Genomic DNA, 129,865 nt, shown 5'->3' with positions numbered 1-129,865 from the left:
TGCTTTACATAATGCATTCAAAAATATATAAAACCAACAGTTAAACACTAAAATAGCAATTAAAAGCTCTATTGACATAAAATAGTAATATTATTCCAATGCTTGGAATTATAATCTGTGTCTGAAATGGTTTTTACATTTAAAAAAAAAAAAAAATTCAGTTACTTTAACATTTCTTAAAATGTCATCTTCTCCTTCTCCCTCACGTAAAATCCAGAATATATGAATACTGTTCATTTAAACAGAATAACTGCTCAACACAAGATATCGCCTACTTCATTATACATTTATATTCCTCCCTCAGCTCTGTACTTGCAGACATGAGACTGATAAGCATTTTTTAAAATCTCAGTCTCAAAAAGAAAAAGATAGTATATCCAAAAATGTTGCATAGCCATGCATCGCCATGGCTTTGGCAACCCTGTATGTAATATATGGGTCAATGACGTATAAGGATTTTCAACAACTCAATTTTAAATAATAAAAACAAGCATATCTAATGCAGTAGTTCAAACATTCAGAATGTTGTGTACCTGAAAATTCATATTACAATTTGAAAGTGATTTTAGTGGGTTTTTCAAGATTAATTGGCACTGGCTTGAAAAAAAAGTCATTTGGTGCGACCATGATTCATCTTGAAATATCTTATATAAATAAAAGATCATCATTTACAAAAAATGTTTAAAAAATGCAAATACTTTGTTTCCAAACACTTTATATTACTGAAAACTTGTAAAAAAAGATGTGAAGCGTGTTAAGTAAATTAATTTATTTCAAGATGAATCATGGTCGCACCACATGACTCTTTTTAAGGCCAGTGCCAATTAATCTTGAAAAAACTCACTAAAATCACTTAATTTCAAATGTATAATATGGATCTTCAGGTACACAACATTCTGAATGTTTGAACTACTGCATTAGATATGCTTGTTTTTTATTATTCTACAATTGAGTTGTTCTAAATCCTTATACGTCATTGACCCATATAACAGTTGCTTTAAAGCAGTAGTTTTCCAGGAGCAGGGTTGGAGACCACTGCTTTAAAGTCTGAAAGTTATTTAAAAGTCTATATGAGGGAAATAAAAGTCAAATGTAACTCTCAGAAAAGAACATTTCAGCTTTATGCGGTACCGTTTCCCTTTAGTGACCCGAGGTGGCCCTGAAAACATTCCTACTCTGTGTACACAGGAGTAGTAAAATGATATTTCCTGGACCCTTTTAAGGTCCAAAGCACATGGGACACAGGGATCAATGTTAGATTCTGGAGGGGTCACCCACTGCCAAACACGCCTCCCTCCTCAGTCCTTACCACTGTGATCTCACTTGGATTTTTTTGTTGTTTTTTCTACTTTGTTTTTTCTGTATAAATGTATATTTGATGGTATACTTGTGAATGATGTATCGATTTGAATTATTTGTAATACTGTTATTTGTTTATTTTGTAAAAAAAAGAGAAAAAAAGAAAAAGAAAAGTAAAGAAAGAAAAAGAAAACAACAAACTTGAGTTTTGTAGCAATTGTCTTCAATAAAAAAAAAAACACACTGGTGACGCAGCATTGAACTCTTTTACATGAACTGACTTCATTGAGTTCAGCTCGGATTATGAAAAGATTATAATGGGACAAATTATTAAATTATATATATACATATTAAATTATATATGAATGCTAAAGTTATGTTGTAAATAAGAAAGCAGGTGCTGGATCAAATCTGTAACAGCAAAAAAATAGTACATAGTACATAGTATAAATTTAGTCACACACTGTATGTATATGCCTCAATGAGGGGGGGGGGGGGGGGGGGGGGGGGGGGGGGGGCGTCTCCAGAGTAAATTTAGCACCCAAGTGCATTGATATAGGTGTTGTCTCTCACTTAAAGGGACCATATTCTGCTTTTTGTGATTTTCTCTTATTTAAACACTATCTATATATTATTTATATACTGTTGTCAGATGTCAAACATGGTCAGAGTTCTACAACTTGACATGAACATATGTAAGTCGAAAGCTGAGGCAAATTGATCCTACAACTTTTTTCCTGCTTGATTCAAAAGGGAAACTTACATGCTTCTCATTTATCTATGACTAATCTACAAGAAAAGCCAGAGTCTGATATTACATCATTTAGCCCAATTTAGGGATTCTTGGTTACAGAGTTCCCAATGTGCTGTGATGAAAGGATGCATTTTGTTCATTTATCAAACAACAAAAGCATGTCCTACAGTACTAGTCACCTACCACAACCTGAACATGAGCACTGCCTGTTGTGTGATAAACTGATCAACTGCATCTCTCATGCAGACCTGCTTGTAAACATGGATGTGATGAGGTTACTGTCAAAGATAAAATCACCTGGATGCTATAAATAGGTGTTCTGTCAATGTTCTGTCCGTTATTAACAGCACCTCGTCCTGGTGCTGGTTAAAAGTAATGAAGTTATTATATATCTGGGTATAGATAAATCTGTTTTGTTGCTTGAGTTTCAGAGTTTTACCATCTTCAGCTGCACTGGGAGGCCTGTTTATCCTCCACCATGCAGATTAAGCATACATTTGCTCATTAGACATGGTAGATTCATAGGTAAATAACACAACTGTTAATTCATTTAAGTTAATTTATACAGTTTTTAAAGAACTTTTCCCAAATTCTCCCACCTGTTCACTCTCCACTTGTCCATACCAGTGTGAGACTCACATGCATCAAGTGGAAGTGGAAGAGTCCAAGCTGATTTCTGGAGGGGTGGCAGAGAGTGTGGTAGATGTATGAGGGGGGTTGTTTTGTTAGAAAGTGGATTGACTTTTAAAGTACCTAAATGATGAAAATGATTATTGATTATTGTTTAACTGTACGTGAATAACACATGGCATGTGTCTGGTGAAATGTCCTGTATTTTTTTCATATTGCAGTATATATACTGTAGGAAAAAAATGTTTTGCAGTATGTCGGATCAGATTTTAGCTGTATCTGAGAAATTGACATTTCAAGTAAAAAACAGGAATAAGCAGTGAAATCCTGCAACTATAGTTTGTTTATGTAGCTTCCAGGGCCAATGACGCTTCCTGAAGCTGGCCAATCAGAACCCATCAAGGAAGGAGGCCTTGAGGAAACAGACACTAAAATGGCCTGTTGACTACATAAAGGACCAGTATAAGAGATATAACTGTAAAACTACAAATATATAAATATAAACTGATGTATAAATATGTCCCCTGTAAATTACTCTGTGATGCATGCTTTGGACACTAGATGGAGGTAGAGACTCTGCCATGTTTTTTGGAACACTGAAGCTGAAATAACTCAGAAGGAAATGTATGAATAGTATTATCTAATGTAATTGCAAAATTCATTTTGGCTCAAATGCTGCAGTATTATTCATGGTTTATTTTAGTCCTCTGTGGATATTCAGAGTAAAGACTGCCATTCTCAATTCTGTCAACTCTTTTAATTATCAGTCATTGTGTAAGAAGTTTCATTTAGCACATCTTAATAATATATTGCAGTCCAGACATGCAAACGTCTCACTAACGCATACATTATGCATTGTTATGCAATATTATGCTTTCTTATAAAAGGATTAGTAAGATAATATATTGGGTTTTTTTTTCATGTGGATCTGTATTAGGGTCCATTTATGATATGACAAACATTATAACATTACATAAAATAAACAACACACTGAGTCTCATAAAAGAATCACTGATAATAACACCAGCCATTACATTAAAATCACCTGCCAAATATTGTGTACGACCCCCTCGTGCCACCAAAAAACCTCTGAAGGTGTCCTCTGGTATCTGGCACCAACACATTAGCAGCAGATCCTTTAAGTTCTGTAACATGCAAGTTGGGGTTTCCATGGATCGACTTGTTTTTCAAGCACACCCCACTAACACAAAGGTTTCAATGGCAGTAAACTTGAGTAGAGTTAACTCAAAATCATTCAATTAGGTTAACTATAAAATGTCAACTCAGTTATGTAAGTATCTGAGTTATAAAGTCTAAGCATTCACATCACCAGGAAACCAACTGCTGTAACATTGTCAAGTAAGCTGAAAGTCTTCCTACCGAGCCAGCAGGTCCATGTGGGCCCCACATGGGTTTAATGTGGGCTACATGGGTACTGAGCGGGCATGGGCTTGAACAGGGCAAATTTTACGGGTCCCATATGTGAAGCCCATGTGGGCTGACTGCATGAACCCCATAAGGGATGAAAGTGGGCTAAGCAGGCATGGGCATAAACAGGGCAAATTGTATGGGCCCCACATGTGAAGCTAATGCTGGCTAACTAAATGGGCCCAATTTAACGTCCATTCTGATCCCACTGGGGCTTACATGGTTCTCACCCAGTTGGGCCCCACCTGAAAACCAGTCTGAACCCACTTGAAGCCCATGTGGACAAACACAGGTGTGGTCACCATGGAAACTGCAGACAAAACCACTTGGGACCCATATTTGCAGTCCAAATGTAACCCTTATGGGGCCCACATGGACATGCTGGCTGGGTAATAACTAACCAACATACATACCAACAACACATCTAACTATTATAACTAATCCACACTATAACCTGTAACCTCTCATCTGTAGCAAACTGAAAACCCATAGAATATAATCCATAAATATAATAATAAACGGTTTAAAGAGCGCACAACACATGCTCAGACAACTGTTGGTTACTTTGCTCATACTGGCTCACATATGACCTTTCCATTGGAGTCAGGGCAGTCTAATGGTAGCACAGATACAACCTTAAGGATATAAATAGATGCAAAATGGTATAAATTGGAATGTTAAAATATTAAAATACTGCAATTGCACAATTTTTTTTACATAACACAATATGCAGATAATACTAATGTACAATATGGCTCTTACACATTCAGTCCAGTCTAGGGACATACAGCCAGACTGTGACTTTTATTTCTTTCATTCTCAGGCTATGAAATGATTGACACTGCCACTGGATTGACTTAAATTAGTAAGCTTTGTGCAGTACAACCAATCCTGTGCTCCCCTGCCTCCTCTTAATGTGGCACTTAGTATGACCCACTTTCCATACATGATACAGATCACAGTGTGAGCCCATCTACGTTTATTTCTGTTATCCGTCATCTTTTTTTTTCTCAGAGCAGAGACTCTATGGTTTAGGAAGACTCGAGGGATATTTATATCATTTTTCATTTTTTACTGACCTGACATCACTGGCGAAGAGAAGATTGAGGGATTTTGGATTTGTAATCCATTGATTCTACACTGAAGTCATTCACATACACGTTGAAACCAAATGACTTAGAATAACCAGATATAAAAGAATCATTGAAATGCTTATTTGCTTTACTTTATCAGTAAATAACAACAACAACAACAACAAGTTTACATGATATCTCAGGTTTACTTGTGCTTATGTCCACAAGCAACACTGCTTACTATTAAACCAAAAGAGAAAAGCTTTGTTTTTATATGAATAATAAATCATCTGATTGAGAAAACAATCAAGGAACAAGGAAGTTATGCTTTAAGAAATTATTACCTCCTGTTGCCTTTGCGTGGACAATGCAACTTCTGTCCTCCCATGGTCAAAATTGACCCGGTCTGGTTTGACTGTTTATAATGCACAAGGTATGAATTATCACCTGATTCTGTGTTAGACCTTTTTAGCCAACTTCACTCCAACTTATTACCACAGGTTTTACACATATATTTGGAAATGATGGTTAATAGGCCTCATTTAAATGAAATTATACCCCATTTTTGAGTTTAAAAAGCAGGATTTTTAAAATATTTTAACTAAATTAAAGGTCAGAGGGAAATTTGATGATTTGTTGATGAATTATCAAAAACTGGTATATGTCAAAGTTTAGTCAGGATACTGTTTTGAAACCATTTCATATTTCTTAATGGCAGCACATAATCTGTTTTGTTCTCCCGGGTCAATTTTGACTCGGGAGAACAACAGGAGAGCTACTGGAAACAGGTGATGGGTTTTGGACAGTGGACAGTTTCATAGATTGGACAGGATGTTTTATGTTAACAATTTATTAGCATAAAAAAGAAACATTAATTCAGCTCAAATTAAAATACAATTCTACTTCTTTTTGCAGTGAGCGATAGGATGTATTGGCAGCTAGCTATAAGGTTGCAGATTGCTGAATACCTATAAGAAAGTGGCTGTTTAACTGTTCCTAAAGCCTTACCAGTATTTGTGTAATATGGCATTTTGTCTTATAGGTGTAACTAGATGAAATATTGGGCAGTTTTCATCCTCAATACAAGAGAAAATTTTAGTAAAGCAATTTTTGTGGAGGTTTATGTCACTTCCACATTCATAGCATAACATGTAAGTCACAAATGCCTATTTGCTCATTTTAGCAGTTGTTAGTCACAGGGATTCAAATATGTTTAGTAAGTAAATGTACATGGGTCAGTCAAAAATGAGGGTGGCAAAATGAGCAATTCAAAAATAGTTTTAAATGCAGCATCACGTTTGTTAAAATGTACATTCATTTGAAATTACATTGGCACCATTTTTTTAAACCAAAAGTAAGACTGAATGCTCCTGAAAATGTCAAATGGGGTAACCACAAAAGAATAATACATATTACATATTTTATCCACCTAATAATTACTTCATTTTTTAAATGAAATGTTTCCTGATCTCCATGGTTACCAGAGTAAATGTAATATTTACAACAATTGTATTCCATTACCTTTATTTAATATATAAAGTTATAATGTAAGATCATGCCAAACTAGTTGATATGGTGTTTTATTGAGAATTTACTGTTTTTAAGCAGGTTGAATTATTTGGTACAAAGTTTTTATGGTCACACCACTAAGACATTTTTACCATAATCCTCTAATATATTCTCTCTAAATGGCAGAAATGTTGTGCTGGGCCTACAAAAAAAGAATGTGTGCAAGTTATTCAAATGTTTATTCTCTAATTTCAACCCTTTTAAATTTGACTAAACCACATGGACACAAAAAACGTCATTGACTCATCTATAGATTTGTGAACAATCCCTATAAGTGTATACAAGTGACATCATGGTATAAATTTGCAGTTCATATTATTAAGTGTTTATTTTAAGAGTACTGAAGTGTATCAGTAAAAATAAAAATTTCAATCAAGTTGAATGTGACACGATCTGAACCAAAAACGACATTTAGACATGAACATAGCTTGATTCAGTGGTATTAGTTGCAGTGTCACCGTGCTGGATTACATCAGTCAGTACAGCTGTTTATGATGTCATGTCAGCCCCTTGTGTGTGAGTGTAATGATACACGTGAATCAGCCTGCTAGGAGCTGCAGCCTGAAAGCGTCACAACACAAATGACACTTCCATGGCATGGAACACATCCGCCTCCTAGTTAAATGTTTCAGAACAAGTGTCGTGGTGACAGGTGGAGAAACTGCCTCTTTTCCTTCCTCATGCAGCCACCGAATCTAAAGTAAGAAAAAGAAAAAAGATAGAGGTAGGGGAGGGGAAGGTGGGCGGCAAGGAAATGATGGTGATTCCAGAGGACTGCGTGGGAGGCTGCTGTTGGCTGCACGTATGTCATTGCGTCACATGTGAGTCACAGATGATGATGATGGCATCCTCATCCTCATCTCTGTCTGTCTGGAGAAGGAGCATTTCCATCAAACATCAAAACAACACTGACACGATATCAGTCAGTGAGGACTCCCGCTCTGGTTCTGCTTGACTGATGACAGAGGCGGTTGTTTCCCCTCGGTGGCTAACTAATGAGACACAGAGGGTTGTCCTGTCACTCTACACACACAAACACAAGTCTCGTGGCTTACCCCGCAAACCCTGCCCCCCCCCCCCCCCCCACCCTCTCGCCTCTGCTTCGTTAGCTTCTGTTCACCTCGCTGTTAATCCTCTCCTCTTTCACATCATCCCCCCTCCCTTCGTCACCGCTCTCTTGCACGCTCTCTCTTTTTTTCCCCGCTCCTCCCCTCTCTTCCCTCAAAGCCAGCAGGCTGCTATTTGATCCAGACTGCTTGTTACACGATCTCCTAGATAACAGCGCTCTTCGCTACTCGATGGCTCTTCAGGTTGTTCTCTCTTCGTGGTGCCGAGAGCGCAAAATCATGCCAGCCCCGGGACCCTGAACCTTCATGATCTGACCTTCCCTTTCCCTTCCCCTCCTGTGATCTTAACCTATCTTATCTTTCCGTCCGTCTCCCTGACCTCCCACCTCACCCTGTCAAGATCCCCCTCATCCCCATCTCCTGATTAATGCTGCCGCCCCCTTGACAATGTTACCATGCATTAATTGGCTGCAGCCTTTCCTTGCCTTGATCTCGTCCACCTTGCTTACGCGAGGTCACAACTGTCCATCCAGCTGTTTGTGTCCTGACCATCACACTGTGGACTGCGCTGGCAAAGGTCTAAGCAGAGTTCCGGAGTCCATTCCTTTAGATGTTCGCCGTCTCCTGCTCTCCAACAACTGGATTCCCTGGATCCCCTCTGATTTCCTAGTCCTCTACAGCGATCTAGTCTACCTGGACCTGAGGAATAACTCCCTTTCCCAGTTGGAACCAGGGACACTGAGCACCTCTTCCAGGCTGGTCTTCTTGGACTTGGGCAGCAACAACTTGACAGAAATCCCTTCAGGGACCTTTGGGGAGTCCAGGAGTCTAATCAAACTGCGTCTGGGGAACAATCCCTACTTAAGCATGGTAGGCAGGGATGCTTTCGTGGGGTTGACCTCTTTGAGGGTGCTGGAGCTAGAGAGGAATGGTCTTACAGAGCTGGACGTCGGGGTCCTGGAGCCCCTGCCCTCCCTCCGTATACTGCGTCTGGAGGGCAACCCCTGGCTCTGCAACTGTCACTTTGCCAAACTTTTTGAATGGCTAACACAGAATCTCCACAAGCTCCCAACGGGTAAGACATAAGTTTATTAAAGTACAATCTTTGTCATACGCCAACTTAATCCAATCATTTAAAAAGAATCTCTGTTGTAGTGTTTTGTAGTTAGAGATAGACTTAAGGATTGGGGTTCTATTAAAAACAAATCAATTCCCAGCTGAGGCAAAGATAGAAAACCTACAAGTCTTACTCTTCAATAGTTAACTGAGTGAGTAAATATCCAAATACATCTGAAATGTTTAACAGCATCATCACTTTCATCATAAATCATTTCAGATGAACACTTGTGTCTCTGGGAAATATTCCATTTCTCTTTTGGATTTGGATTATTCTTTATGATCTCTGCAAACTATGTGGCATGATCATCCCTAACGTACTGTTCATATTCTACATCCTCACAGTTTGGTGAATTTTGACCCTGTCTAAGAATCCCCTCATAAAAAGAGTCTATACCACATTTTAACCACAGATGTGTTCAGAAAGCATCAATAGTGGATCTGACTGATCAATAAATGTGATTAAACCTTGATTCATGTTTCAGAGAGCAGAAAAAACATCTACTATCACACAATATCATGTCCTGTTTTACCTAACACATGAACATATAACATAGCAATAATGATGGAAATGTATTTTATGTAAAGTGAAAATGACAAGAACTTAATGGAAGTGTGGGGTTTATTGTAGAACCATTAGAGCCATCAGTCTTCACTGTTTCATCATAAAAAGAAATCCTTATTAAAACTATTAACTATTCATTTCACTGAAACACATGTCAATAGATACGGGTGTAATATGACCCAGAACAGACTCAATGGACAAAGATTTGTAGCACCTATACAAAAGTATAACATTTTAAAATATTTTCATTTTTGTTCATTTTAGGCCACAAGTCACCAAATGTCAGAGTAAAAGACATTAAAGGTTTTTTTTTACAGTTGTCAAGGCAGATCAAATTTGACCCTGAACAGTATGTAAGGGTTATCTCACACTGTGCAGACAGACAATTGAACTATTGAACTATTGGTGGCAGTGGTTGCCTAAAGGTTAGAGAACTTGTGACTGTAGAGTCGTGGTTCAGTTCACCAGGCTGGCATGATAAATCTGGGTGGGTGAAAGTGAGGAAGCAGCACTTGCCCCTCTCCCATTAACACCACCGAGGTGCCCCTGAGCAAGGCCCTTAACCCCCCGACTGTTCCAGTGCAGCTGAATGACTCCACGGTGCTTAGTTCAGAATGGGGTTGTACTGGGCAGCTCCAGTTATGAATGTGTATCAGTGTGAATGTGACCAGGGAGTTGGTGAAAAAGACTGCAGCATTTCTGTCAGTGAAGTTGCCCTGAATAAAGGTGTGTCTAAAAAAAAGTGTCTAAATAATGTCATTTGTAATAAAGTCCTAAAAAGTCCTCATTTGTAAATTAGGGTTAGGGTTAGGGTTAGGGTTAGGGTTAGGGTTAGGTTTAAAAGCAGAGTGTCATAAAAGTCGATGAATCCTATATGTGGATTTGCATAAACTCAATCCACTCTTGGCATGTAGGTGTGTCTGCTATAATTCTGGTGCTCCATGCTAATAGCTTGGCATACATTATAGCTACGTCTATAATAACAGTGTTCAGAAAAGAACATAAAAATTATTTGTTTTCTGGAATTTTAAATAACATATCAACAGCACCCGTTGAGCTGTGGCTGACTGGTCAATGCAGACGTCTGTGGTCAGGGAGAAGATGTGAAACTCTTTGAAAAAAAAAAAAGTTAACTTAAGAACATTTACTTTCATTTACTATTCTAAAATGAGTTGTGTAGTAAAAACAAAGACGGGATATTTTGTTCTTTTCTAGGTTATTTTGCTGCCTCAATAAAGACAGATACAAATACAAATGCTGGCCTCTCTGCACATCCCTCGTCCACACTACTCACTGTAGTTTACTCAACAGTGAGTATTAAGTTGAGATTTCAGAGATTTTCACTCACTAATCGTCGTCATTATCCTCCATCACTGACAGCTGTGGAATCTAATTACTGTCATTTTTTTGCATCTATGAATGATGACACATTGCACTGTTGAATTTTGTGTCATTTTGCACTGAAGCTGACTAAAGTCATTTCATCCTCATCGTCATGGCTACAGTTGACTTTTTAGTTGACTAGTGAATAACAGCAACTTGCTTCAACACTATGGCAAAACAGAGAAATGACACGCTGTTGGTTCTTAACTGTGCCACAATGGGTCTTGAGTTTTAAATAACAACGATGACATACTGTGAACACGGTCCCCTTACTGTTTAGGTCGGTAAAGGCCAAAGGTGAAAGAGCGACATGCTTTATTCAGCAGTACAGCACATTTGATGCCATGACACCACAACACTGACACAGCTACCTATGTCTGGACTTCCTTTCTCACAGTATAAAGACACACTATCCACCTTTACTCCACAAACAAACAAACACACACACACACACACACACACACACACACACACACACACACACACACACACACACACACACACACACACACACACACATGGCTAAAGCACTCATGTAAAAGAACTTGACAGTTTCTGGAAATTCTGTGTAGAGTCACATTTACTTTTATGTCCGTGGGTCTGGTTGCTTTAAGAATGGTGTGTGTGTGTTCACTGATGGATATGCAGTATGTGCCTTGTTGTTTGTATTTTGTGTGGCTGTCAACATGTGTATGCACACCAATCTTTTTCCCCTGAGCACATACATTTGCACAAATGCTTTAACCATGTATTTCTGCATGTGTGCACTTTTACATGTTTGCGCACACACATTTTTGTGCATATATGTCTGTGTGTCCTTGTGCATGTGGACCAGGTGCATATGAATGTATATACATGTGTTCATATGCCTGTGTGTGTTCCTGCATGTGTCTTTGTGCACATGCTATAATGAAGATATTTCAGTGGCTGACTCCATTTACTGATGCTTGTGTGTTTGTTGTTTTTTTAAATTTACTATATTTTTTTGTTGTGAATGTGTATGTTTTTTGTGAGTGTCTGTCTCTCTCACGCCTGTGTGAGCATCAGTCTGGCTGCGTCTTGTAGCACCACGTGACTGGAATATCACCAAGCGATGAGGTCACTGAGTCCCTTTTCATGTGGAAAACCCCTTCTGGTCTTACAATGACTCACACACACACACACATACACACTACACACACACACACACACACACGCACACACAAACAAACACATACACACTTGACAATGATATCTAGTGACTCTCGGGAACAGCAGCACTACATTGGAAGCAGGATAAAATGGATGTGCTTCTCTCTACACAATGGACAAAATGTTTTCTAGGTGTTACAATGCATTAGTACAGAAAACACACTACTATGTTCACAAAGCATGGCTTGTAGAAATTATAAGAAATATAAATCCAAAATAATATAATGTTTTGGGGAAAACAGGCTATTTTTGATGTTTAGCCTTTGAGTTAAAATATGTATGTAATAATAATATCTCCTGTGGATATATTCTGACCTGTTGGTGCAAGAAGTTATAGAGTAGCAATGCAGCTCACACAGACAGTCTTCGTAGATACACTGTAGACTTGCTGTAGGCTATGCTGGTAGTAATGTCTAACATCTAAACAGTATGACTATGGCTACAGTAGCTACACAGATACCACCATGGCAAACCAGACAAAGCACCTAATTGCTCAATGGCCCCACCAATTCAAGGGCTCTCAGAGCTCCATGCACACTGTAACTCAACTAGTTTGTGGAATTGTAATTGAGATTTTGTTAGGGGGTTATGCACCAGTGAAGCAGAAAATTAAATGACACAAGTTCTTAAACCTGCATTAATAGATCCACTACGGCCACATTGGGGAAGTGAAAATTGGCTGCAGTCAAAGCCGCGTGCAGTGATATACGATATCTCACACTTCACACACATCAGACGGAGCGGTAGCCGTGGTATCGCAACTAGAAGTCAGTCGGCACAGATCTGAATTATCAGGGTTATCAGATGCTGTGTGAATATTATTTCCTGTGTGCAATGAAAAAAAAAAGAGTCATAATTAAAATAGGAGGAAAATCTATTGTGGCGCAAATGCTCGTGGCTTATATGAATAGATTTCACTGGACCCACAAAATCCAGGAAAAAATTGTCGTAAATTTTGTTTGTGATTCCTATGGTTAAAAAATGATAGACCCAAAACCTAAAATGTGTTGTTATAGCACCACAATCTGGCCAGGTGAAAATAAGAACATTAAAAAATCACAAGATATAATCTGAAAGCATAGTTCCATTCACTTCACTGATAACTATTGATCTGGGGGGGAGCGAGCTGCTGCATACAACTGCTCTTACAGAGATAAATAAAGCTGTATTGAATTGAATTTAGAAGGGCAGTAGTCCATGACAGAAATAGACAAAGCAGCATGTGCACTATGGGGCCTGTGAAAGGAGTACTGAGTTCCTAAGGTCTTCCTAAGGTTGTAACAACTGAAATGACTCAAAAGTGTTCCAACTTGCAAATATGCTCATTGTGGACCAATAGCAACTATATTCACTGATGTGTTCGCACTGCCTTACAGCTCATGTTACTTTAAGGAGTCTGTAATTTAGAGTTAGGCGTGATCCAGATAGAGAGCATGTGATTGTTTGTGTGTAGGTGTATTAAACAACTGTGTGGGGGAAGAGCTTACAGTTTAAGTTCAATTGTATGGGCTGTTTTTCTCTGCCATTGCTGTGTAAGAGCACTAAAAGCAGATCTAAAAAAAATCTTAACAAGACTTTAATAAGACCTCATGGTCTTCTTGGACTTGGGCAGCAACAACTTGACAGAAATCCCTTCAGGGACCTTTGGGGAGTCCAGGAGTCTAATCAAACTGCGTCTAATCAAGACCTAAATATTAAGCCATGACCAGGTTAGATTAGGGTTAGGGTTCTTGCGTTTTTAATGCAATACTTTATTTGGTCTGAATGCCCACTTAAAAATGAGTTATGAGCCATGCTGACACAGGAATGACTTTTAAAAAGGCCTCAGTTGTTTGTCAGCTAGTTTACTTGTTGTGTTCTCTCTTACCAGGTATGGAAGGGATAGAGTGCTCCCTGCCTCTGGATGGACGCCGTGTTCCCCTGAGTTTACTCTCTGAAGAAAGTTTCCGGGAGTGCAGGGGTATCCTCAGCCTCACCGACTACCTCATTGTCATCTTCTCTGGCATCTCTGTCTCTATTGCGGCCATAGTGGCCAGCTTCTTCCTCGCTTCCACGGTCCACTGCTTCCAGCGTCTCAGCAAGGGAAGCAAAGCAGATGAGGAGGAAGGGAATGACTGATGGGGGCAGGGAAAAGGACTGCATCAAATGCGAGTGTTTCACCAAAAAAAAAAAAACTCTTGCTCAGAGGTCCTCTTGGTATCTTGGGATAAAGCTCGACAAAACATGAGAGCAAGGGGTGAGGGATAGAGTGAAAAATGAAAAGGAAAATGCCACACCGAGAAAGCTCTTACCATGTCAAACCCAAGATCATACTTGAGCTATCCTGAGAATCACACAATGGTTTGGGAGATGTCAGCTATTCTTGAATCATTGTGAACAGATATCGCATTTACCGAATGTAGCGATTTCTACTTCTGTGTACAGAAACAAATGTAGAGATACCGATCAGTGATGGCTTTTGTTAGAAACGAAAGCTCTGTAGCGTTGTGCAGTGCTCAAGGCATTCTTGTAAAATGTATGCATATAAGATGAGATTGGTACATTTATTCTATATGGAGATAGAGGGACAATCATTTGTGGTAGTGCTGGGACTACTACAAGAAATAAAAGATCATGCAAGCATTGCCAGGGAACTACAAATAATGTCTCCACCAAGTGAAAGAAGTCACAGTAGGAGCTGGCCGGTAAAAGCACAGTCCTTTGTAGTTGGTCCTATTCTGTAAAGGTCTTCACATATCTGACAATAAACACCCAACCCAAAAAAGATCTGTGGCTTATGCCAAGATCAGACCACAGGATATTTTTATCTTTTGAGATGGAGATGGTCACTGTGTCATGTTAGGTGATCATAGATTCATAAATGTTGCCATCACTCGGGTGATCTACATGGCGGATTACACGATGGACGCCAACAAATCTTAGCTTCCAATCTTTCTCTTGGCAATCAACAACATCTCTTCTCTTTTCTTCTTCTTCTTTCTGTTACAGAAACAACATGCCACAGAATAGAAGGGAAAAAAAGTCAAAGCAGCTGAGGTTTGCATGTAAAGTAATAGTAGAAAATGGTTGATACTTTGACCCATAGTCTGCAATGCATTTCAGTTACAAATGCATGGGTAATTTGAAGTCTGAGTCATGAGAGCACAATCTGCTACAAACATCTGGTATGGGTCAGTTTCATGGGTTTTCCTGAGGTTCAGAACTGCCCAAGACCTCTACTGAGAGGGTGCACAGGAACAGCTGGTGGCTATGTGCCTTGGCCAACAACATCTTGGTTGTTGAAAGAGAGTTGTCAGGATTTAAAAAATAATCTTCCTGAAATGTTCATACACTCTCAATTCACAGCATAGCTTTTATTTTACATGATATTTTATTATATTCCAGTACAGAAACAAATGCTTCATTTTGAACCTCAAGATATACAGTATTTAAAACTGAACCTGGGAACCTTCGGCAGACTGAAACGGTCTGCCGAATGATGAGTCTAATCATTTCAGCCTACCACAGGCTACATCATGTTCAAATAATCTTTATTGTCATTCAAGACTATACAAGAATGCACAGGAGAATGAAATTGTGTTTCTCACACCAGGATGTACAACAAAGAAAAGAGATAAAAAGTATACACAAGATATAGTGTCTGACTACTGTCCATTTTATCTACTGATTAAACACTGGCTAAGTCTATCTTGTCATACACAAAACATCTATTGGTGAACAGGCAGAGATTCTAATGTTTCATTTGCCACTAACCTTGATGATAGATCTTCTTGGATGAATACCAACAACTTTATGCCCCTCACTTTGGGTTTCCAAATGGTTTTCTGGGTGCTGGAGGGTTGTGGATATAGTTCTACGCAACTATAGTTCTAAACTATATCCAACAAATTAGATTTTTGTGGAACCTGGTTGCAGAGCTTTGTTCCCATTCTGCATAAAAAGCATTAGTGAGCTCAGGCCTGGCTGTCAGTCAGAATTCCACTTCATCCTAAAGGTGTTAGATGGGGTTAAGGTTAGGGCTCTGTGTAGGACAATTCTTCCACATCAGACTTGGACAAGCATTTCCTTGTGGAGCTGGCTTTGTGCACAGTGGCACTGTCATATTGAAATGGGTATTGTTCATTTTCTGAGACCACTCCCTCTGAAGGGTCTTAGTGCGTTTGTTTTGGTCTGTACCCAAGTACGATTGCTGTGTTCAGATCTGCCCAAACTAATTATACTGAGGAAACCAACTGGACTACACAATACTGGTTTGAAAACGCCCTGAAATGTATTGTCTTGCTTTGTTTGCTGTCAAATCATATTTGATTAAATGTTTTGCACAGTGTGTAAGTCATTCCATGCAGAGGGACATTACTTAATATTAACTAACTCTGCATAGACAAGTTTCATCATATTGTAGCTGCCTGGTTTCTCACTGCCATGTTTCTCACTCTTTACCTACTAAAGGGAAAAGGAGAGACTCTGTATGTATGTCCTTTGCGTATCTCTTGAACCATTCATCTGATTGACTCCACACTTGGTGGGTTTATGGCTGGGGACCCAAGGGAGTGCAGTGTTGGATTTGGTGTAACTTGGACACATGATAAGTTTCATATTAATCAGACTAATTCCAGCATATCAGTGAGAGACTAAAGATGACATAACGCAAGTCGGAGAAAAGTGCTTTAAAAAGAAAAAAGTAGACAGCGAAAACAGAGCTTTTAAACAAGAATGGACACTCTGACCCCTGGTCTAGACTAAATTGTAGCATTAGCAGCATGTGTAGCAGATCAGCAGCAAGTGACTACACAGGAGGCATTCAGGTACATGGTTGAGCATGGGTCACTTACGTTTTGGAAGTGCTCTGAGTAAAACAGAAAAAAAAATTCATTTCAAAACCAGTTTGTCTCATGTGCTCTGAGACTGTGGTGATAGTGAAGTACCACTACAGACAAAGCACACATCTTTGGAGCAAACATACCCATTCAAATCTGGACTGAAGGCACAGAAACAGGAATGTTCTAAGAACCCATTATGATCAATCCATTATTTTTCTTTTTTCTTTTTCTTTTTAAATGCAGCCCTTCCTTTAGGTTACTTGAAATGAAGTAAATAACATGTATTTACAATTAGAGTACACACCTCACATCAACTGCATTCAGGTCAAGCAGTAGGCCCATTCTGAACAGGCACTGCATTTGCATTGTCAATGTAAAGAAATGCCACAGATAGACAGCATAACATTCATTGGTTGTAGCAAAGCAGCTTCCACCAAAAGCTAAAGCAGAAGTGCCTTAAGATGACAAATAGCCAGTGACTTGAATGTCTATAAGAATTTCAGTCATGAAATTCCAATCCACATCATCACTCACTCACCACTCCACTATCACTATCCGCTATCACTGAGGACACTCAGGTCATCTCTTTTGCATTTTTTCAGGGAATTTGGGGTTTTAGCAACTGACTGCTGAAACACCATTCAGTGCTTCATGTTGGGAAATCAAATGGTAAATCTTTATTTTATCCAGGTCCATAATTTCATAATAACGTTTTAGGAGGTTTCCTGGAAGTTGTGAGACACTTCAATTTTCATAGTTGTATTGAGTTTATATTATATAATATATAATTATTTTCTCTTGGTTAACAATTTGTTAAGAATGTAATTTATTCAGATGTTTTGCAGTATATTTATTAATTAAAAGATAAACTATGAATTTAACAAACTTACAATTATGAACCCAAACATAATGAACTTAACTTTTTCAATTTTTTCGTGTACGTTGTATGAAATTGCACCACCCTCTCTGTAAAATGTCTTAAACAACTGTTAGTGACCTGCTAATTATTCAGAAAACTTCCTAGATATTAGTATAACATTAAAGGACCTGTACAATAAAAAGTGTTACAGGAGTATCCTTGAAAGAATTCAAACAAATTAAGTGGGATTGGGGAGACTGACTTTGACTCAGTATTTCTAAAACTGACCCTAGCTTCAATAACTATTTCATTTATTATAATGGGTTTCTTGATAGAGAAAGACAATAATTGCTCCATTAATTAGAAGAAAAGGCTTGAGGGTCTTCTCAAAAATGTTCTTGTTGGTATCCCATAGTCACTAGTCCATATTTTTCCACATTATATTTAAATGGTATTCACAGCATCAAATAATATATTCTATACCAACCCTGTCTCGTAGAAATTACATTTATAGATGATTAAATTGCAACAGCAGGAAACATAATGTCATATTTAATGTAACTGTTGGGTGTGACATAGTAACAAATTCGGCCTCAATATCATTAGGTCCTAGGCTGTGAGTTTCAACATTTCAAATAACTTAAAAAAGGCCAAGAGGATATAAATGAGAAATTTTGCAGCACAGGAGTTCCTACCATCACTCATGCCAGCACAAGAATACAACACATTTACTTGCTTCAGTCTAGATTTTGATGACTAAGTCCATTGCAAGAATGATATCCTGTATTTGCTTACTGGTGTAGCATCATTCCCTCTGGCTAATGCTTTATGGCAAGCCTACCAGTGCACAGTTAGCATTGGTTTGTTAGCTCAGCTAATGTGTCAGTAGCAATCAAACTCTTATGGTACATAAATAGCTCTAACTAAACCCTGTAATACTAGCGCTAACGTCACATGTTGTGGTGTGACTAGTTCAGTGGAATATTGTAAGTTTCCCTTCCTTTTCAGTTAGCATTTCTATGACTGCTACCCCACCAATGGATCAGAAACAAAGATTAAAGAGGCTGCTTCCTACCTGTGTACCCTATGTCATCTCCATCTCAGGCAAGGATCCTCATCCCATGTGCATAGCTTATATGGGTGCTAAACCCAACCAAGCGTCACTAGGTGACCACCAGTCATGTTCCTACTGTGTGTCAATACTTGATAGGATCCTGGAAACGAGCCTGAGTATGGCAGTAGCCAATAACCAGGACCCTTGCCTGTCAGGAGGCACTCAGCAGCTACGACCTACCAGTCGTAGGTCACCCCAAGCTGGGGGTAATAGATGGATGCCATGGACTTTCACTTTTTCTAGAAGCCCATGGTCGTGAGGATGAAAAGGGCAAAGTCAGCTCTGACCTCATGATAGGGATGATATGGAGGAAAGAGAGGATTACTCCACCTTTCTTGTCCAACAGTCCAGACCCCCCAGTGCAACCAAGGCAGTTCTGGTAGTGGATTATTACAGTAATCCAGACTAGTTGACACAGTAGCATATATGAGGTTTGCATCATTAAGGGTACAGGCCCCAACCTCCCAGTTACCAGGTCCCTGGTTCCTTTCTGGGATCTGTCAATTGTGTTGGACAACGTCTCTCATCACCCATTTGAGCATGGGGGCGGTAGGGATTACGTTTTTCTCCATTACAGTAAAACTGTATTGCTCTTAGCTGTAACCACCGCCAAGCATGTCAGTGATTTATAGGTTTTATCTCTTATCCGCCCCTCCTGCTTGCAGTTTGATGCGGGACAGTTTTGTTGCAGCCAGCCTGGCTGGGACTCACACTTTTATATGGCTTTACAGGCTGGATGTCTAAGGGCCATATTTGGCACATGCAGTGTTGGAAGCCAGCACACCAGGGTCTGTGTGAAAATCTACTCTGCTACAGGTGGTTTATGGCTGAGGGAGATTTTATGCAACCCACCAGGCCAACAAAGTTTGTGTTATGTTTTTGTTTTTGTGTGAATTTTCCCTGTCTTTCACTTGATTCTTCACAATGTCTCTCACTGCTAACTTAAAATAGTTTCCCATCTCGAAGGGAACAACATTCTTCTAAAAAAAAAACCTCATCAGAGGAGCAATGATTTAAGACCAATGGTAGTGGTATAAGTATTTGGGCTCAGTACTGGTCTATACTGGGAATGAATGGTGGAATCGATATGTAATCCCACATTTGAAAGGGCTTTACTTGACATGATTACTGAAGATTAAATAGAAGGATAATATGAGGACATGTGGGTGACAGAGGATAACAGAAAATATGTAATAAAGATGTTTTGCTTTGAAATGTGAATGCTGTGAGTTTGATTTGTCCATGTATTGATTAAATTGATTGGGAGATTTATTTATTGACATAATACTCAGTATTATGGAGGTCAAACATTATAATAATATAATATATAATATATAATATATAATAGAAGCATGATCAAACAATGGTTCCTGGAAGAAATCAATTTAACATAAATTACTTAAACAGACATACAAGCGGAATAAAAATGACCTCCCCCTGAACTGCAGACTTGGACCATTCCATGATGTGTTCACCATCATCAAGTTCCTGTTTTTGTGAATGCAGCGCACTTTTGCTATTTTCGTGGCTCACAGGGGCCACCTGTACCACACTTGGATATGGGGTGGGTTCAGAAAGAATACATGATGCTGGATTACATGTACATAACATGTATGATAATAGTAGTTTACTCAATAGTGAGCAGTATATTGAGATTGACACTTCCTAATCATAATCCTTTCACATCATTACTGTCAGCTATAGAGTCCCACAATGGTATATTTTACATTTATGAAATGCATAATAATGCATATACTGTAAAGTGCATTTCATTGTGGGGTTGTTAATTGAAAGCCACAACACCTACAACACCTTTCAAACCAGTGAATTTGCACAGGTGGGGCCATTCTGCAGGATGTGTGGTGGAAGAGGAACAATGATACACATACTATTTGGATACAAAACAGCACTGACCTAGGGAAGATACAGATGGCATCATGAGAGCATCCTAACAACGCTTACTAACATCCTGGAAGAGGAAGGATGAAAGAAACATCAAGTCAAGTGTTGGCATGGGCCAACAGCTGGTTCATGACTGTAAAAACAAGGAGTGACAAACATAGATGCTTTTCCCATCCAATATTTGTAATTGACTAGACATCAGATTCCTCCAGAAGCTGAAGGAAAGCTTGTTTTCATCAATGTTCAGAATTAAACTAACTCCACTTGCTGCTTCTTCTTTATGTTCATGTTCAGCAACAGTGAAAAGCAGCCGCGCAGTGCCATAGCTTTGGGTCTGTCCTGTAGGTCCTGTGGGCTGCCTCTGCTTCAGCACAGCCCCACATACTTCTGCTCCTCAAAACTGGTATTTGAATGTAACAGTATCACTACAGTTATTTTTACGGGTGAGTGGAGCAGTTTATGCAGCTTGCTCCAATGTTTTATAATGATAAGCGCATCATAAATTGAGAATATGTGCATATTTACACCTGATGAACAGCTGTGGCAATTTCTTTAATACCAGATCGGTCAGGATCTTACAGTGATTAATGCTCTGTGCTCTGCTACATCTACACAAGTCAGCTGTTACACACAGATTCCAGCTTTAAACATCTGATTTGCTTGTAACTACGCTTTTATGGATGAATCTTGAGCACTATGTTTAAAAAAAAAAAGTTACATGTTACATTTTCAAACATAACAAAACATAATAAATAAGCAATACATGTGTAATGCAACTTAAAATGTAGCTACTACAAATGAATGACATAATACTGATGTCAACTGCATCCAGTGTGTGTCACTGTGTGGCTGTGTTTCCTCCTGTGTGTGTGTGTGTGTGTGTGTGTGTGTGTGTGTGTGTGTGTGTGTGTGTGTGTGTGTGTGTGTGTGTGTGATGCTAGATGAAAGATATTAGAACTCTTCCAGGTGCTGCTGGGTGTATGGGATGACGTGATGGTGTTGGCTCTGGCAGATGTGAATGCCTGGTAGTGCATCTGTGAGCTGGAACAGATGGCCTTCCTTCCACAGTGGGCCTGCCCTGGATTATGTAGGGAGGTGACATAAGAGCCAGCCAATGGGCTTGTGGTTTATTAGAGTCAGCAGTAGTGTAACGAGGGATTCACATCCACCAGGACTAGTGGTGGGTGAGGGGGACTGGAGTGTGATTGTCATGTATTATTACGCTCTTTGTTTGCAGCATGCAGTGGCAAAGGGCACTGCTGGATATTAATGCAACAGCAAAAACAAACATGAAGAGTAAATATTTAAAAGGAGGTCAGAAAGGATCATTTCAGGGATTTCATTAAAAAAACAAGCTTATAAAGGTAGTTTGAAGATGTCAGTTTAAAGCTTTTATGCAGATTTCGCAATGATTGTTAGGAAAGTTGCAAGGAATTGTTGTTTTCCCCATTGTGCCCCAGCCACTCATTTTGTACAGTATGCATTTTTTCACCTCCAGATCCCAAATACATTACACACAACAAACTACAATTGATGGTTTCAACACTTTGCCCCCAGGTGATACACTATATTGCCAAAAGTATTGGCTCACCTGCCTTGACTCGCATATGAATTTAAGTGACATCCCATTCTTAATCCATAGGGTTTAATATGACGTCGGTCCACTCTTTGCAGCTATAACAGCCTCAATTCTTCTGGGAAGGCTTTCCACAAGGTTTAGGAATGTGCTTATGGGACTTTTTGACCATTCTTCCAGAAGCCCATTTGTGAGGTCACACACTGATGTTGGACTAGAAGGCCTGGCTCTCAATCTCCGCTCTAATTCATCCCAAAGGTGTTCTATCGGGTTGAGGTCAGGACTCTGTGCAGGCCAGTCAAGTTCATCCACACCAAACTCTCTCATCCATGTCTTTATGGACCTTGCTTTAATGTTGGAACAGGAAGGGGCCATCCCCAAACTGTTCCCACAAAGTTGGGAGCATGGAATTGTCCAAAATCTCTTGGTATACTGAAGCATTCAGAGTTCCTTTCACTGGAACTAAGGGGCCATGCCCAGCTCCTGAAAAACAACCCCACACCACAATCCCCCCTCCACTAAACTTTACACTAGGCACAATGCCGTCAGACAAGTACCGTTCTCTTGGCAACCACCAAACCCAGACTCGTCCATCAGATCGCCAGATGGTGAAGCACGATTCGTCACTCCAGAGAACGCGTCTCCACTACTGTAGAGTCCAGTGGCTGTCTACTTTACACCAATGCTTCCGACGCTTTGCATTGCACTTGGTGATGTCTGGCTTGGATGCAGCTGCTCGGCCATGGAAACCCATTCCATGACGCTCTCTACGCACTGTTCTTGAGCTAATCTGAAGGCTACATGAAGTTTGGAGGTCTGTAGCGATTGACTGCAGAAAGTTGACGACCTCTGCGTCGTCCCCAATCGCTTCCACTTTGTTATTATACCACTGACAGTTGACTGTGGAATATTTAGGAGCGAGGAAATTTCACGACTTTTCAGGACTTGTTGCACAGGTGGCATCCTATCACAGAACCACGCTAGAATTCACTGAGCTCCTGAGAGCGACCCATTCTTTCACAAATGTTTGTAGAAACAGTCTGCGTGCCTTGGTGCTTGATTTTATACACCTGTGGCCATGGAAGTGATTGGAACACTTGATTTCAATTATTTGGATGGGTGAGTGAATACTTTTGGCAATAAAGTGTATATATAATATGGAACCTGCACCATATGAGTACAATGTGAATTAAAATCATTAAGGTCTTAGTACAGCAGACTATATTTTGATTATATAAGACTCAATTGATCTCCAGAGGGGACATTTGCAGCATCTCTCTACAAGACAGAGAGCTGATACTGTAACAGACTGCTACAAATCATATATGGGTCAATGACTTTTTTTTTTTGTGTGTCCATGTGGTTTAGTCAAATTAGGGGTTAAAATGTGAAAATAAATGTATGAATAACTTGCACACATTCCTTTTTTGTGGACCCATCATTACATTTCAGCTTTTAATCCATTTTGAGAGAATATATTAGAGGATTATGGCAAAAACGTCTAAGTGGTGTAACCATAAAAACTTTTACCAGTTTTCAAAAACACAGGACGAGATGTAAACCATCCTTTAAGTGCGAGCACGTACCTAGAGAATACACTTTGACCTGACGATATATAACACAGAGGAGATTTCAGGTGGGCACTCTCCTTTGGAGGGTGATCCAGGGTAGTCATCATCAGTAGTTAACCCCAGGTCTCACTGGATGTTTCGGCCATTACAACTAGACATCCTCGACTGGGGAAGGCCCTAACAGGGGTGATCAAGTCCCTGCAGTGTGTCCCCCAGATCACCCTCTCAAACGGGGGCCCAGCAGGAGTCTTGTATCTTTATCCACAGCCACTGGCTGCTTCTCTCAGCCGCCTCTGGCACAGCTTTTAATCCATTTTGAGAGAATATATTAGAGGATTATGGCAAAAATGTCTAAGTGGTGTAACCATAAAAACGTTGTACCAAATAACTCAACTTGCTTAAAAAAGAATACAATTGTCCTAAATATTACATTTCATCTGGGGAATCATGTCAATCAGGAACCATTTACATGAAGTAATTATTTGTATTAGTCCACTTAAATACACTGTAGGTGGTTAAAATATTTAATATTTATCATTCTTTTGTGGTTACACCATTTGACATTTGCAGTAAAAATGGTGTAAATGTCAATTCAAATGACATAGAACCAACAAAATTACTAAATGTACATTTTAACAAACCTGATGCTGCTTTTAAAACTATTTTTTAACATATTTTTGAATTGCTCATACCAACCCTTATGTGTCACTGACCCATATGTCAGTGCTTTTTTCTGCTATGTTAAAAGTCCCTTTCTACTTGTTACCAGGTGCTCTATATTTACTGTCCAACATATAATTTCATTGCCTGAATTTGTTAAAGAGTGTAATTACAATAAGAAATGTTCCTTACTTTACATTTTGTGTCATAACACAAAAGTTTCATGAAGTAACAAAGTTGCTATAACAAGAAGAGTGTCGTGGAACAGAATACAGAATCATTTGGTGGGTAGAAAAAAAATATTGTAAAATGCAACATGGTTAAACAAATAGAAAAATATTTGTTTCATTAGAAACAGAGACAATTTTTGTCATTGTGGCAACAATATATTGAGGGTGATGTAATGTATCACATGTAATACAATTAACAAGCCCTGATGGTTCGCCAATAGTTAATTTGCATTTGTAGCTGTATTAAAGTTAGGCAGGAGGAGATGACGGAGGTTAGGCAGACAGATAGAGAGATCCTCTGCCACCCAGCTGATTGTGGTGGGAGAGATTACACAGTGTGGTCTGGATGGATTATTGTTCTCACTACATTTAGCAGAGCTGATCAACTGCACACATGAAGGCCAGTAATTACACACACAGCTTTAAAAAACACCATCAGAGACAGTGCTTACACTTGTAGTAAAGGATTTTTAATAAGAAATATTCTTTACAGTGTGTAACTTCACACCTTAACAGCCAAATATATGACATTTTTATCAAATATTTCTCACTGAGACAAGTGGTAAAACATTTTAGACTGTCAATTGTGAAGGTGATCCAACAGATCCTGAGCCAACGGAGGGAATGTCATCATAAAAAGACATCTGCTTGATCTGACTATACTCCTGCACCTATTTTGCAAATTGTGTGGATTTTGTCCCTCGTCATCACTTCCAATGGAAGCCTGTTAGGAAGAGATCTTTCAATGGCCGGAATGAACAGGAGGAATGATTACAAAGAGAAAAACTGGTTTCAATGCACATGTGGGAATGTATGGGGGGGTATTGTTGTACAGACTGTGAAAAAATGCAAGCCTATCCTTTAAAACATTGTTTGCCTTGGGCCCTACACTAAACTGTTTACATCCTAACTGAAGGGTCACTCATACCAGGGCCCCATTCTTCATATGTGGCAATCCACATTAGAATGTTGACCATTTGACAGTCGGTACTTTTTGGCTTTCATAAACTGACTTCATCTGAAACTGCTGTCAGAGTAACAAGTCCTTAAACCCAAACCTGATTAAGTGCGGTATATTGACAGAAGCTGGATCAGGGACTTCAATGTACTCACTATGTAGTCCATGCTGGGAGGGTTCCTGTGATAACCCCTGCTGAGTCATCGTGTTGCTGTGTGGTTCATCTGACTCTTTGTTCTCGTTGCAGGTGGCTCACTGAGGTGACCTGGAACACCTGAGGGCCTCTGTGAATTCAGGTTATTTATGTCTGGATGCAATATAGCACTCTCACTCTGGCATTCAGCTGCTGTGGCTTCTAAGTGGATCTCATGACATCCTCAATGCGTCTCGGGTGTGTTCACACCTGTTCTTGGAGCTGGACACTTGTGATTGGATCACCACTAAACCAGCCAGGTGTGAACAGCTATCCAGCTCTCCCCTCTTCCCCATAGATGCCTTTTTGATTCAGTTATGTGAAGATTTAGTTCTTTGTTTTTGCTTTCAACACCTCCCCTTACATCTTTCACTCATGCACATTACACTGCTGATTATACTGACATCCACAACCCATATTGCAAATATTTAGTTGATTTAATTGTTTTTATTTGATTGAATAAATGCTGTATGTCCTACTTAGTTGTGCTCAAAGAGCCAGGTCTTAACAATCCCCAACACACCTACCTCATTTGCCTTTGTTATTAAGATAACCTCATCCAGAATTAACAAACCAATGTATGCCCCCCTCAGGATGAATTGTAATAACTTTGATGATTCCTAAAATGTTCATCTAGTGCCATCATCATTGCAAAATTTAATTTGTCATGCAGTTTGATTTATAAGCAAACACCTGCTAAACTAATGACACCCATAACAGCCTCAATGTGTCTGTTGTGTTTTGTACTAATTAGAAAATGTTAGTCATCACTGGTGAACAGGGTATATTTTGGGTTACCTGCTAAAGATCAGCATGTTAACATTGTGGTTGTGAGAGCACTGCTGTGCCTGCTTTATGGACATGGAGTGAACATAGGAATAGACTGAATAGACTTCTTCCTGTGGACCCTAGTAAGAGTAGCTGTTACCAAGCACAATGGCTAATGTGGATCCTAATAAACTCAACTGAACCCAACTGAACTCAACTGAACTCAACTGAACTCAACTGAACTCAACTGAACTCAACCCAACTCAACTCAACCCAACTCAACCCAACTCAACCCAACTCAACTCAACTCAACTCAACTCAACTCAACTCAACTCAACTCAACTCAACTCAACTCAACTCAACTCAACTCAACTCAACTCAACTCAACTCAACTCAACTCAACCCAACTCAACTCAACCCAACTCAACCCAACTCAACTCAACTCAACTCAACTCAACTCAACTCAACTCAACTCAACTCAACTCAACTCAACTCAACTCAACTCAACTCAACTCAACTCAACTCAACTCAACTCAACTCAACTCAACTCAACTCAACTCAACTCAACCCAACTCAACTCAACTCAACTCAACCCAACTCAACTCAACTCAACTCAACTCAACTCAACTCAACTCAACTCAACTCAACTCAACTCAACTCAACTCAACTCAACTCAACTCAACTCAACTCAACTCAACTCAACTCAACTCAACTCAACTCAACTCAACTCAACTCAACTCAACTCAACTCAACTCAACTCAACTCAACCCTGGTAAATTGCCCTGGTAATGCTGGACAATTAACCTCATCTGGAGCAGAGGTCTATAACATGAAGCAAGTTCAGCTTAGTCTGGCTTTCTTTGGTTTAACCGGCTTCACTGAGTTTATTGGCCCCTCTAGATAACCAGAAGCACAAAGCTGCTGGTTATGAAGCAGTTCTGCTACCTCTGGGTTTTTAATGATGAACCACACCAGCAGAACCATGAATGAAGTACTTCATCTGATATGAGATAAAATGGTGATACCTTCTGGAAATATCAAGTATGTCAACAGCACAGTGATATTCATGAAGGTGAAATGTAACAATATAATCACATAACTACAATACAAGATATAACATGAGAAATATTTCCAAAATTTTAAAGATGAGACTAAAGCTTAAAATAAGTGTGAATGAATATGGATATGTCTTTATTATAGTAGCTCTATGTATATGTATCTTTTGCATTTTTTGTTAGATGATAAACTTTTCTGGATATGTGATGCACATATAAAAGTTGAAACAGACAGAAAGTAATGTCACTGTTACTGCTACCAAAGCAGAGAGGAAAGGAAAAGCACTGGTAGGTAATGCCTGGTGAGGTCTGTCTGACCCAAATTTATAACCACTGACCAACATTTGTAATGATGGGAGCTAATCCCAATGTGTGGATTATTGTTCTAATGACAGACAACAATGTGTAAAAGCACTGAGAGTGACAGCAATCCCTTCAGGAGAGAAACAAAACTTTGCACAATTAAAATACAACTACAATCATCACTAGAACTTCTGTTTAAAAAAAAAAAAATAGAAAGCATGGAAAAGTAAAATGATTCTACTTGTGACTTTTGTCCTTGTTGGTATCCTGAAAGAATGAGACTTTTTTTCAGTGATCTGATTGGCTGTTGATAGATTGTGATCTGATCCCCTGAATTTAACATGCTCTGGATTCTCCAATGCACTGTCTTATAGGGGAAATGAGGTTTTCTTGCATTACTGTAATAACAATAAATCCATGCGACTGCTCTTTCAAAAACACATCATCGCTCTTCCTAATACGTAATGTCTGGAATCACTTTGTGAATCACATAAAACAGAAACAGGCCTGGCTCTTATCAAATCAGTAGCTGATAACGTAGTAAGGACGTTTCTTTCAAACACATTCATCAATTTTACCCAGATATGAGGATATCGATATCAGTTGTACATGTTGTTGTAGTTACCCTGAGGCTGCTGTTTACTTATTTTCTGAGACTCTTTTGGAATGACAGGCTGTTTTTTTTAATCAATAGCCATACTGATGAACATTTTTGGAATTTGTTCTGTTTGGAATAATACAAGATAATTCTATATTGAATTTTCAGCTATATATCACAAATACTTAATTTTTGTTGTTCTAATAAATAATTTTCCAATCTATCTGTAAAAAACTATTAGTATGTGTTTTTGTATAAAATATTTGTTTAAATTACTACTTTTCTTCTGGAAGATGAATAATTAGACTACATCATCATTTGAGAAGAAGAACTTTTTTCTTTTTTTTTTATATGACAGTAATGAAAAAACGTGCTCCGGAGCAGGTACACTGTTCAATATCAGTTACCATGGTGATTTACCCCGGTTAAAAGTGAGCCTGTGTCGTGATACTGGACCACATGAGTTAAGAATACTGGTCTTGCTGTGTCGGCACCACAGCGCCTCTCTGCGGAGGAACCACGAACTGCACCTGCCGAAGATGTAGTCATGTTGTGTTCAAGGTCTCTGTCTTTTGTCTTGTGACTACATTTGACATGTGTAATTGATCAACAGATGCTAAGTACAATGTAGAAAGCACTGTTCTCAACAGCTTTTAGCCGACGACATATAAGGTACATACATCAGAAAATACCGCTCATCGCCGTGTCAAAAATGTCTGATTTACCAGTCAGTGAGTAAGTAACCCTGAAAAATAGTCCTGCTTTTCAAACCTACTTTAGTTTTTGTAAATATCAACAGTTACATTTTCTCTGTTTTCATCTGGTATAGTCAATCTTGCCATTACAGCTTTTAGACGGTAAAAGTTTACAACAGAGCATCTCAATTCACGATTTAATCTAAAGCTGCCTATCTTCCCAGTTTGACTTTAACGCAACACGGGGAGGAAGGGTTTGTTTTCGTCACGTGACAGGAAGTGTGTGTTGTTGGAAGTTCAACGTTAATAGGAAGTGTGTTTATTTATGATGCAGCGACGCACAACTCTGAAGACTTAAATACAAGAAGAATCCCTTTTTTTCCGAGGAGGATTAACTGTGTTTTCTATGAAAACGAACGTGGTTAGTGTCACCTTTGAGTTTGTTCTACCGTCAGCTGGCTGTGTTTGTGGCTGCTGTGTGCACTCAACCTTCGGATGCTAGTTGTAGCTAAGTGGTAGCTAAGTAGGATCACAACCTTGTCCTGTCCGTCAGCACACACACGCTGAGTGTGTACTTCCCTGCTGACTGGTGCCAGCTTTAAACACGTTCCTGGTTCTTTTCACTTTGTCGTAGTTGATATCATGTGTGTTAGTGAGTGTCAGGACACAGGCTGACAGCTCACGGTAACGTCATGCACTTCATGCTGTCCTGTCCTGGGTGGTTGTGACTAGACATGAGCGTCTCCTGACATCAACATGGACTCAGCAGAAGTGCGTCCATAACTTCACGAAGAGCTTCAACTGTTGTGTTTGGCGGTGAGTCAATGACACTGCTGTTGGTTATATCAGTTCTGACTTAATGGTAGCTCCTGCTTTGCTAACGGCTAACTCTTATTGAGTGTCTAAAGTTATTGTCCCTGTGCCAACGTCGGATAAGAGAGGGCAACCTTAGGTAAGCCACCCACTGTGATTAGACATCGTCACTCCTTTAATACTGTAAATAACTACAGTGGTAGCGGTCATTGAAGTGTCCTCGTCTTATCTTAGCTGCCTAACTGTTGCTAATATACGCTAACTAGCTTTCTAGCTCTCAAAGGAACTATTACACGTTTAAAAACAACGTAGTTATCCCTTAATATTCAATTCCCACCACACACAAACTCCACAGAACTCTCTAAAGCAGGTGTGTCAAACACGCGGCCCGTGGGCCAGAACCGGCCCGCTGGATAACTTTGCAAAATGAAAATGAAAGAAAACTAATTAAAAACAATGTCTGCTGCTTTCTGTTTTTGGGTTTTTTTTTTTAACATCCTGAGCAGAATATAATTCAACACAATACATTTAACAGCTGTACAAACACCCCTAAATGTCTTTGACTTTTCCTAAAGTGGCCCAAAGTGTACAATAATGAAAATATTTTTAAACGTTATACTTTGTGGTATAGATGCCACAACTGTTTGGCTTTTGATTACATTAATAGTTTGATGTGTTATAAATTGTTTTAATGTTTCATTAAGTTCTTGTAATTTTCATTTTCAATAAAATACATTGAAATCATTATTGCTATGTTATAAAATAGGACATGATATTGTGTGATATCAGTGGTGTAAAACCTAAAAAATACACTCCCTCTGCTCTCTGAATGTTGTCAAGCAGCTACAATAAATAGACGGTTTATTATGGTAAAGATATACTATATATATATATATATTTATTTGTAGGTTATTATGGAATTATTTTACTGGTTGGGCCCACTTGAGATCAAACTGGGCTGTATGTGGCCTTTGAACTAAACTGAGTTTGACTCCCCTGCTCTAAAGAAACATGGCTTGTTTAAGATGACTGTTTTAAAGGTATGTAACTTATAAAACTAGACTGAAATCTCTGTTGGAGTCTCCAGTCAGCAGTGAGAATGAGAATACAGTTTCCCTGCGCAGTATTACAGGAAGGCATGATGTCTTTCATGCTGAATTTACATTTAAACAAGGGGAGTCAAACTCATTTTCATTCAAGGGCCACATTCAGACCAATTTGATCTCATTTGGGCCGGATCATTAAAAAGATGGAAGGAAGGACAGACGGAAGAAAGGGAGGAAGGACAGATGGAAGGAAGGAAAGAAGGAAGAAAGGGAGGAAGGACAGATGGAGGGAAGGGAGGAAGGAAGGGATGAAGGACAGATGGAAGGAAGGAAAGAAGGAAGAAAGGGAGGTAGGACAGATGGAGGGAAGGAAGGAACGAAGAAAGGAAAGAAGGAAGGAAGAGGGGAAGGACAGAAGGAAGAAAGGGAGGAAGGACAGATGGAGGGAAAGAAGGAATGAAGGAACGAAGAAAGGAAAGGAAAGAAGGAAGGAAGGACAGAAGGGAGAAAGGGCAGATGGAGGGAGTGAAGGAAGAAAGGAAAAAAGGAAGGTAGGTAGGACAGATGGATGGAAGGAAAGTGGGCCGGATTGGACCCCTCGGCAGGCCGGTTCTGGCCCGCGGGCCACATGTTTGACACCCCTGCTATAGACGAACAACTCATGAAACGTATTTAAATCCACTCTACAAAGTGCTTACAAGTGGCTTTAGCAAAGGAACATACTTACTCAATACTTGATTTTAAGATGTAGTTGTAAATGATGTGTTTTCCATATAGAAGAACAGATTATATCTGAATGGTGAGGACAGGTGTTTTGTTAGCTTAGCAATCGAATGCCACTCTATTGAAATAAATGGATAACAGTGTATAACCTTTTAATTTGTCCTAATATTTGTGTCCTGTCTGTGTGCATTAGACATTGAACAGCTACAACCTTAAGGGTTGTGCTTGTCATTGTCACAATCCCCCCCCCCCTCACCTCTGGGTAGCCCTCATCACCCCTGAGCCATCAGGATGTTGGAGGGCCTTGTTGCCTGGGTGCTAAACACATATCTGGGAAAATATGTCACCAACCTGAACACAGACCAGCTCTCCATCGCCCTTTTAAAAGGTAATCACATGCTTCTATGATGATTATTTAGTATGTGGCTATGTGTTTGAATGTGTTTCCCCCTTCCTGAATGAATTAGAAAAGTCCAAGCTGTATTTTATCACCGTGAGAGATTTTACTAACTTAGCGTCTACAATAATACTTGAATACTTTATGTAAACAACATACAGTTTAAACAACAGTCAGGAGCCCAAATAAACATTGAAACCTGTTTTTCTTGCTGTAAAAATGTCCCCTGTTCATACTGACCGTTAGAAGAGCTCTTCATAATGCTCTTACATACACTAGAGTGAGTTGAGACGCCTCAATATCTTTACTGTGCAGCAATTCTCTTATTATTACTGCTGTTAAGTATGTAGTCTGTGTGTGTGCTCGTTTGTGTTCGTGTACATGTATGTGTGTATGTATATATGTACATATATGTACACACTTAAAAAATGGTGAAACTATCAGGAATGGGCCAAAAAAAATGATACTGTGATATATCACATTACTGCTTATGTGACATTATTGATATATTGGTACCAACTGTCAATACATTTTTTTTTAGAAAATAGTGATAGATCATTGATTTAGGCTGCTTAACCTTCACATACTATTCATGATCATATGTGACCCAGTTTTACATGTGAGAGCAGTAAAAACACCTTAAATGCTTTTTTCTTTTAGCCTTCAATTTGAGGACTAATATGACCCAGAATATACAAAGACATTCAGTATTATAGTGTAGTGAAAAATGAGAGTTTCAGACTGTGACACTTGATGAAGTTCTGCCTCGGTCTGATCAGAAACAAACTCGGGTACTTTTCCTTTTATGTGATCAAACTCGACAGCAGGAAACACTGTGCATGATGTAGCTGTGCTTTGCATAATGACAGGATGAGGAAGAGCTTTGTATAGTAAACATGAATGGAGGGTTTACCTGGATGGACAACTAAATCAGTTTCCTTCTCCTTCATCAGCTGACTGAAGTGGCTTCTCAAACATAATGCTCACATACAAGTTCTAAACTACATCCAGGCTTTTAATCACATCTACATCACTGCAACAGACCAACACACACAACTTACATGTTACTGTAATGTTCTTGCTCTTATTTCCTCCCACTCATTCTAAATAATGGAAATATTGCCACAAAGTGAATACTGTCCCTTCTGAGCTGCCGTACACATGTGCAGTGATATAACCGTAGCACGTAGCCAGGTGAACTAGTAACGGTGAGAATTAGTGGTGGATTTTCTTCGCCTGTGTGAAACACAGCAACAAACTAATCCACTGATTCAGCCCAAAGCAAACAAACTACACCCTCAATCTTCAGGCATTTACTGGGAAAGTGAGACGGCTCCAGTTTGGTTTAAAAATCAGTGTTTGTCTGCTTCCTGTTGTTCCTCAGGTGCGGTGGAGCTGGAGAACCTCCCTCTGAGGAAAGATGCCCTGCGAGAATTTGACCTGCCGTTTGAAGTCAAAGCAGGTGAGACACAAGATTCATACTGAAGCAACTCAAACTCAACTCATCAGCAACCATTAGGAGCTTGTTTCATTTTGTGGAGCTGAGATAACAGTGAGGTCTTGAAGCAGCTGATAGGGAAAATAATTCTTGTCTGCCTCCTAACCTGCAGTCAGAGATATGAGGTATTTCTGACAGCGTCGACCCCCCCCCCCCCCCCCAACCCCTTTGTGAAAAGAACAGTGTCTCAGCCTATCATTAGCAAAATAGCTTAGGCCACCATCATTTGCAGTTAGAACTAAGTGAAGTTTCATTAACTCTAATTGAGTTTGATTTGTTTGTATCTGAGGTTGTTTTTGTTTTTTTTTAAACATTTTTTTATTGAGATTTTCTTATTGACGTTAAACATGAACATTTGAATAAATGAAGTGAATACATAATCCCCCAATCTGGAAAAAAATAAAAAATAAATAAAAATAACAATTTTAATTAAAAAAAAAAATTACACACACACACACACACACACACACACACACACACACACACACACACACACACACACACACACACACACACACACACACACACACACACACACACACACACACACAATCAATCTCTCTCTCTCTCTCTCTCTCTCTCTCTCTCTCTCTCTCTCTCAACAAAGTCCACAGGTTATATTCCCAGTGTACACAGTTTGGCTCCCTTCCAATAATGAGACCCGTACATTCTGTTACACTCTTGTATCTGGTTGAACTTGTTACAGAAACACTCCGAATATGTAACAGGGCATAACACAGTGCTGTTGTGTTCATCTGGTTCCTCTGACATCGCTTGGATGCAACATTCCCTTCTGCTTCAGTACTTGCTAAATAAAATGTAAATGTCCTCTTCAGAAGAGCTTCAGTGTGTGAAAAGTGTCTCAAAGGCTGCATCCTGTCTACTAATCAGGACTTTCCTGTCTATTGACCCGATGGAAAGATGAAGCAGCATACTTCATACTTATTCATGCATGCCTTCACAGGCACAGCAGATGGAAATGATTGTAAGGTGATTTTTAGAGGTGATTATATTTAGCTGAAGTCAGAAAAGGTAAGGTAGGAATGGAAAAAACCTTTAGCTGTAATTTCAGCCTGATCATTTGATTCAAAGCAGGGTGAAAATGTTCTGTAAGCAGACTCTACTCTGTCTGCTTGTTTTTAGTAAATAACATTCATTAAAAAAACTATATAATAAAAATATATATATGCAGGGGACCTTAAATACAGTTTATGATACATTTTCAGCTTTATTGGATATAGAATACATGTCAGTCAGAGGCTGTACTTTAACTGAAGGAGCAGGTTTGTGTCCATAGTGCAGCTGCAGTGAATGCTACACTGAGGTCATCAGTTATGTGTGCAGCTCATTTCAAATGTCTGGAGTCTTAACTTGTATATATACTGTAAGTATAAAGTCTGTCTTTACATTCATGTGCTCCATGTCGTCCTTCACTGTTTTTCAGGCTTCATCGGAAAGATTACTCTCCAGATCCCTTTTTACCGACCTCACAGTGACCCATGGGTCATTTCCATGTCCCAGCTCAACCTGATCATCGGTCCCGCCCAGTCGCAGGAGTATGACGGGGAGAAGGAGAGAGAGGAGGAGATGGAGCGCAAAAAACGCCTCCTCAAGGCTCTAGAAGACAAATTCAAAGTAGGGGGATCAACATCAACACTTTAAAAAAATGTGCCTTTTTTTTTTATTTCTCCAACTAATGGTAATCATCAAAGAATAACAAAATCCTTTTTCTGGTCTCTTATGAGCATCACAGCCTCACATAGATACATATTACATATAATGAATAGATTAAATAAGCCCTTACAAGGTATCAGAAAGGCTTAGACTACATTTCCAGTTGAATATAGTCTGTTTCCTGCTGTAGACAGTAACATTAGTTGTAATGCAGGCTGCCAGCAGACGTTTTACATCTATGAAGTACAGCTGAGTCTGGTGCCTCAGTGGATTGTGCTGCATTAAGCTGTTTAATCCTTTTTTGTGGAGTTTCAGTCAGCAGCATCAGACCAGCAGCAAACACAGGAAGCTCATCCACTACACACTTTCTTAAATGAACTAGAATAAAGTGTAGAGGTGATTTGTCCTTAATTTGTATATAAAATAAAAAAAAAAATATGAAGAAAATACATCAACTCAAAATCAGAGACAAAGAACAATGATGTCTGCTGGCTCTCGTGCCCTTGTAAAAAATCAAATACCTTTCTCAGTGTGCGCTGGTCCTTAACCTGCCTACCTATAGAAATACTATCCTCTGTGCCCCAGCTGCCCAGTACCTTCAAAACAAAAGGCATGGCAGCTTTATTTATATAGTGCATTTCATACACAGGGGCAGGTCAGTGTGCTTTACATAAAAACATACAATTAAAAAAAGAAAACCCAATTATAATAAAAAGAAAACAAAGTATATACAAATAGAAAGGGAGAAAAAACACAAACAGCTAGACTAAAATAGAGAATAAATGACTCAAATGAACTAAAATCATACTAATATTATAATCAAACTAATATTCTTCAAAACAAAAAATAAACATTGAATTATTAAATCTTACAAGAACAAACAGCTCCAACATAAAAAAAGTGTTTTATTATTTATAATTATAATAATGATAATCTTTCATACATGCAGCTCAAAGCCCTTTAACAAAATAAAAGGCGCTTAAAAAAACATTAAATACAATAAAACTGTGTAAAAAATAAATAAAATGAATACAATGAAATATTTCAGTGAGATTCAGTAAAATGATTAAGATGAAATAGTGTTCAGATGTTTCTGTTGAGCTGCATGTCAGACAAGTTGTTCCACAGATTTGATCCATTAGAAGAAAAAAACTTTTCCACACTTCTTTATCTCAGCTGTTGGTACATTTAGTGATGTTGTTTAGAGATAGAGAGAAAGATAAAGAGGTAAGAGATAAGATAAAGAGAAGACTTTTTAAAAAGCTCTCACATTTAATTTGGTGAACACTGCTGACACACTGATAGTTTAAATGGCAGCAGAGAGCACTGGTATCCTATTTAAAGACAGCAAACACTCCACTGAGAAATCATTTACTTTATCGTATCTGACTTAACTTTCTGCTTTACTGAGCTTTTTTATCTTATAATTATTTGACTTATTTTTCTGTTTCTATGTTGACAGACACTGTGTTTATGGGTCAGTGACAAATAAGTGTCTGCAAGATGAGCAATTAAAAAATCTGTTAAACTAGATTTAAAAGCAGCATCAGGTTTGTTCAAATGTACATTTAGTATTTTGTTGGTTTTATATCATTTGAAATGACATTTGTAGCATTTTTTTACCAAAAGTAAGACTGAATGCTCCTGAAAATGTCAAATGGTGTAACCACAAAGAATGATAGATATTACATATTTTATCACCTACAGTGTATTTAAGTGGACTTATACTAATAATGACTTCATTAAAAAAAAAGTAAATGTTTCCTGATCTCCATGATTCCCCAGAGTAAATGTAATATTTAGAACAATTGTATTCCATTACCTTTATTTAATATAAAAAGTTATAATGTAAGATCATGCCAAACTAGTTGATATGGTGTTTTATTGACAATTTACTGTTTTTAAGCAAGTTGAATTATTTGGTACAAAGTTTTTATGGTTACACCACTTAGACATTTTTACCATAATCCTCTAATATATTCTCTCAAAATGGATTAAAAGCAGAAATTTGATGCTGGGTCCACAAAAAAAAGAATGTGTGCAAGTTATTCATACGTTTATTTTCATATTTTAACCCTTTAAATTTGAACAACAAAAACCACATAGACACAGAACAAACCTCATTGACCTTTATACTGTATGTGCATGTATGATGATGATGCTGATGATGCTGATGATGCTGATGCTGCTGCTGCTGATGATGTGTGTGTTGTTCTCCCTCCAGAGTGAGTGTGAACAGAGGGGAGAGTCTTACTGGTACTCAGTCACTGCCTCAGTGGTTACCAGGATTGTGGAAAACATCGAGGTAAGCCATCCATCATTTTAAATCCAAAATGTTTCTTAATTCTCAATATTGGAAACAATACATATATTTTGTGTTATTCCACTCTTAGTAACAGACTTCACTTTTTCTGGCTGTTTTGTGCAGCTGAATATCCAAGATGTGCACCTGAGATTTGAGGATGACTTCTCCAACCCAGAGAAACCCTTTTCGTTTGGTGTGTGCATCTACAACGTCTCTGCTCAGAACCCCTCCAAAGAGGCGGTAAGTGTTCATTATCCAAGTGTGTGTGACATTACACCTCATGATTTCTCTTTCATATTTGTTCATCTAGTTGCTGTAGAAACATAGAAAGAACTAAATGATGTTTTACCTTCTCCAACACAACAAACTCTTCTCAGCATTCATCTCCAGCTCTGTCCTAGCTGAATTCTTTTTTTCAATGCTTTGTTTATTGATTTTTTGTAAATTGAAAACAAACACAACAGTCTCAGCAATAAAGACAAATTCAATAAATGTAATAGAAAAGAGATTTTCTAGTTCACATACTTTAACATTGTATGTATGGGCACACATACATTTACATATGTTCATATCAAACTATTCCCAAGTATTCCCAAAATACTCCTAATTAACCATATAAGTACTAATATGTATACAATAAATGCACATATGTACACCCATACCTACACTTACATACACACATTTATACATATATACATATACACATACATTCAAATATATAATAATTCTTCCTGGCTGAGTACTTAGCAGATTTTAAGCACTCAACTCTCGCAAGATTTTAGAATGAGCCGTCTCCTTGAGCGAGACTTGGTTAGACACGGTAACAAACGGATCAAATCAGGTGAAAGGTAAAGAAGAAACATTTCATTTCTCTGCATGGAGCTTTCCATTATGCTGTCAGACACTTATAATAATAACCTGAGCCTGTCGGTGGTTAAAAAGGATTACAAAGGATTACATTGCAGCCCGTTTTGCGGCCGCTGGCTGAAACACTCTTGCTCAATAATGAACCAATTAAAAAAAAACTGTTGTCCCCATTAGTCACTTAGACACTAAAAGATGGGAAAATAGGGTCCAGATTAAACTTAAATCACTCCTGTCTGGGTCAATGTTAAGGAAGAGGAGTCCTGACTTGTTAAGCAGAGATATAGAGAGAGAGTTACAACATCAACTTCAGCATCATTAATCAAACTCTGATCACACTCATGCACCTCATAAAGATAATGTGCATGAAGGTTTTCAGTCGGAGCACCTGGCTGGATGTCAGCTGCATAATGATGCTATCTCAGCCTTATTACAGCACCTCAGATATTTGGGTTAGGGTTATATTACAATTATTGCTGAAATTACTTCAGCTCATTGTAGTCATATAAACAACTTCACCAAATATATTTAAATGTTTTGATTCCTTTTTTTTTTTTTTTTTTTTTTTTTTACATTACTATGGAAACCAACTGATGAAAAAACTAGTCCGTCTGTCTTGGGGTGCAGATTTGTGGTGATGTATGTTTGTGTTCATGTCGTGAACCATGCAGACATTTTTATGGAGTTGTCGTCGTCGTCACGTTTAACTGTGATTGGCTCAACTGTTTCAGAGCTATAAGAGCAGTGATGTGATTGGCTAGGATTATTTGATAAACACCATACCCACTGATGTGTGTTCACCTTTTGGCTGATGCACTGCTGTACAAAACAATTGGGGGGGTCACATTACCTTCTATTTTAACATGATATTTTAACTCATGTGGGCAGCTTTGTTTACAGTCTGTGAAGGGTTAATCTAGGTTTTTCCATCTTTACTTAAAACTGATTTAGATCAATGGACTCCTCCGTTTTTCTTAGTTTCTAACCATGATGCTGTTTTTTCTTTCGTCTTTGTTCTCTCAGTGTTTCGACATCATTCTGTCTCAGGTGTGTGTTTTGTGTCTGGTGTTTTTTCAGTTTGACTGCTGTCTTTCAAGTATTTACAGTCCTTGTCATACCACTCCTTTCCTTTTTCAGTGTCTGTTTAGTCATTATTTACAGTCTGGTTTGTGATAAATATCATTTATTTTTTAATGTTGATTAGACCAGTGATTTCAGGTGAGGTAATTCCATTTTTTTTTAAAATCTAACATCCATTTATCCAAGTCCATGTTGATGATGTATTTAATGTAATATACAGGGCTCAGGTTCTGTCATATTCTTATGTACAGTTGGTGAGTGGGTTTTTTTCTTGCTGTTGTCACCAAGTGCTGCTCATGGGTTAATGTTGGACCTCTGTAAATAATATTGAGTATAGTATAGGAGCTGCTTTATATGAAAAGTGCCCTGAGATAACATGAATGATTTGACACCATAGAAATAAAATGGACTTGACTTGACTGTAACCAGATGACTTACTCTTCAGATTTCTCAGAGTAACCTGGTAACTAAAGTGTATGTAAATGGACCCCTCTGGACCTCCTCTAACTAAGATTTAGTAGCTACTTTTAGCACTAAAATGTTGTGTGAATTACTCTTAGTGTTAACAACAGGACTCCTACATTTTTGGTCTGACAAGCCTTATTATTTATAGGACTTCCTGTTGCCCCAGAGACCAAATGATAATATTTCTCTCTGCCCGTGAATTGGTATCCATAGTTGATTCTGGATTTGAGCCTAACGAGTATTCCCTTTTTTTTCTATTTGCAGGTCCAGAAGCTCCTCCGGCAGAAGCAGCTAGAGATTGAAGATTTCAGCGTCTACTGGGACACAGAGTGTGAAATGCTGGGAAAACTCCCTGTAAATCAGATCCAGGTGAGACATTCAGTCCTTAATGTTTCGGGTGATTTTATTTAGGTTTCTTTTTATTTTCTATATCTATTTTATTCATTCTTTTTGTAGTGTCTTTCTTTGATGTTTTATTGTGAAGCATTTTGTGGCGTCTGATTTAGAAAAGGTGCTAAAAGACAACGTTCCATGTGAGTTTGTTTGGTTGTTTTTGGGAACGCGCAGGAGGCGATGACCCAGTGCATGCAGAGCCGGGAGCATCAGTACATCTTTGAACCAGTGTGTGCCTCAGTACTGCTCAGAAGAAACGCCTCCAAGGAGCCCCTGAGGTCCAGACACACGCCCCGCATCGAAGGCCAAGTTCAGCTGGAACCCATGTCCTTACGCCTGTCACAGGTCTGTACGGACACCTGAACGCATCTCTTTGTACACAGTGTTTGGTGTGAAGGTAAAGGGATGATGGATTATGTCTGAAACCGTAATTTTTTTTTTTACAGCTTTCAACTTTATTTAAAACTTTACCAATTTTAACATATACAAATCTGGATTGAGCTGCACTAAAGTTTGTCCTTTTTATCTGGATACTCCTTCATGTGTGTTCTACATTTTCAGATTTGTGTCACCAGGTTTCATTTGACAGAAATGCTCATAAATCAAATTGGAACAATTAAACACATTTGTTGCACGTGATTGGATGCAACTATGCAGTTCTAGGACATTCCATATTTAGGAGTGCTAAAACTTGAAGTGCTGGATCATAATGTGTGTGAGGTTTATTAGTGAGTTCAAAATGTAGTCAGAAACAGAAGGTTGAAGAGACTTCATTCTTTTTGCAACACATCATGGTTTGTGTGAAAAGACTTTACTTCACTATAACTAATGGTCAGGTATAAAGAGCGTCACTCTCTTGTTATTTTTTAATTTGCATAATCAGGTAACTATCAAGTATTTGTTCAAATTCTACCAAAACGGAGTCACAGACTGTCACTAAGTCTGGAGATGAAATGTTGTAAGAAGTTGTAAAATATTTCAAATTGAGAAAGCGGTGACAAATATTGTAGTGTAATATTTACTGTACAAGCAGGTTTTAGAAAAATTCAGTAAAGATGTCTTTGTCGATCATGATTTCTCTTTCATTTTTTTTTATCCGTTTAGTTTGAAATGTTGGTGCATTATTTCTATTCCCCTGACTTCCTGCTGTTGACTGTGTGTTAAATGCATAAGAGGCCACTTCTCCCTTTCCCAATGCACTATGACACACTGATCACCAGAAAAACATTGTAATAATAAAGTATTACAGGTCATTAGGTTATTCACTGTCTCACTGACTTCAGTACTTCAATATTTTTGATGTAGAATTCAGTCAATGTTTAGTTGTCCATTAGTGTCAACAACAGCTGTCTCCAGAGGGAGGCAATAAAAGTGACCTTGACATATTGTGGTTCAGCGGTCTCAACACAGGTCACTGGCTCCAAACCAGCTCGACACAAGCTGAGCATTCAAGCAGAACAGTAATTCATTGTGTGTGTGTGTGTGTGTGTGTGTGTGTCTGTGTCTGTGTCTGACTCAGGTCCAGTACGAGCAGATCACAGCCTTCCTCAAAGAGCTGGACCGCCGGGAGAGGGAGATGCTTTACCGAAAGTGGAGACCCAAAGTTCCTGTTACTGGGCAGTAAGTTCAGACATACAGGATCATTCATGTTTACTGTACTATAGTTTTATCAGTTCTGATGACTACATTATACTCCACAAGGTAAAATATGAGGCAAAATCATCACAGTCACGATCAATAATGATAATATTACTCTACAGTTAATTTCATGGAGTTGCATGAGTCACTGGAGTGAAAGTAAAAATCAGGTTGCACCCATAATATTTCATGAGGAATGCCCCTTTCTGTTCTATCACTCTTACATCATTCCACCTTCATATCTCATGTGTGCAAACTAGATTAGATATAAGCCTGTGACATTGTTTTTTCCCCAGCTGCCGACAGTGGTGGATGTTTGCCATTGAGGCCAACCTAAATGAGATTAGGGAGCAGCGGAGGCGGGGCAGCTGGGATTTCGCCTTGAAGCGAGCACGAGATGCCCAGACCTACACCAGCCTGTACTTCAGAACTCTCAAAGGAGTCCCACTGAGTCCTCAGGAGGAGGTACTACACTTTATGGCCATGTCATGAAAAATTGCAGGCCTCTCATTCATTTGAATAGAGACAGTGTAGGTAGAGGTGCCAACACAGAGGGCAGCAGCAAATAAACAACTATCCATTAGTCAGCAATAAAATTGAACCAGGCTCAACTTTTGGTGTAACACATTGTGAACGTTCTGGTAAGGCAACGTGCTGGCCAATCACTTAAATGCAAGCTCATATTCCTGGTGGTCTATGTTGTTTTTTTTTTTTTTTTTTTAAGGGAACCTTGTGAATTTTGAAACAAAAGATAACATATTTGGTACTGTGATAACTTTCCAGAGTTGAAGGAGTTGAAAATCATGTCTATGTGGTGTTTTGTCATCTGATAAACCTTTAAATGTAATAATCTGTTAGGACTAATGCAGCCCCCTGCATCTTTATAATGCAGGACAAATATACTAAACAATCTCTGGTTCCAGCTTCTCAAATAAAAAAAAAACAAACTGTGACACCGTGATGAGCTTCTTTTTTTTTTTTTTTTTTTTACAACTTTTGACATTTTATTGACTAAATAATTCAATGAGGAAATAAGCTCAATGTGCTTTTGAGATAATATACTTACAAACACATATTACTGAACTGTTCTTCAAATGTGTCTTGGTCAACTAGTGCGAACTGGAGCGAGTGGAAGAGGAGCAAACGTTGGAAGAGGTGCAGAGTCTGAGAGAAATTGTCCACGACTGGTTTCGAAAGCAGGAAGAGATCGCAGAGGTGAGAGCAGATCACTCATACAGGTGCTCGACACTTTTTAAAACAGAATTTCCAAACAAAGATTCGACTCCTGCACACTGTCAGCACTTGGGGTAAATTCATCAAGTAGCTAAGTTTTGGTCCAGTGACTTTCATCAGGCATTTTAAAAGAGAAGTTTCAACAGCTTAGTGATCTGTGTTGGTCCAAAAGAAGCAGAAACCAGTAAGAAGAATTCAATTCTAAAATTTCACTGATCTCCTAAATGTGTTCTCTCTCTGTCTCCTCTCCTAGTATGTGCGAGAGCCCAGCAGTGACCCACCACCCTGTTCACCCACCACATCCATCCCCAAGAGCGGGAGCTCTGGAATGATCCAGTACCTGCAGTCTTGGTTCCCGGGCTGGGGTGGCTGGTATGGAGATTCCCAGGACCCAGATAGGGTCCCAGAGGAGCTCCTTCCCAGTCCGTCCTCCTGGGATATTCTGGGTGAGAGACTTGACTCCTGTTTGGACATTTAGCATCTGTCATCATGCTGAGTTTGGTTTCTTTGTAAACTCTGGTGGAAGTTGCCACTAAATGATTGGTTTTATTTGGATGGCATATTCTTTTAAATTAGCTCATTCTTAAAATGGGTGAAATAAGACACAGCTATAATACATGATGGTTGAAATCTTATTCATATAGGCACAGGCAAAACACATAGTATAATATTGATATAGATGACAAAGCTAAACACAGCCACAAGTGGCAGTGATTGGTCCAAGCAGATTGTGAGCAAATCAGTATGATCCAGGATGCACTTGAAAATATTACCACATACATGAGCTGCTACGTTGTACTCAGGGAGGACTTGAGCACCTGGGGATTTAAAACTTGAACCTTTTTTGACCCCCTCTAATCAGTCATTACCAAATCTTATACATCGACTGAGTCGTCACCCTCGATCAGGCAAACTGAATTTTGTAAGAATCCATGAAGCCAATTATGATATATAAACTTTTCGCATTTGCGGTGCCTCTTAGTGGCAGGATATCCCAGGACTGCACAGCAAAGCTCGGACCTAGCATTCAAACACATGGACCAAGTTTGATACAATAGCTTAAGCTAGTTTTGACTTTTGAGCGTTTCTGTAAAATTGATCCTAAAGACACAAGTTCAAAAATATGTAATTTTAAAACGGTATGGAATATCAAAAATCTGAAATGGTTCTTTTTTCGGCTTTGTCCAGATATGCCATGCGCCAAAGGAGTAGCTCAAATTTAAAATGGGAAAAAAGAAAATCTATCTTGTCGCAAATTGATCTGGCCAATCGGTGTCATTTTTTTATCTGTTCAGTCGGTGAGAAATATAACATCTGCAAAGTTTGGGAATTGGACCTCTTATGGTTTCTGAGACTTTTAGGGCACAAGAAAAAGAAAACAAATCTTAATACAATATAATAATATAACAGATAAACAATGTACAATATAACAAATACAATATACCATAATGACCACTAACCCTGATGATGTACACTTCTCCAGCAGAGACAGAAGACTTGTTCGACCCGTTGGAGGACTCTCACACTCTCAACACGTTCACCAGGCGAGATCACCTGTTCGCCCGGCTGGAGTTCTTACTGGAGAAGGGCGGAGTCACTCTCTTCCACCAGGATCGGAGGGGAGACACAGTGCATGAGAGTGGGGTCATCCAGCTGGAATTTTCAGGTATGTAAGAGCAGTGTATGGATACATGTTCCACTGTCTACCTCCCTTTTAACGATTGTAAAGAACTGTATTCTATTATACTGCAGAAGAGTATGTTGCCTTTTCATGTTGTAGATTCGTTATCAGGAGAGAAAAACGTTCTTTGCTTGTGTACTATTGCCTTGATTGAGTTGTCTTTGACTGTTCCACAGGGGTGAAGGTGATTTTGGAGTCTTTACCTCGTTCTGAGTCGTCCCTGCTGTCTGTTAAGCTGGGTGGTTTGTTCCTGAGAGACTTGACCACTCAAGGCACCATCTTCCCTGTTCTGGTATCTCCCAAAACGGTAAGCAGTAATAGAAGGAGCGCAGGCAGTATTCCAGCCCCTGAAGTATATGATATATGCCAATACTTTCTGCTGTATGTTGTCATGCTGATCAAGTTGCTTACATCAATTGTAGGACAAAGTTGTTGTTACCACTCATCAAGCGTCTGGGCAGTCCGGTAACTCTGGTAAGGTTTCTGTTTTTAAAACAATTATATTTATATATTGAGTAATATGATTATATTTGCTTGATTGAAACAGTAGTAAATGATATTATAAGCACCTTAAAGCCATTACAGTATATAACTGGGTATAGATTCATCTAGGAGAGGGGATTTTTTCTTCAGTTTATGAGTATTTCTACTCAAGTTTTTATTTACTGTATGCTTGTGCTTACTACTTTTTCATAGCTATAAATATTTTTCATTTCTAAAAGATACTCAACACTATTACTGTTGCTTTTTCATCACAACATCTACATTTAAAAGAAATAGTCCATTTGTTATGTCTCAGAACCGCTGCATAGCAGCAGCTCCACACTAAACTCCTTTATCAGCCTCAGGTTTTACCTGCAGTGTATTAGTGCCTTTGAATATCATGTGTCATGTGAAAACATTAGATTTCTAAACTGTCCACAAAATAAAAGGTGTTCATCCTTTTTATAGTTCAATAATAACACATAACGTTGAGGACTGAAGTGGTGAGCAGAATTGAGGGTGCAAAACAGGGCATGCGTTGTGCTGCTCTGCCCCCCCCCTTTTTCCATCACCCTTATTGATTTCCATCACAGTCAGGTCTGCAGTGTTTTTAAGGCAAGTTAGCTGTTATGTTTGTAAGTTTGTAACCCACCACATTGTTTTCCTGTGTGTAAAAAGGCAGTTGGTTTGAGTGATAATGTGGTTCAAACTAGGGGCTCATATAGGAGGCATCATCAATATATTCACCTTATCCAATGTTTTCCAGTTGTGTGTAATGATAATTCCAGACTCTTCAGTTGAATATCTCTGTACTGTACATGCAACATGTTGTACCTTCTGTCAAAAATAACTAAAAGTAAAAGTACTTTTTTCAAATGTCTACATGTTCATGTTGGGGAATAATTATCTTTATGAGGCAGCACAAGTGCCAATGCACCATACTCCATCAGGTGTCACTGAAATGTTTATCTCATAATGAAAACCCTGTTTGTGTTCTTTTTGTGTTGTCAGGATCCACTGCAGAGAGCTCGTCACCGCCAGTGTTTGAAATGATTTATGAGCGTAACCCTGTGAGGTGTAAATTTGAGAGAAGACTGGAAGTGAACACGAGTCCACTGAACATCATCTATAACCCACAAGCAATCAAAAAAGTGACGGAATTCTTCTATAAAGGAAGAGTTCACACCTCAGGTAAGTCAGCAGAAAACATGCTTTAGCATTTTTTTCCTTGTTGGCGTCATTTCTACAAATAAATAAAACAGATAAAGTAAGGGCTGAATAAGAAACAGCACTGATAAAGAAAACTGAACAGCACACTACACGATGACTGCCTCAGGCTGAGTTCCTGTTGAATGCAACCTAGAACTGAGTGGTCCTTAGTGGTCCTTCATGGTCCTACATTCGGTGATAGAAAAATTTGCCAGGTAAAACGATCACAATTAGGGATTTTCCCTTGTCTTTTAATGATCATCACATGTATTTATGCATATGCAAATGTATTCGTTATACATATTCTGTGAGCTAAATAAAAACAAACGTCCAAATCCAAGTCGTTAAGTTCATAGTCAGTCAAAAGCAAATAAATCAGTCAAAATCAAAGCTGAATAAATCAAAAGCAGAAACAAGCAGAAGCAGATCATATTAAATAGATCAAAAGACACAAATAAAATGTTACGCCACAAAATAAATGTAGTAATGAGTGTCAATGTACAATAAAAGAGTAAATGTATTCTTAACTGAACTTATGCAGATATTAAAATTGGATACTGAGAAAATAAAGTTTCATTCAAGAGTTTATCCAAAGTTGTTTTATGGGTAAACAGATGAGGTGTGATCGAGTGCTGTAAGGTATTGTCAAGGAAGGAATTATTCTACTTGAAGATTAATATTCTTGGCTTAAAGAGTATGGCCGGGTTGTGTCCAAAATCTACAGAGCCCCTCATGGGTTGCATTGTAAAAACAAATCATGGGCTGGAAATGTATACACTCAGTTTAGCGATATGTGAGCATGAATAAATAAACTGAAGAAATGGATTAATAGACTGTCCAACTAAATTAAATCAAACACTTATCAAACTATTTCCAAGCTCAGCAATGAACTTCATCAAGTATTGATATAATATAGACTTCAAGTATTATATATATTTGTCATGTAACCTTGATCGTTCATAATTGCATCAGAATAACATTGTAGATTTTTAACTTTTTTTTTTCTTCCTTAGGTTTTGGCTATCAGTCAGAGTTGGAGTTGAGAGTGGCAGAGGCTGCCAGGAGGCAGTACAACAAATTGAAAATGCAGACCAAGGCAGAGATCCGACAAACTATTGATCAGCTTCTCGTGGGAGAATTTATTGTAAGAGAGATTCATTGGATAATGACACGAACGAATAGTAGATGAATTATTTCTAAATACTGTCTCGCTTCTGTAGGAAAACAGCAAGCGTTGGACCATGAAACTGGACATCTGTGCACCCCAGGTGATCTTTCCTGATGACTTCCAGTCAGGAGACCCGATGTTAGTTGTCATTGATTTAGGCAGGATTCTTCTCACAAACTCTCAAGGTAATATCATTAAGTATTTCACCTAAAATAATGTGAGAATACCCAAATAAGTCCATTACTCATCTCATATATGTTTTATTTGAAGATGACTGTAAGGCCAGCTCAAAAGTTACTCAACCTGAAAGGGAAGACATGAGTGATGATGAATACCAGACGCCACTTGCCACTCCGCCAGATTCTCCACCTCCTGAGCTAGACCTGCCTTCGAAAGAACGGCTCAAAAGCCATGAACTTCCCAACCTCAGATCCCCTGAAAGTACAGAGGCCTACAGGAAAAAGCTTTATGAAAAATACTCCTTGTCTTTTAAGGACCTACAGATAATGGTTGGTCGCTATAAGGACAACTGGAAGCATCTTCAAGAGAGTGAAGTTGGGCCTACGCATGTGGTGGAGAAGTTTAATGTGCTGCTGCAACTAGAGCAAAGACTGCGTTACACGTCAGACCCCCAACTCCCTGGGGCTGTGCTGTCAGGAACACTACCAGACCTCAAGGTTCATATCAACCTTGAGAAGATGACTGCCCTTAGGAGTTGTCTAGCAAGGCTAAGCAGTCCAGATGTGAGTGAAGGAGACAAAAGCCTGGGGAAAGACGCAAATATAAGGTCTCCTGACCCTCTCACCCTCCGCCATGACAAGATCTTTCAAAGGGAGGACAGCTCTTGGAAGCTGCAAGGTTCAGCCAAGAACCTGACACAGAGCGTGATGACTTTAGAGCAGCACACACGTGAAGTCCTGGTGGAATCCCGTCTACTGTTAGCTGAATTCAACATTAACTACATGCAGCTCGGCGTGGAGAGTGACGGCCGCTACATATCTGTTCTCAAGGTATTTGGCACAAATGCTCATTTCGTCAAGCGGCCTTATGATGCTGAAGTCTCGCTGACTGTCCATGGTCTTCTGCTGGTGGACACCTTGCAGACCTATGGCTCAGACTTCGACCTCCTCGTGGCCTCTCATAAACATCTTAGTTTTGACATACCCACGGGCAGCCTCCGAGAGAGCCAGCCATCTTCCCCTACGTCACCTGATGGCAGATCTCCTGAGCATCAGGGCCACCATACTGAGTCATACACTGGTATGCCGATGGATAGATTATCTCCCCTCAGTTCCTATCTTAAAGACCAGGAGGCCCTAATTAGGCTTGAGTACCAGTTTGTGAGCTCAGATTGCCCCTCTATGAACCTGGACAGCTCCCTTCAGGTTACAAGCATGCAGGTCAATAATCTGGACATTATTCTCAACCCTGAGACCATGGTGGAGCTACTCAAGTTCCTCCAGAAGTCTTTCCCCAAAGAAGAAAGCACCTGGGCATCATCAGCACAACAACATACAACTCAGCCTGACAGTGAGGAAGAGGGAGAGACATTTCAGGCCACTTACGACCAGAACAAAGAGCTAACTGTGGAGATCCACCGCCTTAACCTGCTTCTTCTTCGGACTGTGTCCACTGGCACTGTCCTGGGTGCTGAGAAGAAAGGGTTGAAGATTGCCACTGCCAGTATCACTGGTACCAAGGTCAATGTGTCCATGGGCAGTCGGTTGGACATCAATGGATCACTCGGAGCTATGCAGTTGGTGGACTTGACCCAGGAAGGAGGCCGAAGCCAGTTTGTGGTCAGCATTGGAAATGTAGAGGACAGCTCCTCAACTCTTCGAGGATTGACGTTCCTTTCTGACACAGGGGATTCTCCCTCAGAAGCTTTAAATTTCCGCCTTTTGGAGAAGACACAGGGGGAGTGTTCCTTGACACTACAAATGGCATCCTTGCACTACAACCACTCAGCCAAATTCCTGAAGGAACTGAGTCTGTCTGCCAATGAGGTAGAAGACAATTTCCGCTCCATGTTGAAAAGTGCTGCCACCAAAGTGTCAACAGTTCTAGCCACCAAGACTGCAGAATACAGTGGTATGGTTTCACTCTTTGAAACTCCCTCACGCAGAAGTCGAACTCAGAGTCAGAGCTGGGCTTATACATTTGAGGATGAAGAGGACATTCCCATGGAGGAACCCGAATCCACTTTAGACACATTCTTGGTGAAGCTGACTCTTGATATTAGCATTGAGTCACCAGTTGTGTCCATCCCACGTAAACCTGGACACCCTGAGCTATTGGTGGGACATTTGGGGAGCATAAAAATCCACAATTTTGATACTGGGCAAGACTCTGAAGGAGAGAGGCTGCAGGTCTTGGTAAAGGATATCCGTCTGTACTCACTCAACTTGAGCCATTTGGTTTTGAAGAAGGCACCTAAAGGCGATAACGCTGGAAACATGTCACCATCCCACAATGGGAACATCAATCAGGATGAACCACAGTTAACACGTCATGACTTTTTTGAATCCCTCAGCCGGGGAAAAGGTGAGAATTTTACAGATTTTAAAGATTAAGGACTTTTCACTAGATGGATAGCTGCTAAATTCTAGTTATTTGATAATGCACATGATTCAAGCATACATTTCATACACAGCTTCTGAAGCAAGTTCACATGATTTATTTTCTTCCCCAGCCTTCCATATACTGAAAGACACCACCATACAGTTCACCCTGGAGAAAGTTCCCATTGATGAAGATAATCAGTTTATCTTCCTGACCACCGAGGAGACCTGCAAGAGCACAGGCCTACTGAGAATTGAGGGAAAATTTGTCAACCCTGTTCAGGTATACACTGTCTCAGTACTATAAATTCTCACATATAAGCCAGTATTCAAATGATGGCTATTTCTCAATTACTATCAATAGTTTTATTATGTGACTTATGTATAGAATTAGTGGCCAGCTTGAACAAATAAAGACCAGTCCCCAAAGAATACCTCATAAAAAATAAAGAGGGAATTGCTTTTACTGTAATGACCCACAAGTTAAAGTACTAAAACAACACAGTTGAGTGATACTCACCACTCTTCTGAACAAAATTACCATCCTTATCTGCTAATTAATTCTACTTTTTCTGCTTTCCTGCTCTTTCTATTGCTGTTAATGTTACTGTTGGTGAGGATTAATGCTTCCTGCAGATGTTTGGTATAAAAACAGGTACTAGGAATGAAATAAATTCCACCAAGCAAATGGGATATCTTACATTAATTTACCAATGACCACAAATTTATTGAGTGAAAACAGTATCTACAACATTAAATTACGACATTTTTTCTGTTGTATAGTAATGTTGAGGAATTAATACATGTCTCGTATATATGCTTGTTTCAAATAAAGGCAAGTCTCTGAGTTAATATGACCCCACACACTATTTGAGAATTTCCACTATGATTAATGTACATAGCAAGTCAAAGTAACGTAAGATATAGCATCCTTCTGACAACCAGCTTAGAACATGATCTTGGATTGGGGAGTTTAAAGGCTGTGTATAACCATGGTAAACCTGTTACAAATTATTTTGGCTACGTAAATCTCTTCTCAGCACAGTACAGACCAAACTCTTTTTTTTTTTTTCAACTAGTGGTACCAATTTTCAACCTGCTTAAGTTGAAGCTCTACCCAGCTTTGGCTTGTGCAGGCATCCAGGTGTGCAGGGCCTTTAAATCAAATTTTGACTGATTAATAATTGTATCAATATTTCACTGTCTGGTTATAGGTGTTCCTGTGCAAGCCCGTGTATGAACAAGTACTCCAGACACTGGACAATTTGTCCCTGATTGAGGAGCAACGGGCCACACCCAGCCAACCACCTACACCCCCACCACCAACTCCTTCCTCGACCAGACCACACCGCTTTCCTGACCCCCAGGGAGGGCTGTTTGCAAGGGACCCTCCCCATATCAGCTTCTCCCACTCATCACTCTCCTCACCTTCGCCTCTGCAAGCTCACAAACCTGCTGTTGAGTCTTCTTCATTCACTCAGCTGAAAATCACCTTACACGTGGCAGAATTGCAGGTCCAGCTCAGTGCTGACCTGACCCAGGGGTCCCAGGGCTTAGTCAGTCTGCGCTTCCAAGACCTGGAGGGAGACTTTACCAAAGACCATCCGCACTTACTGGCAGTCCAGTTGGCTCTTCGCTCGCTGCTCATGGAAGACCTCCTGGAGCCGAACCCTGAGTCAAAATACAAACATCTGATGGTGTCCCGTGGAGCTCCTAAGCCCTCCACCTTTAGTCCAAAGGAGTACCTTTCCCAAAGCTGTCCATCAGCATCCAATGCCTTGTACCCAGAGATGCCCCGCTCACTGCCTGCCCACGTAGAGGAGGCCAAGAATGTCTTCCAGCTCTACCAGAGGCATCCAAGCACGCCTTCAGCTAGCAGTCGCAAATCCAAGAAAGACCCGGACTGTCCCAGCACTCCACCACCCTCCCCTACCCACCATACACCATCCTCTCAGCCTCCACCAGACTTTGATGAATCATTAGTTCATATCAATGTGTTGCTTGTGGACCAGAACCACCCAGAGTTCAAAACACGCTACGGCAGTGTGGGACGAAGTGTGGATGTTGACTTTAACTGCCTGGACGTTTTAATCACACTACAGACCTGGGTGGTTATCCTTGATTTCTTTGGTATTGGCTCTACAGCCAATAATCATGCAGTGAAGCTGCCAACTATGTCACCTCAACCTGTGCCAGGACATCCTCTGTATGAGGAGGAGGCAACGGATGTCGTCAACACTAAAGTGGACCTTAAGGTAGGACCAACAACCAGGCTGTATAAATAGTATGATTCAAGTTGGTATGCTGTAGTTACATGTTCATTTACAGAAGCAGCAAATCACTTTCGCCCGTCCCGTGCACGTGTACATGAGAAGAGAGAATATGACAAAAAGTGTATTGAACAATCATTCTCGAGAGTCACTGACTATACCTTTTAAAACAAACCACAATAGTAGTAAAAAAACAACAATAATATTTTTTCTTTTAAATGTCTCATGAATAAATCTGCTGTTTTTCATGCTTAGGTTCATTCATTGTCTCTTATACTAAACAAGAAAGTCAATGAACTTGCGAGGGCTAGTGTGTCCAAATTATCAGCTCATCTGGAAATGTTGGGTAAGTATTAAAAACTTCAAATTCAGCCACCTTAGATAAAACAAACCCTTTGTACAAAATCATATTCCTTTATTTGAAAAGGTTGACTCCTGTAACCACTCATAATCTGAGGCTGAATGTAATCATATTATGTCCACTGTTTCAGATGGTAACCTGGCATTGCAAGGCAGTTTAGGAAGTTTGTCCCTGAGTGACCTGACCCCACATGGGGATCTCTATCGCGAGCGCTTCACCACACGAGGAGGGGAGGCCCTCAATTTCAACATCCATAGGTATATATCACAGTGTTTTCAACATAGAAATACTCTGCAAGATACTCTAGAACATGGGAGGATTGTCATCTTTGTATTCTTGTCCATTCAGATATGGCCAGCCTGATCCTTACCTGGAGAGGGAATATGACATCAAGGTGTCCCTGCAGATGGCCTCAGTGCAGTATGTCCATACCCAACGCTTCCAGGCTGAGGTGGTGGCCTTCATTCAACACTTCACCCAGCTACAGGATGTCCTAGGCAGGCAGAGGGCTGCAATGGAGGGCCAAGCTGTAAGTACTGCTGATTATATCTATGATACATGAGCATGATGCATTATTAAAAGTTAACCCAACATAGTTTTTATAGATTGTTGTATGATACTTTGAGATCCACATCTATTCTCTTTGCTGACAATCCATTTCACTTGCTCTCACTACCTTTCCTCTAAACCCTGTCCTCAATTATCGCTACCCTCTGTCTCCTGTTTCTCCCTGCAGGTGCGGGACCATCCTCAGCGGGCGTCAAGGGTTCTGCTGGATATCCAGGCAGGCGCCCCGGTTATTCTCATCCCGGAAAGCTCACGTTCACCAAGGGTCATTGTGGCGAACCTCGGCCAGCTGAGAGTGCAGAACTGCTTCTTGCCTGCTGGGGCTCATGGAACCTTCTCTCTGCAAGACAAGGTAGAGAAACTCACCATGGCACATGCCTTTTTCCCTTCTCTGGTGAGTCACACTACCTGTTTATCCATCCATGCATGCAATGAATACAGCACTGCCTGATGGTTTACTGGAAATTGTAAATGTGTTGTTCCATTACTAACTAAACCATGTCAACTCCTCTAATTGTCTTTAGATGTGTTGCCATTAATTAGTCTAAATGGAAAGTTTTTTAGGACAACATCCAACATTTTGGGTATTATGCGTGTTAGCAATCGCGTGTAGCATCAGATGAAAAGATTCAGCATAAATCCAGGGCCCTTTTACAAAAGGTTTAAACTGAAGTAAAGCTTCACTGTGCAGAATGATGTATGATCAGAGTTTGACTGACAAATGAAAGTTTCTTAAATCGGAGGTTGCGTTGACACCAGATTTGTGTAGTCTGGTTGAATCGAAGTCTGGTGTGTTTACCCACTTGGTGAGGTTTGTTTGGGTTGGTGTGAATGCAGGTGGAGACCTCTGGTGTGAACCAAGCAATTTGTATCTTCATTTGTATCTTTTGTTTTTCTGTGAAGAATTTTATACTGCATGCACATTCATACAAGGATACATCTCATTACAAGGTACAATGGCATGCTCGTGCTTTTGTGTGGAAAAGGGTTTGTCAATATCACTTTCACTTTTAACGTACACCATATTTCAGTATACCAGAAACTATCACAATTATACATTTGACAGGTGACAGTATTTGACATTATGGTTGCCCAGCCCTAGTTTGCAGTTGCTCTGTTTGTGATTGGTTTGGGAAAGGGCTGTGCATTCAGATAAACAGTTATTGCATGTATTGTTTAAAAAAATATACCAACTTTTTAAGCTCCTTGATCATGTTTGTGTTAAATTACTAGAAGAGTCCTCTTCTGTGCATCAATACATTTGATGTTTCAGACGACAATGCTTCAGAGAAAAGGTGCAACATTCAACATTTGTTGGTATTCATACCTATAGTTAATCACTTGAAAAAGGAAAGCATCAATTCATTCTTAAGACAGTTTAACTGCGTTATCCTGAATATTGAATTAGTTACATAAAAAAGTCTTGAATCCCTGGTGAAGTAAATTGGGTTAGAAATGTACAGCAGAAGATCATCTGCATATTGTGAATCCTTACGCCAATATGTGTCGATCAGTGAGATTACTGACAAAAGTTGGTGTATTGTTTTGATACAGTTTGATCTTGAAATACCAGTTCTGGTTGAATTTCACTTTGCTGTCACTGAGAATGTTTTTGTTTTGGATCACAGTGTTCAGAAATGCAATATAATACTTCAAATAATTGTGCTCTAAAAAATTGGCTTAGGAGATAATGGCACAATGTCATTGAGTTATTGCTTTCTTAAAGAGGAATTCCTATCACCTCTATCAGTATTGAACTACTTGTTCTACAGTCATAGGCACATTCATATGCCCCAGCCCTCCTGATACAATCCTGAGTTACATTACATTAGCATTGTCTATCACTATTAAAGAAGTTGAAAATGCTTTTAAGCGATGAGGGATTGGTTGGTCTTTCCAATAGTAAAACAAAACATGTTTTAGTAACAATATTTATCAAAACCATGTCAAACCCCCTTGGTAATTTTTTTTGTATGTATATATGTATGTGTATGTAATAATCTTTTCTTTTCTGTTGGAAAAAGGAGCGTGTGCGGAATGCAGCTGGGAAGAATAGTGAGCAGGAGAAGCCTAGGACCTCTGCCTCCAGCTCCAGCTCCTCGACAGGGTTCACCCTTGGTAGACCGCAGGCCCCAGACACAGGGAGGGCCCCTGAAGAGGATGGCCCTCACAGCTTAGGTTAGCTTCACTGTTCATATTTCATGGTAGATAATTTAAGATCTTTTCAAATACAGTAGTTATTAGTGTCACATGTTCTGCTTTATCCCCATTAGAAGACCATGTGTGTCTGTTGGACTGCATTGCTCTGGACCTACAGGAGATGGATATTTTTGCTGCAGAGCGTCTACCCTGTCAACCCTGGGAGAGTGTCAGTAACCCTCCTGAATCCTCCGACCTCATCTTCCCTTCGTATTCTGTCCGTCGCACCGGAGCCAACCTGCTGAAAGACTGCTGCCGCCTTAAGCTGAAAGTGGAACGCAACCTGGACAAGTAACCACATGCTTTATATTAGATTATTATAGTGTAGTTTCCATATTTTAAAAACAATTCACAGTAATGATCATGTCACCATTATGTGGTATAATTTTTGAAAATTGCATTATTAAACTAAGTGCTACATATAAATGTCAAAAGAAGTTGATACATTTTTTAAAGATTGGCCATTAAGGGGACAACAATATTCATAGGTGGACAGATTTATGTCATTTAGGTATATTTATTTATTTTTTGTATTGGGTCAAGTTTGGTATCAGCTACAGTAGCTAAGTATACAGGACATTATAATATAGTATGGATTTTTTGTGCGAAAGATATGGAAGGGAGATAGAGCACAAGGGGGAGACAGTATTAACCAAAGAAACAAAGAAAGAAAATAAATCAAGAAATAACAAAGCTACATTCTTTTGGAGGGCATCTTTAGTTGGGCTCCAATGACAAAGGGGTGCCGGAGTAGATCCGGTGTTGGTCAGGTCATGACATCTGGGTCAGGGAAGAATTTATTTACTTTTGTTTTCCCTTCTTTTTAATTTAAGTTTGTGTGTTTTATCCTTTTTTTATTCATAATTTCAGCTCTATTTTAATTCTTTAGCTCTCCCTGTGAGTGCACCTGTGGCCATACCTTCTTCAATCTCATTCTTGTGTTCCTCAATATTGTCAGTCAGCTGAGCCATGCAGTGCCTGACATGTCAATACATGGCAGCCTGTCGTCAGTCCACTGCTGTCTGAACCTGGAGCACTACCAGCTGATCAGAGGGCTGCTGGAGAACAACTTGGGAGAGCCTATTGAAGAATTCCTGCGACCCTACAACCTGCAGGACCCTAGCACCTATGTGAGAAAGCAGGCACAAACACGCACACTCTGGCCAACCATCTGAACCATTTACATATCGACATTTTTGTAGCAAATGCTGTTTAGTTTTTTAATACCTGTTGGGCCATTTTATGCCTTTATCATAGCGACCATAGAAACGTGAAAGGAAATGAGGGGAGATAGTTTTAGGGCCCTATTTTAACCTGTTATAATTTTGGGTCATGTATGCGCAAGAGCAGAAAATGCAAAAGGCCTGGATGGAGGTGAATATAGATCAGAGGGTGTGGTCATTATTAAAGTTGCAATAAACTATATTTAGCTTCACAAGATGTCAGCAAACAACTATTTTCTATGTAAAGACATAGTGGAGTAAATTAAATCACACTCCCTCTGTGTGTGTTGTTATCCGAGCCTCTCTTTCTTTGTTTTGGTAGCCGGTCCTCTGCGTCCATTTCCAAGATGGTAGACACATCACAAACTTTCTCAAATGACAGTAAAACATCCATATTGATCCATATTTCATCAGCACTGTCTCGTTTGACAGTTTGATCTCAGTTTCATGAGCTATGTTTTTTTCCCGCCCTACTTCGAGTAAACGACTGGCACATTTGTTTTGGTCAAATGTTGCTATAATGTGACATCTAGTGGCTGAATAGCATGTATTGCAACTTTAGATAAGGTAAGGGTAAGGGTAAACTTTATTGGAAATTCCAAATTGACACAATAGTATTCTTGTAATAAGTGATATGCAATAAACAGTCTCTAAATTCTATATATAATAAACAACCTGTAAATACTATATAAACAATAAACAATCTCTAAAATTCTGTAATGTTCCTGGGATTAAACAGTAATAACATCATCAGTCTTATTAGTGGGAGTGGGAGGTACTGGGAGCTGTGGTGTTGTACAGTCTGAGGGTTGATGGTATGAAAGAGACCCCCAAGCTGTTTGAGGCATGTGACTGTCTCATCACTGTCAACATATTTCTGAAAAAGCTGAGCCAATCACAGTGAAGCATGGCATTTCAAGCTCATCCAATGGAAATATTTTTGTTCAGGAAATCTTATTGGTGTCTGAAGGTGCAGAGTGTCATGACGTGAACACACTTCTACAGCCAGAGGCAGATAATGTGGGTTATTTTAACAGGTGATTTGTACAATGCTGGTTGAATTAAATAATAACAAGGTTTGGTGAAGCTGTGATGTGACTGCATGGAACTGACACATTGTGAATGCTCACACCATCTATGACACATGAACAATAGTTCTAACCTACCAGCCTGGTGTGTGTAGAGGTGTGTGTGGTTATTCTGTAGCGGCTTGTTTTTGGTTTTTTTGGCAATTCAGTGAAAGTAAACCCTGTGAATGTCACTGTGCTCTGGTGTGATGCTTAAATCGAACGTAGCAGATTGATCAACATGGATGTCCTGCTGCAGCTTACATTAGGCAGCTATGGACAAAAGATACTGTAAGAATCATTTGATAACAGATCAATGCAGCTGTCCTTACTGATTTCAAAATGATGTTTTGTGCCAATTTAATCACATCTTTTTAATTAAAATAGTTAATTTATGTTTTAAGCTTTAGTCAGTTATTGCTGCACATTTGTTGTAATATTTACTTTGCTCTATTGATAAAATCAACAGATAGGCAGCAGATTGATGTTGCTCTCTAAACAGATGTGGTCCTGAGACTCTCAGCGCAAAGTCTAGGACCAAATTTACACCAAAATGCAACATCTGTCTTTGCATGAACCTCCCAGCTGTTTGTGCATCTCCTTCCACCTGTGCATTGTGTGCTGTGCAGCACTAAAATAGCACACAGATGGGCAAAGCAAGTTTCGTGATCAAGAAAATACCAACACGTCGTAGTGCTGCTTTCGCTGGTAGTTGTGCCCCACAGAAATGGAGTCTGGAGAGTAATATACAACAAAGGTCCACTGCCAGGATTGAACCGGCCTGCCAGTTTGGCTAACTAATAATGATAGATATCATATAGATATGGCTTTGGTATGATTATGATGTAAATTACTTTAAATACTCCACACTCTACTTCTGTTTACTGTCTGTCAAATGCGGATTTGAGACTTTGCAGGGAGATTATTGCCTGTTCTATTTTCAGTGAATATACTGGCATACTTTCTAAAGACTACAGCCCAAATAGAGCTTCTAGTTCACAATATATTTAACACATGTATATACTTCAATATAATCTAATACTCTAACATACGTTATACCTCTCTGTAGCTTGATCTATGATTCTTGTCTATTTTATGATACAGTTGTAATTCCACCTTGTGTACTAGTTTCCATACTGATGTTGTGTCTCTCTGCAGACGGTGTTAAGTGGGGATGTCTACACCAACTTGACATTCCTGGTGGACATGATGGACGTCAGTCTGGAGCTCCTGGACAATCCCAAAGCCAGTGAACACAAACACTCACTAGCAAGGTTGGCCTTTTTCTGTCTTCATATAGCCATAGAAAAAACCATTTAAAATACATTATTTACATATGGTGGACTCTTGAAAGCAGTTGCACAAAATGTCAAATAATTGTTAAAAATAATCATTTCATTCTAAATTTCCCACAGATGCTCACATGCCAGAAAGAATGAGTATTTCTGTGAGATGCAAATGACACTAATGACTTCAAAGCCCCTCCCAACATCTGTTTCATGGCATAATGATACCTTGACACACAGTGTAAAGCAACGAAAGGAATCTCACTGCTAAGAAGTGTGTGTTAAAGGCAGTTGAGCTTTTAAAGATTAACCAGAGAGTATGGTGAATCACTGCTTTTTAGCCTGGTGTTAAGACCAGGCTAAATAGCAGTGATTCACCATACATGATTTGTTTCACCACTGACCACAGCCAGCAACACTGATTGGTTTGGTTAGAAGTGAGCCTCACTCTACCTGAACCTAACCCAACAGTGTTGTTAAAACATACTTAAACACCCTGGGTACACATCTAAATCTGTACTGCAAGGTCAGAAGTTAGACATTCATATTTATATGAAGTTTGTCTTAAAACAGTCAGGTATCCACATGAACAGTGAAAGAGGTTTCCTCACTCTAGTCATTCCTGCTGCTCATACTGGCTATTAAACATGTATTGGTAAATCATATTGCTGCCAATTCACAATTTAAAAAAGTTAATTCTCACCTGTTGCTGAGCAATGGAAGCAGTTTTTCCTGCACTAAAACAGATTGTTTTAATGGCGTCCTTGCACACTTTCAAACTACACAGACATCAGCAAACAGACCTATCATAACTCTCATAAGATGATTAGACTAATGATCTATCAGTCATATTTTAAAGGTGATGCCCAAGAAGAGCAATGCTCCAGGCTTGGAACTATTTCTCACACACTGGGACAAAACAACTCAGAGGAAGTTTAGAATTAATGATGTTTGTTTGAGCTGAGGGAAGTCCAGCACACTTAATACCTTCATGTTTCTTGGAAGTTCAGTGCATAAGAAACACGTGTGAGAAACTGGACATTGTATTTCTTCATGGGATTTTTAACAGTTTAACAAAATGAGAGAAAAAGGTAAACCTGCTGTAAGGTTCTTTCACCTGCAAACCTCTGCAATTACTGTATGTGATTACAGCTTCTTGAAGTTTGACTGTTGCCACATTGGTAAGTAGACACATGGAGCGCCTTGTTGGTCGAGTGGTTAGAGTGCATGCCATGTAACCACAGTGTCCCTGGTTCGAATCCAGCCAGGGACCTATGCTGCAGGTCATTTCCCTCTCTCTCTGTTTCCTGTCGGCCTCTCTGCCAAGTTACTATCTAAATAAGGGCAAAAAAAGCCCAAAAATAAATGTAAACAAACAAGACACATGGTGCCATAAAGACACTGTAAATGTTTTACAACAGCAGTCAGCTGCAGCTTTGCTCTGTTGTTGTCAACTTTAACACTGGTTTGGGTTGAGAGCAGCAGCAACTCCCATGTTGGTCTCAGGTCACATGATATATATTTTATTTTAAGTTGCAGAGGAGATGGCCTGAGGTTGGTATGGTTAACATCCCTCACAGCCCACAGCGAGTTCATCTCAAGTCTTTCACACACTCACTATAGACTGAATCAATATTTTGTATCCTGACATCCCAGGAAAGGGTGTTAATGAACATTTATTGATGGTGTTTGGGGGAAAAAAGTTCTTATTTTAGTTTTGCATCTGTTCCTCTCACGTTTAGGTTTGACTTCATGAAATCCAAGTTGCTCTTTGAGAGTTTCTCCAATGGATCAAAGTCTGTCAACCTGGTGTCTCACTCGCTGCTAGCATATGACACTAGGCCGAATAAAAGCACCGGTCGAGCCGACGGGGTCAGGCGCAATGTCTTCGACTGCATCCTCCAGCCCTCCAAAACTGGCACAAACCGGGCATCACTGCAGCTGGAACTGCATTACAGGTATCACCGGAGAACTTTATAGCACATGGAGCATTTTTTAACATCAGCGGAAATAGTTAAAACATGTCGGTAAATCATTAGTTTTGAAGTTTTGTTCCCTCTTCCTGCAGATCCACGCGTGACTCCTCCTGCTTCACCATGGTCCTCAACAACCTGAGGGTCTTTCTCATCTTCGACTGGCTTCAGCTGGTGCGTGACTTCCTGCGTATGCCGGTGGAGAAGCCATCGGGCGGCGCAGAGACTCGTGAGCACTGGCCCAGTAATACCAGCACTGACTCGGGCTCTGGTGCTACCGCCACCACCACCACCACCACCACCACCACCATGCCAAAAACAGTCAAGAGCGGCGTAGTCACCAAGAGGTCCACAGTGCCGGTGACGCAGGAGCGCTACCTCGAGGTCAAGATCAACGTCACAGGTCAGAGAGCGATGATAAATCACTGGGAAGAATTTTTTTTATATGACCTCCTGAATGCAAACCTTGATATATCTTTTTTTGGTCTTCAGGCACAGAATTTGTGGTTGTGGAGGACTCATCGTGTCTGGATACCAACGCCATCATTCTAAAAGGCACCACGGTCCTCACCTACAAACCGCGTCTGCTGGACAGGCCCTTCTCTGGCAGCCTCGCTGGAATAGAGGTGACATCTCTCACTCTCTCTCAATACAACATCACTACTGAGACCACTAGTTCCTTACTTGCATCCTGATGAAGGACTTAAATTAATGTTGCTTTAATACCTCCAAGAATTAAATGACTAATAACTAAGCTGCAGATTTTAATAAGTAATATTAAATAAAGGGTGTCTGAATTATTCAGCCTCTCTAGCTCAGTCACACAACATTTACGCTGTGACTGAATAAAACTTCATACATATCATACAGGAATCAAACTAATGAAATCCAAATCCTGGTACAACTCCAACACCTCCTCCCCCTCTCCCCTTCTTACCCCTAATGTGACCTTAAAGACCAAAACAGTATACTGTGAAGCTCGGTGCAGAGTGATACTTGTGGATTTATTCTGTGATATGGGATTGTACATGAGTGCAACAACTCACCAAAAGTCTAGATCTTAATATTATTGTTTTTGATTCAGAGGTATCTTGTAACCCCCCCTCCCCCCTCAGGTGTTCTCGTGTCGCCTGGGCAGCGAGCAGGAGACGGCGCTGTCCATCATCGACCCGGTCAATGTTCAGGTTGAGCTGTGTGGCAGCCCCACATACCAGAGCAGCTCAGGTCTACTGGACGCCTTCAATGTGGAGGACATCCCACCACTGCTGGAGGTCAGCACATAAGATATGCAACATGTAACAGTCACTGTGTAAAACTGGGATCAGTGCAGAAACTGAAGAATAGCATATTAAATGAGCATCTACACTGTCTGTATCATCACATGTGAATGAATGTAAAATCTTTTAAAGTACACACCTGCACTTTGTAACTGTGGCTTTCTCATGTAAACTGCTAGGCTGACATATCAGGTGATGTCACAGGAGTATTTTTCACAGGATAACTAGTATTCCCATTACTAGTTAAGTGAGGTTGTCATGGTAAATAGTTGGTATTTGATTCTTTGGCAGATCCAGTTTCCTGCTCTGGATATCCGGCTGTCCTACAACGACATTCAGCTCTTCTTGGCCATAGCAAAGTCCATCCCTACAGCCAGTACTCCACTGCCGCCTGACTCTGACGCCTCTGCACCCAGTGCTGAGCCGGCCCCTACAGCTAAAGAGAGCTTCAGGCAGAAGACTCAGGCCCTCATAGGTATGTAAAGGCTGGTACATTTAGTGACCTTTAATGCTTGAAATGCTTTTTCAGAAGCTGTTCCCTCCACAAAATCCAGAGAGGTTTGGCACAAATATTACTGATGTCCAGAAAATGTTAAGTGTTGTTTTTACCTTGTTGAAAAGGCTGCATTACAGTAAAGTGATGCCATTTTCTGAACTTAGCAGTTTTATTATTTGCCATCACCCACTTAATCATTATATCCACATTACTGATGATTATTATAAGAAACCAAAAGTCATTCTTACAATATTGTGAAAATATTTATATTGAGGTATTGAAAAATATTGAGGTATTTCATTTTGTCCATATCGCCCAGCCTTAGGTTGGATACATCCTGAATAGTTTGTTTTTAGTCACGTTGTAGCAGCTAATAGCGTTATAATTCTGCCCATTTTTTGATGTAATAACTTGCCAATAACATCATAAAATTCCTGAACCAATAAAGTAATAACTTCTTGCCAATGACATAATAAGTTATTATGTTATTGACATAAAAAACGGGGCAAAATGATTATGTTATCGGCTGTTATTACATCATCAGCTGCACGCATGTAATTCTGCTTAAAAAGTTGGTAATACAGAGTTATAGTAGAAGCACTTCGTAGTGTCTCACTCTGCTTAGGAAATAGTGCATTTGTGCTCCAGGCCTCACTGAGATTATACAGTAAGCTGCAGATTTTAACAACAACAACCAAATGAGTTAGTAACATGTATGTTACCCCCCCCCCCCACCCAGCAATAAGATATTTACTCAGAAACACTCCAGAAATGTGCGTCACTGCAGCCTTATTGGGGGAAAACAACAGCTGCAGGAAAGGCTCTGTGATGGTGGTTTAACATGGTTATGAAAAATATGCTGCAGTGCATTGAGAGATGGCTGCATCTACTTCCTGCAGCTCTGAAAAACAATCACAGTTCACCAGGGGAAAAACAAACACCAAACAAACTCTTAAAAAGTCCCTGCTTCATGCACAAAGTGAAGCTTGTTGATGTATACTAACTGACAGCCTGTCACTGTGATTGTGTTACTGTATTTGACTGTGCTGTCTGTACTCTGACAAATACTGTGCTGTGCTACTATGCTCCTCCAGACTGTGACATGGCTGCTGTAGTTTCTTACTTCCCCCCCCCCCAGTGTGTTCTGTCTAGTGTCCTTGGACTCTGGGAGCGAGCTATGCCTCCCAAATTCAAAGCCTGAGGCCTGTTGTTAATAGATGAGGGTCAGATCTACTCAATTCACAGGCTTAGTCACCCAGCCATACACGTGAAGGAGTCTAAAACCTGCTATGTCCAAGATATCATTTCTTTCTCAAGCATTTAGAGGAGAAGACCTAATTGTTTTTGCTTATGTTGATTATGTTTTCTATCACTTTTACAAACCTCCAATAAAGATTTTCAGAGATCTGATCTTATACAGTTTAAAGCATTCACAGAAATAACTGATTTCTTCAGCCAACCTCAGTGGGTAGACAAATCTTAACGAAATGGCAATTCTGTGCAAGCTTAAAAATACACACAAATATCACACATTTTCTAAATGAGCAACTAACACTGACAGAGGCCCCTGGCGATGGTTGTTAACTCACCTGAAGAATGCTCTCATGCTCAGCGTTGGCTTTCACACCAAAAAAAAGTCAAATGTCACAAAATGAAGACGTTTGTATCGGCCTTTTACCTGAAACTCAGTTTATTGGTTTCTTGTGTTTAAAATATAGTCAACAAGTCAGCATGACACCTGTATGAGCAACTTATACAAAAGCCATCTGTTAGATGTTGATATTTACATTATGTCTTTCGGGGGAAAGCTCAAATAGAATATACAGTTTTCGTTTAATATTTCCACAACTCGATCAATGTTCAACCACTTTTAAGTGCTGTTATTGTGTTGCTCATCACTGTTCTCACATCAGGTATTTATGAGGATTTGTTTGTTTCCACAGAGGGGCAGCTGACACATTTGCAAGAACTTGGTTTCAAGAAAGATGACTGCAAAAGAGCCCTCATCCACTGTAAAGGTGAGTCTGATCTGTGTGTGTGTGTGTGTGTGTGTGTGTGTGTGTGTGTGTAGTTCCCATTTCATAAATGATACATTTTAGGGTAAAGATAAGTAGTGGTTATGGTAAGGTTAAGTCTCCAGGGAATGAATGTAAGTCGATGTTCAATGAGCTGTGAAGTGATATAAACAAGATTGTGTGTGTGTGTATGTGTGTGTGTGTCCCCTCAGGCCAGCTGGACCAGGCTGCCACATGGCTGCTGGAAAATGCTGAGAACATAGCGGGCCACCCGAGAGCAAGAAGTGACTCTGGCTCCAGCAGCCACTCAGCTCCTCTGTCTGGAGTAGAGGTGAAGGCAGAGAGCGTCTGCATCTGTTTCATTGATGATTGTATGGACTGTGACATACCACTGGCTGAGCTCACCTTCTCCAGTAAGTCTCATTTACAGAAGATACAACAGCACTATGACATATGACATATGATATATTTAACTGGCATTATAGATATGAAAGATTAAGCAGTTTCCTTGTTGATTTTAAAACATGTGGTATGTGTCCTACCTGGTGGGAAAGACACAACACATGTAGCCACAGTGTCCCCAGTTTGGTTCCTGGATCTACTGTTGTCTTTATCCCTCTCTGTCCCCCAGGTTTAGTTTAGTTTAGTGTAATGCAGTGTAGAGTAGTTTAGTGTAATTTAGTGTAGTGTAGTTTAGTGTTATTTAGTTTGGTGTAACATAGATAGATGGACAAAAATACATTGAGAAAAGCAGTTACAAAACAGCACTTCCAGTCATTTCCTGTCTTAATCTCTCCTCTCACTCGCCTAATAATATATCACATTCATCATATTATATCATATTATATCATATATAAAATCTAAAATCACTCCAAATATGCCAGTAGAAAAGACACTCCACTATTACTAATAATAATCATCCTTGAGGACAGTAAACGTAAGATGGCTAAGAGTCATCACCACACTACAAACCCAACCAACACAGCTTAGCGAAAAATAAATAAATGAACTTCAAGAAATAATTATACATCTAGGAAGTTAGTGATGAACATGTGTGTGGTCCTGATTGTGATGTTCAGAATCGGTGTAATTGCAGGGCTGTATGTGCTACAGCGCATTGGTTCTACCCAGGAAGGCAACGCCAGTTTCACTCTGTCTGGAGACTACTACAACAGAGAGCTGTCAGGTAATAACATTTACTTCAAACATATTGAATCTTTCTGGCCATGAAGGGAATTTAGCTCAATGTTTGTTCAGAATGTTGAATGGTGAGTTATGACGAGTTATGACGCCAGCTGTTAATGGCACTAATTAACACCTTTTAGAAAGACCCTTTGCGGTCACCACAGGTAACTACACCTCCTCCACATCCCACATTACCTGTGGTGTACCGCTAGGTTCTATTTTAGGTCCGATGTTATTCTCTATCTACAGTATATGCTCCCACTTGGCCAAATCATCCAACGACACAACATTTCATTCCATTGCTACGCAGACGACACACAGATTTACCTTCCCCTGAGATCCGGTGACCCAAGAAGCCTAGCTGCTGCTGTAGACTGTCTCCATGATGTCAACTGTTGGATGGCACCACATTTCCTTTAATTTAACAACTCCAAAACAGAAATAATACTGTTCAATCCCCCAAATACAAAAAATCCCATCAGTCTTGGTCCCCTGTCTGCGAACATCAAGCCCACTGCCAGAAATCTTGGAGTCCTGTTTGACCCAGAATTAAGTTTCATTTCTCATATCACAAAAACTGTCCAGTCCTGTTATTTACAATTAAGAACAATCTCCAAACTCAAGCCGATGCTCACCCACTCTGACCTGGAAAAAATCATTCATGCTTTCATTTTCTCTCGTTTAGATTACTGCAACTCTCTCCTTTCCGGGTAACTTAAAAAATGTCTCTCTGGCCTCCAACTAGTTCAGAACGCAGCAGCTAGGCTTCTTACTGGTTTTAACTGACGACATCACATCACCCCAATCCTCGCTTCTCTTCACTGGCTCCCTGTTCATTTTAGAATTGATTTTAAGATTTTACTGATCACTTTTAAAGCACGTCTTGATCTAGCTCCAAGCTACTTAACTGACATGTTGACTCCGTATGAGCCGGCCCGCAGCCTTAGATCGTCGGGTGGGGCCTTTCTGGTTGTTTCAAAGTCAAGGCTGAAATCTAGAGGGGACCGTGCTTTTGCCATCAGGGCCCCTCAGCTTTGGAACAACCTGCCTGAGGAAATAAGGCTGACACATTCAGTACCTTCTTTTAAATCATTACTCAAAACTCATGTTGTTTGTTTGTTTGTTCATTTTGCTTATTGCTACTGTCTTTTATTTAATCTTATTTTTACTTCTTCTTCTTCTACAGGTAAGTGCAGAGATAGATGATGTTATGTAATGATGAAATGTTGCTCTTTATAAAGGACAAAACAAATCTCAGTTAAAGCAGCAGAGTGGTAATCATTAGGGCAAGTGATGGCTATAATTCAGCAATATGGATTAGGTTAAGATAGTCTCCCAGGCAGTGTCCCAGCTGACATCTCTGTGTGTGTTTTTCAGGCTGGGAGCCCTTCATAGAACCCTGGCCCTGCTTCCTGTCCTGGCAGCAGCAGGCCGCCGGCCGTCTCCACCCTCCACGTCTCAAGATGGGAATAAGAGCCAAGCAGAGACTGGACATCAACATCACCTCTGTCCTGCTGGGTGAGTCAAGGCTGGAACATGTATCTAAACAAGTTAGCGCGTGCAGTACAGTTTGCTGGACAGTGTTAAATGTGTGTTTGTCTGGATGTTACAGAACAGTACAACACTACCAAGAGCTCCTGGATGGCTGACTACTGCAATGAGGAGGAACAGAACTCCCAGTCTCCACCCCCTCTGCCCTGGGTGGGCTCCTCAGTCGACCCACCCAGCTTTGTACAGAGTGAGTTAAAACTACACAAAGCACCACAAACAAATCATCAGGTAGTGAAGAACTTCTTCACTAACATATGTTTCAAATAGATTGTAAGGCATATACAGCATCTGGATATCAACTTTTAATGTATTTAATAAAAAAAGAAAAAACAAAAGAAATGAATAAAAAGATGACAAAATAGCCATGTGACAGGACATGTCCACTCTTGGAAATGTGTGACAAATTCAAAGGTTTTTTTGTTATGAAAGAATGTATAAGTATGTTGATTTTCTATATTTTCCTCCTGTTAACAAATCCCATAAAGCATGGGTGTCAAATATATGGCCCGTGGGCCGGAACCGGCCCGCTAAGGGGTCCAATCCAACTCACAGGAAGTATGAGAATTGCAATTTTTCCACCTTGACCAGAATACAATCCTCTAAAAAAAACCAATGAATATATATTAAATCCATATTTAAACTGATGCAAAATGTTGTTAATCAGCTGCTTCTGTGCTAAATAGTGTGGAAAAAAAGACATAATTTTGTTGAAATCATTTTTCTTAAGACAGCTCAGGCTGTTCATCTGTTTTTCAAATAGATGGTCTATGAAAGTAAATGTATTATACATATATATTATTTATAGGTTATCATGCAATGGTTTTACTGGTCCGGCCCACTTGAGATCCATTTGGGCTGTATATGTGACCCTTGAACTAAAATGAGTTTGATACCTCTGCCATAAAGAGATAAAAACCATCAATGAACTAATGCTTCTAACAAGCATCGTGTGTATATCATCCTATACAGCATTTATAAGGAATATACATACTACTCATACATGGTTTATAACACACTATAATGTAGGTATAAGCATATATAAGTACATTTTAAGTTATACATTTTGTCAACAATTGTTAATTGTCCTATGGAGACATTATACAGCAGTGTACAGTTATGGGTGCACACAGGAAGAGTTATAGGTCTTAACAGATAGATTAAGAAACACTTGCTTACTGTTGATCAACTATTAACATACTGATTGTATAAAATGTTCCTGGTATATCTTATTCCTCTGTGCCACAGAGCACCACTGTCATCCAAAAACTGTTCAAACACATCAGTGTGACATCTGATGAACAATAAAGTCTGCCTCAGGCTCTGACTGAATCTCAATCTAAGGTTGTTGATGTGCTAATGTTAACCTCTAATGTTACTATATCTAAGAGCAGAAAGTGATGCACTCATAGAGATCACCACTCCAATAAACAGCCCAGAGTAAAAGACTGGAGGCTGAGTGATCAGTGCTGCAGTATGAGGTTTGGACACACAGCTTCTACTCACACTTTCATGAGAGCTGCTGTGCATCCAGACCCAAATAACACATCACCTATTGATTTAAAGGTACGCATACTGACATGGATTTATTTATATTTCAGTTAAGTGCATGGTTTAATTACTATGATCCAGTGCAATGGTAATGGATTTAATATTTCTATTTTAGATAATATTATTCATTTTGTGCCTAAGCTTAATTATTACACGGCAAGAAAGCTATCACCTGTTTATTGGTAATATTAGACTGCCCTCTAGTGGACAGAACATATAACAATCACATGCTGATGGTGGCAGTGGCAGTGCATAAGCCTGTGTCTACAATGTATAGATACATAATAAATAATAACTATAGGCTTAATTTGCAAATTTACAATGTGAATATAATTTGAATATTAAAAATAATAAAGAATACCATTTTTATTGGATTTTAGAAGAGGTTTAAGAGCAATAACACACTATCCTGCTGCCAGAAATACTCACTAGACTAGAGCATCAAATGTGGATTCATACACTGCTGAAAATATTCCCCATCAAAAGCAATTTTTCCTGCAGTTTGAGTGATATTTACCTTTAATAACAGTGACTTATTGTTTCAGGACCTTACTGAACCTTTAACAAACTATATTTTGTGAACCCTTTTCAAAGATTTCCACCCTCAGTAGGAACCAACAGGCTCGAAGTAGAAAGCCATAGACAGGATGGGGAAGTCAGAGAGCATTCAGAGACAGACTAACACATTATTGAGTTTGATCTTTTCATGGGATTTGTTGACAGCAGGAAAAGTGTAGCATACCTCCAGTTAAGTGTCTGGTTAAAGGAGGGTTTCAGTCGGTTACTTTGGTTGTTTGCGTTCATCTTGTGAGAAACTTGGTTGATGAGTTTCAGAGCTTTCAGCTGCTTCACTCCAGCCTCTTATAATGTTCCTTTTTATATTAATAATGTTAGCTAAGAAGTGATAATGAATCAAAAAAAAGTTAACAAAAAGAAACCCTGAAATTCATCAGCCAAGTTCTTCTGATGCCTCAGTTTAAAATGAATGGATATGTTGTGATATGTTTGGTTTGCAGACCAGATGTGTTAACAGAAGACTTGAACTGAAGCATGAACCCAACTATTCATAACAGTACCGATTTGCAGAGAAGTCGCTGAATGTCGACACAGAGTACAGAATGAGGATGATGAACCTGTAACCCTCTTGTGTGTTCCCTCTGCATGTGTCTCTGTTGTGCAGTAACTATCTCTCTCTGCTGTCAGGTGCTCCTCTTGCTCACCTTAGAACTAGGAGCACAGCCAGCTTGACCTGCCTCGAGCAGCAGATTCACTCAAGAGGTACAGTTCAGAGCTCAGTCGGCCCCCAGACAGTGTCCTCCAGCAGCACGCTACGTGTCAAAGCTCTCATTCAGTCATCATCGATCGTTCCCCCAAATAATACACAAGTGTGTGAGGGGTCGATCAAAAGCCTCAGATTTACCCTGAGAAATTATTAGTTTAAATTTCACTAATAGTGCCATTGGACAGGGATGAGACTGACATGGATCATATGGCACATGGCAATTATATATTTGGCATGCAGATAACAAAAATCTTGTGGCTCTTGATATTTTGTCAGGGCCAAATCCAGAGGCCAGATGTATAAAATTCTGTGTAGGCACGAAGACTGAAATAAACACACATTCTCTATCATCATCATCTCAGTCATCAGTGAATATCAGTTTTTATAGTGCATCCATTACAGTAAGTTTATCATGTGCTGCACAAAAAAAAAAAAAAAAATCTCCCACTGTATTTTTTTAACATCTCCACCTTATCATATGTAGCAAATTTGTTTGGTAAATGGCTTATGCATTTTGTGTGTATACTGCACATCTGGGCCCCTGATCACCTGTCAATCAAAGTGCCCCAGCAATAATGCCAAGAAAAAAATGCATATATGATTAGACAGTGTTAAAATGTCCCTCCATGTGTCAAAATTCAATATTTCTTTAAAAAAATCTGAATGACTTGTGCTACTGTTCATTTGTAATCTGTCGGTGGCAGAGCGATTGTTAAAACTTGTGGTAGACGTGCTCATCTTGAACAAAAAAAAAGTGCTGGACCAAAGAACTAAATCTGTGAAAGTGGGAGCTACAGTGTGCAGACTTTTTTCTGCCTAAAACTTATGGTTTGAAAAAAATCATTCGGTTTTTAAATTGATTAAATCAAGACCTAAGAAAAACTTTCAACTATGCAAATATACTTTTTTTTTTTTTAACTAAAATAAAAGCATGTAAACTATTTTCCTCATTGTTGTGTATTCACTTAGATTTGTGACTCATTTCCATAGTTAGTGAATTAACTAAAGCACACATCTGCACATTTCATTCTTAAGTTCTAGTCCATTCATACAGCGTTAATGTTGAAGATATACGCTGCTGGAGGTGTTACAGCACAAATCCTGTCTGGTGCTTTTGGCTGAGGTTTTTAGGAAATCTGCTACACAACTGAATGATAACCGTCTGTATATTCAGCAGTGTTGCAGGTTGCAGCAGTGATGACTAGTCATTATAGTCACTATAGATATAGCCTGTCCCGTCTGTCCTCGTCTTCCAGAACAATTTAAGTTGATGTTATTTTGTATTTTGCATGAACAGCATGATTTGCTTGTCTTTTTTTTTTTTTTTTTTTTTTTTTTACACTGCATGGTCAGTGGTTGTAAAACCTTTTCGAGAATTTTACTTGATGTTTCTGGCACTGTAGTCTTATGATTCTGGAAGACTGCTGCACACTGTGTAGGATGTAGTATAGACCCAAGCAATGTGACGTCATGCTAACAACAGTCACTTCTGGGTAGAGAACTTATTTCTGGTGCCATTTTCAGCACAGAACTGTAACATTTAAATATTTTTGGCTAAACATGGTGATCCAACCTGTCTGACATAATGCAATGCCAGCAATCTCAAATAACTTGTTTGTTCGATTTGATCGTGAAGACCAGGCTGCAGCTTTTCACAACTCTTGACACTGTTAAGCTCTCGTGCCTGTTCCGTATGGATCCACAGCTGTCTTGGAACACGTTTGCTCTTTGCAGATGGAAATCTGAAAAGCCCAAACCCTTCTCCTGTCTTTCTCATTACCCGTCACCCCCCCACAGCTAGACCTGTCACAATAATTACATTATAGGCTTATCGTACAATAAGGTAATTATCAACATCATCATGTCTATATATGGACTTATCATATGATACATATGATTTTTGACCTCAGTATTGCCACACTTCACATTAGCAGCTAAGATGCTATTCATGTCACATTGGCTAAACAAGTAGTGTCCTCCATTCCTCACTGTGATCGTCCTGAGTGGAGACTGTAGAAGAATTAAAGGTAAATAACTCTGTCCCCAACCATAATGACAGTCTGTGTGTAGCACTCACTGTCCAATCCCTTACATTATTATGCTTTTATATGATCATTATATCAGTGGTATAAAATGATCTTTAAATGACAATGATATCGTTTATCGTGATTATTTCTGAGACAATATATCGTCCAACAAAAGTAGTTATTGTGACAGGTCTGCACACAGCAAGACTTAGTTGAGAGTAAAGCTCAGATGTTCTTTGCCCCAGATTACTCTGCACTATTAAAGTGATGCAGGGGGGGTTTTCTACCCGGAAGTTATTGTAAACAAACACTGTGATTGGTTGAATGTGTATTTGATTATCGTCTGAATGAACTGACAGTTTCTCTCTCTCTCTGTGTCCAATAGTTTCTATAGATTTTTTTTATAGTATACAATTAACCGTAAAAGAATATAAATGAAATGGTTCAACTGTACTATGTAAAGTAAATAACTACCGGACACAGAGATCAAAGGTCAAACTGTTCTCTTACACTGTGGTAACTGGACCGAAGCAGTGTGTGTGTTTGTTTAATACCAGCAGTCTGCTTACATTTGTGTGTATTTTTTTTTATTATTATTGCTCAATAGGATTCACTCATTCACTGTGGTATATGAATAGGACATCTGTTAAATGTTAAAGTATCTTGCATGATGTTGTGTAAGGTTTAGGTTTGTGTTCAGTTTACTTTCAGTGACCTCCTGGAAAATCATTGATCTACAAATTACCATTCATATTTCTGTGCTTTGACTTTAGTTGATTCCATATATTTATCATGGTATACTTTATGTTCATGTGTAGTACATGAGCAATAGACCAAGCCAATTATAACTGTTGGCAAATTTATATAAAACGCACAAGCATGGCAGTGCCTTTTTTAAAGGGGTACTTTAGCAATGTAGTTTTGAACATCTGTAAATTGGGGGGCTTACAAGAGACACTTAAAAATGAATGATCCAAATTAAAGCAACACTAGATATCCCAATTTATAATCCCTACTGCGGGTAAGGCTACAAAAATCCCACATTTCAACTTCTCACAGCTACAAGTGTCTTTCATTAGACACCTTTCCCCTGCCTGGTACTGTAAATGGCCATGTCTTTAAACTCCACACCTCCAGTTTGTGATGTTGGCTTTTAGTTCAGTTTTCTGTTTTTGTCTGAGCCCAAGCTGAGATAATTAACCCTGATGTAGAAAAACTCCTTCACAGATGTTACACTGGCTGAGTTGAGCTTTATGTGTAAAAGCGGTGGAGTGCCCCTTTAAAATATTTAAGGCAACTGTGCCTTGGCTGTTCTTTATATCTCACGGCCCAAGAAGAAATCAAGTGCATGACTGTTAAAACTTGAACATACGGCATTGTTTTAAGTAATGTAAAGGCCAAGCACGCTCCTTCCTTTCTTTTTTTATTGGAACCATTTCTGTTTCCAGCAGACGTCAAGCTGTCCAAGAGAAGGCAGCCATTTGTGCCGTACGCTCTGCGCAACCATACAGGATGTACCATGTGGTTCGCCACTCTGACTACGACACCCACAAGGTAGGTGGAACGATCCCTATCTACATATACTGCACACTGGAGATTTGAAGGGGTTAGTAATACCAGGATCCAGAACCTGACACAACTCTGAAGCAAAGGTGGACTGACATGGGCCAGTCAGAGTATTCATTTAGTTAGTATAACACTAAATATGCAAATTGTATCATAATGTCTCTTTCTCACTTACTTTGGTATGAGAAATATGGAGCACAATTGCAAATATACATACAAAATCTTAATTTGGAGAATGAAGTTTATTGGTATCCTGGAGCTACATTATGACAATACAGTGTGTGTGCCAACACTGACAAACTGTATAAAAATGCCAAAACAGGCATTTGAACAATGCCATCCTGTGTCACATCGCCCCCTATTGTTGGATTTCAGAAGATCATTAAATCATCAATATGTCAGTGATAGATCTGTGGATCAGTGCTGCATGCTAATATGTTAGTATACATTATATGCAACAATGGGTCTTTAAGATGGCAGTCTTAGTAGGTTTGTCTGTCTGTTCCACACTTAAGCAAATTATCGCAACAATACAGACATAAAATGATACCAGATATCTCTTAATATACAGTAATAAGCATGTTAACATGAAGTCCACCGACCATTTTTATGCTCTCAAGAAAATCACCCTTATTTATGGTAATAACCATGTGGCCTTTCCTCTAGTGCCACCTTAAGAGCTAACATTTTCAGCCCCCTTAATGGTAAAACTCTGAGGGTATGTTGTTGTTACTAGTAATAAATACTTAGTTAGTTTCTCCCCTGCAGACAGGTTTTACTTGGGGCCGCTGTGGCTCAGGGGGCAAAGTGAGTCATCCACTAATTGGAAGATCAGTGGTTATTCCTGGCTTCTCTAGTTCACATGTTGAAGTGTTCCTGGGCAAGATACTTAACCCTAAATTGATCCTGAAGGCTGTGCCATTGGTGAATGTGTGAATGTTGGCAATGTAGTGTAAAGCATTTTGAGTGGTCGGAAGACTAGAAAAGCACTTTATAAAATTCAGTCCATTTACCATTCAACATCTGTGTAAAAAAATGACCTCACATACTGTAAATTTCTCCAAGTAAAGCTATTCATTTCCCACAGGGTGGCGCTGTCTCACAGCAGCAGTGCAGATTCCATCTCAGAAGTCCACGGTCCAGGAACTGATGACACCCACAATGTCAGCCAGTGGAGAGAGGTGCTACCTGGGGAGGAGATTCCTTTTGAGTTTGAAGCTCGAGAGAAACTTCGACACCGGTACAGCTCTGATAGCATCTGTAGAATTCAGTCTAGTGTAAATGCTGGAGTTTTGAAAAGTGTTTTTTTCCATAATTGCATTATGTGGATTGTGATAACTGACACCTTCCTGCTTCCTCCTCTGCAGACACACTCATGAGTTGAAGCTGCACCAGCTGCTTGTTCGAGTGTGTGGATGGGAGCAAGTTAAGCCGGTGTCTGTGGACAAAGTGGGCATTTTCTTCCGTTATGCGGCTCCAGACAAAAACAGCTCCTCCAACACTGTAAGCACAAATCTAAACAAACAAAGCTCATGTCGATCATGTCCTGCCTTCCAGCACTTAATAATTCTCTCAGAATAGATGTTTAATATTTCTTTTTTTTGTCCACAGGTTGGCAGTCCCATCAGCAGGACCAACATCATCCACCCACATGTCTATGTAAGTCTGGCAAGTCCTGTTTCTAATCATGATGATCAATAAGAAGTAATCATTTAGAATACAACTATTTTCATTATTGACTTATATATAATATATACATGGCATATACTAAGGTTTAATTAATTTATATAATAAAATATACTAACAAAACAAGGATAATGAAAATAAAGGCCCATCTGTAATATAAGCCTGTTTCATATAAAGGCCTGGTTGAATGCTGTGTGTTTGTGTTTCTTGGCAGCTCAGCACATAAAATGAAACCTGATGGTGATCTGTTGTTTTGTTCTTTCCGTTTTCTGCTTTCTGTCGTCCAGTTCTCGGCCCTGCCTCCAGTCAGAGTGGTCTTCTCCATCACAATGGAGGGCAGCGCCAGGAAGGTCATCACGGTCCGCTCTGCCCTCATAGTGAAAAACCGGCTAGATGTTCCTATGGAGGTCAGGCTTGACAGCCCCTCTGCTCCTGACAGTAAGACTCTTCTCCAACAACGGATCATATAAAACCTGTGCAGCAAAGATTGTCCAACGGACTAATTTGATTTATTTAAGTTTATTATATTTTATTTTATTTTATTTTATTTATCTTATCCAATTTCAGTTTACTGTAATGAGGCTAACCGTGTCCCTGTGTTGACAGAACCAGTGGTGCTGCCTCCCATCCTGCCTGGCCAGGCCTTGGCAGTCCCCCTCCACTTGACGTCCTGGCGCCTGCAGGCTCGACCCAAAGGCCTGGGCTTGTTCTTCTGTAAGGTTCCCATCCACTGGACCACTGTGGAGCGGCCTGGAGAGATCAGCAGCAGTAAGAGGGAGTGTCAGTCAGCAGACTTTGATGACAGCCTCAAGCGTAACTTCAGGTAGACACAGTCAATCAGACATTCTGTTCTTTGTTCTTTTTCTTCCCTGCATTTGTCATCACTCCACTCATTCCTCTGCATCTCCTCAGGTTTTGTGTGGTCATCAGAAAGGAGAACTACCCAGACCAGCAGCCTGCCAAGAAGGTTTCCGGCAGTGCGAAGCAGATCTATCGACAGCCGGGCCACACCATCTACCTGCTGCCCACCATGGTGCTGGCCAACCTGCTGCCCTGTGAAATCAACTTCTACATCAAGGGAACATCCATCAAAGGCTCACTGAAGCCGGGAAAAGAGGCCGTGCTTCACGCTGCAGACACCTCGCAAAATATGGAGCTAGGTCAGGACTCACCTGATGGCTGGTATTTATTTTCTAAACATTTTCATTGTTTCCTACTCCTGGTGTTCACGATGTGTGTCCTTCAGGAGTCCTGCTGGAGAACTTCGCCATGTGCAAAGAGCTGCTAATTCCTCCTGGAACTCAGAACTATGTGGTGCGCATGAGGCTGTATGACACCAACAAGCGCCTGCTTTGCCTCACCATCCGCATCATCCTGCGAGCACAGGGGGCACTAAAGATCTTGATTTCTGCCCCCTACTGGCTCATCAACAAGACTGGTAATGTTGTTGTTGTCATTTAAAAACTACAGATTTTATGAGTAAAACAAAAAACAGCCCAGTCATAGCTTTAAGAACAAGCTTCCCTGTTATCATTCCCTAAAGACGTTTTCTTCTTGCAGGTCTGCCGTTAATCTTCCGTCAGGACAACGGCAAAACTGATGCAGCGGGCCAGTTTGAGGAGCATGAGTTAGCCAGAAGCCTCAGTCCATTACTGTTCTGCTACACTGACAAGGAGCAGCCTGCTATGTAAGTGTGTGTGTAGACCTTGTTCCACCCAGCAAACAGTAACTCCACCAAACTCCCCCACACAAAGGACAAACAAAACTAATTTGCCCAAATAGATTATTGATGTTCTGTGGGCTTACTAACTAAAAAGCATCCTCCTGATGTTTTTATTCATCCATACTTACATTCATTTTCCCCTGTCTATCTTGATCCTAGGTGTACTATGCGGATTGGGAAAGGGATCCACCCAGATGGAGTTCCAGGCTGGTGCCAGGGCTTCTCCCTGGATGGAGGGAGTGGAGTCAGAGCAGTGAAGGTTATCCAGCACGGGAATAGGCCCGGCCTCATCTACAACATAGGCAAGTTGTTGTATTCACAATCAATACATGGAGAGCACTAACTGAAGTAGTGTCAGATTTAATGATGGACCAGCACCACAGTATTGGGATCGGGCCGAGCCGATTCTTGGACCATTGGGTACACAGGACTGGGTTTAGGGACGATTTTGGGCATATAACAAGAAAACTGAAATGATCTGAATTGCAATGAGTCCATTAGAATGTATCCATGATCTGCTTAGCTGATTAAAAGTTATGGATTTCAAAATGTTGATGCAACCAGATCAGATGAATTACATTTCTCTCATACTGTGTGATGTGTGAGGAGTCCCTGGTTTTCATCTTTTGCCTTTGATCAGGACTGAATAAGTACCTCTCTTATGATATTCTATCCTTCTTCATATGATTTGGGTGGAAGGTCTACTGCATCACCTCAGTGGCTTTGTGATTATCATTATCGTAAATGAAGTTTTGCATTGAATATTTAGCCCTCGTCGGGTGAACAGTTATCGACACGTAGATGATCTGACTTTGACTTTGTCATGCATTCATTCGTCCACGTCTGACCGAAACAGGCATTAGTGTGCGGAAAGGAAAAGGACGCTACAGAGACACTCACATCGTGACCTTCGCCCCACGCTACCTCCTGGACAATCGCTCTACACACAAACTGGCCTTCGCTCAGAGAGAGTTTGCAAGAGGAAAGGTGAGAAATGAACTGGTGGCCTTATTTTTTAAGAAATATATACCACACCTCATATTCTGTTACCATCTCTACTCTCAGCCACCTAATAAAAGGAAAATGCCCCCAAAAAAGAAAATACAGCATACACTATAACAGAGCTCTGCAACTGCAAATATTATATATGTATATATGTATTAGGGAAGACCGATACTGGATTTTTGGGGCAGATACCGATATTAAGGAGTAACATCGTATCAACCGATAATTTTAAATATAAAGAATATATACATGAACATACTTTTTTTTCAATGATCCCTTTAATAATTATAAATAACTATAACTAACTAAACTATTTATAATGAACTAAATAACAAAAAAACCCATGTACGTATATAGTAAACTTGAATTAAGGAAAAGGATCAAATATACATTAAATGCTGCCTATATAACTTAAAAAATATCGGCACATATCGGACCACATATATGCCAGTACCGATATATTTGTGACACTTTTAATAGTGCTGATTTGGTAAAATTTGAACAATTATAGGCTTAAAAAAAACAGGCTCAAGTTGTAGCTCGATGCTAACTTGCCGAATCCATAATGTTAAAACAGTTGTTCCAATTTATTCTGGGAATTGTAGTTAGTATCTGTAGTCTCTTCCCCCCCCCAGTTTCATCTACAGAGAGACAAAAAGTACATGATGACAGAAGTGATGAATGAATACATTTGTCGTAGGGTACGGTCAATCCAGAGGGCTACATCTCCACCCTGCCGGGCTCCAGCGTGGTCTTCCACTGGCCCCGCAACGACTATGACCAGCTGCTGTGTGTGCGCCTCATGGACACGCCCAACTGCACCTGGTCTGGAGGCTTCGAGGTCAACAAACCCAAGTCCTTCCATGTCAACATGAGGTGAAAAACATGAATATCACACACTCTCCAACACACTCTGAAAGCACTTTTCTTCCTCTTCTTTTCTACAAAGGAACACATATAATATATTATCTCATTATCATATATTTATCCTCTTATTGTTAATATATTTATTGAGACACTGCCATGTTATAAAGTTAAGTGCATTTTATTTTATAGTCAAAAATCTCAGATGTATATTACTCTTCATTTTTGGCTATTAAAGGAATAAAGGAAGTGTAACTCTCATTGTCTGTCCTTTCCTTGGACTGCCCAACTGCTCCATTTGGATCATGAACGTGTCTCCGTAGTTAAAGTGGTCCTGAGTGTTGGACAGGTTTTAAATGGATCTTGGTTTGAACAGGGACACTCTGGGGAACTGTTTCTTCCTGCGGACAGAGATCACCCTGAAGGGAGCTACCTACCAGATCTCCTTCACCGACACCGACCAGCTGCCTCCACCGTTCCGCATCGACAACATCTCTGAGGTAAGCTGCTGCTTTGACAGCTTCAGTCACATGACCAATCACTGATTGGACAAGAGAAGAGAGACAAGAAACAGTTTTTTCCCCAAAAAAAGTGAGATTGACCAACTGCCTAAAAGAGGTTTTCAGATACTATTAGACAATATGACAAGTGTTCACTTTGAAGAAAAAAGAAAAAAAACATCTCAAACAAATATAATAAATATGATAGAGTCCATTGTTTGAATCTCTTCAGGTGCCTATCCAGTTCTGGCAGCACGGGGTTGCTGACATCCGACTGCACACCGAGGTGAAGGACGGCTCAGTACTGGACTACGCCTGCGATGAGCCCACGCTGCCCCCCTACCTCACTCTGACCGTGAAGGGAGCGGGATCTTCAGAGGTCACGTCCGACATGAACTTCTTCAGAGAATACAACAAGCTCTACTACGAGAACTTCATCTACATCGCAGCCACACACACCTTCTCACAGTACGGACCACTCACACGACTCATCGTTTTATTCATATACAAGGAACAACACAACACACAAGAGTACACATTGACCCCCCCCCCCCCCCCCCCAAACCCAGACAGCTATACAGCATATCATTTAAAAAAGAAAAGAAAACAATTAAACCTAAATAGGCATCAAAAAATGTTAGTTAATCATATCAATAACAGAAAAGTTCTTCACCTCTGCAGGTAAATAGTGTAAGAAAGGTGACCAAACCTTCAGAAACAGCTCATCTTTTCCTTTTAAGACAGCCTGTAATCTTTCATGAGGGAGGGTGTTACGAATCTCTCTGTAACGGAGGGCAACACTCGGCGGAAAGTCTTTGATCCAGTTGTTCAAGGTGTACTTTCGAGTAATTAAAAGGAGCTTTTGTAGTGTGATGCAGGGAGATGTAATTCCCTGAGGGGGGAGGCCCAACAGGAAAACAGCAGGGTCCTTTTTTTTTTTTTTTTTTTTTACTTTTGAAATATTTCACTAATTACCCTGGAGATACATGCCCGGAATCTGGAAATTGATTTGCACTCCAAGAAGCAATAGAAATGCTTCCTCTATTAGAATGACACTTAATGCATTTATATATTGTATGCGAGGTAACAGGAGTGCATGGATATGTAGCCTTTGAAGTCTGAGTCACCCTCAGTCTGTTACAGTACATGTATCTTATTAAGATACATGTGAGTGAATCTCTCTCTCTCTCTCTCTCTCTCTCTCTCTCTCTCTCTCTCTCTCTCTCTCTCTCTCTCTCTCTCTCTCTCTCTCTCTCTCTCTCTCTCTCTCTCTCTCTCTCTCTCTCTCTCTCCCCCTCTCTCTGAGTCACTTTAATAGTTGAATTTTTACATTTCAATAGGTTTTGTAATATAAGTGAAATACTAGTAAAATAATCAAAATACATGAAAGTTGGTTTGTGATGTTGGAGGGCCGTGTGTGTGTGTGTGTGCGCGCATCTCTGCTAATTAAGAACATGCAATTAGAGGCTGTTGTGCTCTCTGCATTTTTTCATTATGAGTCAATCAGTGTGACGAAATGTGGAGAAAAGTCTAAAACACAGCATTGTTCCTCTTTTTTTTCTTTTTAAAAAATGTGCACATAAAAGAGAAAAAAAAGTTATACAAGAAAAAAGAGAAATGTGCAGGAGGAGGCAATGGAACCCATAGGGGCTTGTTGGATGGCCCTCCTGTGGTGAGACATTCAATATAAAAACTTAAGAGTAAAGAAATACAAACACATACATACAAAAGTTACACAAAAGCATAAAAAACAAAGGTGTACAACTATCCTGCACATGACCCCTCATCCCACATCAGTTCTCTCTTGTATGAAAGTTAAAGCAGCCTGATTTTGTTCATACAGGAATGTTGAGAAGAGGTCTGTTGGGAAGAAGCATCTGGTGAGATGTGCTGAACTGGTTCTCGATGTGGACACAAAGACCCAGAGGGTCATCCTGAAAAAGAAGGTACTGTCATATATACTTAGTTTTTAGGGGAGATTGTTGAGCTGAGTTGATCATTTGTCGTTCAGTTGTCAGAAATTGAATCAATAATTGTGAGAAGTGATTTTCTGTTTAAGTAGGAAAAAAAAAAAGACATTTGAAGACTTTCACTTTAAACTGTTGCTCAGTTTTGTTCCTATGTATCTATCACTATGGACTGTTCTAATTAGACATTAATTAATTGATTATTGGGAAAAAAAATATCTGGAGGTGAAAATGATGATGTGAATATAATTATGAAAATATTCAATATTTGCAGCCCTAGATTAAAAGCATGAATACAAAGTCCATTAATGAAAGTGTGGAAGTGAGCGCTGCACTAACAGGTGCTGTGATTGTCTGACAGGAGCCGGGGAAACGCTCCCAGCTGTGGAGGATGACGGGGACCGGCATGCTGTGTCATGAAGGCTCCTCTCCACCGCAGAGCAAGCCGGCCCAGCCGCGTCCACTGGACTCCTCTCTGGTGCTGGACATCGCCGGGCTCGCAGCCGTCAGTGACAACAGGTTAGTGCTGTGAGCAGCTGGACTATGAACTGGAAGGAAATCTATCCTGGAGGACAGGGTGTAAGGGTTGACTCTCTACCTGTTTGTCTCTCTCAGTTTTGAGCCGTTAATGCTGAGGAGGCCAGACTCTCGCCGCAGCACCACCCAGACTTGGTACTTCAGCTCAGGCATGCTGACCTGCGGCCTTCCTCGCCTGGTAGTACAGGTGAGTACACCAATCTATGTTACTGCGTCTTCACGAATATCAGTCTGTGATTTCTCTGCAACTAATGATTATTTTCATCTGTCTATTATTTTGTGGATTCAATTAATCATTTGATCTATTAAGCATCAGAAAACAATGAAAAATGACAATCACAATATCACAGAGCACAAAGTGACATCATCAAATGTTTGGTTTTGTTCATCAAACAGTCCAAAACCTCAAAATCAAACATTTGATGGTTTCTTTGTTACTTAGAAATAGCTTAAATCAATAATCACATTTGTTCATTTTCTGTCCTCCGACTAACAGATAAATGGTTGCAGCTCTAGTTTTATCATCTAATATATGACTTGTACCTCTCAGGTGAAGTGCGGGGTAACAGGTCTTTACGATGGAGCAGAGGTGGTGTTGGGACCAGACTCTGGGCTGAACGAGCCCGGTCCTGAGCAGCAGTTCATTAACCAGAAGATGAGACCTGGTTCTGGGGTGCTGTCAGTCCAGGTGCTGCCAGACGGCCCCACACGAGTCTTACAGGTGAGAACAAAAGACTGATGATCTCTCAACACTTACAGCACTGATACTGAGCATCTCATCTTTAAGGTGGATTGTTTTAGTCAATCTAAACATCATTGAAACACATTGTTCTGCTTTGTGGGTCATAGCAATATTTTTCTCATAAGTATAAATCTCAAATATTTGTATCAATGTCAGTTATTGATTCTAATCTTAAGTATTATCTTCCATACACCTCTGTACACTACACCCAAACGCAGCCTGAGATAGGCTTTTGAGTATTTCAGTAATATTTCTATAACATTATTATTACTAGTGCAGTGCCTTTTTAAAACACGCCAGTTCAGAATGCGACAGTTGCTTATTATTTCTCAAGAACCACGTGTATGTACCGATTGATATGACTAACAATGATAAGGAATCATTCAATTAAATGGTTTTAATCTAGCAAGAAACACCAATGAGACTAAACTGACGTCGAACAGTAGAGGCTTTCAATTGGTTCATTCTGCTGTCAGTGTCTGCTCCCCTATTGGCTAGTTTTGACAGTTCCATCAGTCATAAGTCATTAGTTGAAAACCATTTGAATAGAAAGGAAAAAAAGAAAAGAACAATATATTTAAAAAATATGTATACAAATATACGTATTTGCTGAGTCCACAAAAAAAGAAGTTATTCATATATTTATTTTCACATTTTAACCCCTTTATATTTGACTAAACCACATGGACACAAAAAAAATGTCATTGACCCATATGCTATAATATATATATATATATATTGCATCTTTCAGCTTTATGTACATTTAAAGGAATATATATATATATAATAATGAATGTACATAAACCTGCACAGTTCTCAACATATGCAAAAGACAGACAGAGTCCTTCCTTTAAAGTTAGATGAGCTTCGTCATTTCTGCTCACAATTCCCAATTTGTAGATCAGTGACTTCAACCAGAGGAGAATGATCCGGAGCTCACCCAGCACAGAGCAGGACAGAACCAAAGAGGATGTGAAGAAGAAAGAGCCTGAGCAGGAACTGGAGGTACAATAAACTTTGAAATGACTCCATGGCAGCATTTTACATCCACCGTGATTTGTTACTGACATACATGTCTGGAAAACAACTCTTGAAAAACGACAACCTGTAACCGTGACATCATTCATCTGCAGGTGTTGGTGAACTTGGAGGAAGGTGTGGGTGTGTCTCTGGTCAACAAGGTTCCTGAGGAGCTTGTGTTCACTACACTGTCTGGTATAGATGTCCACTTCACCCGCACTGCTGCCAATGAGGTGTTGGAGCTCAGCATCCAGAGCATCCAGGTGATGAGAACATCCATATACTCAAGTTCAAGCTCAAATTTATTGATTTATTTTTATCATATTTTATTTCCATTTTCATTGTTTTGCATGACAAACAGTAAATATCCTTATAATACAAATAACAGGCCTGAACTAAGGGAGAAAAATACAAAATAAGATAAAAAAGCAACTTCTCTTACCATCCTCACAATATAATTACCCTGACCATCCCTCAGCTACTGCCCATCCATAGAAATCACCCTAGCACCTCCTAATCTAGTGTACCCTTTCTCCTTTGAATAGTTTGGCTTAGATCTCTAGGTAAGTAATCCATCAGAGGCTGCCAAATATCCATAAAGCTGCTGTCATTTCCCCTTCACCTAGCACTAAGCCTCTCCATCTGAAAAACCCTAAAAATGTCCTTATACCACTGAGTTACAGTAGGAGGTTTTTCATGACCAATGACGTACTAACAACCGATAACTTCCTTACTACCTTCCTTTTTTCCTTTCTTCCTTCCCTCCTTCCTTTCTTCCTTCCATCTGTCCTTCCTCCCTTTCTTCCTTCCCTCCTTACTACCTTCCTTTCTTCCTTTCTTCCTTCCATCTGTCCTTCCTCCCTTTCTTCCTTCTGTCCTTCCTTCCTTCCTTCCCTCTTTCCTTTTTCCTTCCATCTGTCTTTCCTCCCTTTCTTCCTTCTGTCCTTCCTTCCATCTGTCCTTCCTTACTACCTTCCTTTTTTCCTTTCTTCGTTCCCTCCTTCCTTTCTTCCTTCCATGTCCTTCCTCCCTTTCTTCCTTCTGTCCTTCCTTCCATCTGTCCTTCCTTACTACCTTCCTTTTTTCCTTTCTTCGTTCCCTCCTTCCTTTCTTCCTTCCATCTGTCCTTCCTTACTACCTTCCTTTTTTCCTTTCTTCGTTCCCTCCTTCCTTTCTTCCTTCCATGTCCTTCCTCCCTTTCTTCCTTCTGTCCTTCCTTCCATCTGTCCTTCCTTACTACCTTCCTTTTTTCCTTTCTTCGTTCCCTCCCTCCTTTCTTCCTTCCATCTGTCCTTCCTCCCTTTCTTCCTTCTGTCCTTCCTTCCATCTGTCCTTCCTTACTACCTTCCTTTTTTCCTTTCTTCGTTCCCTCCTTCCTTTCTTCCTTCCATCTGTCCTTCCTCCCTTTCTTCCTTCTGTCCTTCCTTCCATCTGTCCTTCCTTCCTACCTTCCCTTTTTCCTTTATTCCTTCCTCCCTGTCTTACTTCTGTCCTTCCTTCCATCTGTCCTTCCTTCCATCTTTCCTTCCTCCCTACCTTCCTTTTTCCTTTCTTCGTTCCTTCCCTTCTTCTGTCTGTCTGTCTTTCTTTCCTTCCCTTCTTATTTCCTTCCTTCCTTCCCTCCTTCCTCCTGCCCTTGAATGAAGATGAGTTTGACCCCCTTGTACTACATGATTGAAGATATAGAAACTTTGACTTTTTTCCACATATAAAACTGATGTAGAAACATAACTGCAGTGTTTTATTAGGATGTTGTTTTACACACGTATGCTCTGTCATATTGTGGAATCAGGTGGACAACCAGCTGCTGGGTACCACGCAGCCTGTGATGCTGTGTGTGACTCCCAGCTCCACTGAGAGCGGTGTTAACGACAGCGGTCCAGCCCTGCAGGTCAACTCTGTCAAAGTTCCAAGCAACCTCATGCTCACCGATCTATTCAAGGTGAGACCCACACACTCACTCACTGCTGTGAATGTATCCTTTCTTAAACACCGGATTGTTTCTGGTTTCTTTTCTGCATCATCACACAACTAACCACGTAACCATGACTCGTCTGCAGCATCTCATGGTGACGGCTCGACGCTTCACCGTCATCATCGAGGAGAAGCTGCTGCTCAAGCTGCTCAGCTTCTTTGGATACGGACAGACAGAAGGTGGGTGATTAGTGGAATGTCATTGTTAATATTCACATGACGCTGTAAGTAAGCAGGTACTTACTTCAAGTAAAAAATGAAAAATAATAATTGTGATAAATGCAGAACTGGAGAAGCTGGATGAAAACCTCCATGAGAGACCCAATGAGGATTTAGGACCTCTGAAACGCTACTACTTTGAGAACCTGAAGATCAGCCTCCCCCAGGTCAAGCTCAGTGTCTTCACATCTCACAAGCTGCCTATGGATCTCAAGGTAACACAACAGACTTTTTTTCTTTGTTTCTGAGCGAGATGTTCACATGTAAAAATGAGCATAAAGACTGGCAGCAGAGGGAAACAGCAGGTGTCTTTCTGTCCAAAGTTCAAAAACACCAACAGAAAGATAATAATGACATAATAAAGTGTGGTTTTAGAGAGAGCTATGTGCTGAGATTAGTTATTGAGTTACAGCTGGGGCTGTGACTGTGAGCAGCTTCTTTAAGTGTTCAGATGTGAGAAATAGATGTATTACCAAGTAGATAGATACATAGATACATAGATACTTTATTGACAATTATTAACAAATATATAATCAATAATTATCACCTAAAAAATATCTAAAAAGTAGGTTTGCAAATACAGGTGATATAAATATATACATTTTACAATGAAATATTATAAATATAGTAAAAAATATATTCCAAATGAAAATATTGTACAATATATTGCCCAGGAATGTGCACATGTTCAGAGTGTAAGTTCAACAGTATTAACAGTACATATAATGATACAAATAACTGCATGTATATCATATTATATCAGGTTCACAGATGTGCAGATGAAGCATTTTGTTGTTGTCAGGTTTGGTTTGGTTTCCTCCACAGAGGCTCCAACTAAAAGCTGTGCTCACACACTGTAACTGACATCCTGCACTGTAGCTAGGTTGGATGGATGAACTGTTAAGAAGATATAGTTCCAGCCTGAGACCAACCTGTAGGATCCTGCAGGATACTCAGCTGGACAAGAACAGAAGTTACTTGACACATTTTTAGGGATTTCAGGATTAAAGCAGCATTAGATATGAGATTTAAAAATAGCACCATTAAGTGTGTGGGTTCAAACAGATTTTAGTTGTAGTAGTTTTATTATCTCTGCCAGGCATAAGCTGGAGGGGATCGTGTGTGTGTGTGTGTGTGTGTGTGTGTGTGTGTGTGTGTGTGTGTGTGTGTGTGTGTGTGTGTGTGTGTGTGTGTGTGTGTGTGTCTGTGTGTGTCTGTGTGTGTCTGTGTGTGTCTCTGTGTGTCTGTGTGTGTCTGTGTGTGTGTCTGTCTGTCTGTCTAATCTCACACACCACTGGACACATCAGCCTGATATGTTTGGTGCACATACAACTGACTGCTGAAGGACCTCTCATGGTTTTAGTGATTCACATTATTTGAAAAACCTGTCATTCCTCATGAGCCAATCATAACGCTTCAACTTCGGTCTTTTCAGCTGTCCTCGTTTTACGATATAAAATAGCGACACAGCAACAGACATTTCCCACAATCAGCTGAGCCAAAAAATGAGGCTTAGTCTGTCGCAGGCCACATGTTGGCCTCAAAATCAGTGAAAACATGAAGTCAAACATCCAGAGGAAAGTTTGGTCTCATCATGAACCATTAATTCCATTCACAATATGTTATGATCCAATAAAGTTAGACAAAATACAAGATGAATAAATCCCTGTGTGTGTTATCTTCTCTGCCATTGTGGCTGTACATACCTGGTGGAGATGTGTGCAGTCTATCAACACTCTTCTAGTTCACCTCTGGGTGATGGAAATGTCATGTTACTGCTTCCTGTTACATGTGATGTCACTGTTACTTCCTGTTCCACCGGCCGCCGTGCTATCAATGTTTTTTGTTTTTTTTTGTCACAACAGGCTCTGAAAGGAACTCTGGGCTTTCCTCTGGTCCGCTTTGAGGACGCTGTCGTCAACATGTACCCGTTCACCAGAGTGCACCCCTACGAGACCCAGGAGATCATCATCAATGACATTCTCAAGCACTTCAGAGAGGTGAGAGGACACACAGCACAAATCCAGATATATACCAATAACTTTGCATTGTAAGACTGTGTGATGTTAATATCCAGCTTTAAGAAACAGACACTTCTCTGTAACCAGTAGAGGAAAGCATTAGAACTGCAGTGCAAGGCTGTAGCCAGGGAGAATGTTTATTTCAGGTTCAGCAGCGGCCGCGGTGGTTAAGAGAATTTTCCTTTTCCTGCACATTTAATCTGTTGTATTATGTGCTCTGCGTATCATCTGAACTCTAACTTCTCTCAGTCCAAGCTCACTGTTTGGACAGATGGTGATTTTGTCTTTGGCATCATTGTTTGTTGTTTTAATCATCTGAGGGAGTACAGTCAAATACTGACTAAATGTATCACAGTAAAGCAGTCAGCAAATATTTAACCTACTACAATAACTTACACTGAATAAAGGGAATATTTAATTTCTAAAAAGAGTAGTATTATTATTAATAGGTCATTTCATCTGTCATTTTCATGCATGCCCAAGCCATTAAAAAATGCAATGGACAATACATTAGTAATAATAATTACAGCCAGACCGCTATATCAGTCAGCCGGTATTATTGGCCAATATTGACCTATCACAGATATATCAGTATCGATGAATATGTCCAATATGTGCCAAGGTTTTGTTGTTTTTTTTAAAAGTTATATAGGCAGCATTTATGCTTATTTAACCATTTTTTCTTAATTCAAGTTTAATACATGCATATGTTGTTGTTTTTTGTTTTTTTTATTCATCGCTATCATTATCATCATTTTTTTTTTTTTTTAAGTGTGTTTATCCATCTGTACGTATATAATATTATCAGTCGATATTTCAATATTATCTAATCACTATTATCGGTATCAGCATCGGTCTAAAATCCAGTATCGGTCGGGCTAATAATAATAATAATAATAATAATGATAATAATAATGATAATAATAATAATAATAATAATGATAATAATAATAATAATGATAATAATAATGATAATGATAATAATAATAATAATGATAATAATAATAATAATAATAATAATAATAATGATGATAATAATAATAATAATAATAATGATAATAATAATGATAATAATAATAATAATAATAATAATGATGATAATAATAATAATAATAATGATAATAATAATAATAATGATAATAATAATGATAATAATAATAATAATAATAATAATGATAATAATAATAATAATAATAATGATAAGAATAATAATAATAATGATAATAATGATAATAATAATAATAATAATAATGATAATAATGATAATAATAATGATAAGAATAATAATAATGATAATAATGATAATAATAATAATAATAATAATAATAATGATAAGAATAATAATAATAATGATAATAATAATGATAATAATAATAATGATAATAATAATAATAATAATAATGATAATAATAATGATAATGATAATAATAATGATAAGAATAATAATAATAATAATAATAATAATAATCTTTACAAAAACAAGAGGTTCCTCACACTTTCCGTGTCAGGAACGGTTGGGTCCTTATAATTATAACAATAATTAAATCAATACTGTAAACAGCAGTGATCAGACCCTTGCCTCTCTGTGCACACCAGGCTTCTCCACAGTCAAAGGGCTTTTACTGCAGGCATGTAGATGTCTTCAAGCCTGCACTATGATCAGCACTAAGGAGTATTATTACTTCCTGTATTCATTATATGGCATTAGACCTACTAATTGTACGTCATGTATGTGAACCACACCATGTAAATTTAATGTGAATCGGATGATGATGATGATGTTCAGGTCTTGAAAGTGTCTTCCTCTTTCATGTACATCAAAACTAGCCTGTCGCCACAACAGCAGCATTCCATAAAAATGCATAGTTTAATCATACATCAATCATAAACATTTATTTATATCGCTGTTCATATTCAATTTAAATTCCTTCATGTCAAATTGAAGGAATAGGCTGGATTACATGTGACACATAGACTTGATGATTCATGTGTGTGTTTAGGAGCTGATGAGTCAGGCAGCTCAGATCCTGGGCTCTGTAGACTTCCTGGGAAACCCAATGGGCCTCCTGAACGACGTCACCGAGGGCGTGTCGGAGCTCATCAAGTACGGCAATGTAGGCGGCCTCATACGCAACGTGACCCACGGCGTGTCCAACTCTGCTGCCAAGGTACTCTTTGTTTACAGCTTTCTTTCTGTCCATCCTGGTGCATTGCACATGATTTTATTCAAATGTATCGCTTGCCTTCTTGTACAAATGTTCCTGTTAATGTGTCCATATACTCATGAACACATACCTAAAGAAAAATGTAAAAAAAACGTGAAAATTGTAATGGTGGAAGGAGCCATGTGGTGTGAACGTCCTCCTGTTCTCAGTTTGCAGGGACTCTATCAGATGGACTGGGGAAGACTATGGATAACAGACACCAGAGTGAGAGAGAGTACATCAGATACCACGGAGCCACCAGCGGAGAACACCTGGTAGCAGGCATCCATGGACTGGCTCATGGTACAACCTGGAAACAATTCTGTGTTTGATTGCTTCTGTCTTCTTAGCAGTTCCAGATACGGGGCAAAATAATCATTTAGGGGTCTTAACTCTAATAAAGTCAAAGCTCCAGCAACACCTATAGTATAGAACAACTTTATTATTAGACCAATGCAGTTCGGCTCGCGGCCTTCATCAAGCTCATCATAAAATGCATCATTTCCAGTAAGGCGTGTCCTTGATAGAATGTAAGGAGTGGAGAGATCTCTGAATATCATGTATGAAGTTTTATAGTAATAATCAACAATGTTGTTTCTCTTCAGTACTGCCACAGTTCCTCATTCTTTCTGTCCTCTTCCTCAGGTATCATCGGAGGCATGACGAGCATCATCACCTCCACAGTGGAGGGGGTGAAGACGGAGGGCGGGGTCAGCGGCTTCTTCTCAGGACTGGGTAAAGGTCTGGTCGGCACCGTGACCAAACCAGTGGCCGGAGCTCTGGATTTTGCCTCAGAAACGGCACAGACGGTGCGGGACATGGCCAGTCTCAGTAATCACAGGTGGGTCCAGTCTATTACCTGCATTGTGTGAGGCCGTTGGAAAAATGACACCATCCTCTGTGTAATGACCATACATTGAGTATCTGCAGAGAAAACATGCAGGTCTGAATGTGCTGCAGGATTTGACTTTACTACTGGATTTGATTTGCTTTGACAGGCTGATGCAATGATCCCTGCCTGCTTTAGAAGTCTGTTCACTCCTCTTTATAACCTTGGCCTAAACATGCCATTGCCAAATTATTATAGAATCTTTGTAGAAATGACATCACCAAAAAATTGGTTTAAAACTTCAAAGGACAATGTGTTTGATTCTTACACAGAAGAATGGATGGATGGAATACAAAGCTGAGATCTAATTTTTAATGATGGTTAGGTTTTAGTTTATTATTGGCAAAGAAAAGCAGATTTTATCATGGGTCACTTTTTCCATCTGTTCCAAAACATTAACCGAGAGCTTTGAGTATCTAAACACAACCATAAAACAGGGTTATTTCTACACATCAGGATAAGATATGAAACATAATATCATTAATATCCGTGTCTGATTCTAACATCAAGTTGCTGAAGGATACTGATGAGCAGCCTCTCTCTAATTATTCCTTCATTATACATGTCTACGTGCAGACGTTGGGTCAAAACTAGTAGGATTTTCCTCATTGTGTAATATTTAACATGTAACTGAATACATATATTACTGTTTTTAATTCTTTGAAATCAATATATTTTTATATGTAGTAAATAAATCAATACGTGGGTTTATTTGGAACACACATGGACTTAAATGGTATCATAGTACCAATTAAGCTCATGTCAGACTTTTGACTTTTTTCATCAAATATCTTTATTTTATATTCCAAAATCTACATGAACTAATGAATACATTTTAAATGAGAGATAAATCTTCTTTATAAGAAATGATCTCTCTTATAAATCATGTCAGTATCCATGAAAAACAGCTGGACTTAGATTTTGGTGCTTAATGGGAACACTTACCCTAACAGCTGGAAACATACAGAAAAGTCATCAAGTGTAATAAGTTACATTACTTTGATGAAGTCATTGAAATACTTACATTACTTATTACATTTTAAATGAGGTAACTAGTCATCTGTAATCTATTACATTTCCTAAGTAACCTTCACAACGCTGTCCACTACAGTGTTCACAGACACAGACACACAGTGATTCAGCTTCTTTCTCTCACTGTGGCTCGTTTGATGTCTCATTAAGTGAAACTGGCTGCTGCTGCTTTTTGGGTATTTATGAGACTGTGATTGACTCACATCACTGTTCCCTCAGTGTTTCTGGAGTGACAGCTTCTCAAAATCAACGAACGACTTTGTGCTTCTTAATATAAAATTTGCCAGAACAGCCCCAAACATCTGGATTTGTAGCAGACAGATATCAATCATAATGCCTACATTTTCCTGACTGAGAACATAGATTTTTTTTATTTTCATTTATAGTGTAGATCATTGTTCATCATTATACTGTAGGTCTGTTTTGATAACTACCGCTGCTCACTACTACATTTAGCACACTCCTGCAAACCTATTTTCACTGACTTCTTATCCCAGTGTGGAACATAACTTATGCTTATTCATTCATGATTATATACACAGCTGTGTGAGCAAAAATAATTGCAGCCAAGGACTCTCTGGACATCAGTGACAAACTTTTCGAAGTAGATCAGACATCTGGAATCATTTACAGAACATTCTTCTTCCTCTTTGGTTACCCTCCAGCAGGGGGCGCACTAAAACAAGCTTGTTTTTTACATGGAGTTAGAGTGGGAAAAATGGAGAAAAAAAGAATGTTTGAATGATGAATATATGAAAAATATAAAAAGGTATAAAAAAAATGAGTGTTTTAGTATTGACATCCAGTTGTTTGGCAGTGAGATCCAAACATTTCATATCTCACCCAGCACTAGTCACAGTGAGCAAGCTTCTAAGTCATTCATATAAGTTCATATAAAACAACGCTGTCAGAGTTCCGGACAAGCGTTAAGATTATAAAGTTCAGCTGGAACAGGAAGTGTGTGTGTGAAGTGTGTGTGTTGTTACTGTGTTGTGCAGGCTGAGCGTGCAGCGCGTCAGGAAGCCTCGCTGCTGTAAAGGACCTCAGGGTCTGCTGCCTCGACACTCGTCCACACAGGCCGACGGTCAGGAGCAGCTCTTCCGCCTCACTGACAACATCCACTCTGAGTTGTGAGTCACACTCGTTTCCCTGCATTAATACACACAATGTTTCTGAAACCCATCCCCACCCCCACCCCCACCCCAACCCTGAAGTTCCATCAGACTGACAGTGTGTTTTCTGTGTCCTCAGCTTCATTGCAGTGGAGCTCATTGACAGTTACTGCGTGCTCATCTCCTCCAAAGTGGTTTACTTCCTGAAGCCCGGGGACTTCGTCGACCGGGAGGCCATCTTCCTGGAGGTCAAGTATGATGACCTCTACCACTGCCTGGTCTCTAAGGATCATGGGAAGGTGTACGTGCAGCTCACCAAGAAGGCTGAAAGCACCAGTAGTGGTGTGGCCATGCCCGGCCCCTCCCACCAGAAACCCATGGTGAGACACTGATTCTCTGACTATTCTCAATTCAGATTATTCATTCACTCATGAACTTTACCCACTTAACTGTAATATGAAGCCAACTGATCTCTGTCTAAATGTAAGTGTAATCCGTTATAGTTACTGAGAAACAATGTGTCATTAAATGACAGTTACTGATGAAAATGTTGATGGTTACATCTGAAGTCACACCTTTAAGATTTTCCTCATTGTGTAATATTTAACATGTAACTGAATACATATATTGCTGTTTTTAATTCTTTGAAATCAATATATTTTTATATTTAGTAAATAAATCATGACATGGGTTTATTTGGAGCACACATGGACTTAAATAGTGTCACAGTACCAATTAAGCTCATGTCAGACTTTTGACTTTTTTCATCAAATATCTTTATTTTATATTCCAAAATCTACATGAACTAATGAATACATTTTAAATGAGAGATAAATCTTCTTTATAAGAAATGATCTTTCTTATAAATCATGTCAGTATCCATGAAAAACAGCTGGACTTAGATTTTGGTGTTTAATGGGAACACTTACCCTAACAGCTGAAAACGTACAGAAAAGTCATCAAGTGTAATAAGTTACATTACTTTGATGAAGTCATTGAAATAGTTACATTACTTATTACATTTTAAATAGTGTAACTAATAATCTGTACCCTATTACATTTATTCATTCTAAAGTAACCTTCACAACCCTGGTGATGAGGTATCAAGTATTCACTATATACTTCATCTGACATAGATAATTATTAACCCCCAAACACCAAGACTGCATTAGTACCTCCAGGGGCCCCAGGACACTGAAGCTCATGTCCCGCAAACAGCTTTTATTTTATTCTAATTGGATAACGCTGCTGTCAGGTGGAAACCTTTTAACTCCATATTTGTTTTGGACATACTAGTGACCATAATTATCAACATAAAGATAATCGGTCAAACATTGTGTCGTATTTCTGTACACAAACGCACCCTTTTTTTTTCTTCCATCATTGAGGGCCTCTTTCTGCTCAAGGGCCCTGGGCTTTCTCAGATTGCCTGTATGGAAGATCCCGCCATGACAAACACTCATATTTTTTGAAGAGGTAGTTCCTGTGGTTCATCTTGTTCATCTTCAAAAAAAACACAAACAACAAGACAACTACAGAATAACTACCACTGTTATAAAAATCCATTTTTTTGACATTTTTGTTCTGATTCATAATCTTGAAAGTTAAGTTGAGCCGGAGTTGTGTCCTCCGGCTGGAAAATAGAAATGATCACAGCTTCACTTTCACTCAGAAAACACTGATTACATACAGAAATGATTGGTGCTGTAGTTATGCATCACCTCGCACATAACAAAGGTGGTGAAAGATGGTGAGCTCTGATTGGTCAGACTCCATGATGGACTAATGTGACGGAGTGAGCATCACTAAATCCTGATCCCATCCTCTGTGTTTCTCCACAGGTCCACGTGAAGAGCGAGAATCTGGCCATCAAAATCTCCCAAGAAATCAACTACGCCAAGAGTCTGTACTACGAGCAGCAGCTCATGTTGCCCGCCAGCGACAACGAAGACTGCCTACTGCTGGAGTCCTGATCACATGACTCCTCTTGTTCCACATAAAGTGTAAAAAGGTGCCTGAAGAAGTTCAAACTTTCCTTAAACACACAGAGGGTGATGGCTTTTATTGGATTTTGTAGGGTTTTTTTAAAAATCATGTGTTTGACAAACAACACTAAAGGTAACAGTCAAACACCTGTGCACTTTGTCTAGTCACATGATGTTTGACAAATGACATACATGTACATGACAGAAAACACATATGCAAGACAGTGTTTAGTGTGACTGTGTATATGTAGAAATACATTGGCACTGGTTCTCTGTGTTTATATGACTGCTGGTGGCAGCAGATGTACACATCCTACGTGTGTTCTATGTTTGTGAATAGACTGAAATGTAAATAGAGCTACATACCAATACCATAAAGCAGTGTATGCATACTGTATTAATTATGAAGCAGAAGCTGATATAATGTGAAATGTAACAAACTGCCTTTACTTAGTCTTTTTTTTTTTTTTTTTTTTTTTTTGAGGGGGGGAGTAAGGAGGGAGGATGAATTGCACTGACACAGGGGAGAGGAGGGGAGGGGGACACACACAGCCCCCCCTTCCCCAGCCCCACCTCACACACACAAACAAACACTGGAGCTGCCTGTCACTGTCTCTCTGCCTTTTACAATCACAGACCAGGTCCAGGTCTCTACTTTTATTTAACAAGTCTTTTTTTAAATAACCCCTCTAACAGACAGTGTGGACTTCTTTCAGACCAGACTTGTAAAGAGCTTTGGGTTTCGGGGGTTTGGTGTCAGATGAGATTTTTTTTTGAGATGAGATGGAGTCGTGTTCAGGTGCTGGAGCGGAGTTCAGTTCAGGCTCAGTCTGTGTTCCTGTTAAAAAACCCTTCACACTGACACTGCTTCAAAATAAAGCATCACAACTGCAGCACTCACTGTGTGGGATCTGTTATTTCCACTGATACCAAATCAGATGTACTTTTTCAACTTGTGTTGGCTCATTCTCCTCAGTTAATTAAGTTTAAGATTTTTATCTCATCTTCTTTGTCGTGTCTTTGTATTTAGTTTTAGGACTTACATGGAAATCTAATCACATTTTAGGTCATTTATGCAGAAGTAGAGCAAATCCTAAATGATTCAGAAACTTTCATCGTTCTGTACACAGAAGAAAACATCACAGTGAACAAGAAGAAAGTGGAAGGGGACTTCCAGCTGTTGGACAGAGAATTTTGAGACCAATACATTTCATAATTATAGCAGAAACTTTTATATATAGAGCATCTAAGCAGCGACAAACTCTGAGTAGACACATGCAAGAAAGCCCAAACTGAACTATGAAGATAAAAATGGTACTACAAAGTATATATATAAGACTATAGAAAAAAACAAATGTGTGTGAGCATAGGAGGGCCACCAACATCCAGATGTGTTGTGTAGCAGCATACTGCAGACTGGGAGGAAACTGCCTGAGAGATTCAGTTCAGGGCAAATGTAGAACGGAAAGCTGTTTGATATTGACTTCACTTTACTTCCCTTTTCAAAGCTGTTCCTGTGGCTTTGAGGAATCTGATTAAAGGAACATTACAATGTTCATCTGTAATACCTGCATCGGCTACCTTGTTTATTGATCATTTGTTTTTATACAAATCAAAACATGTCAAATTTATAATAATTAGGGCCTAACTGATCATGGATTTTCGGGGCAGATGCCAATACCGATATTAGGGAGTAAAACAATTCTGATATCAATATATCAGCTGATGTGTACATGAATAAAGAAAAACAATCAAATATATATAAAATGCTGCCTATAGAACAAATATTGGACAATATGCCCATACCAATATATCTGTGATTGGCCAATATTAATAGACCGATAAATCTGTCAGGCTCTAGTAGTAATATTTTGATTATGGTACATTTTACATACAAAAATGTAAAGTTTTGTAGCAGTTAAAAATGACTTTTCTTGGTCCTAAAAAAACTGGAAAACTGAAGTGCCTACAGACTCTGAACTACATTATATCTTGATGAACCCCCTTAAAGTTCATTTGATTTATGTTTTGTTTGTCAAATATGCTACTTGGAATTATTGTTATATTGTACTATTTGTTATTGGACAACGTTTATTGAAGAAAGGGGAAAAAAAAATGACTTCCCTTTTGTAAAATTGACTGTCCAGTTTACTTCCTCTCAAAACATGCTTTATTTCCCTTCTTTGTTACTGATATGCTCGATTGTCTGAATAACTTAACTCTACTCAATATTTTACACCCCTATCGAAAGTGTTATCAAATAAAATGCTTCACATTAAATCCATGTGCACACATTTCCACGTACACGTTTGTTTTTACGTTCGTGGCCACGCTAAACGGGATGACTTGGTATGAGCCATAGGGTATGAGCCAATGAGCGGCGAGCTGAGGAACACGGCCTCAGCGATTGGACGATTTAAAACGGACGACATTCAAACAGTTAACGTAAGCTCATAGCTTCAGCAGGTCTGCGCTGTACGGACGCGGTAAGAGCAACAACAAACCTTATTTATTTTATTCTCCTATTCTATTTTTTTTAAACGAATGTGAGCTAAACTAGATAATAACGCAATGTAGAAACATTCCTTTTGTATTAACTCGAATAATTTGACAGTTGAACCCAAACAGTTACGTGTATAAAGAGGCTATTGGTTTAATGTTAACCTAAGGTAACGTTAGCAGTAACTGGTAGTAGTTTCTCAAACATGAACTTATCGTACAGCTTGCTTAATAAGAAAAACTTACGCCGAAAGACAATTCAGTAATACTGAACTACGCTATGTTGTTGTTTCTGTTTTTTCCATCTTGTGAACGTTAGCTACGTTCAAAGTTGTTACGTTAGGTCATTGTTATGGTTGCCTATCGTAGAAACAACTTTGTGTATATATGTATAAGTTAACTAACACCCACATTTGTGTTGTATTTCATCGTTAGTTAGTAAAAAAAAGTGAGGAATGGCTGACGAAAGCCCGAGTGGAGATGGTAGCCGTTATGAATTCGACGCCCCGTCCTACGTGACTGACTTTGACCAGTTGGAGACCAGCGATGATACTTGGTTTGGTAAGTGTTCGTGTTAGTGGTTAAACTATTGTTACGTTCCATTAAACATCTATCAGATCTTTGTTTTGACTGCAGCATCCTCCTAAATACTGAAAGCTAACGTTACTCGCTATTGTGTATGGCTAACCCTGCTAAGCTTAGCATTGACATCAAAGTTAGTTATCAGGGCAAAAGCTGGTGGACAAAATAACAAAGACATTACATTCATACAGTACAGGAGTCTATAAGTCATCAATGTTGTGGCGAAGCTACAAAGGAAGAAAAACAACTACAGAGGAAGCCAACACCCCAGTTTGCAGCTCACAGAGATAACATGAGTTTTCTCCCCAAGCAACCATTATGATTCAATATCTTGTTTGTCTCTTTGATGCAGAACAAAAAGCTTCTATAGGAGATGGTCACCTTTTCACTCCTATGAGAAATATGGAGCAAGAGGTCAGTGAAGAGGAACCCAAAGCCATTGAAGTCCCTCAAGTCCAGGATGTTGAAGACGAAGGTTAGTATTCTTTAGATTATTGGTAGTATGCACTCTATATCTTCTGTTGGACACCAGCTTTCTGCAACTGACAGGTAGTTTTTTTCCCTGTATTTCATAAAGCTTGTTGGTGTTAATATTAGAGCCTGACCAATATATCAGTCAGCTAATCTAACACTAGCATTGCGTCCAGGAATTGTCAGAGGTAGACTCCAAATGTAAATGATTATTGATTTCTGAATTACTGGATATTTGTCATTTTGGGGTTTTTTTTGGCCAGGTGAGGGTTCCCATTGTCCTGGTGGCCTGTACTATTCTAGGGGAAACTCTGGTTTACTATAAAACAAGAATATCTTATCTACAGTGAGACCAAAGTGTGTTGTGGAGACAGCAGGGTTACCTGTTGTAGGTTACAGATTATTTACTGTTGAAGGCTTCAGTTTAATTGTTAGACATGTCCAACACATCTAGTCTGATCTAATAAAGCTGGAAGATGTGCAGCTGTTTACTGTGTGATGCACATTACCATGGCAACAATCACATTTATAACGGAGTAACTGTTTTAATGTTAGATGAAAATAGTTTTCTGTATCATAGAGTTCAATTTTTTAAAAATCCCCAAAACATGTTATTTGTGGAGGGGGTTAGGGCTCAAACATTTGCATACATCTGTGTTAATGGTTCAGTCTTTTGTAACCGAGTTAAGTTCTCCAGACTTGGTTAATGTGTACTCATATGGACTGGTTGGTATTTCAGGTCCCAGTACTTCAGGCACATCAGCAGCTCCAAACATAGTCACATGTTGGGGTGGTGGAACCTCTGCTCATGGTGGTGCCAAACCAAAGACCAGGTCCTCTAGTCGGCCCCCTGCACAACAACGCAGGTACAGTCCCAGTCATCACTCCTCATATACTCATGTGACACTGACTATACTTTATACTTTATTGAATATCAGTAACACACAGCGATGAGTAATTGGTGCTGGAAAAAGTATTGTGTGTCTAGTCCACGCCTGTGCGATCCTGTGCTGTGTGGAGGGTCTGTTTACTTACCTGCAGTTTGTCCACTTTCAGGGTGTCGAAACGCAAAGCAGAAACGAGCGCTCCAGAACAACCAGTAGTCAAAAAGTAAGTTAGATGTTCTCCTGTTACATTTCTGCAGAAAACTTCAAATATCTGGAATATTTCCATTTTAAATGAGAAGCTCAAATGGAAAAGCAAGTAAAAGCTTTTTAATGTTTACTGATAATTCTTTTGATGTGTGATAGCTCTGTAGATGATGAGCTGGAGCGCATCAAGAACCTCCAGAAGGAGGTGGCACTGCGACGCAAGAAGAACGAAGCCAGCTACAAAGCTGCTCTGGCAGGCAGTGAGTAGACATTACTGCAGTTATTAAATACACCTGACCACAACCTTTTTATTGAGTCTTAGTTAAGATTAGTTACCATTTACAAGATCTGAAAGTTGTGATTGATAATTGTCTGTGTTTGAATCACTTTTTCTTTCAGTGCCACCACCCAAAAAAATGGCCCTGTCCACAACTGTACCTGAAGAGTTCCATTTAAGCACAAGCAGTCGTACCAGGTCTGCATCCAAAAGAGCCCAAAAAGAAGCAGATTCTTCTTGCGTGAGTTATACTAACTGTACTCTAATGATGACATATTTAAATCATTAAATATGACTTTTGGTCTGTAAAAAGTGTTAACAATATACATTTTACTCACTTTGTTTTATGACATTGTGTCTCCTGCAGCGGGGAGCAGCTACTTATGTTCCCATGGCCCAGGCTATACAACAGTATGAGAAACGAATCCCAGACCGCTACCATCTGCCCAGTCGCCAGAATCTGGTGAAAGGTGTGCAAGAGATGGCATATATTTATTAACAATAAAAAAGTCTTCAGATTGTTAGAGCCCTAACACTCCATCACACAGCTTCTAATGTTTGTCTGTTTGTTTTTAATCAGGGCCATGCCCAGTAAAGGGCAACCACCTGAAGCTCACCCAGCCTCACTCCCCACACCTGATGACCCGCCAACGAAGCCGGCCAACCGGTGCTAAGAGCAGCGAAGACCTGGAGGTTGAAGAGGTGGAGAAACTTCAGAAGTATGAGACTTCACTTTATTTGGATACTTATTTGAGGAGAGCCTGCACATTCCATTTCAGTATCATCTTATATTGTCACAGATATCTCCAAATGTCAAGTTATTGATGCCCAATCACAGAATGAATTGTTCTGTGAGGTTCCTCAAGGTCTTGGAGGAATTTTGAACCAGCGCTCTAGCCTACAGTGTAAGGCTGCTCAATTAATCGAAATTTGATCGTGATTACGATTTTTGGGGCCAAACGATGTCAAAACTAGTAAAATCGGGGGGAAACGATTTTTTGTCATTTTTCCTGCAAAAAGTCGCGCATGCGTATTTCCGTCCCTCCCCCACAGCGTGCAGCAGTGTACAGCTGCCAACACTTCTGTTTTTCCCGGGTTTCTCCAGTATTTTAGACCCGTCTCCCGCCGCTCCCCCGTTGTGTTTTTTCTCCCTGGAAGTTCCCGTAATTTACAGCCCCAGCTTTGTTTGTTAATAATAATGAGAGCGCACAATAACAAAGGTTTTATTTTGAAAGCTTAGACCGGAAGCCGCCGCAGCTCCGTTAGTTTGACAGAAGCTCAAACACACGGCGAAACTGTAAATAAAAGTGCACAGTTTCCAGCCTGCATCAGACAAGGCTGAGTTTACTGGCTAATTATTAAAAACCAGGATGTGTTGTGTGAACTATCATCATCACTAATATCTCTGCACATGTTCTGCAGAAAATTAATTAAGCCGAATGGACAATAAATGCAGCATGTTTCTAAAGTTAAAAAAAGATTGTTTTAATAATCGTGATTTCAATTTTGACCCAAATAATCATGATTATGATATTTTCCATAATCGAGCAGCCCTAGTACATTGCCTTCCTGTCAGATAAAGCATTGAATGTTAGGGGCTGTTTACTGACGTTGTGTTTAAATCACAGGAATAAATTCAAGGCCAATCCAAAGCCCAAGAAGATCCTGGAGAAAGTAGTGGTGAGTTTAAATCCTGCTGCAACATATCTGTCAAATGAATAAGTTGTTTATGAGAGAATGTAAAGCTTTTAAAGTCATTTCCATGTGTGAAAGCAGCATAAAGACTTGTTCCTATCAACAGGGAGTTCCAGAGAAGAAAACCGTGCTGCCGACTGTGCCAGAGTCTCCAGCTTTTGCGCTCAAGAACAGGGTCCGTGTGGACAAGGTTGAGGAGGTAAGGACACATTTAGCCGCTCACTCAATAGACCTACTGAGTTGAGCAGATTCACGATAATGAGGTGGAAGGGTTCAGTTACTTTTAAGCTAAAAGTTAAATTTTTTGTCTCTTCAGGTGAAACCACCCTCACCAGTCAAGGCCCCCCCAGTCCCTCACTTTGGGCTGCCCTTCCAGCCCCGGCTGCCAGAGAAACACCACGTGGAGGTGCGTCCTTTCTCATTTGAGGAGAGGGAGAGAGAGAGGAGGGTGCTGAAAGAGAAGAAGCTGCAGGAGAATCGAAATGAAGAGGTAGAGTCACACTTCAACCCAACCTGCGTCCTCACACCTCAGGATAAACAAGTTAACACAACCAGTATGTCCCATGTTTTCTTTCAACCTCTCCAGGTGCCAGAGTTTAAGGCCCAGCTCCTGCCGTGCTTCGACACAGTGGTCCTCCCTGTGAAGGTAAAGGTGGAGCCCACCAAGCCTAAACCCTTCACACTGCTGACTGACGAACGCAGCAGTGTGAAGAGCAGCCAGCAGGAAAATCTGGTACGACACTCAACACACAAGAAGAGCATTTATCAATCACTCTTTAGCATTCCATAGACATTGAAACATGACCTCTGTGCCCTGCAGGTGAAAGAGGAGCAGAAGCGGCAGGAGGAAGCAGCAGCATTCAAAGCCAGGCCCAACCTGGTCACTCACAAAGAGCCTTTCCAGCCCAAACTGGAGCATCGGACTATAATGGGTTAGTGTGCCTTTATTAGATCAGTTATTAAAATCTTATCTAAAGGCAGATGCTCTTAGTGACATCAAGGTTCAGTCATTTTCTAAACAGCTGCTCACTGTAGCTTATTTTCAGCTAATATAGCAAGTGTCATAGGATGAATATTGTCTACAGTTAATTTCTAAGGCTGAGCTGTTCTCCAGCATGGTGGAACTCACAGCCATACTGTTGAACTTCACTGCCATCTTGTTGCTGCATTGTCTGAAAGTGTTCATTCTTCCACAGCTGTAGCGCCCTTTGAGCTGGCGACAGACCGGAGGGCCAGGGAGTGGGAGGAGAGCAAGCAGCTGGCCAGTGAAAAGGAGACACACAGGGCCATGGTGGATGAGGACAGGAGAAGAGAGGAGGAGCAGCGGGTGAGGGAGGAGATTGTCAGGCTCCGCCATGAACAGGTAACAGCAAAACAACACATTCACTCATTTGATTTAGATTTAATCAGACAGTGTCTGAGGTTCAGATCAGAGCTGCTGTTCCTCAGGAAGTAGAGCGGGTCGTACACAGACACACACACAGTGCTCCCGAAGTCTCTGCCGTCACTGTGTGAATAATGAGCTTCTCCTGATGAGCAGGCAGCTTGCACGGCGGCAGCCTGTGCCATCAGTGTGTATGTGCAGTCAGCAAACAAAATAAAAGTTAGGATTCATTAAAAAACATCAGATAATAAAGCGTTGAAATCTCTAAGAAGAGTGAAAGGTTCTTCTTAGAGATTCATTCTGATGTGTAACGTATGTGAAAGCAGAGTTGTCAGTGTTGGTGTGTAGCTGACAGAAATTTCAGGTCAAGTATTTATTGGATTTCTATGAGATGTGAGGTAGTTTAGAAGCTTTATAGCTGAATAACATGAGCTGTTCATTTCCTGTCTGGAAGGAAATCCATTCGACCTTTTCATACAGATAAGTCAGTACAGCACTGCTCATCACAGTGCACTCACTTTAACTGTTGAAGTGTAGCTGAGACAATCTCTTAATAAATGAGCAATATTAAGGATGACTGCACACTAGTTTTTACAGTTTAACAACAAGGAAGCCTGGTTTAATTCAAATGAATGTTTAAGTGTTGAATATGCTTCTAGAATAATCTGCTTTCAAGCTAAATGTCTGTGTACTTACAGTAATCATCTTTGATATTATTTGGGAACCTTCAAATCCTGATAAATGTAGTTATTTTAACAGCATGTCAACATGAACAGTAGTCAAATACACTTCATGCTGTGCTTTAGGTTACTGTAATAACTGTAGGAGCAGCACAATTAAACAGCCTGATTGTGTTCACTTGCTCACCTTTTAGTTAATTTGGTAATTTCCCTTGTTTAGTATGTGTGTGTGTGCTTCTACTGTGGGTCAGTAGGCTATGTAGTTAAATGTTTGTTTGTTTTATTAGTGTCGTTTGCTGAAATACGATCCAGAATCAGCACAGCTTTTATTTTGAAAATTGTCCAGAAGCTCTATGATGTGTGTGTGCTTGACTTCCTGTCCAGCTGAACACAGCTTCTGTTGAAAATAAACTCGGCATGTATTTAATGTCATCAATCAATTTACACAGTCTGATAGTTGTTGTTGTTTTTTTTCTTCCCTCCCTCTCCAGGTGCACAAGGCTCAGCCCATCAGACATTATAAACCTGTGCTACTGAAGAAGAGTGAGACTCCCCTCACTGTTCCAAAGTCTCCCAACTTTAGTGACCGCTTTGCACTGTGAGCTTGCCTTTTTATATTATTAACCTGTACCCGTTGTTGTCTGTACTATCTATTGTATTCTCCGTTTTTATGTTTTTTCTATGACATTCTTACCAAACCACTGTATAGCTGCATTGCTTTAATACAAATCTAACATGTGACAATTTAGAGTTTTTAAAGTTCAGGTTCATACAATGTGAACACTTTTACTTTTCCTCTTAAGAAAACTCTTTTGTTTTTTCCTCCAGTAAATAAACTGTATAAAGTTTTTATCCTTTTAATTCTTTGTTGTGTCTCTTTATGTGGGTTTAGGACATCTGCAAATTCTAAAATGTTCACAAACTTTGATCATTCTGTTCAAAGAAGAGAACATCACAGAAGTTCTAATACACAGCTGTTTGCTAGAGCTTGATTCATTCTAGTGTTCATATTGACTGAACAGGAACACTTAATAGAGAACTTCAAAGTACAAGCTAGCTTAGTAGTGAAAAATACTGAAATAGGCATCTTTAGCATGTTGCTTTCATTTCAAATGAGCTTCCAGATTTTCTTTTAACAGACTTCGTTCAGTCATTATGAAACAAACCTAATGTTCAGACTAGAGTATTAGAGCCACACTGAGTGCAAAATACAAATCTGTGCATGTCTAAGTACCAACAGGAGCTGTTATCATCACTGCAGATAGCTTCAGCTACGTTGTGAAATATTTCCTGTGTCACATTGTCTAAACATTAACACGTTTTCAGTAAGTACACTAAAACATTTTAGACTGGATCAACATCAAACCCAACACAAGGTTCCATTCTGCCTTAAAGTTTGGAGTTATTTGAAAATAAGATGAATCATTTGTTTTTTTCTCATGAATTGTGAAAATGTGTCTGAATATGAACAGTATGAAAGAGTTCAAATGAATTAAACCTTCAGTAAACATTTATTATACTCATGTTTAAGTTTTAATGATGTTCCTGTATGATGGAGTGTAAACTAAGATGTGTGAGCATTGTTAGATCATCTCAGTACACATTAAAAGCTGTCATCACATCTAAAGTGTATCTTTCATTTCATCTAGAAGTTATGACAGGAAGAAGTATAAAAGGTCAGTAGTATAATTGACTCTGTCCTGACACAGGAGTCATCAGACACCCTCCAAAAGTTAAAGACTGTGTAAAGTGAATTCAGACATGTTCTTCTAAACACATTAAATAGGTCATAAATGTATTTCTAAAAAAGGTGTAAAAAGCATTTCAACCATTTAGATTTGAATTGTGGAGCTAGGCTTCACAAACTGTTTCAACATTTCTGTGTCTGGATTTAATGGGCGGATGTGAAAATCACTGCCGCGTGTTTAGCATAAACCCGGCCCTGCTGCTGTAAAGGTATAAATACATTCAGTGCACACTACTACTACAGACCTGCCAACCTGGACGTATTTTGCGTACGCAATTTGACATTTAAATACGCTGGTACGACTCGCCTCTCTAAACTACACAAAAAGCTGACATGTGAATTCTGTGGGAAATGTCCACGTGCAGTACTCATGTCTGAAAGGGGTCCATGTCCCGCAGAAGTTGTTGATGAAATATCAATAACAGTGGCCATGCTTCCAACCCTATAAAGTCCCATATCATGCATTTTGCACAGTGTGCAATTATGATGAACATAAGCCACCAGGGAGCTGCAGGTAATATATAAATTAGCCCTGGTGATGTTGCTTATGTGCTGTAAGCCAATTTAATTATTACATTCTTGAAAACAAAAACATCTATTGCAATATACAAAATAAATTATTACCATTTTAATTAAATACATATTAAAATAATTTTAATTAAATAAGTATTGCAATAATTCAATGCAGTTAACTTGTGGCTGTCAGCACAGCTAAGGCACTGTGTGCAAAGCAATGGAGTTGCAAAAGTCTGCGGAAAAAGCTGCATGACACGAGTGGTACTCAAAATATTTTGCCAAGGTTGGCAGGTCTGCTACCAGTCTACAGTTAGATGAGTTAGCTGCCGAGCTAGCAGCTGAGTTAGCAGCAGAAAGCTCTCAGACCTAGCGTCCATGTTTCTGGTAGAGGTGGTGATTTTGATTGACAGGTGACACTTGGTAGGGGGCGGGGTTTTAGCGGACTCGGCGGGCACTCCCACAGTGTTTGGGAGCAGAGAAAGAGGCTGATCTTTACACAACTTTGAAGCCTAATTTCATATATTTGGCAGGGTGGTTAACAACACACCTTTCTGTGGTTATCAAACTTAGAACACATATTTATTCTTACTTTACACGGATACGGACACAGATTATTTAAGCCAATTCAGCATGTTTAATGTAACTGCAGTATAAGTGTATTCCCCACCACAATAACATGTGACAGTGCTACATTAACATCACATTTTTACCAGTGAATTGGAGAGGAGAGTAGTAAGTGGGCTGCTTATTAATGACATAAGTGACCACCTTGCAAAACTTTTTTAAAAAAAGTCAAAAGTCCAAAAGATAATGACACCAGTACATTTTATAAGACAGAACACCAGAAGCTATAGAAGCTTTTAAAGAGGATTTAAGGAAGCCAGGGCCACCAGCACAACAGCAGCAGGTTACTATGGAGTTAACTCCATAGTTACTACACACTCACATTTCTCAAGCATACATGTCATCAGCTCTGAGGAAAGGAACACAGTGACAGAGCTTCTTTAACTTTTGTACTGTGAAATGTTTCCAGTTACACAGACGTACAAGAAGGATTTGAGTATTAAACCTTTAGTTGTTTTTAATTGACAGTTTCTGATTTCCACGATGACATGATGTAATGGTTTTTGTCCATTACTGTTGCTTTCTCCTTACTAGTAATACATGTCTGTATATTTGTCCACACTTTACCAATTTACTGTGTCCTTATAGCGTATTAGCCAGTTATCATATAAGAAATGTTCTTTTCCTATATTTTCCAGTACATTAAGATGGTCTGTTTTACTGTGAGAAATACAGATGTTATAAGATGCTGAGTTTGTTTTTCATCTTCTTTCATCTACATGCTGTCACATAAACCATGTGTAAAAGTCTTATACCTCTGCAGTGCTGCCACATGAAGGGTAGATGATGTTTGGCACTGGAAGCTTTTTAAGGGATGTTAATGAAGTTTATTAACAAAGATAACTCAAGCTGAACCAAAGTTAATGAACAAACAAATGAAAGAAGCTGCCACCTATTTGAATTTGAGTTGCTCCCGTCTGGCCGCGGATCCGGATCACCTCGGTCCAGAACTCTTGTTACTGCTGCCATCAATGTCCTCAATGAGTGACCTGTGTGTTTTGTCTATTATTTGTGGAAGTTTTCATTGTTTATTGTATTTTATATGTGTTTGCTGATGGCTGTACCACAATTTGCCCCTCGCTCCATCACACCTGACTGGAACGTACCATCTACTGAGGTGAACTCGTTATCAAGCCCGTTGACAAGCTTCAGCTGCTTGATAATGAGTTAATAATTAGAATCAGGTGTGTTAGAGTGGTGGAGATACCTAAAACATACAGGACAGTAGCTCTCCAGTAGCAGGGCTGGAGAACACTGATCTAAGCAATAATTCATCTATGTAGTGAAGCTTTGAGACTCGAAGCACTAATCAGTCAGTTTGATGTATTTGAATGTTTCCAGGTGTGATTGGCTTCATGGATGGTCTCATTCTTATCACAGCTCCTTTAGTAAGTGAAGGACATTATGTGAATATGAAGTCTCTCCACAGCATTAATTAAACATTTAAAGCCATACCGAAGGAGCCAGACAGCCCTCTGTCAGGAATCACAGGATTCCATTCCTGATTCCTCCCAACTCACGACCACAACTGAAGACAGTGCCATGGCAGACATTTCTAGACCTTCTGTCATCCACTGTGCCACGCGGTTAGGCCAGGTAAAGTATCAAAAACACTGCATGAAAAACCTGCATATGCCTTATATGAAAGTTCCTGCCCACCTCTGTGATGGAAAAAATGTAGGAAAATGTAATCCCTTTTATATTCACAGCAGCTGTCACGTAAAGAGGACAGCATACAAGGTTGTAGTCAATAAACTTTGTGGGCCCTATTTTGAGGGTCTAAAGCGCACGGCGGATGGTGCTCAGCTCACCGTCTATAGGGGCGTGTCCAAGTCACTTTCACTATTCTGATGGTGGACAAACTGTCTTTGCGGTGGGTGGGAAGTCTAAAAGGGACATACTTACTCTCTACTTTAGTCATTGGTGTGTATAAGGCGTATCTTACAACAATCCAATCAGTGTGTCAGCTCTCATTCTCTTTAAGAACAGGTCAGTGGAGCAAGTGCTTTCTATTGAGTGAAACTAGCAGCGCACCAGGTATCTACATGATGTCGACTGTAGACCATCATAATAGGGCCCTGTGTGTTCAACTTTGACCTGTTGGTCATTTGTTCAGCATGAGGAGGGTGCTGACCTGTTCAAACTGTGAAAGTTGGCTATTTTGGTCATTGTTTCCTGATACTAATAGAAGTTAAGGTATTTTTTGTCTTGTAAAAATGTATTTGATACACAAACATGGAATGACCAAGGTAGGTCTTTTTAAAAAAAGACACTTTAATGATATATTATAGCATAAACATTGTAGATATTACGGCTGGGTTAATAGAATTTATTTGATCAATTGGAATTAATTGTCCTTCAAATGGTCGCTTCATAATGATGTAATTGGGACCTTTAATATAATTTTTATTTAAAAAATCTGAGTCCATATCCAGTCCTAATAGATACACCCTGTATTCAAATAGATGGAAATATGTTTGAAAGTTTAAACTCAAATAAGCATGGCATTCAGATTTTCATGTATGTTAGGTTAGCGATACAATTTTACTAAGAGTCTGTCTTTGGTTTAACATTTATTCTTTCAGTTCAAAAGTTGTGGGCTGCTACCGATCAGGGACAGGTGGAAGCGGTTGTTGGCCCATTCAAGCTGTACGACACATCATTTCGCACATTGCACGGGAGACTGCATGGCTGGCTGATGATGTGAGAAAGTAAACCGTGTTGATAAAAGATTTTTTTTTTTTTTTGTCTTTGGTTTGCATTGCAGGTTATTGATACGTACTTGCACAGTATCATTGAAATAAAGCAGGCAAAGTTTGAATAATTTCTGTTGCTCTAAAAATGGAATGCATATGTTTTGTTTATGTAAAGTCACTGCCAAATGTGTAGACGGGCAAATTAAGCCCATCGGCTAAACACAACTATATTTTTTGGTGTGGTAGATATTCATGTGGGGTGACACTTTGCAAAATAACTTATTATAGATCCTATCAGCTGGGTAGTGTTATGGAAATTCAATCCTATCTCCAATAGGAGAACACAAGTTCTTTTAAATTGTGTAATGAATCACTCAAGCAAGTGTGAAACAGACAAGAACCTAAGACTGACAACAACTAATCTTTTACCGATTAAATAGAGAATTAGCTGTTAGACCCTAGATAAGGACCTCTCCCAGGGTGGGTCATGAACTGCTGTCAGACGTAACATCTGCCTGTAAAAACATGAAGCATATGAACTCTATTCTATGTCTAACACTAAGTAAGAAAGACACATAGAAATTTCCCCTACAGGTAGCAGACAGGTGGGGTAGTGGGAGAACACCTTTTTGTATCACTCCAACTTAAAAGGGCAACAACAGTTACGCACTATAGCTTTAAATAATCATTTCCTGCAATAGAATTTAGAAACTTCCTTCTCCTATTCACTCATTGGTTCTTCTCTCCCTGTACCTCAATCCATGTGTTTTTTTTCTAAGTCTTTGCCCTGTAAATTTACAATTTGAAGACTTAAATTCATCCCGTGTTCTGCTGTGTTTGCATCGTGGCTGAAAGCAACATGATATTCATTTCGGATTGAATCTCCACAACAGCAAAAAACTTTTTGTGTTTGACAGAAACCTGTTCACCTGTTCACCTGTTCACCTGTTCACCTGTTCACCTGTTCACTTCAACTGTGTCCACGTCACTGTTTTCGGGAAAATTCCGCCCCCTTGATAAGGTAATTCATTTGTCAGTTATTTATATTCATGTATTGTATGTAAAAAATAACTTAACGATAATCGATCCCCCAGATGAAGATTCCAGTGGAGGACATCTGGATGTGTCCTGTGAATGTTGGGGCTCACTGGATTTTAGTGGTTTAAACCTCTTTGCTTGTTATGCTGTGGAATATTTCATGGTTCATGTGTGCTGATAGTTTAGTTGACCAGACGGAATCACAAGGCCCCTTGTCAGTTTGGATAAAATGTTATTTGCTGAATAAATATACATGAATATTAATGTAATGTGATGTGAAAATGACTTTAATGCACTAAACATTTTTAGATTGTCAAAATGTTGGACACAGTCCTCGTCCTCATCGACCCACTGGGAAAGTTTCACATGAAAGAAAAATACTTTGAACCTGGAGGTAATGTTGTTTAGGCTTTAGTAACACATATTGGTGAGCTATGTAAACAAATGTTACATTTTACAGTCATTTTTAAAGTGTTAATTTATAATGCTGATAGTTTTCATGATACATGATCATTGTGTGCGTGTGTGTGTGTGTGTGTCTCTTTTCACTCTTTTGACAATTACAAACTATTTGCAGAAGGCAGGTCGTCAACAACCCCGAGCCAAATGGACAGTCCAAAAAATGCCACACAACAACCAGCAGGACGCCTGGAGCTTTGGCATTTTGGTGTTGATGGTAAAAAGATTTTAACTATTGTTATAGAAATGTCTCCAGCGTAATAAAATACTGTGCTACATGATTGTCTGATTCACAATATGAATCCACCTATGTTGTGCCACCTGACATGTAGCTCAGTAGGGTTGTGACCTGTCCTTGTATACTGTAGATCTAATTTCAAGACCCTGACTCATTTAAGCATATCAACCATAATCTGACATTCTTTTGCTTTGTTTTTGATGTTTTGTAAAAAAAAAAAAAAAAAAAAAAAAAGAAGAGAGAAGTATTCTACATCCAAGGTGTAAAGGAACAGATTACAAAAGTCCAACTGACGACCTTTTATGAATGTCATTCTGAAGTTTGCTGAAGAATATATGGTGCATGGCAATGTTGCCAACGTTCAGACGTCGCCACAAGCTGTTGCACAAGCACGGTTGGACGTAGCTTGTGCGCTGCTTCAGTTGAAAGGTCAGTGGTATCAAACACTGATTTAAGTTGACTGCTTTCTTTACTCATACAAAGTGTGCTTTGTACCTTCAGTTCTATATCTTGTGAAATCTATGGTATACAGGGAATGCAGATTATTACTGCCTGGTGTGCTCCTATGTAGAAACGGATGGGGATATGAGCATGATAGAAATGGTAAAGTATAATACATTTTGTGTTTTGTAGGGCACAAAACCCACTAGAGCTATGAAAAGATCATGGTTTGGGTTAAAATGATCACTTGAGACAAGTTTTCAAATTCCTTAAAGATATGCAACTCTACTGTCATGGCAACAGTGAAAAACCACGATAAATTGACAGTCAATTAGTTTTTAAATGTCGGTTTCGATTATATTTCTATTAGTGGCCCAGCCATAGTGCTTTGTATTGTATTGTTTATTTCCATACACACATATCTGTACTTTTTTTGTAGGTGCAGTGCGATTCCTGCAGTCTGTGGGCGCATTTCGAATGTGTCCAGTATGAAAAAGAGAGTAGCACAATATCTGCAGAAAGTGTGCTTGAACGTGGAAGACCTGCTTTTTTTTTTTTTTTACTTATTTGATTTGATTGTTTTATTAACGTGTCATGCACCAGAAGTGCCCAGCCCAAATGGGTCACAAGACACCAAAACCAAAAAAATATATACATTTATTTTATACTTTTATAATATTAATACTTAAATTTTATTTTCCTATTTTGTCTTGGTTTTTTTATTTTCTCAACTGGCATTTTGTGGTTTGTCTTTACTTTTTTATTATTATTAATATTATTTTATACTCACTCAATGTTCATCTGAAGTTCTCCATCTATCTATGTTTGAAAAATTGAATTAAAATAAATCATTAAAAAATAAATAAACTGAAGAACTGTGCTCGAGCCCTGGACTCTGGGTGTAGTATGTGGTTTAGCATATTGGTATTTTATGAATGAGTTGAGTAGCGGGATCATTATTTGATAGGATGTTAGGCAGAACACCTCTTTCAGCCAAGGTGGTCCACAAAGCAGATTTAATCCCCTGCTTCTGCAACTGTTTAGACACAGCTACTTCAAAGTTAGTCTGTGTCAGCAATCACACACAACTCCCTTTTTAGTGCATCGGTGGAACCATCAAGGCTAGGCTGCGCCACAAACTCCTCACGACTGAACTCCATCCGGAGCAGTCAGTCACCAAACACACAAGCAAATAATCACTGCCCAACAGCGTCCAACACACGTGTAAACCAACCTCACCAAATCAAGAGCAAACCACACAAAGCATAAACGATACCACACAGGCTTCAATAAATGCTTAGTGTTGTAAAGTTATTTCTATGTAAGCTATTGTCAGAGGTTTTCATTTTGAAATGTAAAACATAATCATAAGCTTTTAGCAGTGTTACTGTAAACAAGATTACAGTAGGAACAGTAAAATGACAGTATAAGGACAATCAGCTGACAGTATTATACTATAATACTTATATTCTATACAGCACAGCTGTGGAATAACAGTTGGATGCTGGTAACAGTAGCTGCCAGTAGTTTAACAGGAATGTATCTTTACACTCTATTTTTCTCTCAAGTCTTTGAGGAGACATGACAGGATACAATCAGAGTTTAGTGTTAGTTTACATAAAACGCATCAAAACAGGATATGAAAGCAACACGTGGCAAAATAAAGACATTTAAATGATCAAGTGTTAAATTGGAAATAAAATTAAGTTAAAATATAAGACTGATAAAAAAAAAAAACAGCTGGATAAAAAGCAGGGAACAGAAGTAAGTAAGAAGTATATGCTGTCAGTGATTTGAGTGACTGTTTTTGTGAAGGAAGCGCCATCTAATGGTGGAATCCTATAATGGCACCTAAATGGGCGTCTAGACAAAAGGCAACAGGGTGGGGGCTTCCAGTGGTACCAGCCAACTTGGAGCAGCAATTCTGAGTGGATGAGACTGTACTAAACTATTATTGAGCTTGTTCAGAGAGATGACATGACAGTACAGTTATTATTGTGGGTGCCAATAATTCACATTCACTGGAGAGCAGAAATATCAGGGCATTGCCACTGCAAGGAAATAGCATTTCTTTGACCAAATAATAAAACATTTAAAAAAGACAACACCATGAGGATATCATGATTTACTTAAAAAATTCATCCAACACTTTTATTGTGGAGAAAATGGAGGGTTAAAATATTGTGGTAGAGAAAAAAAAAAAAGGAGAGGGAGAGAGGGAGAGAGAGAGAGAGAGAGAGAGAGAGAGAGAATAATCCTCTGACTATAAACCCGAGCAGCAGTGTGAGGCAGTCTCAGTGTGAAGGATGGAAGATGAAACGCTGCCATCGTCCTCCTCCTCTCTGACATCAGATGGAGCATCGTTCGGTCTGAGCAGCAGCACCCAGCAGGATGACCCGTCCTCTCGCTCTCTGCTGCCTTCTCTTCTCTGCTCACACACTCAGTCTAACAGCCAGTAAGTGGACATGAACACAACAAAGCAGCTTCTCCAGGAGATGCTGTGCACTGTTGAACTGTGAGAAAAAAAAGTTGAGAATGCTCAGAGAAAGATTGATGGAATAATGACAGTGTTTGTTTAGAGGTGATGAGGTATGCTTGCTTTTATGATATGTTGTTTGGTTGTTGATTGTTGAGGTTTACAATATGATGATGATTATTTTAGGAGGGGTTTTTTTTAAACCATTCTAACACTGGTTAGAATAGACACCATGGTGCTTTTCTTTTTCATAAGCTGTGAACCTGCACTACAAAAATCTCTATCCTTACGTTTTCTTCAACTTCACTTAAAATGTTCGTGTCCTAAAATGAAAAACCGGTATTAAAGTTTGCTTTGGCTCATCTTTTAATTTCAATATACAAAGAAATTCTTAAAAACGTCTTAATTTCTATTCAAAACTAGTTGAAATTCAGAGGTGGTTTTTTACTCTTCTCGTAGAAAATGTACGTTTTTCAACAGAAATAAACAGGATGGAGATTTTTGGAATGTGGTCTTTATTCATCGATGCTGTGCTGAGACAAGAATTGCAACCTCATTGTGATGGAGTGGTTTGTGTGTGAGCTGTGTTGTCAGGGTTAGGGTAGCCTCTGGTAGGGTCTTCCCAGGGCAAACTAGTCCCAGGTGAGCATTTAGACTAAGAGTGAGATCAGGGTTTGGGGATGGGGGGTGTACTGTAGCACATCTAGGAGAACATAGTTTGCATCCTGTCACACAGCAGTAATCAGGGCTGTTAGGGGTGGCAGCTGCTGGAGGAACGCCAAAGTGGAGGAAGAAATCTATTCAAATGAATTTCAGAAGCCCAGGAGACCTCTGCTGTTGAGTGTGCAGACTGTAGAGGAACAATATACAGAGCTTCATATTTAATCATTATAATTCAATTGTTCATTTCATTCATTTTTCATGTTTGCTTTACACAAAATAAAACCAAAGAAAAGATGACATGGTATACAATTATACAAGACAAACATATGAATGTATAAATAAAATGAGATGTCAAGCATAGGTAATAAAAGTGAGTTTAAAAATGCCATTTATCATTATCTCATTAATAAAATATCCATGATCATTTCAAATTAGCAGGCAGACACATATTTCATAGCCATCCTATCTGCGTTTCATGTAAAGAGCCAATAAGGAACAGAGTCTGCAGATGATGGGTGCTTTGTATAGCCGATGGAATTGTGAACAATGACTGTATGAAGTTTTGATGGCTTCTAGAAAGCCACAATAAGTCAATTTAATCATTTGCTGTGTGAAGCTTCTTATATGAAGTGCTTTTCCACCAGAGCATTCATTGTGACTCTTTCACAAAGTTTAAAGTAATTTCCTCCAAGGAGGTATGTGAAGGAATTTTAAGAAGGTCTTAGCTTTGTAAATCAAATTTAGCTGACTGTTGTTGAGTACATTCTCCTCCCTGTATAAATCTCCAGTCTTCTATTCCTTCAGAACCGCATTTCAAAACATTTATCTGATCTTCTTGGTATAAATTCCTCCATATTGGGCTAAACTGGAAGGGTTTGATGTACGTTCATGTATTTCTTAATGTCGTAACATTTATCATATTAACAGATTAGATGTGAATTTTTCTTAAAAGCTTCAGTTTTGGGGAATATAAATATAGATGCAGTGGTAAATTTGAGTTGAGAACAGTCGTGTAACATTATCTAACCTGGAAAATGATCTAAAGAAAAATACATATGGTGCTTTTCCACTATACAGTTCTAGCACTACTCGACTCTGTTTTTTTGCGTTTCCACTAGGAATAGTACCTGGTACCTGGTACTTTTTTAGTACCTGCTCTGGTGAGGTTCCAAGCGAGCCGAGCCGATATTAAATGTGACGTCAACAGACTGCCGGCCACTGATTGGTCAGAAGAGTTGTCGCTGGAAAAGTCATGAGCCGTCCCACACAAGAATCCAACCCGGCATTTTTAAATACCGGCAGCAGCGTTACAACCATAGTTACAACCATAGTTACATCCATAGTTACAACCATAGTTACAGCCATAGTTACAACCATAGTTACAGCCATATGGCTCAATTTTCTTGCTTTGTGTGTGACAATTTTTTATGTGTTTTGTGTCACGTATAAAACGAAGTCACGACAGTTTAACGCAGCAGTGCTATGACGACCCCGCCCACGTTGAGTAGGTACTATAGTAATGGAAAAGGTCGTTCCTGGTACCAAACCAAGTCGAGCAGTGCTAGAACTGTATAGTGGAAAAGCGCCAATAATGTTTGTAGTTGAGCTGCAAGTTAAGGTACTTAACTCCTCCTCTGTCATATGGAAGTCACATAATTGATTTTCATATGAACTTGCTTAAAACCTTTTTAAGTGTTGGAAATATGTATGTTTGAAGGGGTAATAGGTATATTCTGGAACTAATATAGAAACTTTGGCAGAAGATCCATTTTTAACAAAGTCTGCCAATTACCGTAATTGTTAATGTCATCCTTCATGCCAGGAGTTCAATAGCCTGAACTAACAAAAGTCCTAATTAATTATTAATGATTAGTATTATCTATATGAAACTCCTTCGTGGGACATCACAATTGCGTGTGTGGTGCTTCACAACATCACCTGCCTGAGAGGAGAGAGCCCCCCCCCCCCCCCCCCCAAGAATGGCTGGAGGACTTGGAGATTGAGCCAATTTTTCAATGACAATGAATCAGGTAGAATTATCAGAGACGTGTACGCAAATAATTAGTCCTCATGAAGGCTTTACATTATGTTGTTTTTTTTAGCTTTGTATGATACATTTCATTAGATGGGAATCAAGTTAATAATATCTAAGTGTCTAATCTAGCCCGTGGACACACTTACTAGTCTGAACAATGTTTTTATACTTCACTTTAACTTCCTGCCATTCAGGTTGGTGCTGTTTAAAAGTTTGCCCCCATAAAAACTTTTAAGTTACATTTGATTATTATTGACCTTATAACCTGATCATTTCCCAAATACTAAAACAACATTTAAGAATGTTAAAATGTATTCATTTTAATGTTTCAGGAAAAACAATGACATCATCCGCAAACAGCACTATCCTATGTTTGGTTTGACCGATTTCAATACAACACGACTCATTATGGAACCTTATTGCTATGGCAAGTTGTTCGATAGCTAAAAGGAATAGAAGAAGAGGGGAGAGGGGGCATCATTGACATCATTTGTCAGCATCTTCTAGATAGAGAGATTGGTTTAGATACTGTCGTATTGGTTAAGACTTGAGCTGTTGAGTTCTATACAGTAATTTAACCCAATTGCAGAATGGTTCTCAAAAGCCAACTGTTGGTCAGATTAGAGTTTAGATTTTTTTTTATTATCTTTTTTCATACTCTGGAAAAGAGGTTTGGATGTTTGAGAGATGAAAAGCATTTTGTAAGAGAGTTCTCACGTGGATCCAAATGCAGGCTGAAAAAAACTCATTGATGGAATCATCATCATCATCATCCATTTTCTTGTTGGGTTGTAATAAAGGTAGGGACAGTATAGCTAATCTTTTCCCCAGGGCTCTCTAACATGTTAATGCAGACAGGATGGGAACCAGTGGTGTCTGGTAGCTAAGGAATAGGAAACTCGTGGTTGTGGTAGCTATTGTTGATGATAGTCTACACATTTTAAAGGAATGAAAACATTTTCCTCAAAAATTCAGATGTTTAAGCAGCGTTCAGATTCAGAGCAAGAGAGCTGTCATCTAGTAAGTTACCTAATGCTATTGGGAGATTTTCCCCTCAGGGATAAAACACCCATTGTCTGACTCTGACCCATATTGCTCAAGGTAATCTGCACTTTAAAATGATTAAATGTTGAGTGCATGGATGTTAATTCCAAATCACAATTCACAGATTTTCTGTCTATGATCTTGGGAGCCTCAGGCTAGATTTTGGATTATGAATGAATTTCTTTCCACTACTGGAAACCACAGAGCTGAGACAGCTGGTGGGAGCTCCTCCACTGACTGTCAACAGTATCCAGATACAGCCTTTTACAACTGCAATAGAGAACACCTTATTGAAGGTGTCAGGAATAGACCTGAGAAACCTTCACTCTAAATGAGGCTTAATGTGAAACAGTATTTACCTTTGACGGAGGAGGAATGATAATGATGGAATATATTTTTGATCAAGACATCTTGTTTTTAACGATTTAAAAAAATTTAACAACATTATTGTTGTCATAACTGTAGAGAGTTGCAGTTGCTTTTATTTCATTGTAACTTCAGGTTTAACTCATTGATCAATATTAAGCCAGATTTTTTGCTCCAATTTATTTTTAGTTGGAGGTGTTTCGTAATTTCCCCCACCCTGTTAAACACAATGACTCTAGATTTTAATTGCAGTTTTTTAACATCCTCGTGCACTCTGGATTAAAGTGCTCCATCTCTGGTCTGTGTTTACAAATCGCTTTTAACTTCATTTTATGTGTAATTACTACTCATGACCCCACCCCTGCCTTGCACCTGGGACACGCAATACTGTACCCACTGTTCCACAGCCTGACCCTACCAACATAACCACGTACAGTGGAAACATGTCAGTGATCACGGAAACCTTTAGTAGTTTAATTACTTTGGTTAGGCACTACATTTAAAGTCATCATTTTGCCATTTCATACATATACAATTAATATATTTCAATAACAAAGGAAATTCAGGAAATACAATTGAAATGAATATTTTTTACTTCTTGTCATATCATCATCGGACCTGATGCAGGACTCTGGCTGGGAGATATGTTTCATTATGATGGAATAGCCCAGCATTTAGAGGGATTCAGCCTCATGTCTGTGTATTCAGTGGAGAGGTGGTGTCAGGGCATGGTTAGCCTAGCTTAGTATAAAGACTGGAAACAGGGGGGATGACAGTGAGCCTCGCCGTGTCCAAAGTTTCCTGCTAACACCTCTAATGCTCTGGGGACTGACAGCCATCTGAACATCGCTGTCAGAATAAATAACATTTCCCAAAATGTTGAACTCTTCCTTTAATAAATGGTAATATCTAGTTTTAGACTTTCTTCTCTGGCAGTATTTCAGTTGCACTGTTTGTCTGGTCGGATTAGAGTGTAGATTTATTTATTGTCTTGTCTCGCTCGTTGCAGATGTTTGAGAGATGAAAGGAATTTTCTATGAGTTCTCTTTCTGTTTGGTAGAGCAGAGACAGTGGAACCAAATGCAGGAAAGTGCAGGCTGACGAAACTTTTTTTTATTTAAAGCCTGTGAAGTCTAAAACAAAGCTGGCAGGTCAGAACAGAACAGAAGATCCAACAAGACTGGAGTGAAAAGCAGGACTTAAATACAAACTGAACTAATGAAACAACAAGGAACAGGTGGCAAGACGCAAGGGCACGCTGGAAGCTGATTGGCTGGGGAAGACTCTGTTTTCTAGGGTCAGAGCTAACAAGACTAACAAGTGCAGGCTGGGAATGAGAAGAAAAAAATACAAAAGGCAACAGCTGCTCTGGACTGAGGACAAATCAAAAAACAAGACTCCATCCACGAGTTAAATAAGAGTCTACAATATAATCACCCACAATCCTCTTTATATATAAACCATCATGAATCAAACTGTCTCTGAATTACATAAATATAACAAAGTTTACAAGTTATACTGAGTCAATAAACTACAGCATGATGTTGCCAACTGGGAAACTATTACTATAAAGACTAAAAACATAAATTGCTGTTGACATAAACATGAACCAATGAATCTATCAAGCACACTGATCTGTCTATTAATGTTAACTGTTGCTCTGAGTTTCAGTTCACTTTTGCACTTATAGTTTCTACAACTCAGTTCAGTGCAGTGATCCTTTAATATAATCTGCGACTGCTTATCCATCCTTCTCCTCCCTCCATCCATTCATAACAAACAAAGGGCATCTAGAGGACTGCTGTAGGGCCATAGAACCAGATTTTTGACCTGAACTTTGACAATTTGTAGTTGACCTGAATATAAACTGAGCTCTGCGATCAAAGAGTATTAAAATGAGGTGAACATCCTGCATTTCCCATTCAAAGCATCTCCACTGCATCCTAATGCCCAGTGCAGCAGCAGTAGGAAGAGTTTTTCAACTTGCAGATGTGTTTGAGTTGTTTGACTGGAGTCTTTTTATCTGACATCGGGGCAGACTCTGCCTTCTATACTGGGAGAAAATACAAAGAGGAGAACGACTTGGTTGGATAAACCAGCTTTATCTCCTCCAGCACAGACAACACGAGACATTGAATATCAAATACTTTACAGTACACAGCCCCTCTCGAAAAGGCTAAGCTGTTGAATTGTCCTTTCTATGTTTGCCACACTGAACCAAAAAGTAGGGCAAAAGCAGCGAAGCCTGGGCTGAGCAGGGACAGCCGTATCACTCCTGAATATCTCATCTCACTAACCCTAATCTCATTCCAAAATATTCTTTTCCTTAGCTAAACGATTGCTCTCTGTTGTTTACACAGGACATTATGATTCAGTTATCATGTGCGAGTGATGTATTTCTATCACTTCAATGTTATTCTGATAAGTGTTAATCTCTCTGCCACATTGTTTGTGTATGTGTGTGGAGAGACCAGAGCTTGGCAAATGGCTGGCTCTTTGGATGAAAAGCTGGAGGGAGGATTAAGAGGAAAAACATGGGAAAAAATAATCTGTAGGCAGGCTGACGTCATGAAGTACAGGCCAGCGTTGTAGAGGTGAGGCTTACTGTGATGACAAAGGGCATCGGAGCATCGGAGCATCGGAGCACCTCCCAGCGCTGCCAGACTGCCGCTCTGCAAGGTGCCTTTGGTTCCAGTCCACATGTCAGAGGGCAGCCCCAAACCAGCCACACACACACATACACACACACACACACACACACACACACACACACACACACACACACACACACACTGTAAAGATTGAGTAAGGCTCTGTGTTGTTTTCCATCCTTTACACAACTCAATACACACGTGAAATTCCTCTTTTCATATGTGAAATATTACATGAGAAATTAAAAAAACACATGACTCATATGGACATATTTCATGTGGGCTACTGTTTCATAAATAAACAAACACATTTGGACATATGTGAATTTTTTACATGTGAAGGATTTGAGGCTTTAGTTTTCACAAGTGAAATGTCCAAAAACATTTCAAATATGATAAATCACATATCAGGTGATGTAATACGTGAAGCTTTGCATTTCACACATGAAGTAGCACATTTTAAATACTTTTGAAATATTGTGCATTATTTCAAAATATCAAATTCTTCACATTAGAAATTATATTCACATCTGATGAGAAAATGTATGTTTTCATCACATGGGAAATGAAAGTATATCAAAAATATTGCGTACATTTTTTTATATATATTGTATATTATAATACAAATATTGAAAATTCTTCAAATGGGAAAAATGTCACATCTAATGAAAAAGGCATGTGTTGTCATCACATGGGAAATGCAATATATGAATAACATTGCATTCATTCAGTGCATCCATGTGAATTTATGACATGTGACATTTGTGAAGTATCTAAAAATCTCATGTCTCCATATCACATACATTTTTTTTCATGTAAATGTCAAAGAACTACATGTGACTTTATGTCAATTCATCACATTTGAAACCAATAGATAATACCCATACATATTACAAGTGACTGTGATTCCCACTGTAAAATATCTAACAAATTCCATGTGATGATAAAATATGAATTTATCACATTTGAAATGATGTCTTACATATCATATGCTGGTTAGTTTCCCTCTGATGAGCAGGTTGACACTCTGTGTGGTAGCTCCTGTCATCACTGTATGAATGTGTGTGAATGGGTGAATGAGATGTAGTGTAAAAGCGCTTTGAGTGGTCCTAACGACTAGAAAAGCGCTATATAAGTACAGTCCATTTACCAGTCCATTACCATACATTAATGCAGTTGAAGTCACAGCATATAACATATAAATCCTGGCCTGGTGTAAATAGAGTTGTTCCCAGGGATTAGTGCATCTAAGCAGTATGCTGTGTGAGCTGTCAGTCAGTGTGTTTATTAGACTGGCTGGGGTCAGTGTCAGCTTATAGGTCACTGCAGAGCACACTCGCAGGGTCGTTGGTTTTAATGCATGGAATGATTAACACGCTTTGCTGTTTTAACAGGTCCGACTGACGCTGAGCCGCTAATTTAACACCCAAGAACCAGCGTCATAAAGAAATGCAACAGCAGCTCTACATTCATGCCAAATTTAATCCCATCCTCTCCAAGGGATTGAGTCCATATTAAATATTCAAGTGTCAGAAAGGAAATCTGCAGCACTTCAAGGAAAAGTCCATATCAAATACAGCTGCTGTCAACACGGCAAACTATCCTTTTCATTGTCAAAAGCTTTAATACTTTTATGATTACATAATGATCAAATTCAATTGTATTCCAACCCTAGTATAAGGTTAAGCGATAAAATCCAATTTTCCTCTTTGCCTTAAATATCTGTACGGTTGTTAAAGTTACATTCCACTCCGCCTGACAGTGTCATATATTCTGTTTCCAGCTTTTATGCTATAAGATATTCAAACTCCAAATGTGCTATAATTGCACATTCCCTCGAATAGAAATATTCTAGATGTCTTATGCATATTTTTTTTTTTAAATATAAAATTCAGTAGATTTGGGATCTTTAGAAACTTGAGTAGTCTAAAAAAGCATGAGCATATATACACATGGGTTATATATGCTACCATCTGTTCACATGGTCTAAAGGCATTTTTACACAGTGGTTTTCTTAGACATTAAAAACCCAGCCTCAGATCATTTAGACAGTGTATTTGTACGATGAGGAAAAAGAAGCAGACAGCGCTGTGGTCTGCCACGTCTCTAACAAGAAGAAAAAGGAATGCTACTGAAAACAGGCTGGAGTGTCTGCTTTGTTCTTCACTGCGATGAAACAGGTAAAATACAACCTTTTTCCTTTGATCGATTGTAACTAGGTTTTAAAATGGTCTTTCTCTCATTTTGTCACTTTGTTACAGATGCGCATCACGTTCAAGTAAAAATAATCGAAGGCCTTATCTCGTAATTATATGAGCGTCTCGTAATTACAAGAAAAGGTCTCATCATCACTAGAAAAGTGTATCATAATTACAAGATCAGGATCTCATAATTACAAGATAACAGTGTTGTTTTATGCTGCATTTTGATAGTTGATACCAAAATGTCCCATAGTAGCTTGGATACATTACTGATGTGTGACTATGTGTACATGAATCATGATCAGTGACTGCCTGAACAAACATGACTTTAGATAAACAGTGTTCATTGACTAATTGTAGTGTTTATGGTATTATTAGTCTTCATGTTGCATTACTGCCACCTTCTGGTTGTACTGAAAACAATTTGTCGTAGTTAAGTCATAATTACGAGATCGTTTCTCGTAATTGTGAGATATGGAAGTCTTTTTTTTTTCTTTGCTAAACACAATTGACTATTAAATGATTCAGTGTGAAAATGTAGCATAGCATTAGCTGGAATGAGGGAGGGCTAAAGTCACCTGCTTATTAGAAGCTATGAGTTAGCCACAGCTAACATAGATAGCGCTAATTGTAATGTTGTGGACAATACATTTAAGTTGTTAGTGACAGTTTATAAAGTTAATGCTAATGTAGCATATGTATATGTAGCATTAGGAATAATGAATTTGAATCATTCTTTCACCTGCAACTGTAACGTGAAACTCACACTGTCCCCATTTCCCTGTGATTTCACAGTTTTGACAGGATGAATGAATGAATGTTGGAATGCGGAAGTGAAGCCAGTATTGGTTCACCCACTGTTCTAAAAGGCGATGTAATCAACCATGTAGTGTGTCTGTGTGAATGTTCACTATGAGCTACTGTTGAAAAGAAATGCTGTAGGTGATTTCAGGTGGCCTTTATACAATGAACATTGTGGCCTAATTATTAAGAATTTGGCCTTGTTAATGCTTTGTGTTTTCCAGGTGACACGTGGTTTGCTGGAGACCTGCGAGGGCTGCAGTGAAGCTTAAAAAGCCACACTGATGGGGAGTCAAAATGTTAAATGTCATAGAAATAATAAAAGACAATGTTAAAAATGATATATGAGACCTTCAGTGATTTGGTTTGCTTTCACTCCAGAGGGGACAATGACATACTTGTAAAACTTAAGAGCAATTTGATGTATCTATACATATATATTCATAATGTGTGACTGACTGTCAGATGGCTGCCGAACGTAAGCAGACTCTCCATACAACATGCTCTCTGTATTTTTGGTCAGACCCTTGCTTTGGGATTTACATATTCTATCACAGATGTTGTCACACTTTGAGCCATGCAGTGTATGTTGAGTCAAACAATATTTTTACCTTTTTTTTGTTTGTTGTGGATTTAAAGAAATTAAGCTTTACAGTAAAACTAGCAATACTGGAAATCAACCATTACAATTAGTTTAAATTACCTTATTGGACAGTTTTGAGTTATTAATGCAACTCAACATTCAAATTGACAATTGACATTGTACATGATAACCATTGTGGGTGACATCTGCCATGTTGCTGCAGCCAGGTCCTCTTGGGCGAACATGGAAACATTTTATTTAAAAAAATTAGCTTTGCAAATGGTTTTTGAGGATATAAATTGGATTTGACATCTCTGTTAGTACAGCAGTGTATGACTCAAAATAATTAGCTCACTTGCCCTAGATGGTTTTTCTCATAACAAGAAAACCACCTCGTTATAATAGCACGGTGAACACCCTCAGGTGTTCCCAGGTTATTTAATTGTGGGCTGAAGCACAGCTCACTCTCCTCACAGCTGGTGGCTGCTGCTGTGTGCAGCTCTCTGTTCTCCCCTCCAGCTACTTGTTTTGGTTTGGTTTAGTTATCGTCATGGATAGCGGAGCAAACAGACCCAAATGCAGAGACCGAAGGCAAAAGCAAGGCTGAATAAAAGGTCTTTATTCTTGGAATAGTAGGCAAAACACCAAAAAGCAGGCTGAGCTGAAAAACCAAATACAAGACACGGCTGAGATGAGCAGAGCACAACAGAGGATCCAACAAACCTGAACACCAAAGAATAATCAAATACAGACAGAACTAATACGTTGATGGGGAACAGGAGACTACACAAGGGCAGGCTAGGAGTTGATTGACTTGGAGGACACTGGGGACAGTACAGGGCTGACGAGACTGATACAGGACAGGTGTGAAGGCTGGAGAAAAACACTGAGGGCAGGGCCGGGCTAACGAACATAATGCAGGGCAGGTGAGGAGGGAAAATAAGCAGGGGAGGAGTGTAGGAACACAGAGGGAAAACAGCAAACTGAAAATCAAAACACAGTCTTAAACAGCCAAGCTTACATTAAACAATTCAAGAAAAAACCTATGACAATAATCCCAAGTAAACATCAGCTAACCAATAATGCAATACAATCCTTTTAAACAAAACCATGACCAATGACCAAAAGGACTGAACAACAGAAGTCCAACACTGGAAACCAAGAGAACACGAAGAGTCCAAAAACCCATGAGACCATGACAGCTATGTTTCCTTAGTTCTGTTATCTTTTACTTTCTTGCACCTTACAACACTCCATACACCATTGACACTACTGATGTCCTCACAGCATACTTTAATTATATCTAGTTATTTTTCAATTTGGTTTAATCTGGGTTCATTTGTCTTAATTAAAACCTTCTATTGTTAAATATCGCCATGGTGTGTTTCCATATTGTCGTGGCCACTTAAATAAACATACAGTTTAAACACAGACAGACAGACAGACAGAAAGGTAATCCAGACACACATTATACATTTTTCACAATTAATAAAAAGCAATTACAAATGTGACTGCAGGTACATCTTTTTTAAAATGTTCAATTGAAATAAGAGAATGTAGCTGCATCTTTTTTGGGGCCATTTTTTCAAGTTCACTATGAACAACAGGTACAGCTAACGTTAAAATGTCTTTTTAGACAGATCAGAATAATTGTGCTTCGTGTCCAAATTGCACCAATTTCCACACGGCACTCCCTTTGTTGTCCAGCAATGCACCTACCAAGTGTGGAGTTGATCTGAAGAACGGTTCAAGAGATATGCAAAGGACATACAGACAGACTTCTTTTTAGTACAAGTGACTGATTAATGTAAATGGACTGTACTTATATAGCACTTTTCTAGTCGTTATGACCACTCAAAGCGCTTTTACATTACGTCTCATCACCCATTTACACACATTCATACACTGATGACAGGAGCTACCACACAGGGTGCCAACCTGCTCATCAGGAGGAGACTAACCACACCATTGGCACAGCAACGGGAGCAATTCACGACGTGTCACTGGAAGAGCCGGGAATCGAACCGCCAGTCTTCCGATTGGCGGACGACCGCTCTACCTCCTGAACCACAGCCGCCATGTATCACCTGTGATGAGGCGCAGTGCACTGTAAAACACTGAGTCAAAAGACTTTAAGGTTGAAAGAAAAGATGGCATACAATATAACCATGATCGATTACATACAGAATTATAGATTGTACAGTGGTCTTTTAACTAGCAGTAGAGAAACATGAGTTGTTCTTATACAAAAATCCAATTTTGAGCTTCAGTTTTCTTGATACGTGTTCTACATGAGTCTTACAGGTGAGTCTGGATACTCTTAGGTCTGAAATGTATCAAAAGCAGACTGTAGATTTGCAGTGGCCAGATTAAGGGCCAGTAACATATAAAGTAGTGTCACCTGCAAAAAAATGTACATTAGAATTTGGGGTTGCAGAGATAATATTGCTAATATATATATATATATATATATACATGGTGACTAAAAGAGGACTAAGAATGGACCCTTGTGGTACACCCATACTAACATTATTGGTATTTGACTTGGAACTGTAGGACACTACTGCATGAATTTAATGCTTCCAAATCTCTCCCATTCTGCTCTCTTTGACAGGTTATTTAACTGTTAACATTGAACCTCTTCCTCATGTTGTCATTGGAGACACAGTTACACTCAAATGCAACTTCCAAACAGACGGCAACCTCCGAGAGATTGTGTGGTTTCGGGTGAGCACACAGGTAAACTTAATGCAGTTTGCCAGCATCTCTCTGTATATAGTCCTTCTTCTTCCCTCAGTGTGGGTTTCGTTCTGTACCTGTTGTGACAAGAATGCTGCCATGTGCTGTATCCGGCAACACAAATGACTCATTACACTTCTAATATTTAGAATATTTACTATAATAAAACCTTACTTGGATTATTCCTCATATTTGGATTCTTGTAGTCAAACAAACCTAACATGCAATACACACTGGTTGCAGAGAATGTGTCATACAGACAGAAGTCGTAGTTGACAAGCATATCTAACAAATATGAACCAATGATATCGGCAGTGTGCCTCACAATGCAGAAGCTGACCAGCAAACATTTTTTTGGCCTTTGCGCTAGATGAGCAACTTTCATTTGAATCAATAGGTGCTATCTTTTCTATTATCTAGTCCTCATAATAGATTCATGCACTAAACACAAAGTACAGCTGATGTGCAGGTATTTTATGACAAACCAAAGTATTGGACAAAATTATGATCTGATTATGATGCTAGATGAAAAGTCAGAGAAACACCAAAGTGATTACAATTCATCCCCTGGGGAACATGAACATGAACCAAAGTTCATGGCAATACATTCAAAAATTGTTGAGATATTTCAGTGTACCTTTAGCCACACCACCAACTTGGCTTAAAAAACCCAACAAATAGGGCTGGGTATTGGTACTTTATATCTTTTTAAGGTATCGACCGAAATAAATCGATACCAAGTAGTATGGAATCATCTCCCGTCAAACGATACGATGCAATCGATCCTTTTTGCATCAGAGCTAGAAAATATGAGTATTTGTATGGACTTGCTCACAGCCAATCAACGCAAGCATTCTTCAATGTAATGTGACATGTGATTGGCCCACTGCCACAGCAGCTACAACCTGTCTGTGGTGGTGAAGTTGTGGTGAATTTGATTTAACGCGCTTAGCAGTTCAGCCCAAGATGCCACCTAAACACTCTAAAGTGTGTCTACACTACACACCTGCTACACATGATAAAAGACAGAGCACTAAATGTAGAATGGGTATCAAATGAAGTACTCAGTTGGTATCGGTATCACTTTAAGGGTACTTGGAATGGTACTGGTATCATCATTTTTTAAACGATACCCAGCCCTACCCACAAAGCATTGTTATATACAGAACATTTAAATTCACGTCTACATGGTTACAGCTGCTGTATTTAACCTCAGTGATTTTGTATTTTCTTCCAGGTGACTGATGGAGGCAGTGGGAAGCAGAAGATCTTCACCTATGATGCCATGTACAACACCAGCTATTCCCACATGGAGGACAACCGCAGACGAGAGGACCTGGTCTACCAGTCAACTGTACGGTGAGGCGGTCTGTTGTTTTTGAATATCCTTAGAATAAGAAAGGTTAAGACAGTGGAACATCCTCCTTATCCTTCATTTATTTCATCTAAAATCTGTGAATATGTAAGTAAATTTCAACTGCTGGACATGAGATGTCTCCTACTTCACTGTAAAGTCCATTCTCAGTGTTTGTTCACTGGAAGCTTCAAGTTTCCACATCATATTTGTAAGTTGCATACTGGACTACGATTGGCTCCAAACTAGTTGTGATGTCACCAGGGCTGCAACTAATTAATATGCTGATTGTTTTCTTCATTTATCAATAAAATATAATAATAATGATAATAATAATGATAATAATAATGATAATAATAATACGCTTTACAGAAAAAACACACAAAAAACCAGATCAAAACAAGACTACGCAGAGGAGGATGAAGAGAAATGTTCATTGAAAAGAAACGTTTTTAACTCTGACTTGAATGTCGCGGAGGGATTGAGGGAGAGAATTCCAGAGCTTGGGGGCCATGGTGGGGGTCATGGTGGGG

General features: G+C 39.3%; 4 protein-coding genes across 6 annotated transcripts in view; all 4 read left to right on the top strand.

Annotated features, from left to right (window-relative positions):
* Positions 1 to 8,267: 8,267 nt before the first annotated feature.
* Positions 8,268 to 14,193, top strand: lrrc38a (leucine rich repeat containing 38a). The gene is made up of 2 exons (XM_062427858.1): positions 8,268 to 8,895; positions 13,946 to 14,193. Exons 1-2 carry the CDS (start codon positions 8,268 to 8,270, stop codon positions 14,191 to 14,193), a joined length of 876 nt encoding a protein of 291 aa, XP_062283842.1.
* A 15,508-nt stretch (positions 14,194 to 29,701) lies between these two features.
* vps13d (vacuolar protein sorting 13 homolog D) lies at positions 29,702 to 96,006 on the top strand. Of its 3 annotated transcripts, none has more exons than XM_062426599.1 (69): positions 29,702 to 30,193; positions 32,153 to 32,347; positions 33,741 to 33,818; positions 35,299 to 35,489; positions 37,753 to 37,833; positions 37,957 to 38,073; positions 40,507 to 40,611; positions 40,810 to 40,980; positions 42,155 to 42,255; positions 42,570 to 42,738; positions 43,387 to 43,488; positions 43,760 to 43,952; positions 44,993 to 45,172; positions 45,364 to 45,494; positions 45,610 to 45,661; positions 46,682 to 46,861; positions 47,893 to 48,023; positions 48,100 to 48,232; positions 48,318 to 50,591; positions 50,740 to 50,891; positions 51,823 to 52,863; positions 53,134 to 53,224; positions 53,370 to 53,496; positions 53,588 to 53,768; positions 53,976 to 54,158; positions 55,831 to 55,984; positions 56,080 to 56,296; positions 56,964 to 57,135; positions 59,454 to 59,569; positions 61,324 to 61,539; positions 61,650 to 61,957; positions 62,047 to 62,180; positions 62,670 to 62,825; positions 63,123 to 63,306; positions 65,271 to 65,345; positions 65,555 to 65,755; positions 66,439 to 66,528; positions 67,905 to 68,045; positions 68,140 to 68,265; positions 74,384 to 74,489; positions 75,589 to 75,741; positions 75,869 to 76,004; positions 76,113 to 76,160; positions 76,475 to 76,625; positions 76,794 to 77,010; positions 77,100 to 77,347; positions 77,434 to 77,625; positions 77,748 to 77,874; positions 78,070 to 78,212; positions 78,767 to 78,897; positions 79,616 to 79,791; positions 80,156 to 80,279; positions 80,512 to 80,747; positions 82,123 to 82,225; positions 82,608 to 82,765; positions 82,862 to 82,970; positions 83,334 to 83,504; positions 84,426 to 84,530; positions 84,659 to 84,808; positions 86,338 to 86,487; positions 86,606 to 86,699; positions 86,805 to 86,953; positions 88,604 to 88,738; positions 90,760 to 90,927; positions 91,134 to 91,266; positions 91,609 to 91,804; positions 93,883 to 94,014; positions 94,136 to 94,376; positions 95,838 to 96,006. In XM_062426599.1, the coding sequence occupies exons 2-69, from the start codon at positions 32,251 to 32,253 to the stop codon at positions 95,967 to 95,969; spliced, it is 13,065 nt and encodes a 4,354-aa protein (XP_062282583.1). In that variant the 5' UTR covers positions 29,702 to 30,193; positions 32,153 to 32,250; the 3' UTR covers positions 95,970 to 96,006. The 3 variants fall into 3 exon arrangements, with proteins under 3 accessions (XP_062282583.1, XP_062282584.1, XP_062282582.1); XM_062426600.1 differs by having other exon boundaries at positions 44,990 to 45,172; positions 74,387 to 74,489; XM_062426598.1 differs by having other exon boundaries at positions 44,990 to 45,172.
* Positions 96,007 to 98,929: 2,923 nt separating this feature from the next.
* Positions 98,930 to 105,508, top strand: tpx2 (TPX2 microtubule nucleation factor). The gene is made up of 15 exons (XM_062427384.1): positions 98,930 to 99,041; positions 99,415 to 99,537; positions 100,273 to 100,399; positions 100,590 to 100,643; positions 100,784 to 100,884; positions 101,024 to 101,142; positions 101,269 to 101,371; positions 101,482 to 101,620; positions 102,530 to 102,581; positions 102,703 to 102,795; positions 102,913 to 103,086; positions 103,183 to 103,329; positions 103,417 to 103,528; positions 103,793 to 103,959; positions 105,152 to 105,508. The coding sequence occupies exons 1-15, from the start codon at positions 98,936 to 98,938 to the stop codon at positions 105,260 to 105,262; spliced, it is 1,728 nt and encodes a 575-aa protein (XP_062283368.1). The 5' UTR covers positions 98,930 to 98,935; the 3' UTR covers positions 105,263 to 105,508.
* Positions 105,509 to 127,738: 22,230 nt separating this feature from the next.
* Positions 127,739 to 129,865, top strand: part of igsf21b (immunoglobin superfamily, member 21b) — a 17,252-nt gene continuing 15,125 nt past the window's right edge. Inside the window, exons 1-3 of the mRNA XM_062426552.1 lie at positions 127,739 to 127,751; positions 127,854 to 127,966; positions 129,216 to 129,337. Coding sequence (XP_062282536.1) covers positions 127,739 to 127,751; positions 127,854 to 127,966; positions 129,216 to 129,337 — 248 coding nt within the window. The remainder of the gene's footprint in view (positions 127,752 to 127,853; positions 127,967 to 129,215; positions 129,338 to 129,865) is intronic.

Source organism: Scomber scombrus, chromosome 10 (assembly GCF_963691925.1).
Source record: "Scomber scombrus chromosome 10, fScoSco1.1, whole genome shotgun sequence".
Classification (NCBI taxonomy): domain Eukaryota; kingdom Metazoa; phylum Chordata; class Actinopteri; order Scombriformes; family Scombridae; genus Scomber; species Scomber scombrus.
The sequence above is the reverse complement of the archived record's forward strand: the minus strand, read 5'-3'. Positions and strand labels throughout refer to the sequence as shown.

Coding starts and splice junctions, on each gene's coding strand:
- tpx2 (XM_062427384.1), top strand. CDS start 98,936: ATGGCTGACGAAAGCCCGAGTGGAGATGGTAGCCGTTATGAATTCGAC. Junction 101,143..101,268: donor AAGAAGCAGATTCTTCTTGC/GTGAGTTATACT, acceptor TGTCTCCTGCAG/CGGGGAGCAGCTACTTATGT. Junction 101,621..102,529: donor GAGGTGGAGAAACTTCAGAA/GTATGAGACTTC, acceptor TTTAAATCACAG/GAATAAATTCAAGGCCAATC.
- lrrc38a (XM_062427858.1), top strand. CDS start 8,268: ATGTTACCATGCATTAATTGGCTGCAGCCTTTCCTTGCCTTGATCTCG. Junction 8,896..13,945: donor TCTCCACAAGCTCCCAACGG/GTAAGACATAAG, acceptor CTCTCTTACCAG/GTATGGAAGGGATAGAGTGC.
- vps13d (XM_062426598.1), top strand. CDS start 32,251: ATGTTGGAGGGCCTTGTTGCCTGGGTGCTAAACACATATCTGGGAAAA. Junction 74,490..75,588: donor CTGACTACGACACCCACAAG/GTAGGTGGAACG, acceptor CATTTCCCACAG/GGTGGCGCTGTCTCACAGCA. Junction 75,742..75,868: donor CGAGAGAAACTTCGACACCG/GTACAGCTCTGA, acceptor CCTCCTCTGCAG/ACACACTCATGAGTTGAAGC.